Source organism: Amblyomma americanum, chromosome 8 (assembly GCF_052857255.1).
Source record: "Amblyomma americanum isolate KBUSLIRL-KWMA chromosome 8, ASM5285725v1, whole genome shotgun sequence".
Classification (NCBI taxonomy): domain Eukaryota; kingdom Metazoa; phylum Arthropoda; class Arachnida; order Ixodida; family Ixodidae; genus Amblyomma; species Amblyomma americanum.
In genome coordinates this window covers 61,638,528-61,782,706 of record NC_135504.1, presented here as the reverse complement: position 1 = coordinate 61,782,706, position 144,179 = coordinate 61,638,528, and the positions used below count along the sequence as shown (strand labels likewise).

General features: G+C 46.5%; 2 protein-coding genes and 1 pseudogene across 2 annotated transcripts; 2 read left to right on the top strand and 1 right to left on the bottom strand.

Annotated features, from left to right (window-relative positions):
- Positions 1 to 2,814: 2,814 nt before the first annotated feature.
- Positions 2,815 to 3,961, top strand: LOC144102429 (uncharacterized; annotated as a pseudogene).
- Positions 3,962 to 85,422: 81,461 nt separating this feature from the next.
- LOC144102428 (sodium-coupled monocarboxylate transporter 2-like) lies at positions 85,423 to 125,271 on the bottom strand. The gene is made up of 15 exons (XM_077635706.1): positions 124,930 to 125,271; positions 121,246 to 121,311; positions 117,254 to 117,305; positions 116,628 to 116,695; positions 110,570 to 110,727; positions 109,939 to 110,079; positions 108,862 to 108,991; positions 105,257 to 105,345; positions 104,121 to 104,230; positions 102,008 to 102,075; positions 96,533 to 96,619; positions 93,447 to 93,597; positions 90,875 to 90,997; positions 85,880 to 85,980; positions 85,423 to 85,794 (listed from the first exon to the last, which is right to left on the bottom strand). Exons 1-15 carry the CDS (start codon positions 125,269 to 125,271, stop codon positions 85,702 to 85,704), a joined length of 1,779 nt encoding a protein of 592 aa, XP_077491832.1. The 3' UTR covers positions 85,423 to 85,701.
- An 11,880-nt stretch (positions 125,272 to 137,151) lies between these two features.
- Positions 137,152 to 142,976, top strand: LOC144102427 (uncharacterized). The gene is made up of 3 exons (XM_077635705.1): positions 137,152 to 137,551; positions 140,866 to 141,135; positions 142,849 to 142,976. Exons 1-3 carry the CDS (start codon positions 137,236 to 137,238, stop codon positions 142,974 to 142,976), a joined length of 714 nt encoding a protein of 237 aa, XP_077491831.1. The 5' UTR covers positions 137,152 to 137,235.
- Positions 142,977 to 144,179: the final 1,203 nt, after the last annotated feature.

Sequence of the window (144,179 nt, the reverse complement as noted above, 5' to 3'; positions counted from 1 at the left end):
CTCAGGCTATGAGGGACGCCGTAGTGATGGGCTCGGGTAAATTTCACCGCCTGGAGCTCTTTAACTTGCACTGACATCGCACAGTACACGGACCTCTAGCATTTCGCCACCATCGAAATGCACTCACCGCGGCCAGCTTCGATCCCGCGCCTTTCTGGTCAGCAGCCGATCGCCGTAAGTACTGAGCCACCACTACGCCTAGATTCCAAAGTAATCCTCATATAGAAAGCAGGAGATACAAACCAAAAAGGTAGTCACAAGCCGATATCTGTGCTGAGTGTGCTGAACACCTTTCGAAAAGCTCATTACACAAAAGGGTAAATAACTTCTTGAAGGCAGTAATATTGCCACGTAGGAAAATAGCCTTGCGGGTGGATCATGGACGAAGCCCGAAGAATTAGTTACCACCGTGGTCAGCAAGAGCGGCCGAGGAGAGAGCACGTGCCGCGCACTTATTCTTCTTCTTCTTCTTCTTCTTCTTCTCCTCAAGTAATATGGCACATATTACTTCTCCTCAAGTAATATGTGCCATATTACTTGAGGAGAAGAAGAAGAAGAAGAAGAATAAGTGCGCGGCACGTGCTCTCTCCTCGGCCGCTCTTGCTGACCACGATGGTAACTAATTCTTCGGGCTTCGTCCATGATCAGCCTTGCGGGTGGATCATGGACGAAGCCCGAAGAATTAGTTACCACCGTGGTCAGCAAGAGCGGCCGAGGAGAGAGCACGTGCCGCGCACTTATTCCTCCGAAATCTTCGTTGCCCTCTTCAGCGCTTTTGGCATTAGCCCCCCGTTCGGGAAGCATCGACAGGATGCTGAAGAGGACTTGCCGTGACACAAGGTCAGTGTGTTCTAGCATAGTAAGGCTTTAGGTGGACCACGTGGGCCACCTCGCAGCGCTTGCGTCAAAGGGGTTCGGGCGTCTCGTGAGGGACAACCTCATAGTTGAGCTCGCCGACACGACGGAAGACTCTATTGGGCGCGAGCTCCACCACCGGAGCGAATGGCGCTGGCGTCGACCTTGCGCAGCAAGTGGGATCACGGGTCTCCTCTCACTGTCGCAGAAGCGGATTATCGGTTCAAGTTATGCGTTCGTAATGCTAAATGTCGCGCTATCATCTGCAATTTTGGTTGTTAGTGGCTGCCAGCATTTTACACTTTAATCGTGTGTCGTCGTTGGTGCTGCTACAGTTTATTTCAGCTTTCGCCATGGTCGCTTACTGCTCTGTGCCTCAATGCCGGACTTACGCGGCGGAACCAGGCGTAAGCTTCCACTTCTATCCGAAATACAGGAAGCTACGAGAAGCCTGGTTAATCAAGCAGCGAATGGTAAAAGATGCGAGTGCACATTCTCGTGTGTGCAGCAAACATTTCAGCGAACAAGATTTTGTCTATGGAGTTGGCGTTGAACTTTTCGGTGCGTAGCAGCCGAAGCTGCCGCGCGCATTTACGTCCGCGCATGTCTCTCTTGTGGAGCTAACGAAGGTTGATTGCTGACAGGATGGAAAAGGCACTGGCTTCTACGCGACGCAGTGCCGTCCCAGAACCTGCCTGTTCGACCTTTGGATCGTCAGCCGTCTGCTCGGCGTCGCCGTAACAGGGCACAGGCGGAGGTAAGCTGAATGTGCGTGGTAGCGTCGGGCGCGATTACGCAGTTATAATTTCGCGCACAGCACGCCGTGCGTAGCATATTTACATGTTTGGAAGTAAGTATTGCACTGTGCCTCAAATAATATTGTTTTTTCTTGATGCGCTTGTTTTGTGCAGTGACGCTTTAGGTAACGTTGGTGTGTAATTGATGAATGGATGTATTCATTGTGCCGCGAGACTCATAAAAATGCACTAATGCTTGCCTGTGGCATCTGACTTCTATATAATAAAGCTAATTTTCTATTTTTACGTTCCTATGCTTGACGACGTTACCTTTTCTTACAAGCGTTCGATTCAGTGTCTGGTAATGATGCTCATAACATTGCTTTGCATTTTGAGCGCCTTGCACGTGCGTGACAAGCACGTACGAACGCATTTTAAAACGGCTTGGCTAAATCTCCACTGCATCCATGCTTTAAAATCATTGTACATCATGATATAAAATTTTGTTTCCACAAATGAGCTAAGCAAAGAGAGCCACAGTTTTAGCAAACAAGGTTAATAATAGAAAGGCCAGATGCTCTTCACGATGTTGGAAATCGTATCTTTATTGGTGTTGCATTATCACCTATGTATCATCTGCGAGCTTCTTTAGCTTCTTTACTTGTTAGTCAGGATTGACATTAGAGAGGAATTAAGGCTGATATTGCAGTGCATGCAGCAAGTTTGGAGAATTTATACCTTCTTGCATAGCAAAGGCTGTGGCCGACTGTTTTAATTATTTGCTTTCATACAGCTAGCGGTTTGCTGTACCATTTTGGGAGAAATGCATTTCTGAAGCTGACATTTTATTTCCAGAAGGCAGGGCGTTGAGAAACATTTTCCCTAAATAGAATCCGTTACCGTTGCGTGTATGTGAACCAGAGATTGAAGCAAGTGCATCTTACTCAGGAGAAATCGAACACCATGCACCTGGCTCAGGGGGCGACGCAGATATCAATCTGGGGTCCAGGTGGCAACCAAGGTGTCATTGTCACCAGCATTATTTATATATTTGGCTTCGAAAATGAATTACAATGTCTGCTTCAGATATCCCTGCTGACTGCAGGCCATAAGGAAGGAGATTAGCGTGCAAGTCAACAGACTCGATGCTGCACGAAAACAACCACTGAGCACAGCAAACATTCAGGGAGAAAAAGGTCTGAACATCTGAACTGGGATTCCCTGCTTCCAGCTTTTTTATAGCATATGCGATGTTTTTACTGACAGCCGGATGCTCATGCAAGCAAAACGACTTTGCTTATCAAACGAAGACGCGGTGTTGTTAACGCTCATCAACGATAGGTAAGGATACACTTTAATGCTCTAACAAGGTCTTTCGGTCAGACATAGGTCTTCATCTTCAAGCAGGTGTCTCCCTCCGTCTTTCAGAGGTCGGCGCCCCATTCCAGAGCACCGCAGAGTTTAGCCGCTCGCTGAGCATGGATGACCAATCCTCTTTGGAGGATTTGGAGGATTGGGTTGCCGCTGGAGAGCACACTCTCTCACTGCTCCGCACTCGGGTTTTCTGAGCCATGCAATGCTTTATTTCTGTCACAAAATGTTCCCGAACCATGGTGCAACACCCACCCTATACCATGTAACGCTCAAGTTTCACCACGTGTCATTCGCATTGCTTTTTGTGCTTTTTTGCATTCATCGCACCACAGCATCAAACATATTCAAGGGCATTGTAAAAATATTGGCGGAAATATGGAAAAATGCAGTTTTTTGGCCGAGCAAGGAAGCTGTTGTTGATAACTTGACGGTGCACTTCAAGGAGTACCCGAGTGTGAGAGCTGTGCTAGACTGCACGGAAATCCCAATTCAAAGGCCGAAGGATATGGAGTCCCAGCTGTTGACATAGAACTGGTACAAGGGTGTGTACACAGCTAAGGTTTTAGTCTGTGAGACACCGGGAGGTCACATAAGGTATGTAAGTAAAGCTTATGGTGGCCGGGCATCTGACTCCCATATAACGAAGGAAAGCAAGATGCTAGAAGAGTTTCTACCTTCAACTGATTGTCATGATGGATAAAGGGTTCTTAATAGACAAACTCTGCCTTGAGCATCAAATCGCAATGGTGCGTCCACCATTCCTACGCAAGACAAAGCAACTTACAAAAACTGAAGCTGAAAAAAATCAAAGTATCGCCGCCGCTCGTGTTCATTTCGAGCGTGCAACCCAGCGCATGAAAGTGTTTAAAGATATGTACGGGGAACTTGGGCACCGAGCTTTTTGCTTCCATTGATGACATACAAGTCATTGCGGGGATTTGTGAATCTCTCGATCCATGCCCATCTTCAGCAGTGACAAGTTTTTGATACAGTAGGAGGCTACCAAAGTGCATGGACAATATGTTTCAGTAGAGTTTCTCCTTAGATTGTTTCCTACGGCTCCTTTATTTGTTTGCTTGAACCAAGTGGTAAGCATTTTTTTCTATGTTATCTTAAGCGAGTTGTGCATTGCGTTTGCTTCTTTGTTTATGTTCTTATCAACAGTTTTCATCATGTGCCTTACTTTTGTTACTTCCGTTACATATGTGCTTGAGGTGTCTTGCTTCTGTTGATCAAAATGTTTTTTCTGTAATCTTTTAGTGTTTTCATTCTGTGCATGCTTTTTATTCCTTGTGTCAGTCCCTCCAAATGTGTTCCGCCTTCGGAATCACAGGGCATTCCTGTATATCAGTAACTACACAGCAAACAGCATGAGATTAAGTACGCAGGTTGCGTTTTCATAGTGTCAGTAACAGCAAAGTTTGATATGCTCAACGTAAGCACACTTTTTATTGCCAACCATGGGCAAAGTAAAAATGAATTAATTGTGGATACCATTCTCACTGAGTTACAAGGGAAGGCGGCACATATGACTTCAAAAAGTCGACAGCCCTCTCCATAACATCAAGGAAGAAAGAAGCCTTGAACTGTACAGGAAACAAGAAGTAGTTTTCTCTGTCTTGAAACACAAAAACATCTGCACTAGACACCCCTGCCAAACCCATCTGCACCTGCACTTGACAGATATACCTGGTTGTCTTCTTCAGACACAAGCTTATGCTTTAAATTGTTATTTCTTTTGCCTTGAATTTGTCTAAACTGATCGGGCACTTTTAGTGTTCAAGAACTCTTGGAGCGCAGCAGTCGCATGTCACTAGCCCATCTGGACTGGTGCCAATGCATGGATGCTGGTCTGAAATTAAAAGTCCGCATTGTTCAACTTTCACATTTTTATGCTGACTTGTAGGTAAATAAGCCATATTTGCTGTTTCTTCTAGAAGAGTGCCTCTTAACATTACAGGTGTCTGCACTGAGTTTTCTTTCATCACAACTTTCAGCAGATGTCGCACATCATGTGCTCCCACCCTTGTTCTGAGTGTGTGCACTCGTGTGTAAACAGAATATGCAAATGATGCTGTTACCATTCCTTTTCTGTATATCAACAAGTCTGGAAAATTTCCTTGGGCCTTTGTTAAATTATTTATCATGTCAATTTCCGTGTTTAAGTATGTTTGTTGGAGGCAGCTGTAAATTTCTTCTGGTGAGAGCACTTCTGCTGCAATGACGTTCTCAGCAGCTTCAACGAGGGCTGGTGGGTTTCTCACGCCGAGGTATGATCGTCTTCCTGTGCTTGTTTGACTATCCTCATGCTGCTCATGCAGCTGGACAGTGGATGAGATTGGCTGTATGGGTAGCAGTGGCGCTGTATCGCTGCTTGATGGATCCACAGTCGTATTGCCTGAACCTTTACTTGAGAATGGGTATGTCAGTTGGTCACGGCGACTTCCAGAAATGAAAGAAATAGAAATTTGTTCGTGTACACTTAAACAAAAATAAATTTCAGTGCATTTTTTGTATTTGGTTATGTTGCTCTCACTAAGAGACGTATACTGAAGCAGCTGCTTTTTCCTTAAACCATTTATTTATGGTTAACAAAAGAATAAGCTCGAATAACAGGCACAAACAGTGACTACGCCCTATATGAAAACGTTTACACACAGTAAATAAGCTTGCTAATTGTTGGCATTGGTAAGTTTCAATTGGCATACTATAACAAGGCGCGGTCACGAAGCAGGTTGCATCAAACTAAACTATAACAACATATCCGCTTACTGCCTTCACTGTGGAAGAGTGCAACACAGTTGTACGGAGATTCTTGAAGCAGCCTCTTCAGGATGTTGCCATGAGGCACCTTGAAATTTTCTCTTTCATCCTTAAACGCGAAAGGTTTCATCGGCGTACTTTTCTGAGTACACTAATAGCATTTTCACTTAACGTGAGCACTTTTTAATCATCATTGTGATGATAAAAACTGAACTTTGTACAGCTCTGAGGCTGTTGAATGGCTGCTCTCAACAAACCTTCTGCTGCTTAACTTGATCAGTACTCCAGAGATTCTCAAGGTGCATTGGAAGAGGCTGTAGTGCCGTCAGGCTTACTAAACAGTCACGATCGAAATGAGAAAGTCACTTAAAATTACAGATTAATATTTTTGTGAGTATGTCAAGCAACATTTCTAAGTAGTTTTTTTATTTTGATGCTTTTTCGCCTTTGTCAGCGTATGGATCCTCTTATAAATAATTAAAAAGCATCTATTGTATTGTTTTAACGATCTTAAATCAAGTATTCTGGCAATGGTGGACGAGTCTCAATGCACTCTGTGCGAAGTGCGCTCAAAAACCACATAAAGCATTGAACTCAATGATAATTCCCAGCACTTATCTGACACTATTATGATGAATAAAGCAAGCAATTGAAGCCACGAAAAGAGTCAGTGATGCAAAACTATTTCAACTTTGACTAACCTGCAGCATGCATTGTAGAGACGTTGGCACATATAAGTGCACGAGTACAAACACCTGTGATGCTGTGTTCACAATCAAACGAAACCGTAGTAAACTGCTCTCTTTTCTTAAGAAGGGTACATAAACATGACAGTACTCTGCCTCGGTGTATCCTAGTATATGAGCAAAATAATGATGACAGGCTATGCACTTTATTTTGCCGCTACAAATTTCGTGTATGGTTACACTAAAATCAAACTTGCACCACAAAAACGGCATCTGAAATTGCTAGAGTTTGAAGTGCAGTCATAACTGCCAATCATAATCATTTGCTAACAAAATAATATTCCCTAATACTCTATCCTCCTTTTTATTCAAATTTGATGCAACACGTATCATGACTTACCTTTTTGGTACAAGGCAGGTCCACTATCTTCCTTGGTGCATATTTTTCTATCACACCAGCTTTCTGATCTTTTCCCCATTGCTCAGGCAAATCAGTAGATGACGTGAGGTCGAAGGTCTCTGCTTCATTAATACGCAGCAGCAGAGCGACGATGTGCTTGCACTTGTGCTGGCTAGAAAAAGTAAAGGCATAACCAACTTTTGTTTCCTAAAACAAAGCATGCATATCAGCATAAATTTGTAAGCTTTACAAAACACACCTTACATTACAATGTTGTCACTTGTTTCAGCAGTAGATGCAAATTACATGTTACAATGTTTCCTAATATTTGTTAGTAATACGTAGAATTTAATTGACAGAAAGCTATCTGCAAAGCAAAAGATAAACTACAACAGTTATATTCCATCCATGAAACCAACGTCAGTATTCATACCCTGCATTGCAAGTGCAAGATGCAGCAGTCACTGTCCTTCCGTTTATTTCTATCTCCAGTTCGTGAGGTTCTTTGTTGATTGCGGAGGTCAGAAGGATTAGCCCAACAAACGTGACCTGATCGCATTTGCAAAGCTTCACGCTGCACACCACCACGTGCTTCGCCTCATAGACAGCCTCCTCTTCTATCAAAAGGCGGGAGTTGTCAAACTTCTTATCAATGAAGTCATTGATGCTCGACAACGGAAGTTTCACTGTAATGAAATGAAAGATTCTGCAGCGTAACAGACAAAAAATAACAAACACGCAGCCCTAAATGAAGTTAAAATTTTAAATGGCCGAGAAAGCCGACTAAGTTCAGGGGTGCAGTCGAACGGCGCCGCTTCCGCTGGCACTGCCCTAAAGCGCTGCACACCTGTCACGGAGAAATCTTATTACCGAGTTTCAGTGGCCGCTTACCTCTGATTGGTGGTGTGGCACCTTCAGTTCTATCATAGGATCACCAACAACGCTGGTCGATGCACGGTCGTTGCCACTTCAACAGCTCGCTCAGACGGTAACGTGCTTTGCTTTTGCCGAGTGAGTGAGCTTGATGCCTTAAAATGAGCTTGAATGGATCCATAATATTTAATAAATGAATAAATAAACTATTAGCGCGCAACTAAACTACCTGCGAAAGCGTCACACAGTAGCAGTTCAACGCGCGTTATCCCACTTAGTGCGTCAGGCGCGCGCCGCCGAGAGATGGCGCCACAGTATGTCCTCCCACCCAATAGGGACTGTAATAACAGCGCAGGTGTTTTTCGCTCAGTCCAGGGCGCCGGATCGGGAACGAAACCCAGACAACGTCGCCTGCCAGAAATTCGGTATCTCGTCGGCGTAGGTTGTAGCGGCGCACATCCCGGTTTTGCTGTTCCCGGATACGCACCCGGGAGAGCTGGCGAGCAGCTTCGGCGCGTTGGAGAAAAGCGGCGACGTCGTCACTTGTGTGGTCATCTAAATGGGGAAGCATAGCGTGGAGCGTTGTCATTTCCTTCAGTCTATTAACTGAACAGAATTGTGTCATGTTGGTGGTTTCCTAGACGGTGGTATTGTACGCGAACTATTCTATACGTCCACGTACATGGACAACATGTCAGCAAGTGTCTTGTTGAGACGTTGCGTTAGTCCGTTTGTCTGGGGTGGTAGGCGGTCATCCAGCGGTGCTGTGTGGACTCAGAACAAGAATGTGCTGCATTAAGCCAGCCGAGAAGGCAGGCCCTCGGTCTATAATCAGAACCTCTGCTGCGCCGTGCTGCAAGACAATTTGATGAATGAAGAATGTGGCGATCTCAATGGCAGCGCCACTGAGGACAGCTGCAGTTTCCGCGTAGCGCGACAGGCATAGTTAGTAGCTACTATGATTACTCTGTTTCCAGAGCTTGATGTAGGGAACGGTCCTAACAAGTCCATACCAATTTTTTTGAATGAACTGGACGGGGGTGGAATGGTCTGCAGAATACCAGCAGGCTTGACAAGGGGAATTATTCCGCACTTTTACTAGTACTTTTCGCAAGGAAAAGGCCAAACTACTTCTGCATAATCGCATCTTAAATCCAAAAGAGTGCGTGGCCTTGTGTTTTGAAGAGATGAAACAGCTTTTCTGTCCTGCGTACCCGAGCATGTCGGAAGATAAGAAAGTGCGTTTCTTGATGAGGGCTGTCAAGGAACAGCCGTTCGCTGGCCTAGTGCGATTGCCCTCCGTCGACCGTAGCAGACTTCATCAGCGAGGCTGCAACAAAAGAAAAGTCCCTTGACATGCGGGCCCGGCAGTACTAGGGCACCACTGTTTTAATGATCGCCGCCAGTGCCGACGGAAATGCGACCCTTTCCGCAGAATTGCTGCGCGCGCTGACCCGTGCAATAGGGGGGGAAGAGGCAGTGAAGCACCGCAACACAGCCACAGATCTCCATGTTTTCTGACGTCGTACGTGAAGAAGTGCAGAAAGCACTGGGCGTCTCGCCACTCGCCCGAGCCACTCCGCATCCACAGAGCTTAAGTTATGCCGCCGCCTCAAGCCGTTACGTGCCGCCGCCAACACCGCGCTACGAGCCACCCCCACCAGCCGTTCCTATTTCACCTTGCAGGCCGAACGTCGTGCGCGTGCGGGTCTTCGGCGGACTGATGTCTGGCGAACCGCAGACCGCCGGCCGTTGTGCTACCATTGCGGCGAAGCTGGGCACATCTATCGCCGCTGCACGTACAAGGAACTGGGCCTTCGAGGATACCGTCTCGATGTACGCCGTTCGTTGCCTGGTCAGTTGCCGCAGGAGATCATGGATTACATTGCGCAGGCCGATTCCGGGCCCAGTCGCATCTCGCGATCTCCCTCGCCTCGCTGATACAGCTCTCCTGAGCAGCGGAACCAGTCCACGTAGGGGAAACTAGACGCGCCAGCCTCTAGAGATGCGGCTGCTCTACGACGCAAACTCAAAGATCCTTCAACGCCGCTAGACACTTCTCCGCTTCTGCTGCGCAACACAAAGCTCCAGATGATCCAGCAACCCGTCGACCAGACGCCACGACGACTCGACGATCCCCGTCGTCACTCCGACGCCAATCGCCGACGCAGCGGCACCCCTTCGACGCACCAAAGCCGCGACCGCACACCTCGACATTGTCGGAACACGACGCCACTCACTGCGGACCTAGAGATTTCAGTAGACGGAACCGACGTTACCGCCATTGTAGATACTGGCGCCGACTATTCCGTGCTTAGTGGGCAGTTTGTCGCGGCGCTCAAGAAGGTGACTAGCAGTTGGGACGGCTCGCAGATACGTACCCCCGGCGGCCATTTTATTCAGCCCACGGGAATGTGCACGTCGCGAGTAACAGTGCAAGGAGAACCTTCCTGGCAGCGTTCGCCGTGCTACCTCAGTGCTCCCGTGATGTCCTCCTTGATATGGACTTTCAAACGAAACACGGCGCAATCATCGCCCTGCAGGCGAAGTCTGTCAAGTATACGACTGAGAATGCCCTCAGAACCAACAGCATACTACCACCTGCACTACACATTCTCGACGAGCACGTGAGCGTGCCGGCACGTTCTAGTGTCAACGTCACCATCGTTACAATGACACTACAAGCAACAGAAGTTGTCGCCGAAATCAAGCAGGTTTTGTTTCTGGAAAGAGGCATTGCTCTTGCCCTGGCAGTTGATCTCGCGGCTGGAGAGGTTGATGTCTTGCTTACCAAAATCAGAAAAGAACACCAACCCTTGAATAAGGGGACAAGTGTGGTGTACCTTGAAGCCAACACAGAAACTAAGTACGCATCGCTCACCCAACACCTCCACCAGATGTCACGTAGGTGTGTAACCTTGCAGGGGGATCAAGGACGAAGCAGGTGGCAATATTATTACGCCTCAGCAACGCCGCTTTATTCCACGTAGATCAACTTCTGTAGCTGTATTAACTTCATCACAAGCTACTAATTCCACAATGCAGCCAAATGATACAGCGATCGTTGTTTTCTTGATTCTAAACGACACTTGACGCAGTTTATCTTGCTCTCTTATTGCAAAAATAAGAGAGTTAAGGTTTCGCCTCGAGTCCCCTTAAATTGTTCCATAGCCGTTTAAACTGTTGGAAGCAAAAACTAATTTTCAGTAATTTCAAAGCAATGATACAACTATAGCCTGTGGTGTAATGCACGGTTCTGTGCGGGGCCGCATGTTGTTTTCAGTCTACATAAACGATCTTCCACAGGTACTTCACTCTTCTCAAGTATTAATATGCACAGATGAAGCCGTTCAAATTGTTACCGTTAAAAATTCTTCAGGTAATTCAAACGACATTAATGAGTCAACTGAAAATCCTCTCTTCATGGTTCTTAGAAAACCGTTTAACGCTGAACGTAGTCAAAACTAAGTACATCATTTTTCATTCTATGCGCGAACAGCTATTAATATAGGTACATTCACTCATGGTGGCTCATATTATAGCCATTTTCTTGACCTGTATACTTAGGGGATATTTTTGACGGCTATTTACTATGGGAAGAAAGATTTACGATGTACGCAAAAAAATTTGCTTTCGAATGCCACATACTCGATACAGTGGCGATATATTCCTTTAATTACGATCTATTCCACGCCCTCCACTTGTCTTCCTTCCATTTACCTATTGGTTTATGTTGTGAATATTTGGTGACCTAATATGTCGGTGCGGTTTCACTTTATTCCCAAAACCTCGCGTGTTTTTCTGTTATCCATGTTAACGTACGCAGTATTAGGAAATACTGCGACCACTTTTAGTCTGTACCCTTGATATTATGCACCTAGTCAAGGTTTTGGATCTGACGGAAATAAACATATCGCACAACATAACACATAAGTTCCGTCTCCCGGGGTGTCAACAAATTAGGAGACCTAAAAGAAGGGGCGGCGGCATCGCGATCAAATCGCGACCGTCATCCGTACCCTCTAAGCTAGCACATAAGACAGTTGAGTAACTTTAATTTAATCTTCGGCTCTCTGGAATGATCATAACAATACTTGCTCTTGCTCCATCGTTCTTAGAAGAGTTAAGGCAATATTTGGAGACTTTACCATCTTCTCGCATTTTATGCCTAATAGGGGACATTAATATCGACACTTTAAAACTGGACAAGGCCTTGAAAAACAATTATTTAAACTGATGAGCTGAATATGGAGGGGAACCGGTAGTCTATGATACAATCAGAGAACAACTTGCTTGCGACAGAACTATAATGCCGTGCATTGACCATGTCCTAGTCCAATCTGAAGGTTCTATGAGAGTAAACTCTGTTATTAACTGAAAAACAGGCACATCTACACTTTTGGTTGTGAAATGTGTTCTTCTCGCGAGTCATGTTTGCCGCTGGTATGTAATAAATATTTGGAAATAACTGAAAGGGCTAGACTTGCTGAATCAGTTTCACAAGGTGATTAAAAATCTTAAAACTGCATTACTTATCCAATTACGGCCCATAAGAAGTTATTAGAAATATTTTCAGATATTTGTGACAAGTGTAGAAAGAAAGTTTGTGTCAAAAAGCGCCAAGCCCATACGCACTGGAGAAATCAGAATGTATTAAAATGCTATAAAAAGAAAAAAAGGGTACTTTGCAGAAATGCAGGCAATCGCTGAAAAACGAGCTACTAAAAGGTTTGTTTCAAAAGGCGAGAAATAACGTCACAGCACTGCAGTGAGCATCTAGACGGCCACATTATAACACTGAAATTTCAGCTTCTCGGGCCAAGCCAAAGAAAACGCGGACGCTGGTGATTTAGCTCCGTGGTTACCAGACACGAAGTTACATAGATTACGTCAAAGACGGATTCGGCGAAATGTCCGGAGTTCCCGGGTTCGAACCCGAGCGCGGCGGCTGCGTTTTTATGGAGGAAAAACGGTAAGGCGCCCGTGTGCTTTGCGATGTCAGTGCACGTTAAAGTTCCCCTGGTGGTTGAAATTATTTCGAAGCCCTCCACTACAGCACCTCTTTCCTCCTTTCTTTTTCACTCCCTCCTTTATCCCTTCCCTTACGGCGCGGTTCTGGTGCCCAACGATATATGAGACAGATACTGCGCCATTTCCTTTCCCCCAAAACAAATTATTAGTGTTATTAAATGTCATCTCCCCCCCCCCCCCCCAACTGCGAGCAGACTGAAGGTTTCTCATCGATGTATCAAGCTATCAGTCATGAGCGGTCCCAGCGCACTTTGTCCTATCCTCTCGACCAGGAGCAGCGCTGAATAGCGCATTTCATATTCAGTGTATATATATAGGATAAAACGCTTGGAATAACAACAGTTTGCTCATTCATTGTGCATCGTTTTTAACGACCTGCAGCGGGCTTGAAACCACGTTCGTTCGTCAAGAAAAGGGCAAACAGCATAATTAACCAACGCACTTTTTCGCCTGCGTTGAGGCATCTTCTTTAATATGCACATACTTATGCTAACAAGTAGGTGTTGGTGAACTCGACGCCAAAAAAACGACAGTGCGTTTTATAGCTTTCCCTGTGGTCGAGCGCAGGTTAATGACACCCTAGTTTAAATCAAGAGGAAGAAATGGGCTTGGGCAGGGCATGTACTACGAAGGCAAGATAACCGCTGGTCCTTAAAGGTAACGGAGTGGATTCCAAGAGATGGCAAGCGTAGCAGGGGGTGGCAGAAGGTTAGGTGGGCGGATGAGATTCAAGAAATTTGCAGGGATAGGATGGCCGCAGCTGGCTCAGGACAGGGTTGACTGGAGAGACATGAGAGAGGCCTTTGTCCCGCAATGGGTGTAGTAGGCTGATGATGATGATGAATGACTTTGCACGTCCAAATATGTCATCTACTCATACAAAATCAATAAACAGTGCATAAGGGTACCATTCGTTGGACCACTGCGCCCTTGTGTTGACACGATATGGACACTAATTCCACACTTTTTGTTTACTTTTGATTTTTTTTGGTTTACATTGTCCAATCAACGACCACACTTTATGCATTCTCTGTATTTTAAGACAAGTTTTCATATATGATTTCTTGAGAACACTTAGCTACCCGACCACATATACGCTTGCAAAAGTTGTTAGTTGGTTGTCATTGCGCGGAATCCCGAGGGAGCAAACAAGATGGAGGAGAAATGGCATTCAGTTCAAAGATTGGCTTGAGAAATACGGCGGTAGGCATCTACCAGTTGTCAAATAGCGAACTACTGCACTAGACTGTCCGAGCTGCTAATCTAAAGGAACTAATAGAAATTCAAGCCACTATGCTACTGGGATATAGAGTGATATTTTAGTTACAGCGTCCAGTACATACAGAAATTTGGTGTATTTACCATCTCCATAATAAAAACAGAGCATTTCAATTCAGGCGCTCACCTATAATGACATGACATTAAATACTATCCCTCCATCCCAACAGATATTAACATGGCGATGGTAGCATCAGTCATTGTGAATGTCATAAAATCTTCCATTATTTTAGCCTTGCTAGAAGCCACTGAATGAAATTATTTATTTTTGTTATGCTTTACTGTATAACTGTTGTATGTGAAACTACTTTATATGCTATTACTCTGCAAGTGTTTTCAAAGTTGCACTCACAGAGTGCTATTACTTTTTGCACGCTTAAACGATTGTTGCCTCTATTTTCATGATTGTAAATTTAATTCATTGCTTCACCTGTCTAGCCTGAATCTTGTTTTCTAGCTTATACTCAGTTCTTTTACCGCTTCATTCTACCTACACGGAATGGAGGTTATCTGTAAGTGCTCTACACGTCACTGTGCAGACAAGCGCCAAGGAATGGCACACCGAACGATGTATCAACCAGGTAATTCCAATATGTTCCTTCTAATTATGAGCGCATGTTAACATGCGCGTACTTAATTAAATAATTTATTTCACTTTGTGACATTTCCTTTCCCCAAAAACCAATTATTATTATTTTGTGACATTCAATGCCATCATTTCAAGCATGCACCACTTATTTTTCAAAACTGCTCACATGAATTTCTTACATCTTGCCGATGTTCTATTGCCTCACAGACTTATCTCCTGGAAAATTAGCAGCCCTGTATAGTACTTAGCCTACAAACACTCATAATGAAATACTGTTGGCAGTGCAGCGTTCACTCTTTCTTTGTGGTTCACTACTGTCTTGCTTTGTGCACTGCATTCATCGACTAGATGGCACACCAACATATTTTATTACTTGTCTTACTTAATCTCATATATTTAACCCATAACAAAGAATTGCCCCTTGAGTTGGCTTTCGATGCGTGAATAGGCTTCACATTCATGCCAGTTATGGCTAGAAATGCCGCGATATGTTGACTGAACATTTTTGTTTTGTTTTTTATTTCTCGCTAAAACATGAGTGTCTTCTGTTTTTGTTTTAATTTCGTGCACTTCAAAGCCCTTCAAAATTTTCTTTTTTCAATAATGTCCGCCTGTGGAACGCTCTGCATTGTGATGATGTGGAATTCCCGACTGTCGAATTTCTTATCAAAACTGATGCGCGTATATTAGTTCAACCAAAAGCGCGTTTCCTCGCACGAGGTTTCAGGCGCCATATATGTTACTTTCATATCAATCTGTCTTGGGTTGTAGTTGGTATCTAGTCTCCTGCTATTTATGGTTTATGGGAGCTTAACATCCCAAAGTGACTCAGGCTAGTCTCCTGATAGAAACCTGCACGCTCGTAAATACCATTTCTGTGCTTTCAATGTGTATCTGCCCTGATGGGCATTAAGACATTTTTGTTTTTAATTTCGTATTTTGTGTAACGCTTATCTTCTGCTTTGGTTCCTTTACTATGTATTCCCACTACTGCCTAAGGCTTTCTGCGAAGACTAGCAGTATTTGTAAAATAAATTAACCTTTCTTCCATGGCAGAACACGTTTCCAGGGCTATGTAATTCGTACCCTTGTTCTGAATATCGCACTGATGTCTGCAGGCAAACTAGCAATGTGGATCCAACATAACTCACGAAAAGTGTGTGCTGAAAAACAAGAAAAAACGAGAGAAAAAAGAGACAGACGAATGTATCTGAATAAAAAATTGGCGGTGGTTTAGCTCTGGTTAAACTTGGAGTGAAGCCATAGCTACAGCTGACCGCGTGGAACTTGCTCAGTTGAATTGCAAAGTCAGTCATTCGCTACTCCGTTTCGCTGGGCGTTCCTTCTTCATCTTCGTCCAACTTGACACGGCGCATGCGCACAGCTGTGGCAGCTCGGTTTCGCCGGCGGCGCGGCAGCTGCTCCGCACCAGGTGGCTGGTCACGTGGCTGGTCACGTGACCAACCACTTGACGAACCACGTGATCAGCCACGGAGCCACGCTGCCGGCAACTGCTCCACACCACGTGACCAACCACGTGGCAGCGTGGCAGCGCAGCCACAGGGTGGCAGCGCCGCCACGCTGAAGGCTCGAAATGCTACCGTAATGTAGCTATCGCTACAAACCCAGGTGTAAGTTCGGCGTGGACCCGACGTGGTGGCCCAGCTACTGAGCAGGAGTTCCCGGGTTCTAACCCAGCCGCGGCGGCTCCCGGTTTCTAACCCAGCCGCGGCGGCCGCGCTCGTACAGAGGCGGAACGGTAAAGCCACCCGTGTGCTATGCGATGTGAGTGCACGTTAAAGACCCCCGGGAGGTCTAATTTATTCCGGAGTCGTCCACTGCAGCACCTCTTTCTCCCTTTCTACTTTTACTCTCTTCTTTATCTCTTCCCTTACGGCGTGGTTCAGAATTCCACGGAGGTATGTGAAACAGTTACTGCGCCATTTCCTTTCCCACAAACCAATTTTCAATTTCCATTTCCTTTCCTAAAAAACCATTTGTTTTTAAAGTTAGGCGTGTGCCTGCCTTGTTGAATCCCAACAGAATCGTTCTCGGCAACTTGCTTGGTTGATTCGGAGTGTTCCGGTGAAGATCAGAAAACCAAACCCCCTGAAACTACATCTCTTCGAACCTTAGAAGTCCGCGCTTTGTTGTGCTTAGAAATGCAATGTAAATTGACGGTATTTTATTACAGAATTGTGTCCGCGGTTAATTCTCATTTTAACAACATTGGTGATATTATGTACACATCGCAATGCACCTTTTGCTCAGAAAAATATGCTGTATTACATACATGTTCCTGTTGATTATATGAATTGAAAACCACACCAAGTAATAAGAATTTAAAACAGACAAAAACAACGCAATCGGAAGCGTCCAGGAAAAGAAAAAAATCAAAAATTAAAACTTAAGTGAAGCCAAACCGTTACGCAGCCCAGTATCTGTAGGCAAGAAGAGGACGTTACTGCATCACAATATAATCCGAAAAAAACAGTTTTTTTTTAACTGAGGTAACTTTGCATCACGCGAAAATATTGCAAATATAGATTGTTTTGTTCTCTCAGTATCCATATTCTCTCTTCCATGACCTAATGGTTCAACTGTACACTAACTGGCTGACGACCTCCATGCTTTGTACAGCCTGTCCCTCTTCGGGTTCCTGTATCGTCCTCAGAAAAAAATAGTCTTGACTGTGCGGTGGCTACCAAGCGGCCTCTCTCTGGTGCGAACTTTTCATTGGTACTGCCATCCGGACACAACATTAAATACGACGCATTGACATGACCCCATCTATTAGTGGCTGCTGTACCTCGAGGTCAGTGGTCCGTTTGACAACCGGGAGAGGAAGGCACGTAACCAAAAGTTTAAAGATTTAATGGCGCCAGGGACACAATGACGCCGAAGACACTTGTCAAATACTTGTCCGATTTGTGGCGGCACCGAATGTTTAGACGCGCTCATTCACAGACCGGCTGCGCAACTCCGAAACTATGGTGCGGAACGGAGTTGTTACGGAGTTAAAAATGTCCCAGTCAAATTTTATGATAAGTTGGCATGGTTAGCCAGCGCATGTAATGCGTATGCGTGATAACCGGTGGTCCTTTAACGGAACTATGCAAAAAAATAAAAGTCGCTTGTAAATGCTTGCAATGCTTAGACATAATGCTAAGAAGCATCCGCACTTAGTATGAGCTTTCAGAAGTGAGTAGGCAATTTATTCTAAATTTTTAAAACCGTATTCTTTTTAAATTCGCGGGTCGATTTGTGTTTTCGTAGTGACCGATTTTGGAACTTAAGTCGTGAACATAGGCGTCACTAGTGCAGTGACGTCGGCAGGATACCACGCGCTTTAATTCGCTGGATCCACGGCAGCCACGACATCACGGGCACACTTCCGGTAGCCGTGAAAGTCGTCTGCTCGTGCCGCCGCGCGCGCCCCTCGGGCAAGCGCGAGCCAGGTCAATGCCTTCGCGCATATGGTTAAGCAAATTCAGGATTTCCTTTTCACTCGCAATCATCTTAATTGATAAGCCGGTTGAGATTCACTTGGATTAGACCTTCCCTGTTTTGACCTGCACCAAACCCTGGCCAATCCCCCACCGTGGGTATGTGCAATCATCTTTTCAGGCAACAACAACAACAACAACAGAATATGGTTTCAGTTTTCCTCTGCCGCCTCTTTCTCTCGGGAGTTCCGGAGCCACTCGCAGTGTCTTTTTCGTCCGCCTGAGATGAATACGCCTTGCTCCGGGTCTATTACTGTTAAAGGCCCTGTCACACTAGCACGACACACCGCTGACGCCGACCTGACAAAGACGCCGGAGACCGGCCAACACCGTCGGCAGACCTTTTCTGCGGCAGATCGAGCTATCTGCCACAGTAGGCCGACTACGACACCAGCGCGGCCGATGACCAGATGTCTTCGCAGTGTGACATGGCTTCAGACCGGCGACGGAGACAAAACCAGTCTGCCGACCAGGTCTTCGTCAGGTCGCCCGCCGAGCAAAAGCATTTACCAAACACCAACTCTATTTGCGTTCATAGGGGACTCTGGGACAGATTAATGTAAAAAATGTATCATTTCTGAGGATCGTAGGCCACAACTGAGGTGCTGGTTTTAGTGTTAACTACGACACAAGCAAATTTCATCCCACAGCCGCTTGCTGCCGCTGCCGCTGGTGCTGCTTATGCCTAGTGCGGCTCTCCTGGCATCTGCTAGATCCGCTAATGAAGGTGTCACGGAAATCGAGCGCAACTTTATTTTACTCTGGGAAGGGCTCGCAGTAGACTAAGTAAGTACTTCCTTTATTACAGCGCTGGCTAGTTCCGAAGCGCCCTGATCTAAGGCGTAGATGCGAAACAAGCTAGGCTTAGCGACGAGTACGGCACCCACAAAGCAGCGCAGTTCGTCGCCCGGCGCTCCCGCAGGCGATGTCGTTGCCAAAAGCTCAGCTCTTCCAAAGGCATGCTCTCAATGCTCGAATATAACAGGTAGCCTTTCTGATACCATAGCTGTTTTCTCTTTTCTGGTGCGAACGTGAAGTAGACCGAGCCAGCTGGCCGGCCGAACAGCTTAGATTCTGCCGCGGTCATAAAAATGAGCTTAAGATGGTTTTGGACGTAAGTCATAAACGTTGCGATAAAGAAATGTGAAAAATATATCGTTTTTTGAGGATCGTTGATCAATAACATGTTGCTGGCAGAAATAACTGTGATACGAGCAAACTTTTTGACAGAACCGCCTCGCAGCTGCCGCTGGCTCGCCCTTGCTGTCCGGCTCTCCTGACGCCCGCAGCGGTCCGCTAGCTCCGCTGCCGAAGGCGTCGCGGAAATTGAGCATATCTTTACTTTACTCTGAGATGATGCTGTTGACAGCATAGCGGCATTAAGAGTGTACCGTTTATTATAGCGCAGGCGGCTTCCGAAGTGGCGTCTGCTGCGCCTCCGATGCGAAAGAAGCTAAACGCCTAGCGACGACCATGGCAGCCAGGCAGCAGCGCAATTTGCCGGCCGGCGCAACTGCGGTCGGCACCATTGCCGAAAGCTGGCTACTTGAGCAGGCATGATTTGTCGCTGCTCGAGTATATGTCAGGCAGTCTTTCTGATAATATGGCTCCGAGTTTGAAAAATTACCAGTTCCAGCTGGATTATTCAACCGCAAATCCTTTCCAGCTGGAATCAAGTAGCTTTCAGCTGGATAAGAACCCTGCTGGACACGATTTCTCGTTCAATAATCCAGCTGGAAAGTATTTACTTCCAGCTGGTCAGGATTTTCCGTTTTATAATCCAGCCAGAAACGTCCTCCAGCTGGAAGCCGTTCACTTCCAGCTGTAGCGTATCAAGCAGAAATACTTGCAGCTGCAACAGAAGCTTTTATTTGACCTGGAAACTGTTCACAGCTGCTGATGCAGAGCTAGAAATCACAGTCCCTTGCATTTCACCATGTTGTCAATAGCACTTCCTTTGCCGGCTGCACACATGAACACGTGTTTTCACGCCTCGTATGCACTTCCCGCCTTTGGATGGGACCTCACATACAGACAGCTCTGCCATGTACAGGCGTGGACAAAAGTAAACGAAGCACGCTATTGGCTTCTAATATTTTTCACGCATTGCCTAATTTAAATTTGCAAACTATGGTATATGCATGCTGTTAGCGGGCGCTAGTGTGCTTCATTGATGGATAGACAATGTTTATTTATCTCCGACGGGGAAGGTGCGGTTGCACTCAAAACGGAATAGCCTGCTCCGTTTACTTATGGCCATACCTGTGCATATATAAGACAAAAACAGAATAATTCACATCATATATTTCAATCTTTCGGAAGCCGCAGTCTTCTCTTCACGTCCTGAATCATTTCACTTAGTGTTCTGAGTCCACTGCACTCAGCGACAGATGGGTCGACTCCGTGAACTTTTCCCCAGTGACCCAGGCACTCAAAGGAATCAGCAGAGATAGAAATTAGCGATTTGCTGTCAAAAATAAAAAGGCACTTGAAGTACTCACTATACACAACTCCAAGCTTGGCAGGTGCAAGCTGTTTTTCTGGCACCTCGCAACTGCCACTTTTTTTGGCGCAAGCCTGCCGCTCACAGTTCTTTTCGCCAGGGTTTCAACACCCAACGATAACAGAGCACATTCTCTGATAAAAATGCTCGGGTTTTTGTTCTTAAACAGCTTCTCTGCCTGCTCTGGCTTAATATTATACACGCCTTTAGTCAAATGGAACTACAAAAAGAACACACAGCAAATATATGTGTATTAGCAATCTTGACATCTGGCATAACATGGATCAAATTATAAACCCAGAAATTAGCCATGAGATCATTGCGCATTCTCATCATATAACAATCAAAATATAATTACCAGTCTATCTGAGGTAAGTGAGAAGTCGCCAGCAGCTGATTAATCCTCCACATCATCCATCAAGGAATGTCCCAGCTCTGCTGAACGAGGTGCGGCTGCTGTAAAATAATATGAAAGCATAAAGCGCTGGCTGTAAGCATTCGATGTACAAGATACCATGCTTTATGAATGCTTCTACATGCTCCATCAGCACTCTCAAAATCATTATAGGCACGTGCTGCAGTCCTTATTGGTTGCTGCGGATTCCTCAGATGGTCACGTGTGTTTCAGGACCATTGATGCAGCTGCTCCCACGTCCCTTTCTGCTGCTGTCGCTCGTTCAGCTGCTGCTGCTCTCGCAGCTGCAGGTTCTCTCTCAGATGTCTCCACTCTTCCATCCGCCTCTATTCTCTGTGTCACTACAGGCAAAGCAGCTTCACACCAATCTGCAAGTTACAGATGAACACAGTAGCCAATTCCATGCCACGTTGACACATGCAACCATGGCTGTATTCATATTCTTGCAAGAACTTTTTGCACACTGGACCACCTGCGTTTGTCATTTACATTAATGTAACGCCGAAAACAAAACATTCATGAAACAACATCTTTATATTGAGTTAAAATTTGTATTCTTACAATACCTGCATATATGCACACTACAAAATGTAATTGTAACTTAAGTTGTAGAACTGATGCATGCACACATGCTTCCCTTGCAACATGAGTGTATGACTGCAGCAAAAATTTATTAGCTCGCATTGGTGCTCTTCCAGATGCGCAGTGGTTTTGCATGACCTCAACATTGCTTCTAGCTATCAATAGCAATTTTTTTCCACAAACTCATTGAAACGACAAGACACAGAGTTTACGGAGTAATAGACTGAATAGAGGTGAATGCAGCAAGCGCTTCTTGACTAAGTGCTTTCAAAGCTGTCCTAGAAGACATCCAACAACACTGCATTCATGGAAAGCAGCAGTAATACTTAACCACATGTGCATGCAGTACACAGACTGCGCCAACACAATAGTCGCTACTGTCTTCGATGCAATTATCACAGCTACTATCTCTGTTGCAAGAGTCATGGCATAAGCCTGCTAGTTTCACCAATCCATTTATCAGCCCCAGTTACGGCCGCATTCGGGATGGCATACTCCACGCTCAATCATGGCACCCGTGACGTCACATTCAATTCGTGTATACCTTCCTATTTGTACCGGGCAATTCGGAAGTTGCAAGTGAAGGCTGATAGATGCTATTTGTACTTCTCCCTGCACTTCTGGATGCATCTGTACATGCAGTTAAGCGCAACTGTCTTGAAAAAATTAAATCAAACACAAATGTGCTCGCTACTTGCTGTATATTAACGCAGCGTGCACATCTTACCTGAACTCGTTCACAAACTGCACATTATTTGAAACTGTTATACGTGATTGAGTTTATGCACTCCCTCTTACCTTGATGTCTTTTTGCCACCTGATCCTATGTTTGCTGAACTGGAAGGGTATAGGTACAGATTTGGATGAAGCGTGAAACATGCTTGATCTGAACTGTTAAATAGTAGAACGATTACGCTGTGAAAACTCTCCAAGACGCCTGGAACGCAGAACACAGAAAGCGGATTTCCAGAAATCGGTGCATCTGCTGGTACAATGCTAAGGCGACTTGGAGCATACGTATCGCCCATGACAAGAATACGGTTTCAGAGTTATTGCGGCATCTCTTTAACAGATGCAGTACGAACTTCATGCGTTCAGGAGATCTATCGCAGAGCATAATAAATGTTTTGCATAATACAGATCTTGTGGAAGGCAATATTACAGTGAGCGGGCTTTCCTTGGGCTTATGGAGTGAATGCACTCTCTGCAGTCTCCTGAAAGAATCCTCATTTTGATGAGTGCTATAAAATTCTGTTATTAGTGTAAAGTGTCAGCATAGAGCACAAAGTGGTGCACTGAAGGTTCGGATGTGGTGGAGATGAGGTGGTTGAAAATTCGGCCCAGCACTGCATCGCACATTGTCGTGAGCCCACGTTTGCGAATGAAGGAAGCCAGGATACGCCGGTGTCTCCGCCTGTTCCAAGATTGCCACACAGCCCAGAGGGGTGACGGGACAGGCAGTCTGCATTTTTCAGCAACGTGACTGATTTCCAAAGCGCATAGTAATCGCACGCCTGCAGGCGCAAGGCCCAACTACCAATACTGCAAATGCGCCTAGTCGTGACAATGATTCGGTAAGCAAAGCTATTTTGTACCTCAGCGCCGAGTTCACGTTCGTCTGCAAACTACATTAATTTGCCAAGAAGCGGTGATGGCTGTTGCCGGAGCCAGGACATTGAGCTCTCAAATCGCGAAAAGATAGCGGAAATTACAACTTTTCGATAAACGTATCAGGAATTGGCTCATATTTCGAGACTTATAATGCTTCATTTAATTGAAAATTTTACTTCACTCTAGGTCTTAAAATAGTTGACTAATTTTTCCTGACACGGGCCATTTTGCGGCTATAAGCAGTATGCGACGAAGTTTCCACTTGTACAAGTAGACACAAGCCTGGAATACGTGATATATGTCCGCACTAAGGCCTGGTCTTTAGGTACACTGCTCTCTTTAGGGTTAACGTGTTGATTTACTGCCTACGTATAACAGTCGTCCGACCTTTCACAGCTGTTCGACAGCATTGTTCGTTTCTGAAATGAAACCGCCAAAGTGGCCCAGTGGTTATATATAGTGCTCGGCGGCGGACCCGATTAACGCGGGTTCGATCCCGGGTGTCATGGGTGCATTTCGATGGCGGCGAAATGCTAGAGGCCATTGCACGGTGTGATGTTGGTTTGAAGGCAGCACGAGCAAGTTGGGGAAAGAAAACTAATGTGCGGGCCACTATGAACAGAGGGACCGTTTTAGCGAGAATTCTTTGATTGCGCCGTGCTCGGCAAGGGGGTCGAACTTGGGAAGAGAAAAGGGTGGTGGGGGTTGAAGAGCTTCGTGTAAACAAACGGAGGAGTTGACTTGCAGTGGGGAAGCTTGAAACAGATGCGACTGCTGAGGAACTACCGAGGCATGCTAATCCGGGACTCGAAAGGTCAGCACTGACCTCGCAAGGGGTGGATTGAGGACAATGCGTCGAGGCTATTGTTTATGCAGTGCGGAAATATTCTGAACTTACGATTCAGGTTGCTCCAGTTCCTGTGTATTGGTAAGCCCACACTGGAGAACTGTTAACTTTATACAGCCAGATGGGTGTTTTTTCTCAATAATGTGTTCTGACCAAGGGAGGTCGGGTAAGGAAACGACGTGAGCGCAGTGGTTATTAAAGCGAATTCATAGACGGTTAGCCGTCTCTCCCATGTACTGCATACTACACACAGGATTGTAGGAGGCAAATAATGTTTCAGGAATCACAATCAAACTTGGCATTCATTTCCTTTTAAAGCTTGAGGCTTTGCTTCTTGCACAGCTTTATGTTTGTGCATGTTTGTAAACCTTGAATCTATTTTATCTACAGGGTGTACACCACAGCTCCTGGTGGTTATTCGTTTTTCAGTACACCAGACTACTTCGAATGTTTTTCGTCCATCTGGAGAATTCGTGGGAAGAAGGAGTGAAAATTTTGGTGAGGTGCTTGCTCTATTCGAGAATTTTAAAATGTTTCTCAAGGATTTTTTTTACATTTGAGACGTTACTTGTAAAGGAAAATACGACAATTGTTCGGCTATCTATTTATTCACTGCGTCAATGTCTCTCCAATAATTCCTCCGTGTTGTGTTTAGATGCGCTTTCCATTGTCATGCACTGGCGATGGCAGTCCAGCAGACAGGAAGGCAGCGAAAAAAACTTCCAAAAGGTACACTTTATTTGGCTGATCCGCGCCCACAAAATATTTCATTACTCGGTGGTTCTCTAGCAACAAGCATGCTCTGTGGCCGATGAGCAGAGTGCTCGACGCTCTCATCATCGCTCAATTTGCAGGCGGCAAAGGCCATCGAGATGAGCCACCAAAGCAATTAAAACAATCGTGAACAAAGTGGAATCTGTTGCGCGTGGGTACGACCATTCTGGATAAGTCTGATCGCATGTGGCGTCAAAAGGCAATGTTAATGAGAAATGCTCGCGGCTTCTAGGGTGAACAAACAGTACGAAGATCTGTGGTATTACTCCCCTCTCAAAGAGGGATCGGCTCGATGTTTTACAACGAAAAGAAAGGAACGCAAAAAAAAACAATAATTATGGCGAAGGGAAAAATAAACAGAATAGAAACACAAAAACATCTATTAGCGTCCATAAAGGCTTCAGGCGCACAACGTGCACAATTTTGGACGCGAACGGCGCCTCTGAGACACTGCAACTCCGCCAGCAGTACTGCGTCACCGCACGCCGGAATATTTTTTCACGGTGAGGCTTCTAATGTAAACGCATAAAAATACTACCACATGCTTACCGCATGTGCTACCAGGCTTGGCCGTGGTAACTAAACTTCAGTGCGGTGTCTAGCGCTCTGCCCGGTGAGAACCTTTTTCATTGCCTTTTATGTTTCCCATCTAGTTTCGACACCGGAGCAGTTTGTTCAGTGAAACGTTATGAAGGCCGTTGACACTGAGATCTACTGTATGCACCACACTAGAGGCTCCTTGATTTTGTTCGCTGACATTCCATTTCAATTTATTACCTTAAAAGCCCCAGAGAGCAGCTATTTCATTAGGGGTGGACAGTATTGGGTTAACACAGCTGTGAGAGTACATGTTTTTTACACTTTCAATCGACTTTGATGAGTGCGTGATTACAGCAAGGTCCATTGGAAGGCCCTTCCAATTTGGAAAAAAAGGATTAGAAAAAGTGACAGTGCGTGAGAGTGACAGGCAACGTGCCGCTAATGACTCGTGATCGGGGAAAAATATAAAGTGCGGTGCGCATGAGGCTGTTACAACTTTTATGGAATAAACAACATTTAGTTTCCAAGGAAACAAAAAACGGCTTTACATTCAGCTTATTTCTTTTGCTGAAACAGCGGTCTGAAAGACATTCCCCGGGGAGCAACGGCTACGTGAGCGTCACAGGAATTCGTAACCAAACGTTTACATTTTTCTGCGGACTAAACAACGTTGTTCAGGTGTTGCTGAGCTTCTTAATCGCATATCTACGACTGTTACTTCATAATGGCTGCCTACTCCACCGGCTCTCACATTGCATCAAGGTTTCTCTACTGTGCATCGGCGCTTCGTTTTATACTTAGTTTCTTCACGGAAAACGAACTTTTGCAAAGCCGCATGAAAGAGGATTCACTGCAACTAGAGAGAAATGTTTTGAACCACTTGAACATCTAATTCAGAAACAGGGCAAAAGCTTTCACGGTTTCCTGTCGGCATTAGGAAAACTGTCTTTTTTGGTAGCACTATGAAAAATGCATGGGCTGCCTGTATAATGAGGCAGCTATATGTATGTAGCGCCCTCCTTTGGCTGCGTCTACAACACGGCCAACGCGCACCTGAACGAGGAATCAAATAAAGACGGCGCCTGGCTGCGGCACCTGAAGCCACTGCTGGCAGTTCTGTCCTGGCCGAGATCCGAGTCAGCTGTCTTGTTCCTTCGCTCCTGAAGCATAAGCCTACATATACTTCAGTACCCAACGTTGATCAAATTAAATCGATCGCGGTTATTTCGGCTCTGGCCGGTTCCGGTTATCGAGTAATCTGTCTTGGTCGAATACCTTGTGAAATATTTATTCCGGTGTCAAGGTTCAATTTCTATTCTATTTTCTAGACTCGTTACGTAGAGGCTCCTCATTGCTTGCATGATATGCACCTTTGTTGTATCCCACATTTTGTCGTCGAAGCCATCCTTCACTTCATCAGCAAGTGTGTTGTCGCCATCAAACACAGTGAAGTTTGGAAATACGGGGGCTGTAACTGTTGTCACAGTGAACTCAGAAGGCTCTGCGGAAACACTTGGTCCTGGAAAAATCAAAAACGAAAGGTTACTATTGTCATGAAACACTCCGAAATCTCGTGGTATGTTGCCAAGTGAACCACGTGACTTGCTAAAAATAAACCTGCTTGGAAGTTTAGACGCTTACCACGAAGCTAAACTGTTTCAAGCTCAGCATGCGTTTCTGGGTAAAAGCACTTTGGCGAAGCTCACCTGAAACACTAGGAAGTTTACAATGGCACCCGTTTAGCTGAGCTTGCCCTCTAGACAAGACTGGCTTGTTCCCCAAGGGCTTCCACCGTACCCGTCCATGCTTCCAAGAAAGTACTCGTAAGACCCATAAAACATCAGGTTTCTCTCCGTTAGTATTGTTTCCCAATTGCTAGATAGCATCTAGGCAGAAATATAACCTCTCATCACGAGCTCATCTTGCATAGCTAGCTCACAGGACACAGCACTGAGTGCAAGGTTGGGAACTATCAGTGCGTGCCCTCTGTACCCTGTTAGTAATGACGTACGGACACATGGAAAAATGATCTGCCTGTCCTCTCTCCCCTTTCTATCTCTCCCTCCGTCCCTATTCCCTCGCGCAGGGCAGCATACTGGGCGTCGCCTAGTTAACCTTCCCTGCCTTTCCGTTCATCTTCCTGTCTCTCCCATCCCCCCCCCCCCCCCATTTATACTGATCGTGGCCTTTCTCTTCCATTGAACGTAGTTAGGCCATCGATTATGAAATAAAATTTAATGGTGCCCGTTGCCACCAATTTGGAAAACAGTATGTTCTGAACAAAAAGATGCAATTAAACGTATCTCAAAAGAAATACAGCCAAGAGAATAGCAGCTGGACAAATCGTCTAGTTCTTAAGATGTCATTAGCTCTTAAGATTATAGAGCGCTCGGTTTATAAGTTCAACTCCCCTTTTACTCTTTACTCAATGTTAACGCTCCATCCGAGGGCACGCCAAGTGCACTTTGTAATGTTACCCGACCCTTCTCGCCTTTCAAAAGGGCTGCTTCGAAAAGAAAGTGTACCAAGCCCTTAGCGGAGCAAGGTATGGTTCTGATATAAAAACAAGCGCGTGCCTCGAGTTATCCCATTTCTGTGTCTTCCTGCGCACTTTGCTTTACACAATGTTTATCTATCGCGCCGCACTTTATATCTGTGCAGATGTTAGGAGAAAAAGTTTTCTACTTTCTAATACACATTGCAACGCCTTTTTTTTCAGTGCTCGGAACAGTTCTAAACGAAAAGTTTATCAACTCGAATCTTAATCAAGCAGAGCCTTTACGCGAGGCTTGATCAGGCATTCAGGTCTTAATCTCTGAAAATGTTCCTGCGCCGCTGTAGGGAACTTTGATTTGAATACACGACTTCTGCTTCCTTTGTATATCACATCGTTCCTGTGCGTCCAAAAATTATTTCTTGCACCGTCACTGCCACTCCTCTAGGAAACAGATTAGGTTCACCGGTCACCTTTCACTGATTTGGGAAAACTCTTATGACAAGACTGTTACTCGTATGATTATCTGCATCCTTACGCTGCTTGAGCAGTTTGGGATTTTTGCTGGTCTTTTTCCTTTCTTTTCTTCCTCAACTTTTGAAGCGAAAGCTTCACTGCGCTACCTCGTAACAATTTCGCCGTGCTTGCGAAGGCGACCGGAGAGGGCCATCGTTGAAGTGATATGTTTCGAACCACATCGTGAAGCTCTGAAGGTACACTGTCATGCGCAGACGTCTGCAGAATATAGACAGAAAGCGCTGGCATGCTTTCGGTATTACATCGACCGCTGAGACGCCATCTCCAAGACTCTGAATGACAAACCTAACTTTATGTAGACCCGTCCCGCAGAATAACCCTTTCCGAGTTATTGCAACAGCTCGGCCAGCTCCAGAAACAGTGCATGCTGACAACTTTTGTAAGCTTATTTCACGTCCAAGCGCTTCGGTAGACTCCGAGGAATTTGTGAAAGCTGCATGAAGGCGCTCGATTTCATGCGCAGCGTGCTTATTTGGAATATGAGTTCACAATCGGCGATGTTAAAAGTGCCCTTCCATCTTGCCGTCCAAAGACTGCTGCTGGTCCTGACGCCATTGCGCAGAGCATGCTTCATAATCTTGAGCCCATTGGAGCAGTTGTACTGCTACAGATATTTAACGATCTGTGTGTCGGTCTAGGAGACTATGCCCTAATCATGGAAGATTGTTCTTGTGAAACCTGCCTCAAAGCCATGTAAATCTCCTCTTCTTGACTCTTTTGCCCCGTGAGCCTGAGTAGCTGCTTATGCAAAGTTATGGAGAAGTTGATTGCTGCCATGCTTCATTGGTGGTGTGACAAGGCTGGAGTCTTTTTGGAGCAGATTACTTGGTTTTGTAGGCGTCGATGCATAGTGGATGCGATCAAGAACATTGTTAAATGTGTTGAGCACGAGCGAAGTCGCGGTAGTGCCGGCGTTGCAGTATTTTGGACTACAAAACGGGCATGTGACACTGTCAGCCATGCTCATGTAGCCTTTAGCTTACTAGTCATCGATGTGAGTGGAAGGCCGCTGCGATGGATTTCAAACTTCCCGGGTGATAGAAAAAGGTACGCGAAGACAGCCTAAGGGAAACGTGCAGAGCACAACCTTTTTTCACGGAGTTCCTGGGGGCAATTTATTGAGCCCTTCTCTTTTCAATTGCGTTGTGGCGCATTTGACACGAAGGCTCCCGCCTGGTTTTCCGTGTACTCTATACTCCGATGATGTCTGCATTTGGGCATCTGGCCCGGCTGCGAGCTTTCATCCAACCGCGCTTACAAACACACCTAGACGTAATAGACAAATTTTAAAGAAAGAGAGATGATGCTTTCGCGTGCGAAAATATCAGTGCTGCCTTTTACCTGAAAGCAGCTAAAGGATTTCGGTCTCTGTGTGGAGGGCCAACCATTGATTACTTTTAAGCAGCCCCGCTTTCTGGGAGCAGCACTCGATCGACAACTGTCTTGGGCCACACACATGAAAACTCTAGATGATCACATCAACTCAGTGATAAATGTCCTTCGAAGACTTGCTGGTTCGTTTTGGGGCAGCTCTATGCTATCTCTGCACAATGCTCTCATAAGACAAAAGATTGCGTAATCTTCACCGATACTGCACGGCCTTTCGCTAGCAACAGGCGCGAGCTTGCAGAGACTGATAGCTAGAGGTATTCGGGTTTGTTTTTGGGCATGCCACATGCTACTGCTAGCTCTCTGGTTATTGCAAAAGAACGACAACCTTCATTTCAAGTCTTGCGCACAAGTGAGACCTGACGAAACTTTTCTGTCTAATGTCTTATAAAAAGCACCAGTTAGTTTCCGCTCTGCAGCATCGTGGCATGAGCGAAAATCATCAACTGTTTATAGAACACCGACAGCATCTTCCAAATTGAGATTATTGGACTGTAGATATTTTAAAGTACCTATCTTTGCTCTTGTTGACCCTTAAGATCGAGTTTTGTGTCGAAGGGATTAGAAGTCTGATCGTTCAAGTCTTAAATATCCATCCAGATCCGCATTCGCAATTCCGGAGATTAATTAACGAAGAGCATTTAAGCTGGCTCGCGAAAGAGTGTCACCAACAGCTGGGATATGTTCGATTTATTTTGCATTACAGCTCATAGTATCAGTAGAATAGAGGTAGGTGGATGATCTTCAGCAACTCACAGGCTGCATTATCTCTCGACAGCCAGTTCTCCAGCACGAAAGAAAACATTGGTTCAAGAAAAGCTTTAGGAATTCTCCAAGGTACCAGAGATGCAGAAGTTAGTGTATTTCCAATGCGTAGCCCGGTATTGCCTTATCCAACGAAACACTGAAGCAGATGCAGCAGTCAGGCCAGCTCATGCTAATGCTTCTGATTCTGGCCTGTTATTGACAGGATGTGAATTCCACCGTCTTTTAAGAGGCATTCGAGGCGGTATGAGAGAACAATAGTGGTTCCAGACAAAATTAAACAACTTCTAACATCTACCAAATTCACCCCCACTGAGTGTTTACAACCCAAACATTACTCAGCAGAAGTCAAACTCTGATTCACCCGTTATGATTGCGAACAACCTACACGAATAACTATCTACATAGAATTGGGCGCGCAGACCATCCCAGATGTAAGCCTGGTCACAAGGATCAGCATGTACCTCATCTGCTACTGGATTGCCCAGAGGATGGCAGTTTGAGGACACGGCTGAAGAGTGAACCTTAATGAAAGGCCTTGCAGTCTTCAAAACGTATTAGGTCCGTGACCGACGCATGCGCTACAAAAAATGCGATCATAGCACTGAAATTTATAATATGTCGGCATCCTCGCGAAGTACTAGATATTAGATGGGTAAATTCTGTGATTGTTCGCCTCGCCACGTGCTGGACAGTGCCCTCGCCATCATTTACATGTGTTTTTATTTTGTATGAGATGTGTGATATCATTATTGTGGCAGCACATTGTTTCTCTGTCATTTATAGATTTATGGTTTTTATGCTGTTTAGTGTGACAAGTGCATGTCATTGCTTATAATATTTCCTCATTTTAAGTCATTAGGTAATATACCACTATTAGCTTTTATATATTTTTTAGCATTCCTAACGCGTTCATTGTATTAATTGCATTGAAGATTGAGTGCGTTGTGCCTGTGCTTTGTTGAGCATTATTTCGACAGTTCAAGTGTTTGTCTTCCATCAGGTGAAAAGTAGTAGCCGGCGCCACAATCAGGCACAAACATTTCATGTCCATGCCTATAAAAAAAAACCTATCTGAACAATGTTTTCGCTTGAAGTGAGCAGCTCCAGGTGGTCCCACTTCGCAGAATTTTGCCTCGGTGAGTTCGATGGAGTGAAATTTCGTGAGAATGTGATAATGGGATTGAATAAAATTTGCGGTTTCGAATAGCGCTCTCATGTGTTCCGGTACAAGACATTAAAAGCTTCTGGAGCAATTCACAGAAAATTAGATGTACTGAAATCAGTAAATTTAGTAGTGAAAGAACTTTAAGCGATCAAGATTACATTGGCGCGTCCTTTCATGTGTGGATAAAACAATGTTATCACCAGGTTTCTGGGTTGGTCAGATATCAAAGCAGTGCAAAATAAATGAGAGTCAAGTGCCGCATACTCTGAGTAAGAACTCACCGGGCCCACTGGTTTTTTGCAAATGCACCGTCACATCAGCTGGACTAGACAGGCCTGGGTACTTGTTGATTGCCACAGTAACATTGAAGAGATCAGATTCGCTCCCATGGGATATTTGTCCTTGATAGTTGGCGTGCCATCCTACCATTGAGACACGGCACATTAACCCGTTCTCTCTATAGGAGTTACAATTTCCTTCTGTTTTTTCACTAGGCTTTGTATGCAGAGTTCCATTCCATAAGCAGAAGTCGAATGTGTTAATACAGCCAATGATTGGACTGTTTAGGATGGTGATATTGAAACGTTGCACTGGCAACGGCAGCAATATATCTTCTGACATCAGAGAAATAAACGTTTCTTCGAGTTCCTGTTTGCGGTTCCTTAAACCTGCGACAAAAAAGAACAACATAAAGGGTTCAAAACTTAGTCTGTATTTAAGCATTCCTAGATTAAATACATACGAGCTGAATTTACTGCTCCGCAAGCTTCCTCATATCCAATAACCACCTTATTGCTCTGTATATTAAATCGCTGTATATTTCCACAGCACGTGTCATTCTCTACAATAAAAAGACAGCTGGAGCTGGCTGTTTCATTGTATCAGCTTGATTCTGTAGGATTTTAATGCAGCAGTTTGTATACTTTTAAATGAAGCTTTTTCAAATATGAAATTTGGCAAGCATAAGAAATAATTTTGGCCTTTTGTAGCCCACGATGCATTATCTGAAGTAGGAAGCATCGTGTGAAGGAGGGGGACCTCGTAACTTGCTTATTTCTTCCTCCATTTGCATAGATGCACATACTACAGTACTGCCACAGAACTATAGACAATAGACACTGGGTGAAAAGGAAATAGGCATAAATAAAATATATGCAAATGTACTGTATCGAGGCATTTACATGAATAAGGGAAAGTTCTCGCTAAGAGCAGGCCATCGCGCATAGTCCACTGCAGAAAAATTGTCCTTCCCAATTATGAAAAATGCGAACAAAGATTTCTCATGAATCCTCCGGATTTTCCAAAATTTAGGATATTGAACTAGGCGATGAAATGCATTCCGTATTCCAGGAAATCGCTTAGGGCCCAATTATAAAATAAATTTTAAATTTTATCAATACACTTGAAGAGCAGATGCGGTGCCGATGTTCCCTAAATGTGCTGTTGGTATGGCCAAATGGAGTGTAAGGCAATACAAGCTATTGCAAAGAAGGCTAGGCTGGTACACAAAACTTCCCTGCTATGCAATGTGCTGTTGGCCTCGTCAAAACTGAATGTAAGGCTATACAAGGTATTGCAAAGGAGGCTAGGCTAAGAAACAGTACTTACTCACCTGCAACCTAACACGGGGCTCGCCGATCCTCATTTTGACAAGCTAGTGCTCGAATTAAAATGGACACATAGAAATGCGTTGTGTGGTTTAGCACTTCGTTAGAACATCAACTGACTAGCTCCCGAAGCGAGCGTTCACATCTGATGGTGAATGCGACCAGGTCACCATAAAACAACAGACTGAAGCCCGTTTCACATGCTGCACCGCCCGACACTGCGAATTCGTTCGGTCTGCGAATGGATTGCAACCGGACGGAAATCGTCCGCAAGCCGTCTGCGGTTTCACCGGCGGCTCTTTCCATCCGCAGACCGAATGAGTTCGCTGTGTCGGGTGGTCAAATTGGCAGCATGTGAAAAGGGCCTGATAGCACGGAAGCCACGATAGCAAGGAAGAGGAACAAGCGCTATTCATCTGAGCCGATTAAGCAGGGACTGTAAAGACAGTTCGTATGAACTATCGGGACATAAGCAGAAGTGAGGGCAGGTAATGACGGCTCCTCTAAGGTGCACAAGATCGGCTTTTTCCTCTGCGTTACGACAATGATTGTCTCAGTATATTTTTGTTTTTCCTTTATCGCGCTTGTTAGTATGGTTGCGCTAAATTTTTGATACTTTCATGGTCAACACTCGCAAATACCATTTTTTTCAGTTCTCGCTGTACTTATATCTTATTCAGCAGGAAAGTAATTTGCAACAAACGCGTGGTGTTAGTGATGTAACAGGGGGTTGTGCCTCAGCTTGAATATGCAACACGCAACCACGGTTCAGCCAAGCATTCAGGCTGCGAATGAGCTTCACACCACAGGGTCGTCGTTTTTCGTTTTCGTCATAGTTTACCACAGTGAGTAAGCGTGGCTGCTGCGCCCTACGCTGCTACGTTAGGCGGATCGCAGCATGGCTTGAGGCGGCCGACGCGCACTGTTTCACGGCCGCGATGGTGCGCATTGGGGGCGGCAAAAAAGGTTCAATAATGTAGTTCACTGGAAAGGCCTGTCAGATGACACGGTACGGTTCGTGGTACTTGAAAAGGAGTTTCGTGAAGAGGCCGGCGCCGGTTGACGGAACCCAAAACTATACGAGTGAGTCCGGTGTAAAGGGACGAAGGCTGACTGGTGGGAGCACGAAGGTGCTTCTGATGATTCTGGTCCTGCGTTGTATGGGAGCGGGCAAGCTGGCGGCGTTCTTCACCATATGTGGCTGCTTGAGATAGGTTCAGGGACGTGTACACATCAGGGTGATATGGGAGCACGGTATGCATGGTGCAGGTGTGCTCGCAACCATTAAGAAGGTAGAATGGAGAGACGCCAGTTGTGCTCTGCGTGGCAGTATTTTATAAGCGTTGGTTAGAAAAGGGAGCACGCGATCCCAATTTGAGTGGTCATCATGTCACTCAATGTGTGCTTAAAACGTTCAGTCAATGCATCTGAGGGTGATAGGCTGTGGTAGAACGGTGAACAATGCGACATTGGAGAAGGAGTGCTCGGACGGTGTCGGAGAGAAATCCACGGCCCCGGTAGCTGAGCAGTTCTTTAGGTGAACCAAAGCGCTAAACAAGATGATGCAGCATGAAAGACGCAACGTCGCGTGCGGACGCGGAAAGCAAGGAGGAGGTTTCTACGAAGCGGGTGAGGTGATCCAGTGCCACGATGACCCAGCGGTGACCGGCCGTACTGGTGGGGAGGGGCCCGTAGAGATCAATGCCAAGATGGTGGAATGGACGCGTGGGGAAGGGCAAGGGCTGAATCGGAGCGGTAGAAGGGTGAGAAGGAGCTTTGTGACGTTGGCATTCTGGGCAGCAGAGAACATATTGTCTGATAAAGCGGGACATTCCCCCCCAATAGAAGCGGAGTCTAAGGCGCGTGTAAGTCTTCTCCACATAGGCGTGAGCACACTGGGGATCAGCGTGAAAAGAGGCGCATAAGTCGTAAAGGAGGTACCGAGGAATGACTAGTGCCCATTTGCGATTGTCGGGAAAGTAGTTGCGACGGTAAAGCTGTCCGTCCCGTATTGTAAAGTGGCGGGCTTGACGGCGGAGAGTCCGGACCGCCGGCCCCGTAGATGGCGTAGATAGGAGGGCGAGGAGGGAAGAGATCCAGAGGTCTTTGTGTTGCTCAGAGGGCATGGCGGCAATCTCAGAGGAAGAGGAATCACTGGCGGCTAGAGATGTGGAGTCGAAGTCACATAGGAGAGGTTAGCGGGATAGGGCATCGTCGTCTGAATGCTTACGGCGAGAGCGACAGACGACTTCAATGCCATATTCTTGTAAAGGCAGTGCCCAACGAGCGAGTCGGCCTGAGGACAACCAGCAGAGGTATGGCGATCAGTTACGACCGAAAATGGCCGACAATACATGTAAGCTGGGAGCTTTCCAATAAACCAGATCATCCCCAAGCACTTTTTTACGTTATGGAATAATTCGTTTCGTCTTCGGTCAAAGTGCGGCTGGCATACGCAACAACCTGTTCGGCGAAGCCGGGTTTGCGTTTTGTCAGGACTGGGCCGGGGCCCACGCCGCTGGCATCAGCGTTAATTTCAGTGTGCTGGCAGAGGTCAAAATGGCGGAGGATCAGAGGGGACACAAGAAGGCGGCGGAGCATAGAGAAGGTCGCAACAAAGGCTGGTGTCCACGACGAGAGGTTGGGGTCGCCGGCAAGCAGTTCAGTCAGATGAGACAGAATAGAAGCGAAATTGCGGACGAAGCGGCGGAAGTAAGAGCACAGCCCTATGAATCTATGCAGCTCTTTCAACGAAGTCGGTCGTGAGAACTCGGCGACTGCATGCAGCTTGGCTGGATTGGGAAGAAAGCCTTCTTTTAGGACAACGTGGCCCAAGATAGTAAGCCGCCGGCGTAAGTCAGGCATTGTAGAATACGCTCGAGGCTGACCAGGTGAGAAGAAAAGTCTCTAGAAAAGACGACGACATCGTCCAGGTATGAGAGGCACGTGTTCAAGTTGAGTTCGCAGAGAATTATGTCCATCATATGCTCGAATGTGGCAGGCCCATTGCACAAGCCGAACGGCATGATGTTAAATTCGTAGAGGCCGTCGGGCGTAACAAAGGCCGTTCTCTGCCGGTCAGCAGCAGACATGGGCACTTGTCAGCATCCGGAGCGTAGGTCGAGCGAGAATTCCGCGCCGTGCAGGCAGTGGAAGGTGTCGTCAATACGGGGTAGTGGATACGCATCTTCGGAGCAATAGTGCAAGAGGGCAAGGTAGCAAGAACGAGCAGACACCCACAGCGCTACTCTCTGTGTGTTTATTCGTTCTTGGTCCCTTGTGCTGTTGCACTATTGCTCCTAAGTACTGAACCAACAAACCCTAATTTCAACGTTGCTCAAATTGATACACATCTTTTCGCGTAATCTTGTTGAGTCGACGGTAACGAACATAAAAGCGGATTGATGCATCTTTCTGCCTGTCGATAAAAACTGGCGTGGCCGAGGGGATGTCGGAAGGCTGGATGACACCGCGCTTAAGTATGTCGTCCACTTCGTTGGTAATGATGTTCCGTTCATTAGCCGACACCTGATACGGGCGTTGACGCAAGGGGCATGGTTGCCGGTCTCTATGCAGTGAGTAACGACAGATGTGCGGCCCCGAGAGGTGCGCGGGAAGTCAAAAAATAGACTGAAACGCTGACGCTGGCAAAAGCTGGCAATGACAGAACAGGAAAAAAAAACAGAAACGGGGCTGTGCGATGTCAGTGCACGTTAAAGATCCCCAGGTGGTCGAAATTATTCCGCCTCCACTACGGGCACCTCTTTCTTTCTTCTTTCACTCCCTCCTTTATCCCTTCCCATACGGCGCGGTTCAGGTGTCCGACGATATATGAGACAGATACTGCGCCATTTCCTTTTCTCAAAAAACCAATTATTATTATAGTTATTAATTTCGCGCAGTAGCTGGCGAATCGATGGCATCTATCTGGAGAGGGGCTGTGTCGTCGGAGACGTAGTATGTAAGAGCATCATCGAACGATTCGAGACGTCCTAGGCATTCGCCACGGGGAAGGGCGAGGGCGAATGCGAATGATGGGCGAGGCAAAGGGTTTGTGACATAAATTTCGCTGTGGCCAACGCAGTTAGTCGAAACGGCGAAAGAACGGGAGAAACAGTGGCGATGGGCAGTATCATCAGTCAGATTGAAGAAAACGAACTGGAAAAGCATGCGCACGAGAGGGGCACCAGGGCTGTTTAAAACGCAGGAATAGCAGTATCTTCAGCTACCAGAATTTTACTGGTGCGAGGACAGGCTTGTCGCACGGGAGGTCGGGACAAAACGGAGACAGTTCAATGCTGGCACGGGCATAGTCTATGATAGCATGATGACGGATGAGAAAGTCACAGCCCAGAATGACATCGTGAGAGCAGCGGGACAGCGCGAGAAACTCGGTGATGTGCATAACGTCGTGGATAACGAGACGAGCTGTGCACGCTGCCAGAGGCTGAACGCGGAGCGAGCTGGCAATGCGGATGCAAAAGTTCGGAACAGGCTTCATCACTTTCCGTAGTCTTCGGGAAAGGTCGGCACTAATAACAGAGACAGCAGCACCAGTGTCCACAAGGGCGAGAACGGCGACGCCACCGACAAACGCTTGAACCACATTGCCGGACGAAGACGGAATACTTGAAAAGTTCGATATAAGTGCAGTTCTTGCCTCTGGAACTGCGGATGTAAGTTTTCCTCCGGGCGGGAAGGTGAACGCCTCCACCAATTTTAAGGTCAGCTTGAATCTGCTTCGTGTCGACTTTGCAACTCGCAACAACGGTTCACCCAAGCGCTTAGGCTGCGAACGAGCTCCACACCATACGGTCGTCTTTTTCTTCGTCACAGTTCACCGTAGTGAGTGAGCGTGGCTGCTACGCTACAGTAATGTTGATCACAAAAATTGTGTTGAAAAATTTTTTTCACGCAGCTTATCTCCACTTTCTGGTATAGAAGTGGTTTGCCAGGATGGTACGGGCTACGTGAGACAAGTGGAATAAAATTAATGATTTTGTTACTCCGTTGAAAACACACATTCTGATGAACCTACCACACCACGATTTCTTTGCCTCAACACAGAATTTAACGCCGAAAAATCAAGACCAAATGAAAAATTAAGGATAAGAGAGCCCTCATCGCAAGTGATCGCACAGGTCATGTGTGATCTTAAGTTCTCCGCGCACTCAGAGCCGCCACTTTTCTTAAAATGCTAGATAGAACAGGCACATGGGATGTATAAATTTGCACTAAAATGAGACGCAGAATTGCCACACAGCCATGTCGTGTGCTTCCTAAGTGGTAAAAATTAAGGACATAAGGAAACTTCTTACAGCAATTACATCTAACTCATGCCATTGTTTCGAAAAGAGCTCCTTATTTCTGAAGTTCGGACTGTGAAACAGCGGTACATTCGGAGCTATCAAGGTGGTAGGAAAGATCATATCCAACGTAGACGAGGGCTCACGTCCATGCAGAAGGAAGAACGGCGAACATCCCGTAGTCCTTTACGTGGCCATTTTGTAAGCGAAAGTAACGTTGGGAACAGCATCGTCCAAGTCTGTGTGGTCTGATGCAATATATATCGATATCATGTCCCCTAGTGGAAAATGACCCGCTCAGTGAGCCCGTCAGTTTGCGGACGGTAGGCAGTGATGGCGCGGTGGATTGTGCGACAATTTTCAGAGTAGTGCTTCCAAACTACGGACAAGAAGACGCGCCCTCTTTCGCAGAGGGCAGTTCTTGTGGCGTGCCGTGACATAAGACGAGACTGCGCAGAATGAAAAACGCCACATCACCGGCCGTGGGGGCCGCCAGAGCTGCAGTTCTGGCATAGCGGGTCAGGTGACCAATAGCCACCATTATTCAGCAGTTACCGGTGGCGGGGCAGGGAAGGGGTTCATAAAGTCGATGCCTACATGGTCAAAGAGTCGGGCGGGACAGGGTATTGGCTAAAGCGGAAGGGAAGAACGTCGCGGAGGAGACTTGCGGCGTTAACAATCTGTACAGGAGCGTACGTATTTCTGAACAAAGGAGTAAATGCCGCGCCAGTAGAACTGAAGCCGAATCCGCTCATAGGTCTTCAAGATACCGCTATGACCGCATTAAGGGCTGGAGCTGTAAAAAGCGAACACTTCGGAGCGTTAGGAGCGCGGAACCACAAATAACAGTTTTCACCCGTCAAAGGGGTAGTTGCGGTGGTATAAGAGTTTATGCCGAATGGCAAAATATGGCGCTTGGCGACGCAGGGCTTGTGGTGCATATTGCGGTGAAGGCTTAGACAAAAAAGCAAAGGGGAGACGATCCACGGATATTAGCGGTATTCGGAGAGCATGAGGTTAAATATATAGAACAGAGGATAACTTCCAAAGATTGAGGGCCCGAGGAGCTCGTAGGAGAGCGGGACACAGCATCTGCGCTCGTTTCTGGTATCTGTTTCATGTTGCGCACTCGTATCACCAAAAATAATGTACCAATTAGCGCACCGACACGTTCTAATTGAGGTCCCTTCCAGTTGCGCGCAGTCCTCTGTACGCGTGTCAGTTTTATATTCCGCCTTCATATCACCAAAAAGCATGTACCAATTAGCCCCACAACATATGTTTTAATTGAGGACCTTTCAAGTTGCGTGCGTCCTGAGCACGCGTGTTCGTTTTATATTGCGCCTTCATATTACCAAAAACGATATACCAATTAGCCCCGCCACTTATGTTCTAATTGAGGACCTTTCCAGTTGCGCATCATCTTGTCCACGCGTGTCCGTTTTATATTGAGCCTTCATATCACCAAAAACCATGTACCAACTAGCCCCGTAAAATGTTCTAACTGAGGACCTTTTCAGTTGCTCGTCGTCCTGTCCGCGCGTGTCCGTTTTATATTGCGCCTTCATATCACCAAAAACCATGTACCAACTAGCCCCGTAAAATGTTCTAATTGAGGACCTTTCCAGTTGCGCGTCGTCCTGCCCCCCTTTCTCATGCCTGTTTTATATTGCGCCTTTGCATGAACAAAAACCATGTACCAATTACCCCAGCAACACGTTCTAATTGAGGACATTTCCAGTTGCGCGTCGTCCTGTCCACGCGTGTCTGTTTTGTATTGCGCCTTCGTATTTCCCACAACCATGTACCAATAAGCCAAGCACCATGTTCTAATTGAAGACCTTTCCCGTAACGCGTCATCTTGTCCACCTCTCTCGTGTCCGTTCACATGAGCGAAAACCATGCACCAACTAGTCCAGCAACGTGTTTTAAATGAGGACCTTTCTCGTAGCGCGTCGCCCTGTTCACATTTCACTTGTCCGTTTTATATTCCGTGTTGGTATAAGCGAAAACCATGTTCGAACTAGCCCAGCAACATGTTCTAATTGAGGACTCTTCCCGTACCGCGTCGCCCTGTCCACCTTTCTTGTGTCCGTTTTATGTTGCCTGTTCGTATGAGCGATAACCGTGCACTAACTAGCCCAGCAACATGTTCTAATTGAGGATTCTTCGCGTACCGCGTCACCCTGTCGACCTTTCTTGTGTCCGTTTTATGTTGCCTGTTCGTATGAGCGATAACCGTGCACCAGCTAGCCCAGCAACATGTTCTAATTGAGGACTCTTCCCGTACCGCGTCGCCCTGTCCACCTTTCTTGTGTCCGTTTTATGTTGCCTGTTCGTATGAGCGATAACCGTGCACCAGCTAGCCCAGCAACATGTTCTAATTGAGGACTCTTCGCGTACGGCGTCACCCTGTCCACCTTTCTTGTGTCCGTTTTATGTTGCCTGTTCGTATGAGCGATAACCGTGCACCAACTAGCCCAGCAACATGTTCTAATTGAGGACCATTCCAGCGACGCATCGTCCTGTCCACCTTTCTCGTGTCTGTTTTATATTCCGTGTTCTAATGAGCGAAAACCATGCCGTATGACCAAGAACCATGCCCCAACCAGCCCAAAATACATGTTCTAAATGACTTCATAGCTGCAGGCGGACAGCACAAGAAATTCATCAATGCACAGAGCGTCCTGGTTGTAGACGCTGGCTATGCGCACGAATAACGTTTCGACTGGGGGTGCTGTTGCAGTATCAGGGCCTATACATATACAGCGGGGGCTCAGGCAATGGTGTCCGCTGTTTCCTTTGTTGTCCATGTTGTGTGTGCAAGGGTTACATACTAAACCAGAGAGGAGCGGACTGGGCTTTGCCCTTTCGTTTTTTAAGCACGGCGATTCGATTAAAGAGACATTACCAGGACTAATATACCCGGATTATAAAGTGCTAATGGCTGACAACAAGGAAGATTTGCAGAAGTTGATGGGCATTTGTGGTACAGAGGGAGATAGATAAGGTTTCAAGTTTAGTAAAGAAAAATTTGTACTCATGATATTTAATGATGATGGCGGCGAGTATTGTATATAGGAGTTCAGGCTAGAACTAGTGGATGAGTACGAGTATCTTGGGTTGTGGATAAATAACGGTGCTGAATATCTGACAGAGCATGAAAAATATGTAATGAATAAAGCTAGTTCGAATGCCGCTGTCATGAAAAATAGGGCACTGTGGAATTGCAGTGGGTTTGAAGTGGTAGCAGGTATCTTGAAAGGAATGATGGTTCCTAGTCTGACTTTGGGCAATGCGGTCCTGTGCATGAGAGCAGATGTTCAAGCAAGGTTCGAAATCAAACAACGTGCGCAGGGAGGCTTGCTTTTGGAGCACATGGCAATACACCAAATCAGGGGGTACAGGGTGATATGGGATGGGCGTCGTTCGAGAGCAGAGAAGCTAGCAGTAAGATAGCATTTGAGGAGCGATTGAGAAAAATAGGGGAAAAGCAGTGGGCTAGGAAAGTTTTCACATACCTGTACATAAGGAATGTTGACACGAAATGGAGAAAGGGAACTAGGAAATTGACAAGTAAATATCTGTACAGCAGTGGGGGGCAAATCAGCAATTATCGGTTAAGAAAAAGGCTAAAGAAACAGAGATAGCTTTGTGGAAAACAGGGATGGTGGCGAAATTGGCCCAGGGAGCATGCAAATTGTTAAAGCAGGAAATTGCCAAAAAATATCTATGATAATTATAGGGGAAGCTGTTTGTTGTTCGAGGCCAGGACGGGAGCATTGCAGACTAAGGCATATCTAGTCAGGTACCACCAGATAGGCTCGTTATGCGGTGCATGTGGAGAGGAGGAGGAAAAGGCTGAACACTTGATACTTTTCTGTAACGGGCTTCACCTTCTTAGAAAACATAGCGCAAAAAGGACACGGACGACACAGAAGTGGACAGGACAGGCGCTAACTTGCAACTTTATATTTCGAAAAGCCACCACGTCTAATATATAGGAGCCGATCACCAGCATCAAGCGATGAGCATGCGCAAAGAAGAGCACAATCAGGATTACAGCGTGTGAAAATAAGCAAAAAATTACGATAAAATAACAAAATGAAAGCACGGTGCCGGGGGAACACTGAAAGAAAGAGACATCGTGTACTGAAACTTACTGCAAAAAGCGCTTTTCAAGCTTGTCAAGGTTAAGAACCAAACAGATAACGCGGCAAAAAGGGAGATAAACAGATCGACTAAAAGATGAGCGGAGTGTACAAGGCTCCACACTGAGACAAGCACGTGGTGAAGAAAGACAGAATGACAATGGGGAAACTACATTTATGGGTCATGACAATGGAAGTAAAAGATAGCAGAAATTTAGGCCAAAAACAGATAAGGGCTGTGATACTATACATAATCAAATGAAAAAAATTGAAAAAGTTTGAAACCAGGAAACAATGAAATATATGTATATGAAAAATACAGAAAGACCTAAACAGAAAAAGGATAAAACCGGAAGTGTAAAACACGAGTGTAGAGGGCTCCACGCTAAAACAACGAGGGGGGGGGGGATGCAAATATGAGAAAGGAAATAACAACTGAAGTAAAAGTCAATAAAATGTCGAGGAATAGAATCAGCAGGAAAACCCAAAGGAAAAGCAGAACCGTTCCAGTTCGCAACACCATAAATATTCTTGACACATGGTTCACACCTACAGATAGCCATCAAGGAATTCAACTTCACTGTCCAGTAATTGAATAGAAGGTGCGCTGACGCACTTTTTCCCAGCTTTTCTTATAAAATATGCCTCCATGACTTCACGCTCCGTTTTTCCTTTAGCTGATGTTAAAAATTCTGCTTTATCTATTTTTGGATAGCATCCACTCTTTTGCTCTGTGTCACATGCTTTGCAATGGTCGGCCAGGTTACTTCCTGATTTGTTGCGTACGCATAATCTATGTTCTCTGGCCCTGTCATTGAAGCATCTTCCAGTCTGCCCAATGTAATGACGCCCGCAACTGATAGGAATTCTGTACACAACGTTCGCCTTACATTCCGTAAACTTTGATGTTTTGTCGTGCAGTCATATCGTTTTACCATTTTCTTAGTGCAGACCTTGGAAAGCTTACATGGGGCAGAGAAAACTACTTGTACGTTATAACGCGCTGCCAGCTTCTTGAAATTATGTGAAAACCTATGATAATATGGTATTACCTGGACAGGAGTCTTGCCTTTTATCTCTTCACTCCCCTGCTCACTACAAGAAACCTTGGGGGCTTTCAGCTTTTGCAGAAGGCTTTCACACACTGCCAGTAGAAGGTCTACGGGGAATCCAGCCTCCTGCAGGCGCCTGAATTGCTCATGGATGCTGGCGGCCATACGGTGCGTGCAGGATTTTGTAGCTGCTCCGTGGAGACATGAAGACACGATACCCCGCTTAACAACTTTAGAGTGCGCGCTGTCAAAGCGTAACAGACGTTTTTTGGTTCGTGGATGGTACATCCAGCAGATATTAAGGTTGGTGAAATCTAATTCAATATCTAAGAACTGAATGCGGCCATCTGTAGGTGATTCCCACGTAAAATTTAACCCGGCACCGTGCTCAGAAAAAATTCTCAACACTTCCTTGTCAACATCGCATTTTCTTCCATGACATTTTCTAAAAATAATAAGGAAATCATCAACGTATCTGAACACTTTTAAAACAGGAAGGTCAGAAAGATTAGCTTGAATGCCTTTGTCAATCGCGGATAAAAATAGGTCACATAACACAGGCGCAACAGAGGAACCTATACAAATGCCTCTTTTTTGAATATAGAAATGTCCTTCTGAAAAGATAGCTGTGGACGCAAGGTAGAATTCCAGCAAAGACAGAAAAGAATCGCTGCTGGTTCCCGCGCCGTTCTGGAAGGCTATTTCCCCGCTTTCACATATTGTTTCTCGGAGCACCGAGAGCAACTCTCCATGAGGTACTGAATAATAAAGGTCTTCTATGTCTATTGAAAAACCATTCACGTCGCAAAAAGGACCCTGCTCGAGGTTGACGACCAATTCTTTAGAGCTTCGGATGAGGAACGGATCCTCAGTCTTCAAGGTGTTAAGGTGCCGTTGAAGGTAGGAGCTAACAAGCTTTTGCCAGGTGCCGTTCTCGGACACTATGACCCTAAACGGACATGCAGGCTTGTGCGTTTTCGCGGTGTAAAATACATCTAAGCATCCATTTTTGGTCTTTTCCACTGCTTTACGAAGAGTGTCGAGACCTAGTTCTCCCAGAAGATGAATTCCTGAACGACGGCACCGCTTCGGGTCAAACTTGACTTGGTTAAAGTTCTTTTGGATGGCGGAGAGGGCTTTTTCTTTAAACATCGCTGCTGGTAAGATGGCAAAGCCACCTTCTTTGTCGCACTGCAAAGCAACCAGATTCTGTTGATGCAGATAAGCAGTCACTTTTTGAAACGGCGGTTTTTTGTTGATCAGGTGCCTTTCATTACTCTTGAGGCAGGCTATTGCATCTTCAATCAGACGCTCTCTGTCCTTTTCCGTTGCTCTAGCCGCCGTTTGACGAACACACGCGATTAATGCTTGCCTTTGCACAGGGGGCTGGTACGCAAACTTCGGTCCTTTCTCTAAAATATTCCTTATTTCAGGGGAAATGACAGCGTCTCCCAGAACGGTGACGTCTTCGCCTGTTCCTTTCAATGACTTCCTTGTTTGTGGCAGGCCAAGACGCGCTCGCTGCCACAGGAACTCAGTCGTCTGCTTCACCTTACAGTTCAAAGCAGCGGGGCTGATTTATTTAAAGCATTGGGGTTTAATAGCAGTATAAGAAAATTAGATTTTAAGCGGGTAGAAGTAACCGAGCGAAGGCTATCTGATTGGTGGCTAAAATAAAGACAAGACTAAAATTTCACAAGTCACGGCTAAGTGGCTTGAACCACCATCCGATTTAAAGGGTTCAGCCTTATCCGTTCTTCCGTCCTTCCTTCCATCCATCCATCCATCCGTCCGTCCGTCCGTCCGCCCATCCATCCATCCATCCGTCCATCCGTCCGTCCGTCCGTCCGTCCGTCCGTCCGTCCGTCCGTCCGTCCGTCCGTCCGTCCGTCCGTCCGTCCGTCCGTCCGTCCGTCCGTCCGTCCGTCCGTCCGTCCGTCCGTCCGTCCGTCCGTCCGTCCGTCCGTCCGTCCGTCCGTCCGTCCGTCCGTCCGTCCGTCCGTCCGTCCGTCCGTCCGTCCGTCCGTCCGTCCGTCCGTCCGTCCGTCCGTCCGTCCGTCCGTCCGTCCGTCCGTCCGTCCGTCCGTCCGTCCGTCCGTCCGTCCGTCCGTCCGTCCGTCCGTCCGTCCGTCCGTCCGTCCGTCCGTCCGTCCGTCCGTCCGTCCGTCCGTCCGTCCGTCCGTCCGTCCGTCCGTCCATCCATCCATCCATCCATCCATCCATCCATCCATCCATCCATCCATCCATCCATCCATCCATCCATCCATCCATCCATCCATCCATCCATCCATCCATCCATCCATCCATCCATCCATCCATCCATCCATCCATCCATCCATCCATCCATCCATCCATCCATCCATCCATCCATCCATCCATCCATCCATCCATCCATCCATCCATCCATCCATCCATCCATCCATCCATCCATCCATCCATCAGGAAACATTAAACAGCGGAGTGGTTGCTTTACGTAGCGAACGGCAAAGCCGAGCAGAGATGATGTAAATGGCGGTGCCAATGTCTGCACGGGCATGTGTAGTAACAGGCTCGACAGAAATATCAATCGCATTGCCGGGAGACGAATGAGGGCTTGCAAAATTAGCGCAATTGTTGCCTCAGGAACTGCGGCTAGCGATTTTTTGTCGGTGGAGGGCTATGCTAGCGGCGCATCGGAGAAAACGAGCTACAACTCAATGATGGGCTCGGCGCCACAGCGGTGGCTCAGTGTTTCTGGCGCTCAGCTGCTGACCTGCAAGACGCGGGTTCGATCCCAGCCATGGCGGTCGAATTTCGATGGAGGCGAAATTGTAGTACTCGTGTCCTGTGCGCTGCGCTGTCAGTGCACGTTAAAGAACCCCAGGTGGTCGAAATTATCAGGAGTCCTTCCCTACGGCGTCCCTCATAGTCCGAATGGCTTTGGGACGTTAAACCCCCATGAATGAACGAACGAAAGCAATGATAGGATAGGCGTGTGGTCTAGAGCAGGCGAATAGAGTCTAATGCTGGCGGCTGTGTGTCTGAAGGCTGGTAAGAATGGGAAAGCCTGTGCAGAGGAGCATAGTAAAGTGCTCGCCGAGGATCGCAAAGCGTGAACGAGCGGCATCGGCAGTAGCGATCGAATCAGCCCGGGACGCCGCAGGCGAAGCACAGAGGACATCTAAATGGAATGCAGGAGCGGTTGACACAGCAGCTGGTGGCACAACGTGTGCTATAGCAGGCGTCCAGGAGGCCGGTATACGGTAGGAGGGAAAACTGCGGAGTCGTTGAGATGGCTTCGGCATACGTGAGTGGCGCAGCCACTGAACTTTGCTGGCAAACCCGTAGAACAGCTTGCCCGACCTGATCCCAAATGAAAATGCGAATTGCGGGAGCAAGACGAGAGGACGATTCCTGAGAAGCAGGGGACCAAAGAAAGTTGTTGTACGAACCATTCACGCACAAATTCTTGCATCTAATGGAATAACGAGGAGTCTATACCGGCACTCAAAATATAGAAGGCCTCACGCTGTCTGCCCGCGCCCCTAGATGACTGCAAGAGAGCGTGCGCATTTCAAATAGTTAAAAAGGGACCGTAGAGCCCTACAGTGAGAGATTTCTTTTTTAATTTGTTCTGGCTGGCGTCAGCTCTGAAACACTTCTTGAAATGTGCAGTAGGAACAGAAGTCCACTTGTTCGTAATTCGCATTGCTAGTTCGTATGTTGCGTGCCTGATCCTTCCTCGTTCCACGTAGCCTGCAAAGCTACAGTGCTAGACAGGAAGCCTCAAAACTTTACTACCGGGTTGCGCCGCGTGCCATTTTTCAACCGAAATGCCTTCAGGCCCTGGCGAAAAGGATCTGAAATGGGGGCTAGGAAAATATATAGGAAATACGGATTATGAATATCACATAGGGCGAAAATGAACAGGCAGAAAGCCTTCCTTGAAAGTTACCCTGAAGTGGTGAGCTGATGGAGGCTGCAAAATCTGAAAAAAAAACAGACGAACAGATTGTTAATGGTTTTCCTTCGACTGCTATTCACAAAGCTAGCACAAAACGGGGAAAATGTTACTTTTAATTACTTTAGATTCGTTATTGTTTCAGTAATTTCCTGACTGTTAAGGATATTCAAATGCTACATTTTCTTCCTTTATTGAACCCGCAGGTAATATTCAAGTACCCTAAAACTGTCTAGTGCTACCTGCTAACTCTCTAAGAATTTCTGCTCGCAAACGTAAGTTTTCCTACTTAGCCGCATGGGTGACATGACGGCGTATTTCCGATTCGCCGACAAGCTTCTTTCGAGAATTACGTCATCGGCGGAACTTCTACAAAGGCAGCACCTCAACTCCCACGGCCTCAGAGGGCACGGCACGCGCCTGAGGGAGAGCATGGCTCAAAAGTTTCTGCTCGTTTTTCCAGATGGTTTGTGGTCTAATTCTATTTCCTATCGCAGTGACGGTAGATTTCTCGTAGTTCTGCCGTGCCCTCGCAGGTGTCGCGCCATTTTAGTCGACTGCTGGTCAGCGATTCTGTTGTTGTTTACATCGGGAGATATCGAAGAGAATCCAGGGCCCCTGACGGAAGAGTATTTGAAGACCATCCTAGAAAACCAGGCAGAAACCGACTGAAAACCTAATTCAATTCAATATCAAATTGGCGTTATCTCAGCAAGGACAGAAAAGCTATCAGATTACCTAGTGATAATCCAGGAGATGACCCCAAAAATAGATAAGCTCGAGGATACTGTCAGGGAACAGGTCAAAAAATTAGTTGAGTTTGAAAACCGTGGGCGGCGTAACAACCTTTTAGTGTTTGGTGTCCCTGAAGAGGCGAGCGAAATAGAGTCAGATCTCTGGGCAGCTGTTGCAGATAACTTTAGTAAAAAAGAGCTAGGTGTCCATGTCACCACAATAGAAAGAATTCACCGCATTGGACAGAAGCCAGAAAAACTTAGACCTATCATAATGAAATTCTATGACAGCAGCGAGAAGGATAGCATTCTCAAGAATTGCAAGAAATTTAAGGGAAAATCTGTTCACGTCAGCAATGATTATGCAAAAGAAACTGCAGACGTTCGAAATTATGGGAATCTGGCATTGTAGAAAGGGACAAGCAAAAGGTGTCTCTGGTTCATGATAGGCTTAAGATAGATGACCGACTATATGCCTGGGATCACAGTCGGAACGAGCGTGTTCTTTGCCAAGGACGCCGTGATAAGGGCCGCCATAGCAATCGCGAAGTGTCAGGGGAAGCTTGCGATGATAAGGAGAGCATGCCTTCCTGCCGTGCAAATACAGCATAGCTCAGAATCGTTTCGCTAAATGCCCGCAGTATTCTTAACACGGTTTCTGAATTAGAATGTCTGTTGTTATCTGAGCGACCGCACATCGTTTGCATTACAAAAACATGGCTCAACAGAGCTATTTCTTGCGACTGCATTTCCCCTCCTGGCTGCACAATGTTCAGGTGGGATCGGGAATCTCGTGGTGGTGGTGTGGCCATTATTGTTAAATCATCGCTGACAGCCTGTACGGTTACGTGTGACATGTCGGAATCGGTGTGGTGTAAAATCATGTTTTCTGGCATGTCGTACCTCATAGGAGTCGTTTATAGGCCGCCAACTACTTCACCTGATTTTCTAGATGTGTTAAATATGTTTCTTTGCTCACATGTGAACAGGAACATCCGGCTAATAATGACTGCTGATTTTAACATGCCACTTATTGATTGGGAACTTATTTTGCCTGGAAATACAGAAGTTTCTATTGCGGAAAAATTAATGGATATCACATTTTTTTTTATAATTTAAGACAAATAATGAAGGAAAACACCCGTATAACGTCTCAATCGCAGCCATCGCATTACTTGATGTTCCTTTCCCATAAAGTAGGCGATTGTGAAATGGCAGTCACAGATGGTATATCCGATCACAAAATGATTTTGCTGAATGTGCTTACTTGTACGCCACCACCTACAAAACCTGCTGCACGTGTTGAAATCAAAAACTATGCTAAGGCCGATGATACATCTATTCTAGATTATTCAGAAAAGTGTCCCGACCAATTTGAAAATGTCTCCGAGGTCGAAACAGTTGAAGAGTTGTGGCAGCGCTTTAAAACCATTATTAAAGTCTGCATAGATCAGTTTGTTCCAACCCGACTCAAGAAAACGAAGCGGAGTAATACATGGATAACGAGGGAAACAATAAAGGAAATGACGGTAGGAAATGTTCTAGTAGAAGAAAAATGTGTTATCTCTGATGGATCCAATAATTTTTTTCAATCAGTATTCACGCGAAGTGATCGACCATTTCCAGAAGATGATGAGGCATCTTTCAGCGCAAGTTCCATGGACGCTATCAACTTTACTCAGAGAGGCGTATTCGAGCAGTTGCTACAGTTAGATGATAAGAAGGCTACAGGGTCAGACGGGATACCTACTGGATTTGTGAAAAGGTATGCCGAGTGGATATCATTTTATTTGGTAATTATTTTTCAGAAATCACTAAGCACTCATTCCGTACCACAGGACTGACGTTGTGCTGTAGTTACCCCCATATTTAAAAGTCGCAATCGTACTCTAATGAACAACTACCGTCCTGTATCCCTTACGTCAGTTTGCTGCAAGGTTATGGAACACGTCATAGCGAAACACATCGTTATTTTCCTAGAATCTAATGGCCTCCTTTGCACATGCCAGCATGGGTTCCGACGGGGACTTTCCCCCGTGACGCAGCTCATTGAGACATTACACGATTTTTCCAAAATTATAGACAAATGTGAGCAGATGGATGTTATATGCGTTGATTTTGTCAAAGCCTTCGATAAGGTTCCCCATCGTAAATTACTTTTGAAACTGTACAAAGCTGGTATAAATGGCGACGTTCTAAAATTGATTGAAGACTATTTAATTAATCGCAAGCAGGCAGTTCGCGTTGATGGTTCAGAGTCTGGTATTCTAGATGTATACTCAGGAGTACCACAGGGGTCCGTGTTAGGGCCAGCACTTTTTCTGCTTTACATCAATGATGTAGTAACCGCTTTAGATAGTTCTGCTAAAATAAAAACTCTTTGCAGATGACTGCTTGATTTTTTCACCGCTAACTTGTTCAGAGCAGATGCTTCAGGCGTTTGGGAGTTGGTGTGATAAGTGGGAAATGCGAATTAATTTTATAAGACCACATACACGCATATCACTGCAAAAAAGAATATTTTTACTTTTGAGTACGATACTCAAGGCTACAATCTAGTTAATGTTTCTTGTTTCATATACCTTGGTGTTTCTATTTCGCATGCATTAAAATCGCACAATCACGTCGAAAAAGTGTGCTCAGCGGGACAGAAGAAACTGGGTTTTTTTAAGAGCAAAACTGGGGAGGTTAAGATGTTGAACTGCTGGCTTACAGATCTCTTATTCGACCATCCCTAGAATATGCGTTAGTAGCATGGGTGGCCCATCAAAAGGTAATGTGGGCCAAAATAGAGAAGGTGCAACGCCGGGCGGCGCGCTTTATTTATTCTAAATATAGAAGGACAGACTCAGTTTCGGCGATGTTAAAGTCTTGCGGTCTTGAATTATTGGAAGATCGGTGCAAGAAGCAGAGACTAAAAACGTTATTTCAAATAATTCACGGCGAACTAAAAATTAATACAGATTTGTACTTAAAACCTCCAGGCAGACTAAGCTCCCGCTTAAATCATAGTGAAGCGATTGGACCGTACTTGTCCCGAACCAATGCCTTCCGGTGTTCGTTCTTCCCAGAGGCAGTAGAGCTGTGGAACAAGCTGCCTGCAGAGATTGTTCGCAGTTCTGATACCGCATTGTTTGCCAATGCAATCAAGGTCTCTTACTAAAATCTGTACCATATGGATATTGCATAGTTAATGTGTGTGCGTGCGACAAATGGCTGAACATTTGAATAAGTGTCTTATAGTCTGTGTATCCTATGCTGTGTTGTATCCGTAGGCCACTGTAATGTATGTACATATTTCTTTTTGTATCTGGCTGCTTATTCTTGTATGAACGTGTTAATGTGTAACGTCCCTTCCTGTAATGACCCTCAACTGAGGGTTGACAGTATTACTAAATAAATAAAATAAAATAAAAGTCAGGGAAGACGGCTACAATTTCTTACATGTAGTTCATGCACCCACCGCTCAATTTCATTCCGTTTTCTGCAATGATTAACCAAATTACACGGTAAGCTACTTTCCCACTTTGTACGAGTTATTTTGCGACCACTCCCAATGCCACCAGAAAAAGCAATATTTCAAAACAGGCAGCTCCATAGATTAAGAGAGGTTACGTGAGTACTCTCCAGAGCAAAAAAAAAAGGAGTTTACCAATTGAACGCTCATGATTCATCCAAGGAAAACCAACGCACAATCTAGCCACCATATGAAAAAAGAAATGTGAAATTCTATTCAGAGCATTTTCTTTAAAAGTATGACATTATGTAGAATAGTTCACACTCCAGTACCATTGACGATTATCAGAGTTGTAATACTTTCTCCACTATAGGTCTAATTAAAACCGAATGCGGGTTTTCTATGAATGTGAACTGCTGTAAGGTACCTCCATTACCTGAGCAAGCAGCTATCGTCATCCATGCAAGGACAATCGCACCTGAAAGAGTGAAGAAAAAACCCACGATTTAGACAGATCTAGCCCCTCTTGGTACATTGCTGTTCGCAAAATAAGAGACAAGGAGGCTGTAGCTGCTTCAAACATCTAAAAGAGAAGGTTCAATGACAGCCGCTAGCGGCATATATGTCATGGCACATAATGTGCCCCGAGCGCCATGAAAAGAGTTGATCAGCAAAGTGTTCTCTCAAATACCGGCGCTCAAAACCCGAAGAGTCGCTGGAACTCGCCCACTTTTTTCTCTAAACAGTTTTGTCTTCTCGGGCCAAGTCGGTCGCCTCTGTTAGTTCACCCTCAGGCGCAATGGAAGCGACTGGTGGGTATGCGTATGTGTGGTAGTTTGTGCGACGCAGCCGAAGGGCGCGTTCACACTTGTCCAAAAATCCGGCGAGCGAAGCGGATTCGCTCGCCGGGAAAACTAGGACCTGTTCTCATCTGTTGACGCCCGGGCGAGGCGGAACCGCCGCGCCGCTGCTGTTGCTTTTCCGCACACTTCCCGGCCACCACGTCACCGCTCGCGGCGTACACAGATATGGTTATAAAAGAGCATAAATCGATGCTGTCTGTGTACCATAACCGTATGCACGCTTGCGTACGTAAACGCAAGCGCATTCCCATTTTTAGTTCAGCGTATGCAAACAGACTCACAACAAAACGCCCAGCCTAGTGGCGCCATCTGCTTGTCAGGACGGGAACTAGTACTGTCAACAAAACCGGCGCTCCGCGTAGGCCTAGTAGCGGCAGAATCGTCACTCAAAATAAACATAAAGCAAATTTATCACTTATAGTTTTGCTTATAGGTGAGGTGAGACGAAGCGATGGACCGGTGTCCGCTTTTTGGCCAGTGAACGCGCTGAACAAGGCCGCAACAACAACGAATTCATTCCGAGGCGAGGGGCCCTGCGTCGAAGAGCGCCGCCATGTTTTTCGCCGCGGCGGCGATCGCGGAAAATTTGGGTCCAGCCCGATCGCCCTCGCAGCGCCGCTTTCCGCCTCACTCGGCGTCAAAAGCGGCCGAATCCGCGTCGCTCGCCGGATTCTTCGACAAGTGTGAGTGGGCCCGAAGATGGATGGGAGACACCCTCAACGGCGTAAAGGGAAGGGGCTGCAGTTGGCACCTGGAAGACGGCGAAGGGCTGGACGAACGGCAGCTAGGGGTGCGTCGCGGTTTTGTGCGCGTGCGGGTCGTTCCTGCGTGCCACAGGAACGGCAGCGCGCACTGGCAGAGGTGGCGTCAAGTTGGTGCCAGAGAGACGGCTGGCAACCGAGGTGAGAGACGCTAGCCCCTGCGAAGTACGCCATCCCGGGAAGGGGTGTCACCTGACCGGTCCATGGTCTGCGCTTGAGACCGGCAGACGCCTCCGTAACAGCCGCCGGGTTCCGGGAAAGACCCGATACGTTTCCTTCCCAAGGAGGCAACCAAATAAAACAGTGGAGAGAAGAGAGCGACCCAGAGCACGCTAAACAGAAGGACCCTGAACCGAGGAATTGTGAGAGGAACGCAGGAGGACACAGAGACATCAGAGATGAGTAGACGGGAGGCCGCATCCTGATGGCAGCGAAGTTGCCTCATCACTGTACACAATATAAATAAATTCTGCAGTAATCTGCATTTTCGTGATGGTTCGGCTTCTTCGGGAGGAGCAAGGAAGGGCGCCTTACTGTCTGGCGCTGTCCACACGACCTCCGACCTGAACCAGACCCGGCCCGGATGCTGGACGAGAAGTGGGCCCAAAGTTTAGCGGACACCTTGAACGCCGTTAAGTGAGCAAGCCTTCCCTGGCCTAGGCAAGTTGGTGCCTTGTTGGTCCTTGTTTTGTAGGTACCGTGGGAACCACTGGGTATGACTTCCGTAGTCGTGAGTGCGAAGAAATGACCCAAAGCAAAGAGGGTAAGCAAAAAGAGCTTATGGTGACTGCTGGTGTAGAACACGTCAACGAATGGTCGGCAGTGTTCGACACTGACCAGCTGGCATTGTTGCACATGAAGCTCAAAATTTCTGAAAGCGAACTGCAGACTGAAAGATGGCGCAACCAACTCAATGCCGATGCCATTCATGCCATGCGTGCGTCGTCATTGAGTGCGGAGGAAGACAAGGGAATCAAGTGCAAAAACATGTTGAAGGGATATCTGTTAGACATGCCAGTGGAGGATGCTCTTGTCCCGGGTTGGTCCGTAAAAATCGAAGCGACCCTGGACACGTGCAGCGTTCTAGGAGAATGAAGAGCGGCCCTATTGTCTCGACTGAACGACAAGGACAGGACGAAGAAGCTTGTTTCGGATTGGTCGGTTCTCGACAGAAAAACGCAAAGGGTATGCAGCCCTCAAGAAGGCAGTTTTGAAGGGGGTCAGGCTGTCGTCGGGAGAGTATACACTCCCAAAAAGAGATCTAAGAAATTGTGGGCTTAGTTCGGACGCGACTTCAAAATTAACTTGTCTATTATTCAAGCAGCTACAACAGAACATCCCTAGAGAGGCTGCGAGTACCCACTGTAGCAGATAAATTGAAGGAGGTGCTAAGCCCAGAAGCCCGTGCATTTTTTATCCAAAACAAGACTCCTTGGAAGACGTTTCATCCGAACTAAGTGTCCAGCCTCGTGAAACAATTCACTAAACTCACTAACAGCGGCGTGGGCGACCGAAGAGGTGGAGCTGCGAACCTGGTTTGAAAAGAGAGGCCAGCACCATACTCGCTAGGGCACGCTGTGAGGATGCCGGCCGATCAGGCCGAAATTCTAGAGCACGCTGACAGTGCTACGCGTGTAACTCCCCTGATCCCTTATTCCTCAAGTGTTCGAGACTGATGCCGGCGCAAGCTAATCTCGTGCAAACGACTCAAATGACGGAGGTTTGGTAGCGCGGGTTGCGGGGACCAACTTTGAGCACAAAAACGTTGGTGGTGTAAACCGTCTGTTTTCCGCACTTAAAACGATCGACTTCGGTTGTGGTAAGGCAGAATTCGTGCAGCACTAAGATTCTGCAGCGCAAATCAGTGCCATCAGACGATCAATTCTGAGAGACTCTGGAGCGCTTAGTGTTTCCAATATCAAATTAACCGGTGCTTTTGAAAAACAAGTGCTTGCAGAGTTGGCGTATGTGCCTTTGAAACTCTTGGGAATGCTTGAACACGTTGTAGCAGCCGCAGCTGGCGCTGCAATTCACTGTGTCGTGACAACTAGATTAGCCCCAGGCATGAACGCACTAATCACGCCAGACATGCATGCACACTTGCTGGAAGAAGTGTAGCGGCGCTGGTATCGCCAGCGGCGCTGATGAAGAAGAAGCTCTCGCTCGTGCAAAACAGAACGCTTTCGGACCAAACCCTCGCCAATTTCCCACCGTGGGTATGTGCCATCGTACTTGAGGCAACAATAACAACGCTTTCGGCAACCGGCCTGGCCAACAACGTCAACAGCCCGCTTTACCTGCTTACCAGCCGCGGCTACCGGTACTCCAATAAATGTTGATCACCTTCTACCTCTGGTGACACCGGACGACAGCGCTGACGCACGCAACGCCGCTCCCACCGGCTCTGCGCTCCTGCCCGTCCGGTCCCTCCACTTGGCCTTGCCGCTGCACGCCCGCTGTTCGCACCCGGCTTTCGGCCGCTATTCTTCGCCGTGTACGCGCCTACCACTGCATCCGGTGAGCTCCTTCAGTCCTACCAGCGCTCCTTCCTTCCTCGGCTGCCCGGCCTGCCCGCTTTTTAAGCTAGAGACCCTGTTTTGTTGCTGGCGCTAAATTACTCGCACTTCCATGTCAACAACGTGTCCAGCCAGCTGCTGCGCTATCAGCATGCCAGCCGCGAAATTTTACCCGGTCTCCTGGCATAGCTGCAGTTCCGGCCTCCTGGTCCCGACATATACGCCGATTTCAAGAAGGGCCTGAGGGCATATTTTGGCTTGGAACTCCCGCCGACTCTCTGCGCTCCTGTTCTCGACTCTGACGTTGCGGCGCCACTCGACTCACCACCCCTGGCCGCATTCCCTACCCGAGCTGTTTCGGCTTTCCGTCCGCCCCCCTCCCGCCCGTCCGCGCCCCTCCCCACACCGGTCTCTCCACTATCGCCGCCACCGTATGCGCACCAACCAACGGTTCCGCAAATGCCACGTGAGCACGCGTCGGTATATTGCCCACCTTCACACCTAGCTGCCTCGTACTACACCCCGGTCTCTCCCAAGATTGCTGCAATGGCCCCTACGGACGGCCATCCACCTGCGAGCTCCCGTCCTTGGTTACCTCCTGCCCAGCCCTGCTTCCCACCTGTGGCGATCACCGGCAGCACCCTCTCTCGACTCGGGGTCGGACTCGCTTCTAGTCCCAAGTTCGCCGGCTACCTCAAGCCCCAATCACAGTGAGCACAACTGTCATTCCTGTCGCGAGGCATGCATGCACGCCACCGCAGGGCCTTGTCGCGCCTAACGCGCCACCCGACACGCCTGCCACGCATCCCTGCCCAGCTGGCGCCTTCACCAGTGCCTGTGCCTCCGCGGCAGAAGTGACAGCCCTACCGTATCCTTCCCATTCCAACAACTACGCCCCTAACTTGCTTCTTGTGGCCTCATCCACAGACCCACTGCCACAGTGAGCTCGTTTTGCATAAAGCCGCTGCACATCGTCGACCACTTCGACCACTTCCCTACATGGCAGCCCGAGTCCCACACAGATCTCCAGCCCAATGTCGTGCGCTGTCGTTTCACCGTCACCGGCGGTTGAGGCAGCTCCTCCTCTTCCATGGCGGCGCTTTCCGCATGCCACACATTCGCCTGTAGCCACTGGGCCAGCGCACAGCACATAACGCCTGTAAATCACGGCGCTTGTACATTCTCGGCACTGACATTTTCTGGCCATCTTCATTCAACCCCACTGCCGGCTCCGCCAGTTAAACTTAGCACTGAAGCACACCCAGCTCGCCTCCCATTCCTCGGTGACTTTTCCCGCCTGTTGCTTCCGTTATCATCATCTTTTGGCTTCCCTCGCCTTTTCCGAAGCAGCCAGGCTCGACCACCCGAGCTCGTTTCTTCCCCCGACAGCCTGCCTAACCTTCACTGACATGATACTTGTACATACCGTTTATATTTTTTCTTTTATCGTGCATCGCGCTAGGGGAAGGGGGGGGGAGCATCTGTAGCGGCGCTGATGAAGAAGCTCTCGCTCGTGAAACACAGAACCCTTTCGGCAACCGGCCTGGCCAGCAATGTCAATAGGCCGCACCGCCGACTCACCGGCCGCGGCTACCCAGGCTCCAATAAATGTGGATCACCCAACCACAGAGGCACCCTGGTGCCAGAGGCTGGGAGCACACTAACCGGTGGCGGTGACGGTTAAGTTTACGAAAATACGGCACTGGCCACTTCTGTTCTGTTTGCAGCTGTTCGGTTCATCGGTTCTGTTTTCAGCTCGTAATGCCAGAGTCGTGCCACGCGGAAGTGCTGGGACTAACTAATTATTCAGTGTAGGCCTGTCAACTAGATGAGAAAAAGACTCTCCAGAGGATTAACGGCGCTTTATATGGGCTGGCCATGACTGCAGACATAGAGCACTACAGCCAGAGCTGCAAAGAATGCCGGATAAAATCCAGTGTGAGGACTGAAGACAGAATGCCCAACGCACCAATTACCCGACCAGACGTGACGTTTAAGGTCAGCAATGAACTGCATCAGAACTATAGATCCGCTAGCCTCAAGGGGTCATCGATACGAACTGTGTGTAATTTATCTCTGCACAAGATTCTCTTAGGGCCCGTGTCTGCGAGGTTGACTGCAAAAAGCCACCTGGGGCGCCTTGCTGTGCACCTTTCTGCTAACTGGGGTGCTGAGAACTGTGTCCATATCAAGGAACCAATTTTACGGCCTATTTTACGCAGCAGTTCCTTGCAAGGATGGGGCGACGCCACGGTTCTCTACACCTGAACACCCGCTGAGTAGTGAACAAGTAGTAGTGAGTAGTGGAGTAGTGAGTAGTGAACAAGGACACGATCTACGTCGATGCGGCTGGACCCGTTAACGGAGTAGCGGCAATTGCAGCAGTTTCACCCCGGGGGGATATCATAGCAAGTAGCCTTATCCAAGCGGTGGATACCACATCGGCTGAAGAAGCAGCTATCGCACTAGCGATATCAAAGAACAGCGAGGCAACGGTAATGTTCGACTCACAAGCAGCGGTACGCAATTACCTCAGCGGCCGCGTTGGCGCTCCATGTTGGGAAATTTTGGAAAGGTCTAATCCTTCCAACATTCACATCTTCTGGACGCCAGGGCACCTCTCAAAGACGGGCAATGAGTCGGCCAACACAGCTGCTCGAGCTCTTCTCCTCCGAGCATTTGGCACGCAGCCTCTCTCTGACACAGTTGACAACTTCTCACCCTTACTAAGCTATGCAGAAATTACGGAGTACAATAAGATCACAAGAAGGAAATATCCTCTTCCTCACAAAACCCTAAGTAAATATGAAGAGCACATAATCAGGCAACTGCAAACTAATACTCTGCCCAATCTTTACCTAATGAGTAAATGGTACCCAGACACCTACGATTCGTCTTGCCGCTTCTGTGGAGCAGTTGGCACACTCTTTCACGCGGTTTGGGAATGTCAAGAAAATCTAGACTTGGACAGCAATCCCGATCCGACATATGAGCGCTGGGAGGCAACCCTTCATAGCCACAGCCCCCTCGACGAGAAATCGCTGGTTGAGAGGGGCCGGATTATGATGGTGACCAATGAGTTCTCGTACTGAACCCACTCAGTTTTTATGCTCTGAATAAATGTTTTTCCTCCTCCTCCTCCTTAACGCGACTTTGAAGGGAATTTCGCTCGACGTAATTCATACCTATGGTCTTGATTGGGGACACGCACGTGTTATATCTGTGGGCATACCGGGAGGTTCCTAGCTCTACGACAGGCGAGAGTCTCTTCAAAATCATGCATGGCCGGATACACGTCGGACCGCCTACCATCCTTCTGAAGTCATGGTCAGTAGGGTGGGCCGTGCCTGATGGTCTCAACACTTCCTCGGAGCAGTACCTTCACGAGCTGAGGGATAAGTTGGCGGCAGCGAACGAACGGGCCCCTTTGTATGCGCACGCGGCGATGAATTATAACAATATGGCTAAGGAAAAGAATTTCCAAAGAGGCGAGGAGGCGCTCGATCCGGATAAAAGGGGAAGGACTTCATAATTACGAGCATAAATGTAGACCTTACAGTTATCACGTGCAAGAGAAGAATTGGCCCAGAAGGGTCATTCAAGCAAATCGACTACGACCGTAGGTAATGCGACTAAACGCGGCTGGGGTGATTGAGGAGGAACGTCCGGCCGCGGTCACCTAGTGGCAATTGAGGGGCGCCACGGCGCGGTACGATGCATTGGAGAAAGAAGGTGGCGACTTCGGGCGCCGAGCCATGAGGAAAGGCTGCGGTCTCGGCGTAGCGTGTCAGATGGTCGATGGCAGTAACTATCCATCGATTACCTCGCGTAGATAGGAAGCAGGCGTTACAAATCAAATCCGACGACGGCGAACGGCGTGGCGGGGCGGGGCACGGTAGATGCTGGAGATGTCCAGCGGGAGGTGAAGGCCGTTTTCGGCGCTGGCAGAGCGGGCAAGATGCGTAGTATTTAGTGACGCTGGAGGAAAGTTAGACCAGAAGAAACGGCTCTTGGCACGGTCAAAGGTTTTGTGAACACATAAGTGACCGGCCGTTGCGTCATCGTGGAAGGCTTCGAAAATACGGGATCGAAGTATACGTGGTACCACTGGAACCCAGCGGGTGCCATCAGGGCAGTAAATGTAGCGGCAGAGAACATCATTTTCGAGTTTGAACTGGTGAAGCTGAGGACGCAACCGAGCGGTATAAGGGTAAGAAGCTCCCATGAGACGATGGATTAGGGAGCTGCGATACACGTCGTTGTGTTGATCCGACACAAGGTCGTTTAAATCGTCAGATGCGACGCAGGGGAGGGCGGCGAGGCGCAGAAGAGCTTGCGACGATGAAGAGGCGCTGTGACAGGTGGAAAGTGGTGTAGAAGAACGACGCGAAGAGTCCAGAAGAGGGCAACGAAAAAGGGCATCGGCGTCTCTGTGCGTTCGACCGCACTTGTAGGTGACATCCAAACTGTATTCTTGGAGACGAAGAACCCAGCGGCCAAGGCGGGGAGTCAAATTTTTGAGGCTAGACATCCAGCATAATGCGTGATGGTCCGTGACGACCGTCAAGTGGAGACCGTAAAGGTAGGGGCGGAAGTAATGAACTGCCCAAACGACAGCACGACATTCATTCTCAGTGATAGTGTAATTACGTTCCACAGGTGTTAGAGTGCGGATGGCGAACGCAATAACTCTTTCGAAGGAAGTAGTATCACGCTGCAGAAGAACAGCAACAAGGCCGTGGCCGCTAACGCCGATGTGTAGAATGGTGGGAGCAGCACCGTAGAAGTGGCCAAGGACAGGGTCAGAGGTGAGAGCTTGCTTCAAGGTTTTAAAAACACTTTCGCATTTCTCAGTCCAAACGAAAGCACTGTGAGCAGTGAGGAGCTGATGCAGTGGTGCTGAAATTGTGGCGAAATTTCGTATAAAGCGCCGAAAATAAGAGGACAGACCGAGGAAACTACGCAGTTCTTTAGTCTGCTGGGGACGGGCAAAGTTCAGGACAGCGGCAATCTTGTGAGGGTCGGGCCGAATGCCGTCCCGGCTGACGAGGTGGCTCAGAATCGACCTGTGGTAAAGGTCGCTGCAAATTTCGCAAATACATGCAGACTACGTGTTCCGCAACGAGCACGAGGTCAGGTTTTCGGCATTCAACCAACGGCAGCTTTGACTGCGACTCGTCAAACATTCTTTACCTCCTTGAATGCACTCTGCGTAACCAGCAATACATACGACAGACTGACGCTGCCTTTCGCGCTCGATTTAACAATCACCACGCGCACACCAGGTCTCTCCGAAATGTTCCCTTACGCAAGCATGTAAACTCAGAAGGACGCTCATTTGTCCAACTGAAATTAAGTTCTTCAAGGGGGCTTCAAAAACACGCGAGAATTTTAACTATGTGAACCCTATTTTATCCACAAGTTTAATACTGTTCAAGAACATCTTAACGAAAAGTCTCGTACTCTTGATTTTATCCGCACCTTCCCAACAAAATAATCCTACACTTCTAGTTAATTGGCTAACTGTGATACACCCTTTATAACTCCTATTATACATCGCAGGCCTTCATACCCCTCCTTACGCCCACTATCCTGCCTCATGCGGTATTGGTAAACAATACTGCGAAACTTTGACCGCACTTTTTTGCTAGTTTTTTTTCTTCTTTTTTTTCTTGCGAGAACTTGAAAGCTTCGTACACAGCCTGGCCTAGCCGCCACTACAAACAGGTACTCCCGACGAAGTAAACAGGTACTTCCAAACGTAGCCCATTCCTTCCCTAACATTCCTAACTGACGGCTGACGGGAAATTAGTGATACCTCCCTAAAAGGCGCCTGGTTTGGCCTGTTCGTCGCTGCCAGTGTCATTTGCGCAGCGGTGCCTATTTGGCCACGCATCTACAGCGGCGCCAATGTTTGTATTTTGTTTATTTCTTTCGTACGCTGGTCGTTGCCGAGCTGCCCATGTCCCCCGCACCGCCTTCCTCCCCGTTCTCTCGTTTCGCCATCTTTTTTTTCTTCCTCCGCCTATCTTGTCCCTGTCTGCTCCCTTCACCCGCATTTCTTTTTAATTTTTTTCAACTTTGCTGCTGTGTCCGTCTTACGTTCCTTCTCGCTCTCCTCTGCAGCTCCCAAACCTAAAACGTCAATCTGACGCAACACCACTGCAGTCCTGAAGAAGACCGCACCACGGTCGAAACGTCGACAATAAATGTCTTTTTATAAGTGCCTACTTCACTCAAGCTTTCCCAGCGGAAGCCAACGGCACCTACTTCCACAACAATATATATGTATATATATATATATATATATATATATATATATATATATATATATATATATATATATATATATATATATATATATATATATATATAGAGAGAGAGAGAGAGAGAGAGGAGAGAGAGAGTGTGTGTGTGTGTGTGTGTGTGTGTGTGTGTGTGTGTGTGTGTGTGTGTGTGTGTGTGTGTGTGTGTGTGTGTGTGTGTGTGTGTGTGTGTGTGTGTGTGTGTGTGTGTGTGTGTGTGTGTGTGTGTGTGTGTGTGTGTGTGTGTGTGTGTGTGTGTGTGTGTGTGTGTGTGTGTGTGTGTGTGTGTGTGTGTGTGTGTGTGTGTGTGTGTGTGTGTGTGTGTGTGTGTGTGTGTGTGTGTGTGTGTGTGTGTGTGTGTGTGTGTGTGTGTGTGTGTGTGTGTGTGTGTGTGTGTGTGTGTGTTACCAGACGCAAAAAATGGTCAGGCTTAGTTTGGTTAAGCCAAGAATGCGTTGCATATTGCGCGGCGGGAGGAGCGGGAGTCAGGTGGTGGCTGCGGCCGCGCGCGACCGCGCCAGTTGGGGCCCAGCTTTTCCTCCGTGACGTCACGCGCCGGCGCAGCGACCCTAGCGGGAGGAGCGGGAGTCAGGTGGTGGCTGCGGCCGCGTGCGACCGGGCCCAGCTTTTTTTTTTTATTCGAGAAGTGTGCCATGAGGCATAAGTTGAAAAAGGAAAGGGGGGGAAGGAATGCACGGGATTGAAAGTTAAAAGAAGGAGTGAAGAACCGTTGCGCTGAGGTAGTCGCAGAGGTTGTAAATGAAACGGTTGTCCATTGTCCACTTCACGTAGTCACTTTCGCGGCTCCACTGCAGGCCCACCTCCCTGAGGAGCCGTTTTCTGATAGCAGCCGTCGCTGGGCACGTCCACAACAAGTGCCGCACATCACATATGTCCGGTGCAGCGCTACAGTGAGGGCACCTGTCAGGTATTGGCAGATCTTTGGCACGCCACCGATGACGAACAGATCGTGTCACAGCCGCCCCTGCCCGAATCCGGCGCACGGATACCTCCTCCTGCCGAGTAAGACCACGGGGGAGAGGGTGCGAACACGGAGGAATTAGAGCGCGTGTTCGCTGGCGCAGAACTTCAGAATCGGAAACGTGGGACAGGAACGGATCTGGGGGAAGAGGGGAAGGTGGCGGATCGTCTAAAGTATGAAGATGAGTCATAGCATCCGCTTGAATGTTATGTGGATCCTGGGCATGGCCGCGAATCCAGTGTATGCGCACAGGACATGGATACTTTGCGCAGAGCACATGAATAGATTGTGAAATCTGGAACGTTCGTCGAACAGCCTTAAGCTGTTTAAGGGCGGCGCGGGAGTCGGTGTAAATGTGAACTGTATTGAATGTTGGAACGAGCCGAAGGGAAGCAATGGCATTATAAATGGCTTGAAGTTCCAATGCCAGGGGAGTGCACGTATCCGCAGTATACGTCGCGCGAGAGTTGAGATGCGGATGAGATGGACTATACACAGCAGTAACTCCCCTCTCTGCAGAATGAGATGCATCCGTGTATAATATGCACCCTTCAGGCAGATACGCTGCTGATACCGACGGGGAAACAGTGGGGCGATTGTCAGTGAGCTGGCAATAGGACCACGGTGGAAGTGTCTTTAAACGATGAAGTTTGAGAGACTGTTTTCGAGCTCTATTTGCCACCCGTTGGTCGATGATTTCACTGAGTGTTTTAAGTTGGGCGAACTCCTGTAGCACAGGTATGGGTGTTAAACGAGGCAGATATGTTATGACGCGCATAGCATCACGATTGATAGCTTCAAGGGAGTCCCACTGTCTGCGGGTGAGACGTTGAAATTGTGCCTGATATACTATCCGTGGCTGAAGGATAGAGCGCACAAGCTGGCGGGCCGTATGAGCACGTGCGCCACCAGAGCGCATAGCTATGTGACGAATCAGACCTAGAGTAGCGTGAGCTGATTTACGGGTGGCTGTCAGCCACGGGGTTCCAGTCCCAGATGTATGGAGGAGAAGACCAAGAATACGAACAGTTTCTACCTGAGGAATCAGAGAATTATGTACCGTAAAATTTAAAGGGAGAGCTTTCCGTAAGGCGGCTTTATTTCCAATTCGAATGAAACATGATTTAGTAGGAGAAAGTGCTAGACCCAGAGGTGGGAGGCGAGATGTCAATACATCCAGCGCGTGTTGAAGGACCGACTGATGAATAGACGCATCTGGATGACTGCACCACAAGTTGATATCATCGGCATATGCAAGCATGCGAATAGAAGGGATGGTCTCTAGGGCTCGAACAAGAGGAATTAAAGCCACATTAAATAATGTGGGGGCGAGAACGGAGCCCTGCGGCACTCCTCTATTGGAAGTGAAATTACCAAAGGGCTTTCCGTGGACAGGCACGCTGAAGGTTCGATTTGCTAAAAAGGCGTGAATGGAGAGGAGGAACCGGTGAGGGAGACCAAGAGTTTGAAGGGAGGCAAGAATGGCAGAGTGAAGGATGTTATCATATGCCTTTGTTATATCTGTAGCGATTACGGTTCGTACAAGGTGACTCTGCGGAGAGTGGTCAAGCACGTCAGCAGCCAAAGCAGCAAGGCCGTCCTCCGTTCCAATTTGTGGGCGGAAACCAATTTGGGAATCTGGGTAAAAATCATGGGATTCCAGCCGCCATGATAAGCGTGCGGCTAGAATGTTTTCATAAAGCTTGCAGATGGTAGGGGTAAGGGAAATTGGACGAAGAGCCGAGAGAGATACTGGAGGCTGACCTGACTTGGGTATTGGAACCATAATAGAATGCTTCCAGTCTCCCGGCCTGACGCCAGAAAGCCACACTTCGTTAAAAGTATCAAGTAGGGTTTCCAAAGCCCTCCCTTCCATGTTACGGAATAAGGATTTAGGTATGCCGTCGTGCCCGGGAGTAGCAGTAGTTTTTAAACGGTCAATGGAGGCCAGCAGCTCTGCCATGGTGAGGTCAGAAGTAAACCCATCGGGGGGCTCTGTTACCGATAAGTCAGGTGGAGACGTAGCGGTGCAGTCATGGTTTGGAAAAAATTGACGGGCCGCTTGTTGTGCAAATGTGTCCTCATCCACATTTAGCGCGAGGCGAATTCTCTCTGTGTAATCTGCAACCTGAGAAGGGCGCTCCATGGCGTGAAACTCTCCAAAGATGTCGGTTGCCCTGCGTAGAGGACAGGCGGGCACACCATGCAGCCCAGCGTTGCCTGCCTAGGCGCTTTGCATAGCGCCGCGCCCGTGCGGTAGCGCGGTGAAGAGTAGGAAGAGCCGAAGGGTCATCGGGGTGACGAGTAGCGTAAAGATCCGCCTGGCGACGAAGAGCCCACAGATTCAAGAGATGTATGTCCGGGTTTGGGTCGTCTTCATTTACAGTAGTGGTAATAGTGGGAGTAAAGAGAACAGCAGATAGAGTAGACAATGCTGAAGAGGGGTTGAATGTAGATAAATGATTGTCTGCGCGTACAGAGTCCCATGATGTTATTCGTACAGTGCGGCGTATTTTCCGTAGGCGCGTAGGCGTGAGGGAGATAAAAATAGGGCTGTGATCGCTACCCCAAGTATCAGAATCAACAGCCCAACGAGGGTTACCGGGGCCTAACCACCAAGTCAAATCAAGTGAATACGGGCCACCTCGTGGGCGGGTAGAAGCATTCGGGTGGTTTAAATGTTGAAAGGAATGATCTGAAAAGCTCCCTTGGATGTGTGAACCCCTTGAGGAATCCGATGGGTAACCCCACGCAGTGTGTAAGCCGTTGAAGTCACCACCAACTAGAATAGGGATACCCGAGTTGGTAGAACGTAGAAAACGAACCCATCCCAGATTGGGAGATGCGGAGCCAGGACGACTATAAAAAGAAACTAGAATAAGGGGTGTGCGTGCAGGTTTTACGAGAAGGGCGACTACCTCTTGACGTGTGTTGCACCACCGTGAAAGGTCGAGCGCTGTGTGCGGAACTGAACTGTGAATATAAATTGCAGATTTACCTGGGCTGAGGGAGGAGGCGGTGCAACGGCGATCAGGGATAGATGGTGAATGGTATGCGCAGAAACCTGAAAGGCGTGGGAGTGCATTATGCTCTTGCAGTAGGAACGCCCATGCCCTCAGCTTTCCGTCGCGAAGGCGGATGTTCACTTCAGAGGCCTTATTAGCAAATCCTCGACAGTTCCACGGCACCACCACCGATGATGCGCTATCCATGACGAGGCCGAAGAGCTTCCACGATGAGGGATGTCACCTGTTTCATAAGCGCTAATATCTTATCCACTGTCGGGGTAGTCACGGCTAACAGGTGGTCGGCACCTGATTGTGGGCCAGTGCTTACCCTAGGTGATTCTTCTGATGATTGCTCCCGAGTTATGAGAATTCTTCGAGAGGATTGAGAACGACGCTGTTCCCGGCGCTGGGTGAGTTCGTCTAGTCGGCGGCGAGCCTCCGCGATTGCATTGTCTAAAGCTGTGTCTTCATCTGTGGTATCCACATGTGATGGATGCACTGGACGTTTTGGCGTACCATTTGATCCGGGAAGGTGAGCCGCTTGTGCATATGTACGCTGGCGAGGAGACGTATGGTGAGCAGCAGGCTCAGATAAAGGAAGTTCAGAGAAGTCGTTGTCGTCACACGCGAGAGCTGCAAAGCGATTACTTGTAGGAACAGCCATTTTTGCAGGCGACTTGTGAAACTTCTTCGCTTGCTTCTTCTTTGGACAAGCGGGGGAGCGAATGTCATGGTCCGGCGATTTGCACAGGGCACAATGAGCTGTTGGTTCATTCATGTCGGCCACAGCTGCTGGATTAGGGCAGGTATTTTGCATATGTCCTTCTTTGTGGCAGTGATAGCAAAAAATACGACGAGGTCGGAAGGGCTGTGGTTTGACGATCGCACCGTAGTAGGTAAGGTACTTCGGGAGAGTCAACGGGCCTTGCAAGATGAGCAGGTATGAGCCCCGGCGACCCATAGGCCGTGCTTGCAGTACAACATGAGTTGAGCAGCGAATATTTGCGCGCACCTCCTCGGGAGGGCTCGTGCTGTCGACATGATAAACCATGCAGCGGAGTGTGTCAGGACCAGATGCAAAATATATTTGCACCGGGACATGCTTGCTGTCATCCTGGGGGATCCGCGTAACAGCGCAAAGTTTCTGGGCGTCCATCAAGGATGACAAGTTTACCGTGATGGTGTTCGATGGGCGATGGACGACAAACCCGCAGTAGTTCGAAGAGCCAAGGGCATGGTCAATTGTGGCTTGAACATTCCGGGCAGGGATGGCAGTCATATCAAAGCGCAATGTAGGCTTGATGGTGACGCGGAACGAGTTCGCAGCAGGCGGAAGAGAGCCTTGACTCACGGGAGGCATCTGTGGAGGAGGCTCAGACGCTGGTGACGGCCCTTGGTGGGAATACTGAACTGGCGCGACGGGCACAGTTTCTTGAGGGAGTGCCACAGGCACGGAGGCGGTAGAGCAGTCCATGTCACAGGCAAAGTCGTAGCATCGGAAGACGGCGCAGGCTGGAGGCCCAAAGGCGCTGACGATTGCGTGGACGTGGAGGCTGCGTCAGGTGGCAACACAGCGGGCATCCGCGTAGCTGTCGTCGACAACGCAGAATCCATGCAGACGCGTAGCGCGGCCTCGCTCGGCAGCGCCGAGCTAAGCCTAGCTTGCCCCTGAGGGTTCCGGTTGGGTTTTCTCACTTGAGAATGCGCCCGCCGCGCCGGGAATTTCTCCGCAGGGGCGTCGTCAGCATTCGGTCTCACGGAGGGCACTGTCCGATCCACGCCGCACGCGAGAAGACAGCGAAAAGCGAAAACACAGACCTAGAAGCAGACACGTAGCCACCCACTAGGTCTTCGTCTTCTTCTTATTTCGGCCCAGCTTTTCCTCCGGCTGTCGTGACGTCACGTCACGGGGTTGCGCTAAAGGTCAATGGTGGCTGCCCGGCCGCGCCCAAGGGATGAACAGAGTGATTGCATTATGCAACGCATAAAAAGCTTCTCGCACTGCCCTTTCTGCCTGCCATTCTGCGTCCGAGCCTACGTCTACCTCAGCAGATTTTCTTCATCATTCTAGTCACATCTAACGCTCAATTAGGCTGGTGCGCAAGACCATTCGGTTCCAGCGGTTTGGTAGGCACGTATTCGTGTTCAACCGGATCCGATCGTGCGCCACAGAATGCTGCGCTGCTGGGCATGATAGCATGCAGGAAGAGCGGCGTAAGCTGATGGATGCCCCTGCAAGTGTTGATCTAAAGACCTACCGGAGGGAGTTCGGTGTAATCGCAGCGCCGGGTGCGGTCGGGCCACTCGATACACGTTCGTTCAGTCAGCCACGGCCACTCGCCAAGATGTTCCTGGGCTTTTCCTGGGGATGCAGCATATTTCCCGACCCTATTGCAACGGTCCTCCCGTGGCCGGCATCGAGACGAAGTGGCTCCGTCTCCCACTGTCCCTGTCTATGCGCCAGGTTGAGCTACTACTACCACAGCAATGTTTAGTTGGAACTACCGCGAAATTACTTAGTTCTGGGGCAGAATTTCTGGCAAACGGAGCGCTATTGCGCACAGAAATGCTGTTGGCGAGGTGTCGACGTCAAGAGCTTGCGCTCCAGGTACAGTTGGCGCAAAATCGTCCTTATTGGTCCAGCATCGTCGTATACGATACTACACTCTCATTAATTTTCAGTGCATAAGGAAAATAGCGCGCACAAACACAGTATAAAATCTTTCCGCATAATGATACCTCTGTGTGAAATTTAAACGCCAAGGCGTCAGCGATTTCACCGGCAGAAACTTTCGTTAGTTCTCTCATAGCCAGGCAAAAGTTATTTGTATACGCATCGCCGACAGAAGTCAGCCGGCTGCAAGCCCACGAAGAGAAAGGCCGCAAGTATTCAAGTCAACAGCCACCTGGAAGCGTCCACTTGCGAAATGATTAAGCGCGAAGACGACCTTTCGCTGCATTCTTTGCGCGCTTGACATCGTCGGCCAGAGACCATCTTGTACTTAGCGAACAGCCTTCATAGCGATACCTTTGACAGACTTAAATGTCACCGAAAAGCATCTTCAAGCAAGTCGAACAGATCGGCCGCCGATCACGGTCGCTGAGAAATGGAAAGAGGGGAAAAAACGAAGGAAGAAACGAAAGCCCGCATGAGTGGTAGAATCTCACGTAAGTGGCACCTTAGCGTCGTGTAAAAAAATTGGGCAGCACTTTACACTGCTTACGTGTGGGAATGCGAAAACATTAGTGTTCAGCTATGCTACGTTGTTTAATGACTATCGAAAATCAGTGACGACAATGACTATGAGACGTGACCATACATACTTTGTACAAACTCTGCACACCTTACATTACGTTACTTGTAAATTTCAGTGTCATGCTGCATTGCAGAAGTGCTGAGTCATGCGTTACGGGTATTACCACAGGTCATAACTGCGCAATTTGTAAAGTGCTGTCAGGTTACGTTGTAGACTAATTATGGCACATGACTATGACTACACAAAATGGCACGCAGCCACCGCGGTGGCTCAGTGATTATGGCGCAGAGCCGCTGAACTGAAAGACGTATGCAGGTTCGATCTCGGCCACGTCGGTTGCTTTTCGATGGAGTCGAAATGCTAGAAGCCTATGTACTGTGCGATGTCAGTGCACGTTAAAATTTCCCAGGCGATGGAAATTTCCGTAGTCCTCCACTACGGCGTCCCTCATAGACTGAGTCGCTTTGGGACGTTAAACCGCCATAAGCCATAAACCACATAATGACTGCACCTACATTGTACAAACTATGCACCTTACATTAGGTTACTTTTAAAGTGCTGAATCATCATACGCTGCAGAATGACTATGAGTCATGACTGTGATAACGAGTGACGACTTTCATAGGTTTTAGTACATTACGTTTCGTCATTATTGGTTATGCTGTCCACTTGCATGTTGCGACATCATACACCGTCGTTCTAACATTATCCAATTTTCGTATCATGGGCGGCGACAGACGGCCGATGGCGGCTTTTGTGCTAATGAGAATTAATGCTTTCGCATCAAAAATGGCAATGACAGCGATGGTAATGTGGATAGTCAGCGCTACCCAGAGGTAGGCAAATGCTCTCATTTTTACTTTTCCTCCCTTACCGTCAGTTTCTAATCCATGGCCCTCCCTCGCCCTCGCCCTCTATTTGAAAAGTTAAACGGCCCTCCCTCACCCTCACTAAGCCATTTTAAAATTCGAGTTGTACTTTCTGGTTTGAAACTTCTGGCGATATTACTGAGTAATAAACATACAAGACAAGCCCTCAAGGCTCTGTTGAACGAGAGGATAGATGCTTATACTGTTCTGTGTGTGCGGTTACGTGTGTGTGAGCTATTTGAGGTAATACGTGAGACAAAACCGAGACAGTTACGAGTTCGACCCTAAAATATCACTCTGGCTTTTCTTCTGGCACGCACTGCATGCATACATGTGCCCTTCACTTCTAACATTTCATTGTTATCTCTATTTATTTTGTTATACCGTAATCCCCACTGGGGATTTTAGCAGGAGAGGACACAGATAAGTAAAAACAACGTAATAACACAGGCAATGAACACAAGAAGAAACTAGGATAAAGTAGCTTCAAATTTCAGGAAATAAGCATACATAACAAATTTTTAGGCAATACTAAAAAGTCGAAATAGATGATTTCGAAACGTGGTCATTGGTTAAGAGTTTCCCTTCAATTACTGTTCATGGAAAGAATACATAAAACGGTTATTACGCGTGGTAAATGGCGCTACTGTGCGGCTATGTCTTTGCCTATTGGCATAACCAGTTAAAAAAGAAATTATTCTCGTGAGACCTGTCTTATAGTGACGGTTAATAAATTGAAAGACGAATTTTAGTCGTGACACGCGGTTCCTTTGCGTTAATAGGGGCAAGTCCGCTTTGGTTAACAGTTCGGTCACTTACGTACGTCCAAATCTATTTTAAATGAAGCGAGCTGCTTTTCTTGGCACCATTACTATCTTATTAGTGAAAGTTTGTCAAATAACGCATGCATAGAGTCCAGTATCGGCAGAATAATGTTTTTGTATGCGAGCAGTCGGACAGAAGGAGTAGAAAATCTCAAAGCTCTCCTCAGAAAGAACACCTAGCGATTAACATTAGCCATTATGTAGTCAATGTGCTTAGTCCAAGTGAAGTCATTAGTGACCAAGAGTCCGAGACACTTATAATGTATCTCGAGAAAAGGTCGAGAAAAGATTCGATACTATGAATGTTTAGGCTTCTTATCTAAACGGCGTCTGCAGTAGTCAGTAGTACAGCTCTGTGGTCAGATATTCCATCTACTATCTGGTTAATCGTTTTGGCACTAATTGATCCACTTACAAAAAAGAGGTCGAGCACTGATTGAGAATTGCCCGGAAATATGATATTTTCTTCTACAATCTGCAATAAGTCGAAGCCAAAAGCAATGCCCAACATAGATTCACGTTAGGAGTCGGGCTTTTTAACTGAAAATTTGACCAGTCTACTTCAGGCAAATTAAAACATCCTGACAGTGTAATACGATTATCGGGTTCAACATTCGTGCACAAATATTGTTCAGTTCCTGTAATACGGCAACGGTAGAGTTGGGGGGAGGAGGGGGCTATACATTCCTCCAATAAAATATCTAACTTTTCCATAGTACGTTGTGCAAAAAATGCAGTCTGCATTGGGTACGTCAGGCACTGGTTAAATTCACAGGGATGATTTAACCCGAATGCTGACATCTCCACCGCCAGCATCACGATCCTTTCCGTACGAAATGTAGCCAGTGGTAACGAACTCACCCAACACTGTATTGTTAAGCCTAGTTTCTATCAAAACCGCTTTTTCAGGGCCATGCAAAAGCAGAAGAGCCTCCAACTCAGTTGTCTTGGTTATGACACTTCTGCAATTAACATTTGGTATTTTGAGGTTCTGAGATCTTTTAGGCCAGAATCAGTTAGATTTCTTTCTAAGACTAAAGCTACGAGATCTTGATTCATGCCAACCATACAGTACGCTATCAACGCTTAGCTTAAAATAGATTAGGTTGAAAGCTTGGCGCTCCCTTTCCCCTTTTTATTCATAGCTTTTCCAGTGCAGCCGCCTGACGTCATAAAGAATCTAACCAATAGCCACATCTCAACTTACATACGCAGGTGCGAGCGACGGAGGAGAGAGCGAGCACGAAAAACTCGCCGGGAAGGGCTCTTCAACATTCGCGCGTGATTGTGGGTCCTCTGCTGCGCGTAGAAGTTCATTATTTGGCACATGTTTTCATGACAACACAATGTAGTGATTTAGCGAGTTGATGTGCTCTCGTCGGAAGGTGTTTCTGAGACCTTCTAAACCGGAGTGGCAATCCTTCTTGGTTATCCGCTCAGCTATACCTCGCGTCTATTGCTCTGTTGCTGTCTTTCTGCTATGTGCTTCGTTGCGTATCCTAAAAGCTTTGTAAATAATTTAGTTAATGTAAATACAATATATTTTCAATCTTATAAATGTCATACTTAAAGAAAAGCTGTGGCGACGGCGTAGTGGTCTGAAGTAGCGGCCAGCGGAACTGATTTTCTAGCGCCGCCGCGAGTTCGGATCCCACTCCTTATTTCTTTAGTGTCTTCCCCCAGAGCGGTGCCGGCTTTCCGCTGCAGTGAGGCCCTTATGTGGTCGCTCAAAATAAAACATTACTGAGGCCACTTGAAAATCAAACGGCTCGCTAAAATGGAGCATTTCTTCTGTATAATAGTAATCACTAACACCCCAAGCCTGGAGTGAACGATTCCTGTGGTTGAGATGTTAGCGCTCTACTGCTTCCTATCCGCAGAAAAGTGGTTGTCTGTCTGTACGAGGCCTGGTACTAGCGCGTGGGCCACCTTGGTCACGACCCGTGTTGACGTCATCACAAGCTTCCCATCGGATTGTGAGCAAACTGCCCACCGTGGCAGTTCAATTTAATGATACTCAAGCCTATGCCTTCCGCACAGGGATGACCGACACCCCAACCTGTGACCACTGCGGCCATGAAGAATAAATTGGCCATATATTGTGCTCCTTCCAGCAGTATAGTCCACAGAGGGCATGCCTTAGCCACGAACTTGACCAACCGCTATCCGAAAAAAGAATTCTACAACATCGAAAGGACTTACCGTCGCAGAAGAAGGCAGTGCAAGCGCTTTTGCGCTTCTTACAATCTACCGGCCTGTGTGAAAGACTAACTGGAACGCCTTGTGTGTGTGTGTCTCCATGTGTGCACGTTCCTTTTTTTTTTGCGTTTTCCTCTCTGTCATCTTTCTAACCCCTATCCCCCATCCCCAGTATAGGGTAGCAAACCGGAGACTCACATCTGGTTAACCTCCCTGCGTTTCCTTTTCATTCTCTCTCTCTCTCAATTTAATGATTATTCGCGAGAGATTCCTCAGGAACAACATAGCTCTCACAAGCCCCACCGATGGCAGCACCTGCCATCGCATACAGGACAGTGGCGCGTAGCTTAACCCCTGCACCTTTGCGCCTGGAGTGGAATCAGGACTCCCAGGTATCTGTGAATGTAAAGAATGACCAATTCTACCACAGTACAAGTCTGCAATGATGCAATAACACACAAACTTATATCATATGACATATCAACCAAAGTAAGCATGTTCAGGCCGAGCAACAACATAGAAAGTCAAGATAAACCATGCGAAACAGGACTAACGGTGCTAGCGCACGATAATTCATGGTTAACCCCAAGCGAAACTGCCCGTGAATTTCTTTCTTGCACGTCTACGCCTTACTCAAACCATTAGTGTCAATTACCTACAATGTCTGCTAGAAATTTGGTTCATAAAATCATGCGCGCGATTACGGGGTCACAGGTCTTACCAGAGACAGAAATAAACCAAGAGATGGTGTTATTTGGAGAGCTGTACAACTTATTATTTTTTAGCACATCGTACAACGGAAGGCGGAGCGAGCAATGACTCAGACCAAGGTGCTTAAGCTGCTGCTTTATTTTCATAGTAAGACTACAGTGGTCGCCCTTGCCCACCACACTGCGGCACCGTTTCCCTATATCGCAGTTCCAGAGAAAATAGAATATAGAAAGAAGATATCATCTTTAACCAGTGCGAAACACAGGACGTAGTAGAAGAAACAAGAGACGACACGAGTGTGGAGAGTTTTTATAACTTTTGTGCTTTCACTTACGTTCGACCTTCCTTGGACGGGGAGAAAAGGTTTTCGTCCAACGGTCTGGTGTTTGTACTGGGTCTCGGGTCACCCCGGTGTTGAGTGACATTTTCCTCAGCAGGATGGACATGAGACTGGATGAAGATCTTAAGGACTTAGCTGTGAAAGTGTTTCGCTACGTCGATGATTTTTTAGTTTTTCTGAACGAAGGGTCCCCCAGGAGTGTTACCAGTGTCATTAAGATTTTCAAAGAGAGGAGCCAGGGTCTGGGTTTCACGTTTGAACTACCGGACTCGGGTTCTATTCGGATGCTTGGCAAAGTCATTTGCCATGTGACAGGAATGTGTTGGGGATATAATCTAGATTGGTCAAAGCGGGAGTAGCGACATCATGTCCCAAGGCTTCATTGCGTAAATCGTGCTCCCACAGGGTTGAGACTAGCTTTTAGGGGCAGGTTCAGAGGCTTAGGGACGCTGGTTTTCCAGATGTGGTTCTGGCTCAAAGATCGGAGAAGATACTGACTAGGGGCGATAGACTTGCAAAAGGAAAAGAAAAAGACGGCGCGCTAACAAGAACAGTCGGGATTCCGTACGTACATGGAACGCCACACCGGTTGAAGAAGGTAGGGGCGAGATACGGGGTGAAAGTAGTTTTCACAGCTAACAAAAAGCTGAGCAGAGTCTGCGGTGCAGTAAAAGAGAAGATCGAGGACCGGGATGACCGAGGGAAGAATAGATGCACGGTTTCACATAAAAAACCGTTCGTCAACTGCGACACCGGTGTGGTTTATTCTATCCCGCTTTCTGGCGGCAAGACGTATACATCGGCCAGACAGGTCGCTGTATAAACGAGCGGCTGTTTGAGGAATATCGCCGGTCAGTAAAAGGGGCAATTTCGTCGAACCTTGCTGTGCACTGCCGGAAATGTAAAAATTGTTTCCCCCATTTGGGCAGGAGTAATATCTTGTTTAGTCACCCAGACGGACCTGCAGAGAGTTAGTTGAGGCGTTTCTGATAAGGCAAGAGTCAGAAACATGTGTCGCTTCGCCTTCTATCATTCTGGTGGAAAAAGAGATTCACGCTCTCGGGGGAATGTGTGGCGACAGGTTGATAGCAGGTGCATGTCATGTGTTAAGATTGCTGGTTGCCTTTGTTAAAATGGGGAGATTAACCTCCCGCGGCAAACACGTGCGGGTTGTCACGGACTCTCGCGATTTTATGACTTTGGGTTTGTGTGTTTTTTGTTGTTGTTTCGGATGGTGTTTTTGGTGCCTACATAACTAACCCTTCTAGAAATGAAAGTTCAGTTGTTTGATAGCGCTCGTGTCGTCTCTTGTTTCACTACGTCCTGTGTTTCGCGCTGATCAAAGATGAATCCATTCCAACTTGCCCAGTTTTCTGATTCTCGTTAAAGATATGACTGTAATGAACTATTCACAGCGTGAATAAAAAATTCCACACCAACGCCGCCAACAGGCTTTGATTTGACGGTGGAATTTCGCAAAAGCATTTTTTGCGCTGCAGCCAATTCTGTGAAACCTCACTGAACTTAAATCTGACTTCGTTCCGGCACAAAAGGCCTAGAACTTGGGAATTCAACAGCCTTACTGTGTATAATTTCTACGTGGTTTATACAGTGATCATCCGACAGACTCGGCTTGATAATGAAAATGTTGACAGCGGTACCATGGTTTCTGTTGGACTGGCAGCCATTCGCACGGCCCGGCCAGGGGCTCCTTGTTATCGCACTATACCGGGTGTTTCACCGAACACTTTACACAATTAAAAATAAGGGTTTTGAGTTAGTATAGCGCTTTTTTGGCGGCGTAGTAGATCGCGACGACGGAGAAAGTGTACTGCACCCGCGTTTTGTGTTCACCTCGTGTACATCAGAGTGCAGAAACTGCGCCTTCCCCGGGATCTTCACCCTAACAAGTAGCGCTTAAAATGTGAATTCATAACGGGCGGCACAGGCAAAAGCGTTAGCCCAGAGTACGGTTTAGGCCACCACCCTCGCCATCGAATAGTTAATTCTGCCCTCCCTCACCCTCACCTCATCATGTCTTCCCTCCCTCGCTCTGACCTCACCATGTCTTTCCTCCCTCACCCTCGCCCTCACGTATTTTAAATGCGCCCATTCTCTCTCATCCTCACCTCATCCAGTGAAGTCCTCATGAGGTAAGGACGCCCTGATGAGGGTTCGCCCTCGTGAGGATGCCCATCTCTTGCGCTACCTCATTGTGTTTACGGCTTTTGCATTTGCCTTTGTGACTTTTTAGCGAATAACTAATGTGTTCTAATGGTCCCGTCACCACTAGTCGCTAAGTACTAAACCGCCTTAATTTCCGGTCCTTCAGTGATTGACTACACGAGGCGCCCAACCGAAACGCTTCTATTTCGGCCGTTGGGATGTTTCCAGCAGTGGGGCAAGACCTCCTTCCTAGCGAGGTAGCTGCTTGTGCTTCGCCGGACTTAGCATCACGAGACTCAAGTCCCTCTCACCCCTCATTATACCTCTTCTCTCACCGACTGAAACCTTTGTGCACACCAGTGAGGCGCTGACTGATTCTTGTGTTTTAAAACAAACTGCGTTCAAAATTTGCCACTGTGCAGCACCTTTTCCACCATTCGCAGAGTTAATGGCGGCACCCATCCTGCTACTGACGTCAGTTTCGATTTCCTGCCGAACCCACCACAACCACAACGGAAATAGCGCTCTTTGAGAGTCTTATCGGCAGCATCACGTAGGTACTGACATCGTAGTCTGCGCCTTTGTCCAACCCATTCCCGCCTTCATCGCACGGCAAGCGTCTCTGGTCACACCTTTTCGAAAGCTGTGGCCGCCAAGACGGCGGCTTCGACGTTGTCACGTGGCTGTCGTCGCCCACCTCCACTGCTTGCAGTGACGTTCATGGTGCCAACCCTCCCCACAACTCCGTCCCGGCGATGATATTAGCACCAGCGACCACTTCATGCTACTCGTAGGTATGACATAAAGCCATTATATCAAACATTGGCCGCCTACCTTCCATACAAGCGTAGCCATCGAGGCCCCACGACTGCAAAGAAATGATAGGACCTAGGCAAGTAGCTCATATCTCTGCACGTTTCCCTAATTCGACATTCATGACTATGCGGTGGCCACGATCACATTTTTCTGAGGCAGGTAAAGTGCAGGGCTTCAAGCCGACACAACTTGCAAGAAATTGTATTCTCGAGTTTGCATAATCAAATTACACAAAAAACAAAACTATCGAAATGCTTGATCAGAAAATCGATCTGAGTATTTGCTCTGCAACGCGTTTGAAGCCAGTATGATTCCGTCCTAAATCATTCATATCTACTGTCAAACGTCTACACTGCCCTCAGCACCACCATGCAGTGCATAAAGTGCACTTTTCTTCCCCTGTGATCTTACGGACAATGACTAAGACCCTGACTTTTATTGTAAATATATGTTGATAGTTTTAAACCGAAAGCTTTACCGGCCTAGCGGGGCCGATTTCCCCATGAGCTACAGTTTGACCTTCATTTGACCGGAGCTGCGCCGTAGCGTTGGCAACGCCGCCGCCGCGTGCGCTAGCCGCCGCCGCCGGCTTGGCGCATGCTGGGTACCGCCTGACCAAGTGGCTCGCAGCGCGCATGGCTAAAAGGAGCACCGCGCTGGCCTAGTAAGTGCGAGCCTGGCAGTACATGAGAGCGAGGCCGGGCCGGTCTGCTCTAAGCGTTGCACGGGAGCGGGAGGCTTTGAGGCGTCGTCGGAAAGCAGCGTCTGACCACCCCGCTGATATCGCCCGGCGAGCTGCTTCGCTTTCGCTTGTATATCCAAGGTTAGCCACAGCCATTTTTTACGAAGCGCCTCTTCGATGAAAGTGTCCATTACGCATGGTGACAAGCTCTTTATGCTTTAGTTTCCGAGCGACCAGATCATTGCCTGTCGGACGGTTCACACCAGCCATCGTCGAGGTCCCGCTTTTATCGCCAACTCCAGACAAACTCGTCCCGTTCTCCGTCTCCGCCATTGCTGCCTCATCGCATTCTCCGTCCTCTAACTCTGGTGCAACCAACGGCAGATGATGGAGATCTTTCAGGCCTGCGCCTTCAACTTCGCTCCTGCACTATCCGGGGCCCTACTGTGCGTCGCACCGCCATTGCCATCATCGTATGCCGTGGTGATGACGAAGCGGCCATGTGGCCCAGTTATATGTTCCAGGAAAGAGCGAGATGTTCGGCCCGCAGCGTTCAGTTAGGGCAATGCCTGCTCTTGTCACCTCGCAACCTTCAGAGAAGTAATACATGCTGTTGCTTTGTTGCCTCGCGTTGCTGATTTAGTTCAAGAATACACGATGTCTTACTTCCACAATGTCTTACCTTAACCTTGGTGTTTTCCAAAGCTGATTATAAATTAAAAGAAAGCTAAGGATGCGGATAGACTATGAAACACAAAAAGAGCATGCTGCTCCATTTTGAAATGCCTGGAGAAATACTGCCACCCAATCCTTTTAGTGTATTTCAAATTCCACTCAAATTGTGAGCCTTTATCCCTGGCAAGTAAATCCGAGTGCTTCAAGTCAAAACAACTTGCACTAAATTTTCTATTGGAGTTTATATACAGAAGCCAACCTGAAAACAAAGAAGCAACAGACTTGGTCATAAAACTTTTCTACAATAATGTGTTTGAGACTGGGCTAAACCCTAGACTCAACCAAAAAGGCGTGAACCCGTGCCCGAACCGAACCCGAGAAGTTCTTCTTCGACATTCTAACTCAGCATCTCGGCATTTTCGCCGGGCATAAATTCTGCGTTAAAGTGCTGACTGTGGGCTCTGCACAGAAGCACCGTCAGAAAATTACCTACGCCGGCAATCGGACTACTCTGGTACTTAAACCTATAGCTCAAGGTTCTGATCGGGGAATGTACGCAGAAAGCAAGGACAACATTCCTGCAGCGTAATCAACATTGCAGCATACGTGTGTTAATTAATCGCCAGTATTGGTCTGCAACGTTTCCTTGCAGTCGACACAGCCAGCTGCATATCCAAGCTGGCCCTTCCGCTGTTAACCTCTTAAGGCCGGCGACGAGTCGTGCAAGTAGGACGGAGCAGTCTGGTGTCGTGCTGAAAGGTATGCAGTAGTGATGAGCTCGTACAACGACGCTTCAAGTCAGTCCTTCTAGCCCTAGCATTACAACTAATTACTAGAGTCGGGTCACCAATTCGGACCGGCACCACGAAAGCAGCCCCTGTACCATATGTTTGCTTCCCAGCAACGCCTCTTTATAATTTCGTCTGAGGCTGCTTGGAAAACCGTTGAATCAGAGCGGCACCACGTAATAGCTGTAAGCTCCAAACCGAAAAGATGACGCCGCACTAGCGCCGGACTGCCACTGACGATGGAAATGCCCCAGTCTACGGCAACTAAAGCCGAAGGAACTTGATATGGCTAATGGCATGTCGTTTCGCCGACAACGGTAGCGACATGGCCCGAAGACAACACAAGCAATGAAAGCGTACAAATATTTAGTATGCAGGCGGATGCTGCATAGCACTCGTGACCAAAATTTTTTCCCTCCAACAGAGCGAGCAGCCTATGACATTTTGCAGTACTCTTTACTATTTTGCAGTGATATCTTTTGTGTATACGTTTGTGTCGTTGGCATGGACATCCGAGCAACGAGGCAGACAGGAAGTGGATGTCAGGTAAGAGGAGAGGCGGATGGGGACGGAACAGAGCGGCGGTAGCAGCATAACGCAACAGGGCGCTGCGTCACATCACATCTGGGTTTTGTAATTACTGGGTATATCCTCAATTTTCCTTCGTTTTTCGCATTATTTATGTATTAGAATAGCGAAAAGCTCCCCACAACTCCAACTGTAGAAGCTTTGTTTGGTGCGTGTGAGAAATGAGTTGCTGCATACTAGTCTGAGCTAGACCAGTGAATTATCACACGCGTCCGGTAATTGGCGGTACGCATTATGCATCACTCCTCTGATAAGAGACAAACGAAGTGAAACCGCTCACATAAACATTTTTAGCATAGGCACAATACTCACAGACCATGCTGTTAAGTTGGGTCACGTGGTAGACTTTTAACACCATAATTTTGGGAGCGCACTTCGCTTTATCTTCCTGAACAAAAGCAGTGCTGAAAAGCGTTTTTCATATTTTAAAAAATCGGTTTCAGATTCCATTTTCGCCCGAAATGCATTGTATATATAGTGGAAAAAACGCTGCGAAACAGAAATAATCCGCTTATTCATTATGAATCATTTTGCACCACCTTTAGCATGCTTGAAGCCATGACCGTTAAGAAAAGGGCAAGCAGCATAACATACGCACTTTTTCGCCATTGCTGACGCATATTGCTTAATATGCACAGACTCAAGGCTAACAAACAAGGTGTCGGTGAACTCGACGGCAGAAAAAGGACAGTGCACAAGGGCACCATTGGTTTGACGTCTGATCGCGTCTGTTTGGAACGATATGGACATTGACTCCACACTGTTTGTTTACTGTAATTTTTTGCTTCACTTTTTTGAGGACACCTTTTTTACCAGATCACATACACATATGTACAAGTTGTGATTTGGTTTCTGTTGATAAATTTCAGTTCTTCAGAATGCCGGAAGCCAATGAATCTGTATCCTGGCTTGCTCTAATATCCATAAGTCGCTCCAACAAAAATTCGTCAATGTCGGTTCAATGTGGGTCGGCTGATGATAGCTTGGTTTACGTTTGGTTTCTTGTACGTCATAAAAGCAGAAGCCCACCTGTAAGGCAATTTCGTTGAAACATTTGTCACCTGCAGGCATTGAAAGTGTGCCAGCGGAACCGAAAAAAAAAGTCTGTAAACCAATCTATGCACTGAGGTGCACTCCCCATTCACAGGAGAAACACTTCTGAGCACTTCAATAGGCATTTCGTTAGTTTGCTTTACATTCCAAATCCATGCAGATGTCCAGTGATTTAGTTTGTTTTCGTGGCCTATACGTTATTGTTGCCAAGGTTAACTTCAATGTCTTTGAATCTTAAAACAGAAACTTCTTCCGGTGAAAATAAAAACCCCAAGATGTTTTGCGCGGTTGTGCCCAAATGATGAAAAAATTTTTTCAGAGAAATCTTCTTACTTTATTTTTAAGAAAGCCATCCTCTGACTACAGGACGGCATGCGTTCTGCGGTGCCTAAGAAAGATGGAATGGCACTTGTTAACTATCCTCCCATTGCGCTTTCTACCGTATGTTGTGAACTGTTAGAGCACATATTACCTAACTATAAATACAAATTTCAATTTTTTACCGTACTTTCAAATTTTCAACACGGTTTTCTATAAAAGATTATCCACTGCTACCGAGCAGCAATCTTTTATGTTCCGGTTTCCAACAATATTAAACAGCTCACGGCTGATTGCTGTTATTTGGTTTGGATTTTGGGCAAGCATTTAATCTATCGCGTGACAAAGTGATATCGACACATGCCTTAGAGACGAAGAAGCAGTAGTGGATTCCGTTATCGCTCGCTTCATCTCGACTGGTGTGGTAGTTTGGTCCCCGATTGGCTGCTGCACAATATTCTTTACAAATCAGGTAGAGGTGAGAGATTCGCTTCCAGGCCGTGTAGGCTATTAACCAGCGCGGATATCTCTTGGTGCATCAGTCTAAACCCTTTGCTGATTTTAAGCGAAGGAAAGGAGCAAAATTGCCTCAATTTATAGGTGGATACCACAACCATCTCACAGCGAGATTGACGTGTTCACTGGCCCAGTAATCTAGTTATACCCTTTTGCTTTCCTCAAAACCAGCGCAGGGTATAGACTGTTAACAAGACCACACGTAAAATTAGACTATTTCATTCATGCAAGCTGGCCCTGCAGTCTGTGCAGTGTGCCGGGAACGCGATCGAACCGAAGACCGTAAGCGGAAGACGGCCGAGAATGCCCGTGAGCGCATAGACGCCAAAACTGGCCTTTGAGACGCCCAACCGGGTATTCGCCTGTGACAAAAGGGGCCCTCCCCTCCAGACCTCTAGGCCGCTAATGCCAATCAACTTATGCTGACTAATGTGGTAAACGAGTAAGCTTAGATCTAATCATTTTTTCTCATGTAGTGGCCTAATGCGCTCCTTTTTCTTCTACTCATTTTCTGAATCTAATTTTCCTTCTTCGTTTGGTTTGCTTTATGGCGGTTTAACGCCCCAAAGCTACTCAGGCTATGAACTACTCAGGCCGTAGTGGAGGGCTACGGAAATCTCGACCGCCGGGGGTTTTTTAACGTGTACTGACATCGCACAGCACACGAGCCTCTAGCATTTCGCCTCCATTGAAATTCGACCGCCGCGGCCAAGACCGAACCCGCATCTTTCGGGTCAGCAGCCGATTGCCATGACCACTGAGCCTCCGCGGCGGCTTTTTTTTTTTGTCTTCGAGAATCATGAGATGTTAGAGCTTGTAAAAGATCTAATGTACCAGTTTCTTAATAGGTGGACAGAAATGCCGTATTAAAGCATACGCATCCTTGGGGCAATGGCAGAGCGTCAGCCGAGCATTCAAGATGCGTGGGTTTGAATTAGACTGCAAGCTGACATTATTCTCAGTATTGTTTTGTAGCGATAGCTACATTACGGTAGCCTTTCGAGCCTTCAGCGTGTCGGCACGGTGGCAGTGGCGCCGCCGCCACGCTGTCACGTGGTTGGTCACGTGGTGCGCAGCAGCTGCTGGCGGTGCGGCGCCGTGGCTTATCACGTGGTCCGTCACGTGGTTGGTCAGGTGACCAGCCAGGTGGTGCGGAACAGCTGCTGCTGCCGGCGAAACCGAGCTGCCACAGCTGCGCGCTTGCGCCGTGTCAAGTGGGACAAAGATGGAGGAGGAACGCCCAGCGAAACAGAGCGGCGAAATACAGACTTTGCAAATCAACTGAGCAAGTTACACTCGGCCAGTTGTAGCTATCGCGTCACTCCAGGTATAACCAGAGCTAAACCACCGCCAATTTTTTTGGCGAGTTCTCCAGTGGACTGGGCAGAGAGAAATATAACGGACAAAAAGGTGAAAATGTAGCCGCTATATGCGTTACTGCATTAATAAAATAAGAACAGTAAATTGTGTAAAGAAATATCTGGAGACAAATAAAAAGCCATTAAAGGCTACTCTCGGCTTTCGACGACAGGAAGCCCCGGCTCCGCTTAGGAAGCTGAACGCATGGCTTCCGAGGCTTGGTGAGTGAGTGTCGGTACCTCGGGTCGTCGTGCATAACCCGCCGACGATGTATAATGGCGATAAAGAAAAACGCGAAGAGCCCGCTGCCTTCGCGCTGCATTGTGCCAAATTATTTTCATCGCGCTTTTATTTGGCAGTAAGAAAAAGACGTTAGAATCGTCCTAGAATGCATCATGGACACATGTAGCGTGTTTTTGCTACTATCGAAGTTTTTAAAAGCATGGTGAAAATAATTTCGAACTGCGAAGCGCGTAGGCTCCGCTCTGTATGCATTTCTTTTAATCGCCCCTGCTCCTTCGCTTATGCTGCTCAGGGCTCGAAGCATTATATGGAAGCTGTGAACACTAGCAGTCAATTCATCGCGTTGGAGTCGGCTTTTTCTGACCACGTAATCACAAATTTCGCGACATACTCAAATGACAATTTATTAAAACAGATTGTGAAAGCTATCGTTGTATGGCTCAACCTAACTGCCTGAGCGCCCTTCGCCTGAAATTGTTCTCAAAGCTTAATTTTGTTCCCGTTTTGTTTTGTTTTTTTCATGCTGAACAGCAGTGTTGCAGATATCAAGCCTGTTTAAATACATATTTTGTAGATCTGCGTCATGACATTTCAGAGCTTCCCGCCGTGCGTGCAATGGCCGAGAGCACGCTTTCATTTTATTTATTTCTTTTTGCATACAGATACCGAAATTCCGCAGCTTACACGATGACTATATGATCCCCGTTATTGATGGTCCTCCTCAGCATGCTCGCGACACATTAAATTATTTCTGATATCCTGTATTTAAAAAAAGAAGGTTTCCGTAGAAAAGATTTTAATATGCAACACTATGTTGATACCCGTATTAAGGCTGCGAGATAAGAATGATATTGATGGCCAGGAAAGTGCAAAACTGAAAAGAACAACGACCTTGGAATTTGAAGTTCGAGCTTCAGTTGCCTCAATAATATTCGCACAATACATCTACTTGCAGCTTGAGCGGCTTTGAGAGTCTTTGTCACCTAATATGAAGGAACTCGAAAGAAGATACAATGGCATGCTTCCTTTCTCCTGTGGTATGATCCTGCGCAGAAACCAAAGAATGACGCATCGAACATAATTGTTCTGCTGGTCTTTCCACGTGACAAATGGGGCACTAGAACTGCAAGCCATGAAAAGCGTGCTGAAAGTGGCCAGGTACGTTAACAAATTGGTAGTAAATGCGAAGCAACAAGTTAAACGAATAGTTTTAGGCGGTAGGCTTACGGGCTTAGCACATAAAACAGTGAAAGCTGTAATAGGTTTAGTTTCACCATTAAGCCAAAAACGATTGTCACAAACACCGTTTTATTCATGCAACGGGAACAAGAGTTGTGTCAAGGTTAAAGTGGGTCCAGATGAGATTGTGCGTAGTGATCAAAGAGGAAATTATTGCTAAAATAAAATCTGTGCAGGTGCTATGAATCGTTGTTGACTCGATATTGTGTACATGATAGTACAGCATAAAAAGCAGTATGGTAAGTGTGGCGTTCTTGAGTTTCGGTTTGAGGTGCGGTGCGCCCAAGTTTCGTTTTCGGCCACTGAAGAGCCCACCGCCACAGATGCGAGGAGCAGCACGGTCCCCTCTCTTGTAAACATGCTCATGTGTCCTCAGTGTGTCTCCAAAAAACGAGGATACTATGTGCATGTAGCAGTAAGCCAAGAAAAAGCCAACAGCAAAGAAACAAGAGAAGCCAACGTTCATGCAGTTCTGCTCTCGCATATTTTCAGAATTTAGGCAAAAATTCTCATTTTTTCGCAACCATGGCTATGGTTGCATACATCCACCAGGAAGAAGTGGGGAAATAATGTGGTCTTCCGGTAACCAGCGTAGACAGTGCTGCGTGAACACAACAGTTTTCCATTCATGTATGCAAGCCTTTAGATGACGGCCTCAGTTACATAGTACTGTTTGTTTCTCTCGTCATGAAGGTACACAGCTCTGTGTAGCAGTTTTCATCGCTTGCAGTGGCGTTATTTTTCTTTGCATCCTGTAGAAGAAGTCACATAAGAAAGTGTGTATCATCTCAATGAGTGCTCGCAACATTCGTAGTAAATAGAAGCGTGATTACTCACCATTTGCTTTTTCTCACGATGCTGAGACCTAAACTTCGGCCAGATTCGCACTAGACCGTCACTGCAGAGCTCGCGTTGACACTTTTCGACGCTGATTTCACCTGAGACGAAAAGCAATTTTATGTGATAATTTAACGGCTCTATGTTTTTGGTATCTGCCAATGATGGAGCAATAAGCGCCATATTTTAATGGCCAACAAAGATACACTGAAATATGATAACTCCACCTCTTGAAATTATGACCACTATGGCCACGAGGCCAAATATGCCTCGTTGTGCCTTCGGCTTCTTCAGGTCATTTGTGAGAATTTTGATTTAAGCACATGAATAAAAGTCCGCACATATAAAAGGCTATGTTTGCGCAAATCAGGACAAAATTTGACCGGAGTTCTTGATTTTCGTATTTTAAATTTTCCATTAACTGAAAGGAATATGTTTGTCTCTGGTGCCCTTGGAGTGCAGCACAGTAACGCTTCCTTTCTGAGAAGGACCGGTGTATTATGGGCGCAATTAAGCTAATGCAATCAGCAATTTGGGAAGGAGACGACACAACTGCCACAGGTGGCATCCATGTGCTTCCCCATGGTGGGATTAATGTGCCCAAACTAGAATTCCCGGATGTAGTCTTCCTTCTCCTTTTGGGTACTTAAATCGCCTCAAACAAAGCGGCTTTGCAGGTCATAGCGAGTATGCTACACACCATTTAACGGCAGCAAGGTGCAAATAAACGCAGTTATTGCAACAGATGCTGCAGTCGGACCCTCTATTACTTATATATCAGCCTCTCCGGGGTAATAGACAAATATTTGCGGTAGCAGCAGTGACCGCGTTACGTTCAGCGAAAGCTTAATTTATTTCACATTAGTTGCATTCCTACGGTAGACCAACTTACTCAGGCGTATTTCCTAATCTCTTCAGAACTAAATGTTTGCCTCCTTGGTCTTCCTTGGGCCTCTTTGATGCCTTAAGAACCGATCGCTTACCTTGCATCACTATCGATATTTCCAAATATGTATACTTAACGTTTCCCTCTCCTTTAGTACTATACAATATCGGCCGGTAAAGGTTGGATCTGTTACACACTTTTTTCTTCTCCTATACAGGTTCTCTTTAGAATGCCGTGAAAGCTACGTCAGTGCGGTATGAGCGTGTGGTATGTACAACAAGGCGGGCCGTGGTACCAGGTAATTAACCTTTTCCGGCGCCAAATTGAAACTCTTCAATACAAAAAATTGATTTCCAGAAACAAGCATATGTAGGAGGAAGATGATTATTAAGGTCAGAAAAGCAAAGTTCAGTAGGCTCTTTATAGTGTTTTGCATGATTCCAAATGAAGCGAGTAGTAAAGTGAGGGTGCGAAGCGAAATGCTTAGTTTACTTCTTTCTTTTAAATTTTAATTAAGTATAAGCTGCTTCGATGCTGCGCATGTCACTGCTAAAGTTGAGGGTGCCACAATTCTTACCACGGATACGCAAGAATAACATGACACACAGCTTGCATCTCTGTTGTTATTTTTCTATAGTGTGCATGCCTGTGTGCAGTCCTATGCAAGCGAAATTCTTGAGTTGGTGTAAGACAAACAATGGCTCTTTTGAGAGATGCCGTGTAAGAGGCAAGGCAACGGCACTTTCTGTTGCCAGACTTCCAGTCTCGAGCTCACAGCATCTAGCTTACTGCGCGGGCTAAAAATATATAATGCGAAATTCTCAGACTGAATTAATGCAGAAAGATTGGAAGGATTGGCATGGTGAAGATGCTCTTTGCGATGTGGGTTTGTTACTATTTCTGCCTTGTTCAGCGGTATCGTGCTGCATCTACAACAGCCACTTTTTTGTGATTACTTTTTGGAAGCTTGAGAGCAGTACGGCTTTCTACCTTCGGCGTAATTCTGCTACCACTCCGTTAAGTATCGCGCTGCAGTTTTAATTTTAGCTGTAGAGGTTTAATGGCGTTCTGTTATAGTTAGGCTTTGGGTTGTTGTTGACCTACGTGCAATTAATGCTTTGTCTTTTTCATCACATGAATTTACGCCTCAGTATGTTAGGTGGACTGCTCTTGGAACTTCTTTCTTTCCGCATGCAAAATGCTTACGCTGAATGCAGACATTTTGTTCGGAAGAAAAAAAAATGTTCAGCATTATATGTAGACCGCCGCAGAAGTGAGACACAAGCAGTCAAGGGTAATCCAAATATTGTCGCGCTGCTTATCTTATAACAGAGGCCTCAGGTCCCAGCGATTTCATTTTAATCATTTTTTTATTTTTTAAGCATTTATCATGTTTTGCTGTAAAATTTATTCTGAAGGAGTAGCATGAGGCATCCTTGTACCCTTCCACGTAATTATATAAAAATAAATTCCTGTTATTTCTTCATCACGGTACAAGGAGGATGTGCCATGAGGTGATGGTGACAGCATAGCGTACGTTGTTACTATATCCCTTTCGAACCTACTAACATATGTCAGTGAGTAAAAAAATCGCTAACATGAAATATGAATTATGTGTCAGGAACTACTGCAAAAACAGTAAGACTTTCTCTCTCAATATAAGTCTGGTGCCCGCTAAATTTGGGGATTCCAACTGGAATTCTTACACCTAGAAAAGATAAACACCATAAGAAAAAATTTTTATGATAAGCGTTTTAGTTTTTTTTATTTTAGGGCACAATGTTATTTTATTTATTTACAAATACTGTCGATCCCCGGCGGAATTTTTGCACGCAGGGCAGAAACACACACAAAAAGTCAGACAATATTGGAAATGCGTTTTACAGCAAGAACAGTAATTTGTAAATGAAAGAAAATGACACTAATAAATGAACGAAGAAATAAAATGTTAACTTTACATATATAACCATAGTGAAGCGCTTTTAGATAATAAAATACTACAAGAATAACTACTCGCAGAAAGAGTTGATGCATATACATAAAAAGTTATAGTAAAAAGAGATCTGAAAAATAATATTGCGGATTTTTAAGGATTTCGACACCGCAGGCGAACCCAGTTTTTTTTTAATAAAATAAAAGTGGAGATGTGCTCATTATGCGTCGGTAGTAGTATGGTCTTACTTCAGCCCGGCGGTGTGCGTTCAATAGCTGAAAAGGAATCTGCATTCATTAGACGTTACGCCGATTGGCAGGCGCATTTGCTCCCTGCGTATGCAGCCTTGGCTATGAACTCGTCCTGGGTAGTGAGACAAACGTGCTGAAAAGGTGCTCGCGACTCAGCCACCGGACATGGCGTAGTCTTGCTCATGCACACTGCATGTGGCTACCGCAGCGTTCGTAGTGAAAATAAAGAACACAAGCCAGTCATGGCCGCCAATCGCGCATGTCACTGCGTCGTACAATTCAGCTGTAGCGACACCATTGAATCATCCTTCAAGGCTTTTCACAGAAAGATGTGCAGAAATTATTAAAAAAAGTACTCTACATAAATGAGCCAAGACCGTGACTTCAATTAAGTCGTAAGTAGTCACTCATGTCCATGTGACAAGTCCTTCGAAGAAGGTTAGCTCTTACTAACGTTTGTCAAGGACGCGTATGTCTGCAATGAAAGTCAAACTAACCGAAACACTTACCACGTGACCACACTGTATCACATAGCAACAGTGGGAGCGTAGCGCCTTAATTGATACCTATACTTTCAATCCGTTGCATATGTGCCAGTATAGCGGCCATCGAAGTGGGACCTCTTCCCCCCCCCCCTCTCTCTCTCGGGGCCACCATTTGCATAAAATTTTGGGGCCGCCCATTTGACGCACAATGTTAAAAGTGGTGTCAAATCTCTTGGCATGGTTAGGAGGATAAAACTACTAATTGAGGTGAAGCCAGAAATATGTGTGGGATTTGCAACGACGACCTTTGCGCCCCCAAACCGTGCATTCCGAGGACCTTCCGACGGCCATTACGGCCGAACCGTTTGCCGCAGGGGGTTCCTGATGGTGTCAAACGATTTGTTGTGTTGTGATACACAGGTTTATAAAATTTATTAACTGATATCACGAGAAAATGCACCGGATATAGCGAAGGTGGCTGTAAATCGCAATAATAGTGCAAAATCAAGAAGGTAGATGGCGCTGCTTCTGTCTTAGAAGTAAGGGATGTTTCCGGAAAGGAAACTTACGCGGATGTTTGGGTTTGGTCCTCTCTACGTTTGCTGAGCACACCGATGTAAGCACTTGAAGCTCCAGCCGTTAACGCTCTTAAGTTGAACAATGAGGCAGTCCTGGCGGAGAGGGACAGAATTAGTTTTTGAGGAAAGGAAATGGCGCAGTAACTGTCTCACTTATCTCGGCGGACACCCTAACCGCGCCTTGAGGGAAGGGATAAAGGAGGGGGTGAAAGAATAAAGGAAGAAAGAGGTGCCTTGGTGGAGGTCTCCGAAATAATTTCGACCACCTGGGGATCTTTAACGTGCACTAACCTCGCACAACAAACGGGCACCTTTGCGTTTCACCCCCATCGAAGCACAGCTGAGATTTTTTTCTCTCTGAAAGACGTCTGCCCACCATTCTGAGATGCCCACTGCATATGTCGGCGTTCCTGCTATTTCTCAATATTCCAGGTCCAGATTAATTTCTCCACCAACATATCTTATCAAAGCCTTCTTCGAGGACTTTTATATGTACATGGGTAACAATACAAACATCTGAAAGACATAGCCTATAGGACACCACATGAATATGTAACTAAAACATGGCAAGGAATATAAATGACATCCGCCTACAACGAACGCCAGGCAACAATGAACGGCGTGGGCATGAATACATTCCTCGCTCGCACGTAAACATGAAAGAGCGCTAAGGATAAATATAGTAAGAGCGTTCAGAGAGAAGGAAAACTTTCCAAGTCGTGAGTAACGTGTTATCTTTTGAGTTCTGTGACCTACTTCTGACTATAATTCTGCGAAAAAACATTGCATGTTCGAAGTTAAATCCTGAAACCAAACGGACAGTATCAATGCAAAGTAAATCTGAAATGCATATTGTCATTACCTGTGACAGCACTTATCAGCACTGCGATGATAATAGTAGCGAATATACAAAAGAAGCTGCCCCAAAAGTGGGAGAGGCGGAACATGAAGAATGTTTCTTCTGACCTGCAAAAAAAAGTAGAACGCCGGGTTTCAATTGCGACCTGCTTAAGGTGTTTTTTTTTTTACACAGTGTTTCAGCGCCACGGATTAGAAGGACATCAAATAGGGCTCTGCGTCGGTGGACCAGATTTTGTTGCCGTTCTCTTCCAAACGAATATTGGTTTGACAGCACTTACATCAACGTCATTGTCAGCCCCCTGTCTTCACCCGTGGGAAACGTCATGTAACAATCTTCATCAGCAGCATGAATAAACATTAGCTTAAGAATTCATAGGCGAGCTAGCTGAATGGCATTCATCTTGAAGAATAAAAAAAAAGCGCTAGAGGAGGCAAAGATAGACAAAACAAGAAAACACAACATGCGCGTGTTCAGTTTTTTACGGGGAGCGTGCTGTATACTTATTATGGGATTGTTTCCTGCTTTCTTCGAAGGCGTTTTTATTCCTCAACATTAACACAAAGCTTTCATTGTGTCTCCACCCGCCTCCTAGTGGCATCGTCAGAAATGTTTCAGAAAATATGGCTTTTCGGTTGCAACTTCGTTCTTCTTAGATGCTACAAAAAAGCCAATAAAAATTAACCCAAAAAAAGCTCTTTTATTTCATAGCCGTCAAGTTTTTTTTAGCACAGTTCTTCCCGTCGCCCCGTTAGGCAACGCTAAACTCAAGCTGAACGCATACAGAGCGAGAGCACTCATATGATCACTAACACCAACCATGAATCTTGCCTCGATTTTTTTGAGCTGTTGCCTAGCAACACCGATGCTACGTTAAGTTAAAAAAATCAAATAATTATCGCCCACTGGGAGTCAAATGTGTGGCGGCACAAACAGAAAGGTTCGCAGGCCGCTGCGCGAGGGCACTAGGCTATCGCCACAGCCGAACAAGCCATACTAATAATTGGTTTTGGGGGAAAGGAAATGTCGCTTTATCTGTCTCATATATCGTTGGACACATGCCCCGCCGCGGTGGCTCAGTGGTTAGGGCGCTCGACTACTGATCCGGAGTTCCCGGGTTCGAACCCGACCGCGGCGGCTGCGTTTTTATGGAGGAAAAACGCTAAGGCGCCCGTGTGCTGTGCGATGTCAGTGCACGTTAAAGATCCCCAGGTGGTCGAAATTATTCCGGAGCCCTCCACTACGGCACCTCCTTCTTCCTTTCTTCTTTCACTCCCTCCCTTATCCCTTCCCTTACGGCGCGGTTCAGGTGTCCAACGATATATGAGACAGATACTGCGCCATTTCCATTCCACCAAAAACCAATTATTTTATTTATCGTTGGACACCTCAACTGCGCCGTAAGAGAAGGGATAAGGGAGGGAGTGAAAGACGAAAGGAAGAAACGGGTACCGTAGTGGAGGGCTCCGGAATAATTTGGACCACCTGGGGATCTTTAACGTGCACTGACCACGTGTTAAATTCCAACACACTCTCGGGTTGTGCATTTCACATCTTCGTCTTCATCAACTTCCATCTGCGACGCAGAGACCAAGTCAGCTTAACCTGAGTCTAATATCTTCGCCAGACATGCCGACGACCCATGAAGGCAAAAGCACGAGCCAACCAGGCTAAACACATGTTTTCGTGCGTCTACTGAATTTAACTCCGTAAAAAGTCTACAATTTTTTTAAAATGCACTACTAATACATGAAAAGCTTAGAAAATTAATGTGGATATAGGATCACTAAGTAGTTCTACAATCATAACGACAATAAGTTCTTTTTGTCTCTTTAAATACTCTGTACGGCGTTCCCTTTTCCAAGCATTTAATAATAATAATAATAATAATTGGTTTTTGGGGAAAGGAAATGGCGCAGTATCTGTCTAACATATCGGCGGACACCTGAACCGCGCCGTAAGGGAAGGGATAAAGGAGGGAGTCCCAAAACCTGCATATTCTCTTTCGCTCTCACCTATCTATTGATAAGCCATTCTTTTTCCGCGTGCTTGCAGGGCAGTATCGGCTCTTTCAGGGCAACACTACTACTTGCGATTTAGAGAGAAAGCTTTACTCTTCGCACACAACTCCGAAGGTTGAGCTTGGTGCGCGTTTGACCTTGAGCCATCGGAGCAGAGGTGTGGCAAGTGACGTCATAACACGTGACTTGTTGTGGAGGCGCGCCGCAGCTGCGCTCGCCCGGAGCCTCGCCGCTGCTGTACAACATGACGAGAGGGGGGTATAACAGCTGCATCACTGGTGCCTGCTCGTTCAGTCTCGCCATAGATGAGGCGCGCGCCTGACCGACTCCGGAGCCAAACCATGCGGAATCATGATTGACAGAGCTTTCGCTCTTATCACTAGGTTTAACAAGTGCTAAGCCTCTGCTAGTTTTCATAAAGATTAAATATTTATTATACTAATCAAGAGGCGCGAAAATCTTGGTTATCTCTAGGCGTCTATTCGCGGCTAATTAGAACGTAGATCGAGCATAATGATCAGAGATGTCTTACCCTGTGCCTGGCGAGGTGAAATTGCTGTTGTCTGGTGAAAAACCGCCGCTCAGCTTTTCAGGACAGTAGTCGAGGGACACTGGAGCCCGGGGCGGTTTTCTCCCGCTTCTAATTATGTAGGCCATGTGGCACAGTTCGTACGCAACAGTAATTAGTGTCGCCAGGCCTGCACCCTGAACGAGTAGAGAACCGGAATTAATTGAAAATCTAAGGTTATTGGGATCATGTTGCACATTAAAATTGGCAAAGTAAACATCATGTATGTTTTGTTCTTCCAATTTCTGCAGTCTTCGATTTTCTGACTGCAAATACATGTGTTTGTTTGAAGTGTACGTGAGAAATTGAACATGTGCATTAAAGCGGACGTTTCTCACTAGACTTGACACAGAATTTCACTAATCTTGCTAGAATGAGCAGCAGTTAAGATTCAACTTTCCTGAGATCTCATTCAATTGCACAACAACTAGCCGTTCGTTGGGATACTTGAAAGGAAAACTCTCAAACGTTTCTTCATCCCACAAACTATAACTCTGGAGAAGAAAATTTCGCCTTATTCTTTGGTACGCAGCCTCTTTATGGAACCTATCTCTAGATTCTCTGCTCATCTCCGTTTAACCTTTCTGCAATCCGGCTATCACCGTGCTACCAGTATGACTAAGATGAAAACACGCTGGCACATTCGTCTTTCTCACTGAGACGTGAACAGTACTGCGATGTTTACCTAATAGGAGCTACTATCATACGCTGCCCATATAAACCCTGCGCAGCACGAAGAGAACCGACAACGTGCAAGGAGATCACCGGGCACCTTGCATCAAGAGCTGCCTGTGTAAAGCGCTGTTAACGTTCGACAGAAGCTGCAGACCAGCGTACTGCGGCTCAGGAGGCTTAAAATGACGGCCGTCCTACTAGCGCCACCTGCTGTGCATAACGCGAACCTTCTTCTGTAACCATCTATACCATGTAGCCGGCTACACCACGTATGGAGCAGGGCATTTGGTGCAAGAGGGATTGGTGCTGCAATTTTAGATATATGGATGCACTGGGGTGATGTGGCTGTTCACCTGGATTGCCTGTAGGATGTTTCCTTGTGTTCTGGTATGGAAAGGAGGTGATGTGGGGGAGCTTTCTGTAGTGTAGCCCAACACTTTGCTAGTATTGTTTGATTGTTTTCTTACAGTAATAAGCAGCGCAAGCAATGGGATTTTTTTAAGAGCCTTAGGATCAGCCTTCTGTTCTATGGATTTTCCATTTTTTTCGGTAATGTCAAACGTTTGCTGCGCAAGACGTAGAGCGAAGGCACACTAATGTCTTTCCTTTTTGCCGTGCTCGCTTCTGATACGTACACTTTTTTCCCTATTATCAGGAATTAGAGACAGCGGTCAGTCAGTGTCGCTGAGCTTGGGAGCCTATCGTGCTTCAATGACAGCCACTCGGTCATTCGCTTTGTTTCATATTTCACCGGTGATGTTAACGTGCTATTATTGGATGTCTAGAGCCATGCGCCACGTAGTAGCAGCAACGGGAGCTAAAAGCACATGTCCCAAATTCCTGGTATTGGTCTCAACTTAACTTAGTGCATTCTTCTGCGGGAGCACCTGCGTAACATTAATCCGCTGAACTTGGTACGAATAAGTCACACCCTTATCTCTATTACCATACAGTACATACGAGTAACATGTGCACTGTATTTTTGGTTGCGTGATCATGAAGCTATTATCAATTTCATCCATTTGCATTTGGCAAAATAAGAGCACGGGATGAAGCGAGCCTCGTTAGAGGACATGATCACCTCTGGAACTCCGCTTGCGATGGGTACAAGCACATACCATCGCTCACGTGGATTACCGTAATTACAGGGTGGTCCAAAAGTAAGAGAATGAGAAGAATACACCAATGCGAAAAGCATGGACTACCGTATGGCGCGTTTTTTGCAAAAAAAAAATGCTTAGAGGGATGGGGAGTTTTTGTAACGAAATATGTTATTTCAGTAATATGCACACATATTATTGGACGGAAGCACGCTCGTTCATCACTCTTTCATAAACATTATCATCGCGATCGTTTGCACGACTTCTTTCAGTCACCCCCCCCCCCCCCCATTTTCCATCTCCGTAATCATCCTTAGAAATTTGGCACACCAGCATGTCACTCGGCTCATTACGCACAATCATTTATACCCAGAACCATAACTGACTGGAATGACCTACCATCAGATATTGCCACTGAAGTTCACGCCGACCCATTTCATCAAATGCTGCGTACTCATATCAGAATGCGATGTCTCTGTGCTTCTCTGGGTTAGTTATTCTTGTTCCGGAGTACTCTAATATCTGTGCCATATATTTCGATACTGTTTCGCAATTTATCTCATTTTGTCTTGCTCTTAGTACTCTTAATCCCAGGTGTTCAATTTTTATACCTTATTCTTCTCATCTTGTGCTGTCCTGTTTTTGTGCGAACTTTCATCCCACTTGTAATATGGCCATTTGTGTATTTTGTAGTGTTTTTTTACAGTCTGCTGGGTTTTATTCTCAGATATTATTGTGTTTTGTGTGCCCTCTTTCTTATGTAAAAGCCTCTCGCAGAAGCCTTTAGTGTATTTGAATAAATAAATAAACATGTCGCAACATGCAGCGCTCTGGCGTCACTGTTCACACTATGGACGCACTTGAAGCGGAAAATCTCGGTAATGAATTTAAGGAGTCTGGAGGTAAACTTTTTTTTTCCCACCACAAAATCTTACCAGCCGTTCTCCCTGTATGCGCTTGCATCGCGCAACACAGCCCAACGTTCTGACCTTGGTGACAGGAAAATTGGCCTGGAACGCGAGCGAGTATGTCCTTGAAACTACTGAATAAAAACGTACAGTTCATTTCAAACAACACCATATGACCGAGGAGGCAACGAAGAGGAGCCAATGTTGCCTGACGAACAGTCAGTACCACTTTCACTCTCCTCCTTTCGATCACAAGAATGGACATATTTAAAGAATCAGTAAGTGAAATCACGAATATTACGTAAGCCTGCTAATCATAATTTTAAACAGCATTATCTCCAATGCAAGATGCAAGCCAAAAAAAAAACAGTAGAGTATTGCGCACTTACCTTTGAGTGGACAAAGGGAAATAATACAGCCAAGAGGCACAAGCCCACGAATGGTGCCGTCAGTGAAGAGTACACCATTAGAAAAATCTGAAACAGGCCACATTTATTTATTTATGTAGCACAGTATCCACAGAACCTTCAGACATTATAGCGGGGTATGGGAGGGGGAGAGAAGACCAAGAATCAAAACATAACGCAGGCAACCGAACGCATCATGCATCCATGCAAAATACATAATCGACCCACTGAAAATAAGAACACTACTTATTTTGCGCCCCGATCGCAGTCACACTGCAGAATACCTCGCTTGACAGAATACCTGCGAGATCGGAGGTTAATTTTCTCAATTGACTAATTGTTGTAGGGAAAAAAGAGACCAATAACTTTTGTTTTACAAGCTTTTAATTTTTTCTCAATCAAGCCGAATAAACCCTAATAATGCTTGGAAAATACATCCCTGTGTCCATTTCAGCGCGAGAATCAAATATTTTACGAAATATTTTTGACTTAATAGCTTCTCTACGTTTCTGAAGGTCTCCCCGATATAATCTGAAAAACCAGACGGATGAGTCGCTTTGAATTTTTTCTAATTTGCTTGTATCCCATGCCAGCGTGGGATACTGCACAGCACAAGCTTATTCTATAATAGCAAGTGCACTATATGAATACAAAAAATTGTTAGCTTTAAGAAGTGAGAATTTTTTACGTTTCGTCTCAGCAAAGGTTGTAACTACCAACGCTTTGCTGTTATATGACTGTGTGTCGGCTCCGAAAAAGACCATGAGTGGCAATGAAGACCATGATATTTTTATCATAAACTGATCATAGCGTCCTGCATTTGTATAGTAAAACGTTATGAGCTTTTTCTGCCTCTCAATGCCCATATGAACCGTTTTTTGCAGGTGATATGCATGTGCATCTTGACGCAGCACTAAGTTCATTTTTTGAGGCCGTTTTGCGAAGGTCTGCAATTGCAAGTGTTATGCTGAACTGTGTACAAAATGTAGTCAGCGGGAATTATTCGTACCTGTGACAAAATTAATCACGTAAATAGGGAACAAAAGAAGTTCTTTGAGCCACGCAATAGAGCCACTCGCGAGTACACATCTTTACAAGAATTTTTGTTGCTAATCGCAACTTTTTGCCTCCTAAACATGGAAATTCGTTGATCCAGTGAGCAGCCGTACTGTTAGTATGGTACGAATAAACCGCTAGGGAATATTTCGAACACCCTGCTATTATCAATAAACAAATATAGGAAACGTTATCCACAGCTCCTGACAATATCTGCGTCCATTGAACAAAGTGTGCGATGAACTACTCCGAACTTCAAGTTTCTGAGGACCTAAGAGAGAGAGAGAGAGAGTGAGGTGAAATGGCTGTTGCTGTTACTGAAGTTCGGATACTCAAGAACCAAAGATTAAACGTTGCTAAACGAAATGAGAAGGTAATCTCAAGCACTCACCGTTTTCCTGCTTTTCGCACAGAGACAAAATTGACAACTTTACAATTTATCAGTTAAAAGAAAGTTCTTCTAATGATTCAGTGAAGAGAACATACGGATATGAAAGAGGTACAGGAGACAAACTTTAAGGGCCGGTCACTTTAGAAGTATTGAGTGTTTTGAGAGGTGCCTCTATTTCACTCTGGTCGATTACGACATCACTCATACGCTCACCTCACACTGCAGCAGACATTACAACACAATTTTGTTACGCTAGCCACCAAGATATCATCCTATCCTCAAGATACACGAACACAAATGGCATCGCTCGCATGACCTCGTTCTTGAAGCGGTGGAAGGTTTTGCGGGGTACTTCGAGCTGTATGACATGCGCATAAGCTTAGGAACCAAAGGAGTTGTTATAGCTGATGTGCAACGTTCTAGGACAAAAATTTTGAACATTTGAAAACTGTAAGGTATCTTTATGCAAATATTGAAGGCAATGGTCCATTCTTCCGATGTGTAGCAAGTTCTTTTAAAGTTTTTAAATCGCTCGCATTGAGCAGTTAAGGCTACCATATAAAACCAATAGGAAACGCTTTTGACAGTATAATACCAAAAAATGAAAGCCTGCCGACAAGAGATCAGCGGATATAATAATTGTTATAGCGAAATCTTACAATATATCGGAAAATTGCGCTCATAAACTGGTTCCCATTCAATAATGATTTTTGCAGAATTTTGGGCGTGGTTTCGGCGATGTCAATTCGTTGGAATAAAAGTTGTTGGTATCCAGTCTTCAAATAGACTTTAATGCAAATTTTTCCTTCGGAGAGATAGGCACTCGAGTCGTCGATGCAAAGCAGTGAATATCACTCGGGTGTTGTTCAAGTGTCGTAGGCGCCTTAATGAACGCAAGGCCACCGGTCTCCCGAATCTTGTTTAGACACCATATGCAAGAAGAGGACCAGTTGCTGGATTAAAGCCGAATAATGCGGAGGTGGAGCACATACTATAGCACCTGACGAGGGATTTCCAGCCTATATCGAGCTAGGCCGTCGGGATGGGGCTACGAGAGGTGGTCCAGTGGTGACAATATGGTGCTCCACTTTGTGCTTCACGGGAAAATCTGTGTTGCATGGTTCGTTGATTGCGGCAATTTGCACAGCATCTTTCACAGGTTGACGTGGAACAGCACGCGAAGTTGTCCGTGGAGGGCAGGCTTTCCTTCAGTACTAGCGTAACAAGTAACGTGGTATTGTCTTTCGGCTGACGGTCTCGAACGCTTACGTCCAGGGGAAAGTAGCTGATGAAGTCCGCTCTCGGAATAGCAAACGTGACTTTAGAAACCCCGAACACTCATCTGAAAGGGCTCCCGAGTCCAGTGCACATCGTAATTGACCGGAGTTGGTATGATTCAATCACGATATTCATCGCTTTGAAAACGAATTCAAGCGCCCTGCGTTTACAATTCTGGACTTTGCAGAAAACTTCGGAAAGCTTGGCTTCGATTTATGCTACCAGACGGGTCTCGGTGATACGGTCTACCACTAGGAACAGGCAGCTAGAATGTTGGCGCGGTCCATGCCGACTTCAGAGACTTCAAGCAAGGTTGAGGGCAATGATTGGCTTATTCCCTGAAATGAGAATGGTGCCAGCACAAATAACGGTCCGATTCGCGTGGCTGGCTGCCGGGTTCCAGGTGATGATGAGCGGCTGAGTCTGTAATGGAGCTACGCCGGCAGAGGAGAGCTTTTACACAGCTTCAGTGAGCCGATAGACATGTGGTTTGGGATGAAACAGTCAGTCCATCTGCCCGGAAACACGTGTAGCGGTGACGAGCACCGCTGATGGCGATAATGCAGCCAGGGATAATGTCAGTATTCGAGCGAGCCTATCAAGGCGACGTCGCTGAGGCAGCGATGATCATCTGCAGAAGCTCTGGAAGTTGCTGGAGGAACAGCTCTTGAAGATTACAAAGTTGGCATTTTTACAAAGCCTAGTCGCAGAGTAGCTGCCGCATGCGATGCGGAAGCTGTGTGAAAGGTGTCGTTTCGGAGAAAAACTCTCAAGACGCCGCAGAACGGTGCTCTTCTGCTTGACGAAAAGGTTCTCAGACGGCATATGTGACAATACGTCGACTATCACTGCGGGAATAATGGGGGGCAGCGCAATTACCACGTGCAGCTATATTTTAGACCGCGAAGTCATGCTTCAGGCAGGAAAATTAGCCTCAACATGTCTGTACAAAGCTCACATAACCTTTGATCGGATATTGGGAAGCTGCAATTCTGCGACCGTGGCGGAAGGCGAGCTCGGTGACGTCGATTGTGCGTGGTCGAGCATGGCTGCTCGATGGGTCTGGGCCACTAATAGGTAGCACGAGAAAGGTGCAGCAGAGACAAATTTAGAGGACTCGTTTTTGCAACGCGGATGTAAAGATCAAAGTGGTACAAAAGGCGCCCGCGCAGGAGAGGATTAGAGTGAAAGAGGGAGAGAGAAAGCGAGCGGGGAAAAAGAGGGCTTCTTGGTAATCTGCGGTTGCGCGGGTCGGGGATAAGAGGCGCGTGGCTTTCTTCTTTGAATTGCCGGGCAGACACAAGGCTTTGGCCTACCCGTCTTGTGCAAGGTGAGTGCAAACGCACGCCACAACGGTAAATATATTACTTCCCTTTCCGCTCCTCACCACAATGTCCTTACTCTCCATTTCGAGCTTTCTCCAGTTTCTAAAGTTCCCCTTTACAGATTAGTACTGGCAGATTAGAAAGCTGATGATGATTATGGTTTTTTGTGGCGCAAGGGCAGCTATGGCCAAAGAGCGCCATGTCACAAGGTATTTTTTCTTTTTCTCAAGGTGGGGTTAAAGACCCATTTCCCAAGCATTTCACCCTAAATAAGCCGAGCACCAGACCAGGGGAAAGCTTGTACCATTGTATCACCGGTGGGTACCCGGCGGCACTGGGGATCGAGCCCCGCACCTCCCGCATACGAGGCGGATGCTCAACCACTTGGCCACCGCTGCGGTGGCAGATTAGAAAGCGTTTGTACTTTTTTGAGAGAAAAGTAGGCTACGGTTGATAAGCTGAGATCTGTTGATGAAATCAATTGCGATTCATTTCTATTGTTCCGCCAGTCAGGACCTCATACAGACCCTCCCTGTATGCTTGGCTCTGATTAATGCCTCAAAAGTTCGGAATATCGTTGGAAAATTTGATCGCTTGTTCCTTCTTCAGGAAATTGTAACTTTAGTTTAGTTAGCGTAAATCATGCATTATGGTAATCGGCACTGACAGTTATCTCCTGCCAAAGGAGGGCAGACCGAAGCATGCGAGAATTAGTGCTTCCTACACCTGTTGTAGAAAAATATATATTTTTTGTTACAGTCCAACAGTTCAATAGTTCTCACCTGCAAGCAGTGAATAGCGGAACTGGATTTTGTCCCTAAGTGAGGGCTTTTAAAGTATGTTACTATCTCACACTAGCCTGTGAAGAACTTCAGAAACTGTTGATTTTATATACCATCACTGGTACTCTTCGTACTACAATAAGTTACCTCACAGCTGCTCTTCATGGCAGTAAGAACTAGAGAAAACACCACGTGGAATTTGCACTCACCAAAACTGGCTAGCCGCGTTTGACTACGACAGAAAATGAGTATCTTGTACAGAAAAGTCCACAACAATGCTCAATATATGCTACACTAGAAAACTGCTCGGAATGATGCTCGCAATGAGCTGTAGTTGTATGCAGTTATCTGCCCATACTTAACACTAATTAGGCAAAGCAAAAATGTCACAGCGCTAGCTACTAATCCTCCGCTGTGCGGAAATGCATTTCTCTTGATTTTTTCGGGGCTTCGACCTGGTATCTAATCATTTCTGTTGTGTAAGCAATGTATATATTCACTTTTGTAAGCCTAGATTCTCTTTCACTCCACTACGTTTCCAGAACCTTATGTCCAGTAACCACGCATCGCGTACGAAGCCATATTTGAGTCCACAAGAAACCCTTAATTATGCTGTGCCACTTACCCTTGTTACGGATCCCATGTACACAATGAGGCTGCTATAAATGGTGATGGTTAAGCCAAACATGAGTGCTGAAAAAGAGATTACAGTTTTTATAACATTTTTGATACGGGCAACACTGAACAAATAGTTGTGCCGCACAATGACCTACAGCAAGACGAAAGTATTGCTGCAAAACTGCTTATTTTAAAAGATAGTGTAAGGCGCTCGACGCCAGTAATGCTGAGAGGGTGATTTTTAAATGTAATGTGTGCTGTAGGAAGACCGCTTCCATACATTTCTACGTGTCGGTTTTTCAAAAATACATATTTCCGCAGCTGAAGCCTGATCAATTTTGACAAACGGTTCTAGTTGGGACGGCTGCCACAACGCGACACGTGGCGTTCAACGCTGAACGCTGAATATCGCAGTGACATGTGTGGTAAATCTGAGAAATAATTGAACACCTTATTCTAGAATGTGGTGGTATCCATCCGGATGTCGATGCAGGCGCAGTACGTTACTGTCCCTGGGGCCTTAGGCTTTAGAGATAACAATGGCCATGTGAATGAATCTGCGGTGGAAGTTACCAAAAACCGATTGGAATATCGGTAGTTTAAAAGCAGAGATGTCATACTGTTAGACATGCAGAGTTAAAAATGTATTTAAAGAAAATGGCGGATATATTGACCGATTTGTAACACCATTAACGAAATATAAAGAAAAAAATGCAAGGATAAAAATGACGACCATCGTGGCAACTACAGCCATACCGCTTCAAAGGGGACGCCCACACCTTCCACCCATATTCCATCCATCAACCGAGGGAATTTCGATTCTTCCGTACAACCCACTAATTTTCTGCGGCCTTCAGAAATATTGTGGACACAGGAATTATTACAGCGGTCAGAGTTTGCAGCGAGAAAGCAGAGGCGGCCCTGATAATCACCATATTTGAGCAGAATCTTTTCGGATTCCTTGGATTTTTCAAAAGTGCAAATTTAAGATACTCCCATTGAGCTACGCGCTCTTCGCTACTGGCGGCCAACAGATGGAGGCAGTTGTCGATGTCCAGCAAAACTGGTCATGTTCTCATTTGAGATTATGAAGATAACAAATTTGAATACATTTATTCGAATAGTTTTTTCCATAGCACACTCTGCCTGTAGTTCCGCAGTTGGTTTTATAGCGAAGGCTCTTGATGTGAGGCATTCCGGGCTCATCAGCGTGACCTGGCCACACGTATCGTGCACACGAACTCGGCTGATCGATAGTTGTACGTTTTCGCCTTATTTCGATTCCAGTTTCGCCAGAGTTGCACGTCGCAAGGAAGCAAGGTAGCGAAGCTGATTTTAAATAACTCCGAAACGTTATTACAGGCACGATATGCGTGCCTGTTCCGTCGTGTCGTGTCTGAAATGATTAAAGGCATTGCGATCTGTAAGACGAATCGCGTCATATAATAACTGATTTAAATTGAGCCTGTTAATATTATACGACAGGAGGAGCCCTGAAAACGGCGATGGCGGTACTCATACCGACGGGCTTTTCACCCGTTCTACACCGCTGCAATAGCAGTACTTGGACACCGGGACATGGGGTCTTGAAGGCAATGAGGCGGCAAACAACCTAGCAGGTGAGCCAGCAAGACGAGCGAATTCTAACCTTATCTGACCTCTCTACCACCAAACTAAGGTGAACAGCTGGAAATCCTTTTGCTGAAGAGTAAAAAATACTCCCCTTTTCATATTAAACTCACCAGAGAACAATTCATATTCTGATTGCGAATACAAACCAACGCCTTTCTTATTTTTACCTTCCCTATCCAAGATGTATTTGGACAGGGATGTGCGTGCTTTCGAGACCATGCCTCCCGTGGGTATGCAGTCCAGAGAGACAATGTGTGGCGGGGACCGTAGTGTCATAAACATATAGGTGTGAAAGAAGAAGTATGAAAAATGTTTGTGTCATGTGAGAAACTTCTAGCAACACATGCTTGTACTCAAGCTAGCAGACAACCTTCACAGCTGCCCATTTGTGCGTCGCCTCTCATCGAAACGCCCTATATATACCTCCTGCTTCTAATTGGCGCTTGTTATTGATAGTAAGGCAGGAAAAAATAAATATATCAACTCACCACTGCAACGCGTGATCAATAGGACATGATCGTCAGCCTTCTTGTATCTCGTTGAGATGACGTCAACATATAAAACTGTAGCTTGAGAATTAATTGTCGATGATACAGTGCTAGAAACGAACATAACGTCATAATGTGCCACTGTTGTCATCACTTCGTTCGTGACTTGCTTTAAGGAGCAAATTTCCAGTTGATACGAGCTCAATAAAACTTCCTTGAACCAGTTCGACCACTCACGATGTTTTCACCTCGGAGGAGGGGCGGGATCTAAATATGCAACGAGCTGTGCCAGTCCAGTAGTAAAATAATGACACTCATTCAACCAATCAGAAGCAAAATCATTGTGGCATGATGCGAAAATGCCTTGACTCTATTGTGATTTGCGTGATTTTTCAGAGCGCGCCAAAGTTCCTGAGTGATTCACGTAAACTTTCTGCAGGGCCCTTTGGGCTGGCTAGAACGCTTTATGTAGAAACAGGTTCCGCAGCAGAACTACCTTTCCTGTGGACCCTGTTCTAGGACCACCGTTTATTAGTTTCTGAATTGCGCAAGAATTGCGGTAGTTTTAAGAGACCGGTAAAAGTTCGTGCTCAGAAATATATAGTCGCAAAAGAGTTTTTTTCCTCTAGAAATGATTGTAGAACTATATAGCGATCAATAGTGGGAGGTCAGTGGACAGTGTCGCTTTTACAACACAGCCCAGCGGTAGTAGTGTAGGTGCGTCTTTTCATTTGATTTCGTACCGCCAACAAGGTACTCGTTCCATCTTCTCGAGAGACGCGGGGTAAACCAAACTCACCAAATTCTGTCGCATACAAGTTTTTATTCACAGCATTCATCCTCAAGTAACCGACAAAAGCTAGTGCGCGTGATGGAACGTTTGCCGCGGGAGAAGAGTGATCAAGGGAGGGGAGCTGTTTTGTTTAAAAAAAAATTGTTTAAAATCCGCAGTCTTAGCAAACTGAGAAGGCAGCAGCCCTCGCCGCCGTGATCCGATTGCAGCCGTTGCAGCTCGCGCGGTGGCGAGTTTATCCTGCAGGCGGCGCGTTCCTCGCCGCGAGAGGAGCCCCCGTCGGCGCCGGAGTTGCGTTCGCCCGTTGCGGATATAGTTCAAGCTTTATACCGGTATCGATTACCTCGTTGCGGCGCAGACAACACCTGCCATGAACAGCCCTGAAAGTCCGGGCATATGTATCAGCTCGGTGCTGATGTAGTAGGGAAGAATCTGAAAGGCCACACGTGAAAGAACAACCCAAAAGTGTCTGAGAGAACTCGGTAAAAGTTACCAACAATCAGCGCTATTCAAGTTGTAACGACGTCTAATTACTGCCGTACACATATGAGCGGACGATATGCATGCGACCTGACATTTATTTTAAGTTGCAAATTTTTTGGAGTAACGTACGCCTCTCCCCGAAGGTTGTAAACATAAAACAGCACTGAATTTGTAAACTTGACACAAACAAAGAAGAAGCTCTAGACGTCCACTTATTCATGCATGATATTACTGCCGCACACTATGCAACACACATAGCGCTCATAATTCGCCTCTCAAGATATTTTTTTAATTAACGATGGCCAGGGAAAGAAAGCCGCTTTCCAAAGAACATTTATAAGACCATCCGGGCTCAAAGTAAAGGAATAACTGTCCTGGTCAGTCTGCCAGCTTCAAAAATCAAGTAAACTTTTTATCACTGCACTAAGCCTGCATGTTTTCTCTGGACATCGAGGTGAGGTCGCATTCTTAGACCACTTCACAGACAACTCCAACCTACTACGGTGTTTTTATAAGCTAGAAAATATTAAAAAATCGAAATACAAGTTGCGCTATCATCAGCCGATATTGCGATAAAATGCTTGCGTCGACTTTCAATTTAGAAAGCGGACCTCAGAGGCTATGCTGCTCCGCTATTCGCTTCAAAACGGTGGCAACGATTTCATTTCGGAGTACATCCCACGAGTTTCAACTCAGTGGAGGGAAAATTGGTAAATTCAATTTTTGCAGTGATAATGGCGTGTTTTGCTGCGAAGCAAGCGCTAACGGGACGAGAAAGATCGAGAGAATCAATTTTTACACAGACTAAGGAAGGTAGTTCAGTGGTCGTGTCTTCAGAGTCCCTTGTAATACTCAGCAGCACAATTTTCATCCACTGAGCCATCGCGGCACTTATGGCATTTGTTTAAGTCAAATATTTTTCATTCTTTGTGAGCCCTAAGGTGCTATATATTGGGGGTTTAACGTCCCAAAGCGACTCAGGGTATGTGGGATGCCGTAGTGAAGGGCTCCGGAAGTTTTGACCACCTGGGGTTCTTTAACATGCACTGATGTCGCACCGTACACGGCCCTGTAGATTTTAGCCTTCATCGAAACTCGACCGCCGCGGCCGGGATCGAACCCACCTCTTTCGGGCCAGCTCCTATGTATAATAGCCGTGCAAGTCCTAATAAGAAATCAGAAACAGCCAACGAAGCCCTTAATCTTAGCATTGGACTTATTCCAATGTGAAAATAGAGCCTCCGGGCTTAATATATGGCCTGTTCCAGGAAAAAAAAGTACGTTTGAGATGGGGGTCCCCGGGATAAAAAGAAAACTCTTTTTTGTCTAGCTCAAATAAGCTTCATAAGGCCTTTGAGGCGAGCAGTTTAGGGCAGCAAGGTGATTGAAACTGTCCGATGGGGTAAATTACTTTTAAGTTTTGCCAATATCAGTGAATTACGAGAGCGAGAGCAAAGGCGAGCTTTAATCCGACGCGTGGACATGATTTGTGGAAGGCAGTCGTTTCATGAATACTGCAATGATTTTTGTAGAAGCGGCATGCAGACTGATAATTAGGTTCTGTTTATATAATTTTTGCACACAAGTATATTCAGTTTTGACGGCCAAACAATTTGTCTTCGTACTGAAGATTATTTCGGAAGATTCTAGCTCTTTGTCAGTTTCTTCATGTCCAGTCACAAAGGATCCCTTTGTTTGCTGGAATAAATGGCTGGCCAGTACCGTCTGCTTACTGCTATAGGATACTTCGGTATCCACAACAGCTTGAATGAACAAACTGCCACTGATCCCACTAAAAGACCAAGGCACCAACCCCCAGAGGAACGGTGAACGGGTGCTCACGTAGTGGGGACTTCATAAAACAACAGGTTTCTTTTCTGCATTGCTAGTCAGCACCTTCAGTCTTCCGAATATCTATATTACTCGGCCATGTTTTGAAGCATGAAATGCCAGTTGAAATATTCTAAATATCTATACAACGTATATTTTGTCAATTTATTTGCCATAAGACACGAATTTCTACTCCATTTATTGCGCTTAATGACCCACTTTTAAAGCCTATAGATCATGTGCGCACTGTCCACAGCAGCATCTTAAAGACCCGGTCCCCACTATTGAGAAGAAGGTCTCTATATATTGAGATCTCGGCTGAAAGATGTCTGCTTTTAATAAAGTATTTCGGTCTCACGGTATTCATTTCTACATTCAACGCTTCTTTATCGCCAGGCACTTTGGTTAAAAGACAGAGTGTCTTCAAGCACCTTATTATGTCCTCTTAAAGATGTGGCAGTCACAGACACCAACAGAGGAGCTTGCTAAAAGCGGGCCGTGCTACACGTCACTTTTCCCGCCCTGGCCACCAGCTTGCGCAGTGAGCAGATGGCCTGACTAAGAAATTAAATCGCCTCGCTTGACTAACAACAAAATAGCAGGAAAGCCTGTGAGGCACAAAATTACTTCCGTTTTAGGTCACTTTTATTCGTAGATCCGTATTTGTCGTCATTGCGTCTCTGCCACTGCCACCACTCGTTTTTCTTAGCACATGGGTGTCATAAGAACTAAACCCAACTGTTGCGCTAATTAGCCATGCTCTCCTGCAAATATGTTTTCAATTTCGTGTCGACGGGTACTATGCCATTTTGGGAAAACCAATGGCACAATAGGCACTAAGAGACAACAAAAGTTGAAGACAATCAATGCCATTCATGCGGACGAGTATGCGTCTGCATTAGCGCTTGTGCCTAGCGATAGCGGAGGGCGTGGCCTAGTGCATCAATCACCGTGCAACTTCAGCGATACTACTATGGTACGCTGTACTCCCTCGCCATTCTTCCACCCCTCGACTCTGATTGGCGGCTTTGGTGTTCCCCTCACCACACGTCTCCCAACACCGACTCACTCTCGCTCCCTCTCCCCATCATCTCCCCCTTCTGTCTCTAGCGCCCTGTCGTTTTTTCATCTCTCCAGCTTGCTTCCTCTCCCCCGCGGCTGCACACGCCGCCGCCAACGCCGGGGACTTTTTGCTCTCATATATGGGTTTAATGCTAACGCAATAAATGATTAACTGAAGAGTATGACAAAATCACGAAAATGGTCGCCAGCCGATGATGTGGCGCAAGGCGTCATATAAAGACGTGCTGCGAGGAAAACGACATAGGCGAAATCGTCAACATGTAGAAAAGCGTTACCAGCGGGACCTCCGTCGATATTAACTGCATTGATCACCAGGCTTGAGTAATGGACTGAGTACAGACCTACTGGTCTATAATGAGCTAAATTTAATAAATTCATCCCATGTTTGTGCATACAAGAGAAGAGTCACTGACACAATCTTGAGACATTTCTGCTTGATTGCGTTCACCAGTTACACCAGACGATGAGACACTCATTCTCTGACAGCAGCTGGCCCTATTATTACGACAATGAAGCTTGAAAAGATTAACTTAAGAAAGAGGCAGTGCTCACGTGATCAATGCTGGTGATTGCTCCCCGTAGGCCCGGGTCGCAGCCACGAAACCAGATGGTCATCGCGATCCCAATAGAGAAGCCCGCAAAGTACACCGTCACGAGCAGGATTGACGAAACGAAAGCGGTCCTGCGCAGCGAAAAATAAGGTTCTCTAGAATTAAAACAGAACAATAATAAATTGAAAATTGTACGAAGGCTCGCTTAAATGTGACCCTTCACTGCTTGCTTGTTCCGCTTTTTTTTTCAGGTTGCTTTTCTTGCAGACGCTGAGATCATTTGCAATGTTCCTGTCTTAGGCGATAATTGTCCGTTCGATGTGCGTCTTCACCATATCTTGTTTTAAGCCGATTTTCTCCTCCCTTCAGGCTTATTTGTGCTCATTTTAGACAATCTTGCTAAACAAACGCTAATATCTGCGGCTATCGCAATCCTAACAACTTAACGTCTTTTCGAGATTTCGTCTCGCAGGCGCACTATCTTTTAAAGAATAAAACTGATAAACAAAGCGAGAATCTCCATGCACTTTGATAGGATATGCTGAACGCCATCAAACATTCGGTTCATTTTTAGTACATTATATTTGTAAGGTGGAAAGGAAAACTAAGTGGACTTCTCATGTACCCGGTGAGCTACGAATTAGCCCGAACACACTGAATACTCCGAAGCAGTTCTCTACTTGCGAACAAGCCTGCAAACTAGGCTTGCTAGATTCCGTTAAAATATGGTAATAGCGTTTGTAGGTACCAGGCAGCGGTAAATTCTTCTCTTTTTGTTGTGTGCGAAGACCACATTTGTTTTCCTTTATATGTAACACATAGAGCGCAGTGGTCGGTAGTGAATGGGTTACACTCACCACGAGCGCTGCGATAATTAACCTGCACTCAACGGTACTTCTAAAAGGCAATCCGTAACACACAGCAGTCGAAGTTTGGATCTAATGTTGAACAGCAACGCTCTTGTTTCTTGACATCGACTCGCCAACCTAGACTCATCAAAAGTTCAATTCTTCCTTAGCACTGCATAGTCCATGCACACAAACGCTAAGCAACTCTAAAGAATTGCGGTGCTCATTACCTCTGGGCGTCCTTCAGTGTCCGAGATGCCAGGAGTCTCTGGGCCACCATTTGGTCGAGACACAGCCGGTATATTGCTATCGCCGATGACCCCACAAAATAAGACCAAACATTCTCATCACTGGTGAAGTCGAGGCTGAAGCTTCGAGAAAGAGGCCAAACAAAATGACTTCATTTTACTTTTGCGAAAGTGTGCCAATTAAAATATTGCTCGCAAAGCCAGTTATAACTAACAAACGAACTATATTGCTTTGTGTGCTTCATTTGTAACCGAGAACATCACAGAACACGAAAGATGATCGCAATGTGACCTTGAAGCAAGGCCGTGTGTGTACGTTTCTTAATTTTCTGCTCGCCTCGTTGCTCTGTATTTATGACATAATTAAAATTAATCAAGATTCATTTTTGAAAATGAGATCGACCTTCGTCGTAAAAGCTCTCTAGAACAATATTGGTCCTTCAATATATCTATGAAGATCATCCCTTCAGACTTTTACATGCCTTTGAAAATAAATCACAATCAAACTTCCGATTTTCCAATCACAGAAGGGGTAAAAAGTAACAAAGTGAAATGAATCAAAGAGACTCCTCTGTTTTGGTGCATGAGAAATAGACTCGACGAACACACTTACTCTCCCATATAGTTTTTCACGTCGAGGTCGCTCAGTGGTTGCACTGTCGAGTTTGAGGATAAGGAGTCGACCACGACCTTCGTAACGAGAGCAGTTGGAGCAATCAATATGACAAGGAATTGTAAGCAGTCTGTCCACACTACACCTCGCAGTCCACCCTAAGGAAAAAGGAACACTGTTAGGCGTAGATTTCAAAAGAATGCGGAGAACTCATTCCTACGGCTCATAGGTATTGCAGGCATTGATTACGGCATGAATTTTTAGAGTTCATGCATATGAATAAGCAGTAACCTCGCTACCTTTATATGGAAGAAATATTAATAGTGAAAATGAAGCGTCATGCACAGCAGATTAGATCCATGGCCGGACATTGCAGTCGAAAGAAAAAAAATATTTTACTGCCGAGATATCCAAATCATTTCCTAGTGTTCGGTGTGCATCTGAACTGCGTCAAGAGCGCAAAACTAATCATGAGTGCAGTAAGTCACCACGTAGGAATGAATATGCTAGTTTCTATGACACGACTTAGTAACTGTAGGTAAAGTAAGTACTCATATATGGGCAGAATTATCTGCAGACTAGGTATGTGGAAACAACGGAAAGGAACTACGCTACTTGGACGTAATCGCAGTGCCTTTGGCAATGCGCCTTTTTCACAAGATGTGGCGCTCTTAGGTCAGCGGCGAAAATTCCCCTTCTTCAGGTTCAAATGAAACGCACGTGAGATACGCAGGCGCGATCTGGTTCCACGAGGAGCCAGCTGCGTCTGCGAAATGAAAAGTGCGTGCTAGACAGCTGCCGCCATCTGTCACGTGCGCCTGTTACTACCATTAAATTGCGCATGCGCAGTGTAGGCTGGCAGTTTGATTTTCAACCAGTAGCGCTGGAGAAGAAGAGACGCGCATGCGCAGAGCGGCCTTGTAAAAAAGGCGGATTTAGGCAAGGTTCAAGTTCTTTGTGTTGGTCTTGCAATCTGAATTTTTGTTTCGCCCGCATCCTGGACAGAACTAAAAACCGGGTCACCAAGCCCTGCCACGCCGCTTTCTCTGAACCTTTGCTGCTGCGCAATATCGACGATGATAATGGGACGCTCTCTTGCGGAGGTGTGGGACAGATTCCTCTGGATAACCTCTGCAAGACACGTCGTCTTCTTTCGCGGCCTGTCTAGACGAGTTTGGGGTAGCGATCCCTAAAAGTTGCCAGCGCGGGGCCCTGAGATATACGGAGGACTTAAACCTTGCATCCAGCCTCCCTCTGAACTTAGTGCCAACGAAGGTTGTTTAGACTTGTGGTTGGGCGTTCAACGGAGATCCGCGCTATCTTCAAACTCTCAAGACGGACAAAACTTGCCCCATACTCTGTCTCGACCCTGACAGCCGCGGAGACACCTTCTACGGCGCAGTGACATCCAAGAGATTCCCATTGCATGTGAGCCCCTATATTCGCTTTGAGCGTTCTTTGCGCTTCGAGCCAGCTGCGCAAGGGTGGTTGCTATCAAAGGCGGTGACTGTTAAAGGCTTCAGAAATAAATATCTGCGAGGTCCCCTTCCGTGAAGCGCTGCCACGATTGGCTTGCTAAAACAGTAATCGTCCTCTGGTTTTCATCTGACTGTTAGTAATAGGGCGAGATGAGCCTTTAAAAGGCATACGCATGGTTACAGGTTAAACTCGCATCTGCAGAATGTTCACTTCGTATCCCGAGTATTTTCTGTGTTCACCTGTTCTGATAACTAAGGCAGTGCGTTTCCCACCTTCAGCAGTGCCTCCCAAAAGGCACAGTCCGTCACAGATGATGCTAATGTCAGCTTCAAAACAGCTTAGAGTGAAGTAGAACCTACTATTTCGCAAGGTGTTGATTGCACCGCCTGGTAGAAATTTGAGCCCAGAGTGGCACTGACTTCATCTTAACGCCTCGGCAAACTGTAGTCGATTGCAGTCTTAACGAATATTTTACTTTAGTAATGTGTCATACTGTAATACTTTTTGGTAACCCTCGAATGATGGCCAATTTGAACTCAAGGCTTAGAAAACCCTTCACAGCGTCCGACGGAATACGAGCAGTAGGAATGTAGGAAGTCAATTTTGTGTGGTAAGTTTTGGTTTGCGTTTCTATTCTTCTCAATTCAGCCTCTTCTTTTAACTAGTTTTACAATTATGTATTAAACGTCACCGTGCCTATAATTTCGGGGTCTCTGAAAAAATCACCTTCGAGCCCCCTCTTTCCTTGACTCTGCGCCGAGAGCATCCATGGCGCCGATGCCGACATAGCGGCACTCTCCGCCACCGGACATAGCAAGTGCTTTTAAAGTTAGAAAAGTCTACAGCCACAAACACCTGTGGGGATCATGCTCGCGTGTTGGGATGCTATGCGATACATCATTGGCTAATGTCCAATGCATCAATGTAATCATTGCCATCAGCCTAACAACCTCCTCTGCAGCACAAATTCCTCACCCTAACTCTCAAGCTAACCCTGTCCTGTGCCAGCCGCAACCACCTTGTCCACGAAAACACCCTTATCACATCCGCACATCTGTTTTCCAGATGTTACCTCCTACTCTTGCCCTCCGTTGGAGTTCCCTCCGATGCCGCAAGGGACCATCGGTAATTTTGCCTTAGCCTTACATAGCCTACACATGCGCAGTTTCTCCGCTTGATTTTGATTAAGATATCATTAACTTGTGTTTCTCCCTGACTTATACTCCTTCCGCCCTAGTCCTTAAGTTTATAGCTTGCACTTTTAACGCGCTAGCGTTAAGGCTATCGTTCTGCAGAAAATCCGGCGTCATCGTCGGCGCAGTGAGCGAAATGTACCTGAAGAAGGAACCAAGGTTGGTCACCTAGGTCACGTCACATTGTGGCGTCATCTCAACCTGTCCACTGGATTGTGAACAAACTTACTACCTTTGCAGTCGTCAGATAAATTAAAGGGTGATCGCGAGTGGTTGCTCGGGATAAGCAACCTGGGTCGCACAAGCCCCACTGGTAGTTGCGCATGACATCGCAGGGCAATGGGGCATGCATTGCTTAACCGCTGCATCAATGATCCTGGAGTGGTATGACGACTCCCAGGGATCTACGAATGTCATGACAAGAATGACCAATGCGACTTTTTCACGCGGCTGCTCTGCGCATGCGCCCCAACCCTCCTCCATCTCGCCTGGTTGAAAACAAACCGCGCATTCCCTCTGCGTATGTAAAGGTCATATTAGTGACATGCGCTTGCGACAGATGGCGGCAGCTGTCAAGCCCACACTTCGCAGACTCAGTTGGCGCCTCGTGGAACCGGATCCCGCCAGCGCCCCTGCTAGCGTTTGCTTCAAAACCCCAAGCAGACGAATTTTCGCCACTCACCAGAAAGCGGCACATCTTGTGAAAAACGCGGATTCCGCAAATATCGGCATTAACCCGTTGAATCTATCGCGTCATATTCTTAAAGAGGAGCTTAAGTCTCCCCTCGGATTTTCTTTTCTAGAGCTCACTCCACTGTTCTCGCTTTAGGGTTAATCTTTTCTTTAGCCTCCCCGTTTGTCCCCCGTAATAAAGTGACAGTGCAGCTGTGATAACTTTTCCCTTGAGGGATATCGGTAAACAGCGCACGCGGTGAAACGTTGTCTATAGCTCCGTAGCATCGACGCTGCGCAATTCCTGACCTATGCGGACAATGCACGGGCCATTCAGCTCCCGTTTGAAATTCCTCGACCCCACTTGCCTGGCACAAGAAGACAACATAGACAATATCAATAATCTGCCTGGGTTCCTCACATCTCTCCACTACAACAACCGAGGTCCATGCTGCCAGGGCAGGAACCGGCTTCGCTTTCGATCTGATCCGGACATTTATTGACCGCATCACGACGCATAAGGTCACTCGTGCAGATAACCCCACATACCAACAAACTCCGTGAACGAACCCGGCCTTCCACTACCTAAATAGCGTTGCGAGAACTCGCAGCTTCAGCACAAGACGCATCGCTTTGGTCCGACCTGATGCTGGCGCCAAGTGTACTGAGAGAGCACACAGTCGGGCTCCATCCCGTGACTACCGTAACAGCTCCGACGACACTCTTGATAACACAACCTCAGTAGGCGCCGCTGGCAGCATTCCTCGAACTTGAGCAGGCGGTTGAAAGCGCATTCAAACCGCGAAAGCAGAAATATGAGGTGGCGCTGCGCTCAGTCAGCGCTCAGAGCTAATGAAACAAACGTTAATTGACTCCGTTACGCTTGTACATCATTTCCCGTCGTAATCGCTTTATCCTGCAGCGCGTGAGAACTGAAATCTCAGCACCCTAACACGTGACCGCCGATAATAGCCGCTAGCATATCACTGAGAAAAAACGCCCAAAATGCCCCACGTGCCAAACGCGTCAAAGCTTCACATGCTATTTAGACGCGGTAGCGGACGACTTTAATTTCGAACACTAGGAGATCTTCAACTTCCGCTGACATAGCACAGCACACGGCGGCTATTTCATCTCGCCTGAATCGAATGCAGCTGGAGCAGCTGCGATTCGATCACATGTTTTGGTTCAGTTGCCAAACATCATCAGCACTTAAGCATTGTGGAGGGTGCTAGTTTTCCGTAGCAGTGGCAAAATGGCCGAGCCGCCCTGCTGAGCGACCAACCCAGCCTGCCTTCTACACTTAGAAATAGGTCTCATCAGCATAGATAGACCACTCCCGGCTTTCAGCACTGTCCGCTGGCTCAGCGACCACAACGCAACTCACTGTAAAAGATAAATCTCATAAGATCCCATCAAGGCAAGCGCTAGTGATCGCTTGTATGGGCACGCCCGAAATAGTGAGTACCCGAGAAAGACTAGGAACACCATTTTCTTGGCTTATTCGGGTGGTGTCTCTTTGAGGGTTGCCGCTGGAGCGGAACCCTAAATCCTTGCCATAGTGGGTCAGTGGAAAGCTTCTAGTGGTACGTCGTGACGGACCCGCATCAGAGCCACTGCATTTAATGACCTGCATACCCTTCTATCCTAGCGATCACAGAAATCAGAAATAGCGGCAGACCGACGGAGAGCCCGCGCAGGTGAAGCGGCTGACAGGCGGACTCACACACATGGCAATAGTAGCTCCTCTGTGTCGATACAACCACATATGCTTCAGACCTTTGCACTTGCACTGAAAAATAATTGAAAATATTGTGACGAAGAAGACGAACTGTGCAGTGGCGCGGGCAGGAGCGCTCGCGCTAGGCTACCGGCCATTAAATCATCTCATTGCCATCGATCATAGCGTCTCTTTTTTCGGCTGGCCGCCACGTAATATTTGGTGGAGGTGCGGGGTACCATCGACATCCTGGTCCGGGGAGCTTCGGCGTCCTGCGTCAGCCGTGGTCGTCAGCCGCGAGTTCTTGGCGTGCGTCGCTCGGCCGTGCCCCAGCCTTTCAGACCCGAACCGACCTCGCCGTTGTTCCCCCCGCCCCGTCCCCCGCCCCGACCACTCAACACGACGAACTGAACCCGACGCAAGGACCTGACCAATCGACCCCACCGACCCGAGATGGCGCTTACACCTGAAGACTCCGATCCCCTGCCCAGGCCGTTCGGCGCGTCCTGGGAACTCGACCGTCAGCTCTTGGCGACCTGCGGCCCGGAAGCTTCAAGGCCAGGAATCATTCAGCCATCTTATTCATCGTGGCGGCCAGCACCTCACCCCTTTCTCGTTCCTCTCCTACCATCCTCTTAAGCCAGTAACCACTTCGCGCGTCTCTTTGTCACCGATCGAGACGATCACTCGGTGGCCCCGGGTAGTGTGACGAAGAAGACTAACTGTGCAGTGGCGCGGGCAGGAGCACTCGCGCTAGGCTACCGGCCATTAAATCATCTCATTGCCATCGATCATAGCGTCTCTTTTTCGGCTGGCCGCCGCGTAACAATATTTTTTCTTCTTTTAAGTCTTTTTTAGCATGCTGAGGCAACTTGCTCGAAAGAACGGCGGGCGAAAAATCGCAATAAATTTCCAACACCCAAGCAGAACTTTCGAACGGGCTTCAAGCTGACAATACCATTAAAACATCTCCGCCAGTGCAAGTAGTACATACCAGTGCTGTGTACAGTGTTCCCGATATTCCTATGGCTAAGTTGCTCCACAGCAATGGAGCGTTGAACACTGAAAAACGAAATCAAAGATATCTTTAAAAAAACTTGCCATATGTACACATATGTGATTGGGGAATGCTTAATTCTAGATGGTCATGTACAATAATTTTCTAAGTTTATTATGTAATGTTATTCATGTTGAAAAGGCGTCTCTTGATCGAAGTTTTTATTATGTACTTAGTATTACATAAATGAAAGCTGTTAAATCTCCTGGCACTATACCACCCTAGATTTATGAGCGTATCACAAAACACACACAAAAAAAATTAAAGCATCTCCACGTCTTTACTTCGAAGGCAAATGCGAGGCATGCATATTTTCAGAGCTAGGTGATAGCTACAGCATTTTCTTCCCCTTATAAGTTTACTTTTGAATAGTGCTTCGAGCGCAATATACCCTTTCAAGCATTTTTTTTTGTTCCATTCGGCAGTTTCAGTTAGAGCAACTTAATTTCTAATCGTACATGCGCTGAGGTAACTAAAATGACCAAATCGAGCCCACCTGTCATTGAGCAAGGATTGTAAGCATATTTTTAGTTTTTTTTTCCTGGAATGTTTGGCTGCTGTACCTGTGGCAAGTGCAAGCGATGCTGCGAAGATGGAGATGGCGGCAACACTTTGCTGGATCCAAAAAAAAACAATAAAAAGACACACATCAACTCTTGGCACACCGAATGATTTCACAGATAAACGTAATTTTGCAGTATTTTAGTTTGTTGCGGGACGGTGTCATTTCAAAGTGATGAATGCTGAGTCGCTGAACCCCGAACTAATTCTGCCCGTTTTCGAATCATGCGCTAGAGTCTTGGGTAAAAAAAGTGCGTTAAGCTGTATAAATGCAGGTACAGATTTATGCGAATTTTAACATATAAATAACAGGCAGCTCAATCGCGAATTCGGCCAATAAGTTGAGGTAAAAAGTTACGATACGAAATCTATAATGCGGGCCTGGTCGTGTAAAATGAACACAGATAAAATGACAACGAGAAATTCCTCTTGCTACAAATTGCCCTTTTCTAAACATGCCAACCGTTCGTAGCTGCGGCCCCTGCTGCCCGTAAGTGACAAAAGTGGTGACTTCCAAGACACAAAAAATCATGCTTCAAAGTTACCAGAGGGGAAAACCAATGTCGATCACCTGGTGTTCCTTAACGTCCCCAGATGGCCGAAATTGGCTTTCCCCAGTGGTAAGCTTGAAGATCAGTTTCGATGGCGACAAAACGCAAAAAGGCTCCCGTGTGTGTGCAATGTCAGTGCACGTTAAAGATCCCCAGGTGGCCGAAATTATTCCGGAGACTATCTTACACCTCTTTCACACTTTCCACCTTTACTCCAGCTTTCCTATCTTCCCTCACGGTACAGTTGAGATGTCCACCGAGAAGTGAGAGAGTACGGCGTCTTTCATTTCCTCAAAACCAATTTTCCATTCTAATTAAACATACATTTATCAGAAAAAGAATTTCCCATTTAGACTCGATTCATATACTGTAGACGGAATTCAGCAAACGTTTTGTTTGTCAGCCTGAATGCAATAATGTTCTAGCGTCTTGTCTCATCCGCTTACAAAAAAAAATGATTTGTAGTCGTAGGTCGAAGAATTACTTCTATGTCTCCTTACCGTGTTCCATCTGTGTCTACCATTTCAGAAACGCTCAAGAACGCCTTATAACGTATGTTCAGTTAAATACATGCGAAAAATAATCACTACATACGCAGCAATTTTGGACAAAATCATTTTTCAAAGGGAAATAATTTTCGACAGTTTTTTCCCTATATCAAAAAATTTCAGTTTAGGCGCAAATATATCCTGACATATCTATTTGGCAGGCTTGCATTTTTTATAGTTAACAGTTCTCCTATCGGCAAAACATTACTTATTGGTTTTATCAGGCGGTCATACCTACACGACGCGAGCCATGGAAACAATTTAAAAGAAAGATTTTGCTGAGCTTCGCTAGAATGGACTATTACTTTCAATGTTTACATAACGGTGTCTTACAATTTTGCAATATTCAAATTTATTGCCCAAGAATGCTGGACTTGTTTAATATAAAATCGCAAACAACCTTGTGGTAAAGCACAAGAAACGGAGGAGATTTTTTTCCGCCGCAAGCCGTGATCTTCTTTAGAGCAATCAGTCATCTTGGGAGACTGCTCAGACTAACCCTCCGGTCTTTGAAAACGTTACCACGTGTGATCACTACGACTTTTCGCTATCATTCAATTGATATTAGTTTCCAGAAATATTTTCATTTTTAAACACCCAAGAGAAAACTTGTGAATTAGAATATACGCATGTTTTGATATGGACGTAGGAAATGCGCCATAGGCAGGCGTATCGTAATCATCAGCATGGCTACGCCCATTCTAAAGCAAATGCTTCTCCCATGTCTCTCCAATTAACTCTATATTTTGCCAGCTGCTGCCACCCTATCACTGCAAACATCCTGATCTTATCCGGCCACCTAACTCACTGCAGACCCCTGCTACGCTTGCCTTCTCTTGGAATCCACTCCGTTAAGGACCAGCGGTTACCTTGCCTTCGGATTACATATGCCCTGCCCAAGGCCATTTCTTCCTCTTTATTTCGACTAGGATGGTCTTTAACCTGTCTGTTAAATTGTTAGTGGTAGGTGGAGGCTGAGTTCCTAAAGTGAGACACGAGTGTTGAGTGAGGCCGTAGTGCCGGGATCCATTGTAGTTCCGACCACCTGGAGTTCATCACTTTGCGCCGATACCGCACTGCTCACACCTGGTTTTGCAATTTAACGCGACAGCTTTAAGGCTCCCCTTGTGCAAATAATCTGGCGTCGTCGCCGTAGTGAGCGAAAAATCTTACCAGGTAGGATCGCTCATGTGGCCACCCTATCTGCCCACGTAGGATACCCCATGGCCAACCTGAAGCACAAGATTCTCCTCGTCCTCGCACGACCCGCCATGGTCGCAAAATTGAGCGGTCACGTGGCGTCACTGCAACCTTCCAAGTGGATTTTGAGCAAACTTCCCGCCGTGAAAGATGGCAGTTGAATTAATGATTGGTCGCGAGAGGTTGCTTGGGAAGAGTAATCTTGGTTTCACAAGCTCCATCTATAGCAGTACCTGCCTTCGCAGGGCTGTGGCGCGTCGCTTAACTGCTCTCCCGCTGCCCTAGCATTAGAATGAGCCCTGCCAGGGGCTGTGAATATAAAGTAGAGAATGACCAATTCGGAATATATGGACAGCAACCCATTAACACTACCCCGTATACCCTTAAGGAGGAACTTAAGTGCCTCCTTCCAGTTTTGTCTTCATCAGAATGGGGTCGCCACGACAGAAAGTCGAACACGCGGCCTTGAGGTAACCAGCCGAGCGCCAAAGCCGCTTTTTCACCGCGATGAGTGCACCTATTCGATAGGTGTAGGGATCCTGGCCTGAAAGCTTTACTGGTGATCAGAGGCGCCGAGACAGATAGCCCTGTGAGTTGGGAAAGACCTCTCACAAAGGCGTATACAGCCCTTGCGATGCCAAATAAATGGGAATGAATGTAGACACGAGCGTCCGCACTCTGCAGTAGCGTATGCGTGTCTAGGCCGTGTCGCAAGCATGAAAACGAGGAAAGCTGTTACCCAGGAACGCGCCTCTCGTGCCTCGTGATAAGGCTTCATTTACGTCGTGATGCAAGAATCTGTCACCAATATTTTTCCACATACCACTCTTAAATCTAGGATACTCGTATTTGTGATGTCAGCAGCATAGAACAAAAGATGCAACACGCCATAGTGAATGATAAGTTGATATAGGCATTACAGATGACGCCGCTGCCATGGGCCATGCCTAAATGGTCCTACAAAACGACGTCACTGGTAACGATGTGAGCCGCCCCTCCGCTTCCTTCCACCCCTCTATCGCTGCCTCAGCCTTGCAACACGTCGGCATTAGGGATAACAAGCGACCACGGTCGGGCGCGATTCCTGCCTGCTATACCCCTATCCCACACTCGTAACAGCAAATATCACACTTTATGACAGGTTATTACACTCGGCTTCAGCAAAACTTCTGGAAAATTACCTACGATAACTGATTAGACGCATTTAGCATGTCATGTACTGTGCTTCTGTCGCCTTCACCGGAGTACTGGGAGCCCGCCCACCATCAATGCGCATGCGCAGATCGTCTTGGGTATACCAGATGGTGCCAGGTACCCGACAGCTGCGCGCGCGCCTGCCGCACCGGGAGAAATGTGTGCGGGCGCACTGACTGTTGACCGGCCCCCAGCATTCCGGAAATGGCAACACGCTACACGGTTTGCTAAAGTTTTCTGTTATCTCCGGAATTAATGCGCGTAGCGCCTCATAGACAACAGGCATCTGACACCTTGCTCTAAGTTATATTAAACACAATGACGCGTGCCAGCATTTCACACAACCCTTACTGAGCGCTACTGACATTCGCATTACCGAAATTTTAAACATCCGCTATATTTCTCGGCTTTGGGGTGAAAAAATGGCAAATGTTTCCAGAGCACGCCGGTGCCCTGTAGTAATGTATGGCTCTAAAGAATGGGTGATTTTTCTTTACTCACCGTAAGGAATATGTATATGGCGCAGGAGGTCAAGGAAATTGTTCGGTTGAAGCGCAAGCGAAGATACTGTGGAAAAAAAAACACCATGTTCTTTGCATTCACAACACATACCATTGCTGTACTGGAGCATTCGCCCTTCAAAACAGATCGAACCCTAGATCCGTAACGCTACCGTACTTGTCCGTTCATCGAAAGCGGTGCGAAGTGGGCGTGAGAGGGTTATGCAGGTATTATAAAAAATGGCTTTCTGCAACAAAGAACGACTTAAACGCAAGTGGGGGCTTATAGCCTAAATATATGGCGCACAAGAAAATAAAAACGCGGTCTAAATTTGCTTTCCAGCATTCACTGCAACAGCGCAACAGTCGTAGTAGAAATTATCATTCCGCGAACACAGCTGTCGTGGGAGCCAGAAAAAAAGCCCTAACATCGGTCAGAATACGGTATAATATGAAGGCATCTACTGTGTACATGTTAAGCTGCAGTTATACCACAGCCGCTTCAGGGAACCTAATAAATACGCGATCGCACCAAAAGCGTTCTTTGAACTCAGGGTCATAGAACAGAATGCTGCAGTAGACACGGCGTTTTTTACTCCTTGATGACACCGTCCCTACTGAAGGTTTCAATAAGGCGAGCCCCATTAAATTGCACATATTTCTTTATGAATTATATAGTGTGAATGTGGAGTGTATGGAGCTGGTATAGACTTTATGGAAAGCGCGCATGGAAGCTTACGGACTCCACATGACACCTTCCACATGTTATGGAAATTAAATGGAAGCTTCATGGAGAACTCATGGACCCCATACAGAAAGCGTATAAATGTCCATTAACTTTCCCCATGGACTCGATATCCGCAGAATTACATAGGAGCGACTCCTATGGAACGTTTCAGTAGGAATTAGCAAAAAAAAAAAACGAATGCCTCTCGTGCGTATGTGCTAGCCGCCAGACCTCCAGCAGTCAGGACATCGTTCCACATGTCTGCTAACCTGTTCACATATAACTGACAGCTCATGGGTAGATATGTCACACATCTAGTGTACGGGGCCACGTAGCTCAATGGGTCATGGCGATATTTGCTGAATCTAGAACACTGCGGTTATCTCAACCTTAGTAACTAGCGTTTTTTGTCGCTGGACTGACCTTCTTCGAGGTTTAGAAAAGTGAATAGAGAGGTGATGCGCGTTTTTAGAGAGTGCTACATGGAATAAGAGACGAGGGACTCTCGCTCTTTCGACAATAACTGGACGGGAGACAGACCAGCACTTAAAATTATTAAAATATACATGAACGGATAGAACTAACAGCGGTGCTCCTCTCGAGGAGTGTTAAGAACATTACAGCAGAAAAAGAAATACAGACGCGAGAACGGAAGTGAAGGATGGTGCGGGTTTTTGGGATCCAACGCCATTTGAAGTAAGCAAGTAGTGGCTTCCAAGAATGGAGGGGCTAGAAGTAGTGCAAGACGGAAATAGCTTATGTCAAGAAAAATGGCACTCGAGGAAGACACGGAAAATATGCATCACGATACAAGAAAGTGGACGCTAAAAGGAGCATGCAAATAAGAATGCACATGGACACCACACCATGACCAGTTCCTTCACCCTAGGGACTGACCAACTGGGGTGAATCAACCAATATATCATTCCAGTCACAGATAACTTAGCCACGACAAATATAGCATTTTGTATAGCAGAATCTTTTTTTATAACGGTAAATTTATGTCGGCATGCTGCCCGTCACGCACGTTGAGGTTGAGGTGTCGAATGCTACAGGTGGGGTTAGCCTTGCTTTATCTGCCGGCAATTGCTCCACCGCAGCGTCCCTTCGATATTAACAATGCCGCATCTACCCCGCTAAGCGCACAGTCTCTTATAATAGCACACATTATCTCCCGCAGTCACCATCTAAGCACATAATCCATCTACACAGTTCACATCACAATCCACTCCAGAAGTCACCATCTATGCACATAATCAGTCACAGTAGAACATAGGCCATTGTAGTGCCACACGTCGTGGAATACCTGAAATAGAGTGCTGAATATTGTTTGCACTGCTAAACCGCTACAGCTCCTTCTCACGCTTCCAGACCCACAGCGCTACCTGGCGACCATTTGTTTAACGAGAAAACCCCTAAACCACTCTGAACGAACGCAATCTCAAATGCTCCGTCACCACCAAACAAACAATACTCCTCCAACTCTAAACTGACGCCAAGGCTCAGAAGAAATCAAATTTTCAGCATTGTCTAAAATATCTCCCTCAGAAACAGCAGTGAGTAATGTTTAGCGGGCCAAGAAGACGTTTTTCAATCGAAGGGCAGACACTGCAAACACGACCCGCACGCCAGTATACCAGGTGTATCACAAAGAAAGACTGTGCAAAGGGAGCGTTGCGAGACAGTGTGTGTGAAAAGCTAAAAGGAAAGTTGAAATGGATATTTACAAGCATATGACACAATTCGGTGCATGTCATTTAGGTACATACAGTATGGTGGTTGCGTAGTTTGTTTGAAATGACAGGTAAATTTGCGCACTAATGACTCAAGCGCTTTTCTGTGCGACAACAAGGCGTGGAACTTTTTTGAGCTCCTCGTTTTCCAGAAACACTCAGGAATAATAATGCTATTGTAATGTCATTCCTGATACTATGACATATATCCCAACTTGCTCTTTCAAAACACGGATGGTGAATAAGCAGATGTACAGTCTTTGTCAAAAGTCTTAGGGCTAAAGGCTTTTCGCTTCAGGCGTATAACAGCTCCATTACTGCACTATTAAAGACCGAATGTCCCTCGAAATGCTAGCAGAAGGTTTCTTCTTGCGGTGGAGAAGTTTCCTGCTTGACTCGTATTTTGAATCGTCCGCTACACTGAGCATTCTAGGAACATCCATTTTGCTGCAGCTGAACGCTGTGGCCTTAAGAATTTTGACCAATACTGTACATCACAACAGTTAAATGTGACAACGCCCAGAATCTGGTCTATTCAGGAGTGTGCAGAATTTCCTCCCTTACCAGCATTGCCCGCAAACACAGCAATCACCGCGAAGAAAACGCTACCCTCATATTTTGCTGTTCAAAACACAGTGTTTCGCCAAGACGCTAAATTTTATGCTGCACAATTGGCCCTTTTGATTTCATTCTTTACCGACCCATTTCAGAGGCCAGAAGCTGCAGTCGTTCCGATTTATGCCGTACATCTACGAAAGTGTGTAAGGTGCTGCAGAAGGCAATCCCTTGCACATATAATAAAATTAGCGAAGCTTTCATCATTCACAAATGAGCCAAAATAAACAAGGACAAACAGATACCCTCTTTTTCTTCAAGTTTAGAGCTATGAGCTTGTCCGTAAAACGAAGAGCCTACTGAACCGTTCTATATCAGCCGCTCGTATGGAATTACGGCATTATGGGGTGCATAAGATATGGAAAATATATGGAGATCCATGTTTTATCTGTGCGGAGTCCATAAGAACGGCACATAATTTGTATACGATTTCCATAGCGTTTACATGACGTCACATCGTGTCCGTAAATTTCCATACGTGCTCCCACATAATTCATTCCCGCCTCCATGTTCTCCGTACTGACTCCTTAAATTTCATATGGAAACGTACGGAATTATGGAACTAGTCGTATGTTACCATTAAGCAGGGAGAGGCGTTCGATGAACTCACCTCAAATATTGACGTCACTCGAAGGTTGTACAGAATTGGCACAACCACCTGAGTAGCAAGTGGGAAGAAAAGCAAACAAATCGAGCCGACATATGCAACGTGCCACCCATAGGCGTAATAGTGCGCAGGGAAGCCAATGAGTCCCGTCGATGAGTAGTGTGATGCCACCGAGGAAGCGGCCAGCGGGAGCATCTTCAGAGCACGGCTTCCGAGGAAAACCTCCCCCTTGGTGGCAGCGGCACCAGAAGAATATGCGTTCTTCTTAAAGGAGTAATAGAGGCCAACAAGAAGGTTTGCTGCCACAATGACTCCGAAGATTGCATATTCCAGAAACTGCACCATTCCATAAGCCCTTTACTCACTTCTTGTTGAAACGCTTCCTGACTACTAGGAGCTCACACTAGCCCAACACGCAAGCGTTGCAAAAAAGCTCACGTAAGCTACGTTCGATTGCTTGGAACTCTGGTTTTATATATTGCTCACCTCAGACACCGTAGCAAATGCATCTCTTTTTTCCCAATTAACACGAGAGAAACTTTATTCCAAAAACACGACCAATACTCAGCACTAAACTGTCTAGTGTTCGCGTCAAATGCTTAAAGCCTCTCTCTCGTAGCAGCTGCAGCTGCAGCATTGTTGTTGCCGCAGCACGTAGTGCTACTTTTGTAGTAGTTTTAGTATAGCCGCTAAGCTTAAAAATAGGAGGCGGAAATCCGCTCCACGCAGTTGCGGTTAAAGCTTTTCATGCTACAAGCTGTTCCGGATATAGCACTCCGGTAGATGGAATATACCATGATGATGTAACACGTTCATTGGTCCTATAAGAAGTTTGCCCGTCCGGAAGGGACACTCAGTGCCGGGATCGTGCAGAGGGTGGCTCCCGCTCCACCAACTTAAGTTGTTCATCCAAGTCCGTGTTGTGTAGCTCAAAGAGAATCGAGCATTCTTCACATGTTGCTGCCTGCAAGATTCCGAGGTTTTCAGCACTTTTTACTTATGTTCTAGCTTTAATCGAAAAGAAAACTAAGGGCAACACAAAGAGTAAGCAGCACCCAAAATATTTGACTTTTGTTGCAGAGAAACATTATGTCGACCTGAGTGATACTTTCTATATCCGGATGTTCATAGGCAATGTTAAATGCTTGTGGTTAATTTTCTTTCAAGCTCAGTACGCAAACTATTCACTGGATTTCAAGATTGTCAAGTCGAACGTTCGAAGCTCGAAAGGAAGGACCACTGCCGAAGGCATCCAACAAGCGGAAATATGTCAGTGCCCGAATGTCTTTGCACTTTAAATCGCTTCATAACTCATGCCAAAAACCTTGAGAAGCAACATAGCTCCATGACATTTTAGATTTTTAGCCGCGTGAGGCACAATTCCGGGTGAACGCAAATTATTTTTCATTATTTGTTTCGCCAGCATACGAACCTGCTTGCTCCCATTGGCGTGATAGAAGCTATTTTCTAAAGAAGCAGATCAGGTTCAGCAAACAATTACCTAGTGTCGGCGCGAAGACCTTAAACTGTCACTCAAGCAGCAGTTGTAATAGTGTAGGTGTCACAATATCTACAACCGTTTTTGCCCTACACTGAACGAAGCCACTGTCCCTAACATGTGCCCGCTCTCCGCTTCACGAATATGAGCCCAAAATTGATAACGCTAGAAGCTATTCCGGGTACAGCACTAAGATAGCTTTAGTAAATGCCCGTATAAAAACGAATAATGCGCTTCAATTAACGGCTTAGTCCGCTGTGTTGCCTGGTGTGTCCCAACTGATTCTCGCTAGCCTCATTAGATGCGTAATGATGCCAAGTTTACGCTACGCTCGACTCGCACTACCATAATCGGCAATTCTGGACAAAACCATGTCTGAAGAAGAAAAAGTTTATGAACGCAATTGTTTCAACGTTGCAAGATATCACCATCATAATCATCAGCCTGATTACGCCCACTGTTGGGCCTCCCCATTGTCTCTGCAACTAACCATGCCATTTTCAAGCTGCGCCCACCCAATGCCCGCAAACTTCTTAATTTCATCCGCCCAACTAACCTTCTGCCGCCCCCTGCTACTCTTACCTTGTCTTGGAATCCAATCCGTTACCCTTAAGGACGAGCGGTTATCTTGCATTCGCATTAAATGCCATGCCCAAGCCCATTAATTCCCCTTGATTTTGCTAAGGATATCATTAACCCGCGTTTGTTCCCTCACCCGTTCTGCCCACTTCCGGTCTCTTAACACTACGCCTGTCATTTTTCTTTCAATGACTCACTGCGGTGTCCTTAAGTTAAGCCGAACCCTTTGCGTTAGCCTAGTTTTCACTATAACAATTGATATATGCGCAGGTCTCCCGTCCGGAGGATTGAATTTTTTTTTTCAAAAATCGTTTTTGCTGTCGTCAAAAGCGTTCAGCATAGGTTTTCTATGGCAGTAAGTCTTAACTGCTCGATGCGAGCGATGGAAACATTATAAATGATAGAATTTGCCATATGTCCGAAGAATGGACGATTGCATTCGATATTTCTATACCAGTATCTTACAGTTTTCCATTTTTAAATTTTTTTTCCAAAGATGTTGGACATGTTGCCGCGAACATCAGTTTCAATGAAGCAGACAGTATTTGCAACCGAATTTCATTGCGAACAAAGATGAGATAAGCTTTTTGTACCAGTAAGAAACTACACACAATAAGATGACTAGAAATTTAGAGAAAGCGTGCTGTGCTGATTACGAGTATTTGCAACAAGCCCCAATCCTTGAAAATGCCTTTACAGAGATTGTTCTCGTCGAAGCCTGATATTACACGAGGATGAATAATGCGACTTTGGATTTAGAAGTGGTCTGTGTCTTCTCGTCAATTCCACTGTGTCCAAGACTTCATTTTTGTGTGCAGCCTTCGGAGTGTGTATTAGCGTTCAACCCTCACGGAGAACTCTATAGCATACCCGTCAAGGACGAATGACCTGATAATACAAGAACATTAAAAATATATTAATCTGGGACAGCACCCCAACCTTACAGTGGTGTGAAAATTTGTGCGCATCGACCATCATCAGATGAGCTTCCAGCCACGCGCTAGGCCAGCTTCATGTAGTCATTTTTCCATTAGTAATATTTAGTATTTTTTGTAGTTTTTTCCGTCATGAGCATTAGACCAAACAATTCTGGACGAAGGCATTTCTCAACTGAAAGAGTCTATGAATGCAATTTTTCATATATTGAAAGATTTAAGTATAACAATTCATATATCTGTACATCTTCCTTAAACTGGTTTGCATTTTTGGGCTATTAAAGTTTCTGCGATTGTCAAAAGCGTTCGCCTTTGGTTTTATACGGAGGTCTTTACTGCTCCATGCGAGCGATAGAGAAATACTAAAAGAAGTATCTTGCTAAACATCGGAAGATGAGACCGCCACCTTCAGTATTTCCATAACAGTACCTCACAGCTTCCTAATATTCAAAATTTTTATTCAAAAATCTTGGACGTATTTAAAACAGCAGCCAATGGCAGGGCGCTTATCCGACAAAGCGTGACACTTCGGTTTACTACTTCATACATAGTTTCCCTCGGGAGTTACTAATTTTGTACATGCCTCTAAAAATTAGCCGCTCGTGTTTTCAGTTCGAAAAAAAACTGAAAATATTTTTTCTGAATAACCAGATGAACCAGAACAGACTAAACCATACATACGTGAATGGTTCGAGATTGTTTTGATTGAGTGGCAGATGTCGTATCCAGGAAAAGCCGGCGATAGTGAAGACCTGGACAGCTTCGGGCGAGCTTTGCTTCAGCATATGGTAAACTAGGCTTATCGCTCTCATTTATAAGACAAACAGGAGGAGAACATTACCTCACGAATTCAGTGCCTCTGGCAATGACATTGGTTGCGGGACCATCATCAGTGTTCCTGTAAACTTGGGAACATAAAAGAAAAAGCGAAACGTATGTTGCGAGATTCGATGACGATGACGATGAATGTTTATGGCGCAAGGGCATCTGTGGCGAAAGAGCGCCGTGGCACAAGTTTTTTTCTTCTGCTCTATGTGGAGTCAAAGACCCATTTCTCAAGCATTCCACCCTAAATAAGCCGAGCACCAGGACAGGAGAAGCTTGTACCCATTGTATCACCGGTGGGTACCAGGCGGCAATGCGGATCGAACCCGGCACCGTCCGCATGCGAGGCGGATGCTCAAACTAGGCCACAGCTGCGCTGTTGCGAGAGTCGTTAGTGAAACGCTGAGCATATTGCTAATATTTGCTGGTAGGTGGTTCCTCTTAAACATTGCGAGGTTCACTGCGAGACTCGTTCTTGAAACGCTGAGCATGTTGTTAATAGTTGGTGGCAGGTGGTTTCTCTTAAGCATCGATGACACGTATGCCGAAGAGCGCGATAAGGGAAGGCCAGAATCGGCGGCTGCTTGCAGCTGTAGGAACAACCTAGAGCACAATTGACAGCCCTAACCTCAATTTAAGTGTTAGCGCAGCTGCTCAATAAGACAAAAAAATTTAAGCGATATTTTTTGCCTCAGTGCATAAAGTTGGCAAGTACTATGTACTGATGGTTCAAAAGTAAAATATCGTTAAATGAATGAAAACAGCTTGACCGATCTAATAAAGTCTAAGAGTTAATGATGAGAGAGAGAGAGGGGGTTTATTGATAGGAAAGGCAGAGACATTGGCCTGAAAAATAAATATCTGGCCTGCTACTCTGCTCTGGGGGACGGGAAGAGGAGATAAAAGAAGGTCACGATGGGTGACGATGATGATGGGAGGAGGCAGATGGTGTATGACGAAAGGTTATTCGTCGAGATCCGCTGCTGGCTGGTGCCCGATTCTCGTCGGCTTCAGCGCCATGGAAACCCGCAGTAGGTGGTGGATGTCGACCTCCGGTCTCATGGATTTGCGGACTGAACACCAGGAGCAGTAATCTGTCTTGAAATTGAGGCCGCTTTCGAGTTTTGGCAGCACTCACCGCAGCCCCGACCTGTACACTCTTAAGCGCAGCCTCCTCTGCAAGCGTGAGACCGCAGAGGAAGTTTACCGCTCACGGATGGATGAGGCCACCTCTGGGGTGGTGGAGGCGCTCCTTTCTTTTTAAGAGGAGTGTGTCATTGTCCAGATTTATGAGCAGAGGCAATGACGAGGTTGGTGTCGCTTGGCGTGTCGCAGGATCGATGCCAACCTCATCACTATCTCGGCCCCTAAATCTGGATGATGCTTCAGCTTTCATCGCTCGCATGTATCTATGGCTTCGCTTCAGCTCACGAACCGCCTCTGAAAACCAGTACCTGCCCAGTACCTGTGATGAATTTTGAAGGTATTTTGAAGTTCTGCGATATCATTAGCTTCTCAACAGCACCGCCGCGGTGGCTCAGTGACTAATGCGCTCCACTACTGCGCCCAACGACACGGGTTCGATCCCGGCCGCGGCGGCTCCATATCGGCGGAGGCAACACGCAAGTAACCCTTGTGCTGAGCGATGGCAGTGCGAGTCAAAGTAGTGGAAACTAACCCAGAGCCCTTTTCAAAGGCGCCCCTCATAACTTATGTTGCTCTCGGATGTTTAGCCACACATACCATGAAATACCATACCATACAATACCACACCGTACCATACCGCACCATGTTCTGTCAACAATCCCTACCGTGACTCTAATTGTAAGGAAGAGAGCAGGAAAGTGAGCAGTGAAGCGTGGGGATAGCGATTCTAGGCGCACGCATGTGTTCCTGAGGCTGGTGATTGGTTAAGGAACTTTATTCCGCTTTCATTTCAAAAGTGTTTTTTTTTTACTATGGGTGGTTCTCGCCTCCTTCCATAAGCGTGATTCCGCAATAGATGCTGCTTCAATTTGGCCGATTTTGGATGGAGATTAAACACAATAGGTGGCCACGTCCAGTGGCGTAGCCAGAAATTTTGTACGACGGAGGCTCATGTTGCAGCGCGGCCGCCTACCTATAGAATTTGTAGAGGGATCAAATACATTAATCATAATTCCACTACTATTGCCAATACTATTGCGTATTAGATGCTGCACACCAATTCTTGAGCGCTACGCACTCTCAAGACAAGTAAAATACGCATTTTTCATAAAAGAATATATTTGTGTGTCCCAAAAACTGTGGCAGAAATAACTTATATCAATGCTTCCATCTTATTTGTCTGGTAAGTAAGTAAAAAAAAATGTCTCAAGAATTTTAGAACTATATCAATTGGAAACCAGCAAAGTAGTGCATGTCCCTGATGTGAATAATCAAGTTGAGGACAAATATTTTAACGAATCTTTGTCATCCAAGAACCTTGTTTAAATTTTTGTACGTATGCAATGGCCAGTAAAATATCTCAGTGAGGCTGTCCTGTGTTCCAGTACATGGGCGCAGCTGTGATCGGTCGAGTATACTAATTGCATCGGAATTATAGTCGCAACAGAGAGCACATATGAAAAGCAGGAGTTCTGCAAAATATACATTAAAATTCGAAGATACAATGGAATATCACATGTGCGAAGATACAGCTTGAGAAAGGGCAAAGAAAAAAGCGTTGCTGGAAACAAATTTCACGGCATGCATACACAAAACATGGGAAGAAGATATTTAAATATATCTATTTCCTCTAATAAATCTATACACCTACATTAAAGTTGCTCTATATAATATGTCAAACGAGCCAAATAAACATGTTGCGCACTCAGCGATATTAAACTTTATGCAAAGAAAGACAGACTGTCCTGCAAGAATAAAACTATGATCGCAGAAATCGTGATATGCATTTGGGCCATGGATGCTGCGGTCGCAACAGCATCATATGGATAGAATAATAGAGGAAGAATCCAGAAATCAATAAGAGACTGTGTATTTTAGCTGCCTGCAAAGAGGCAACAATCTTTGGTCTGGCAACAAGGGTATTGGTCTGGTTCAAAAAAGATATAAATGCAGGTACCTAAAAAAGGAAATAAAAGAACAAACGAAAGCCAGAGATGATGCAACAAGTTGAACTACCCACTATCCGAGAGTGTTTGGAAACGTCGTGTGGGCCGGGCTTTCAATGAAAAAGGTCGGTCAAATTGGTTTTTAATGTCCTCGTAATTTTCGCATTTGCAGGATAACTTTGATCATCATGTTAACTGTTACAATAAACGGCAAAATTTTCTGCAGTTTTAAAGGCTAATGAATAGTCATACGTTTTCCTAATTACGCGTTTATGGACCTGAAAGACCAGAGCTCTTTACTTGCAATGGTTTCGCTGCTTCGTTATGTAGAGGGCAAAGTTTGTGAGAAATTTATATCTATAAAGTTTCGGAATTGAAATCCATGTGCTCCGTAGAGTCCGCGGTCGCCGCGAGGAGCCGCAACGAGCCTGCTCGTCGTCGTCGCCGAAATGTCTTTTCGAGCGTGAAAAAGACATTGAAGAAAAAAATCCAGCATGACTTACAGCGCCGGCGGTTGTCTTGGTCGGCGGTGCATAACAGTACGAAAAAAATTTCGAGGGGGGCTGAAGCCCCCTAGGCCACCCCCCTGGTTACACCCCTGGCCATGGGCTATATGCAATGACGATTAACCAAGATCACGAGGTGATCGAAATTATTCCCAAGCCGTCCACTACAGCGTTTCTTCCCGGCTTCTTTCTTTCGCCACCTCTTCCAATCTCCTCCTCACGGCGTGATTTAGGTGTCCACAGAGAATTGAGATAATAACTGCGCTCTTCCCGGGTTCGAACCCGACAGCGGCGGCTGCGTTCTTATGGAGGCAAAACGCTAAGGCGCCCGTGTGCTGTGCGATGTCAGTGCACGCTAAAGATCCCCAGGTGGTCGAAATTGTTCCGGAGCCCCCACTAAGGCACCTCTTCCTTCCTTTCTTCTTCCACTCGCTCATTTATACCTTTCCTTACGGCGCGGTTCAGGTGTCCACCGATATATGAGACAGATACTGCGTCATTTCTTTTATGGTTTATGGGGGATTTAACGTCCCAAAGCGACTCAGGCTATGAGGGACGCCGTAGTGAAGGGCTCCGGAAATTTCGACCACCTGGGGTTCTTTTACGTGCACTGACATCGCACAGCACACGGGCATTTCTTTTCCCCCAAACCAATTATTATTATTATTATTATTATTATTATTATTATTATTATTATTATTATTAACTGCGTCCTTCCCCTTCGTCCAAGCTAATTTTCCTTTTCGTTCCGCCGGAGCCAAGAACGCGTGATGAGAAGTAAGAACGGTTTTAAACGCTATTCGCAAACGCTAGTTAACAAGATGCTTGCATTTAAAAAGGGAAAAAGTAAAAATTGGATTTTGGGGAAATGAAATGAACCAGTATCTCACATATCGGCGGACACCTGAACCGAGCCGTAAGGCACCGGAATAATTTCGACCAGCTGGGTATCTCTGTACGATGTCAGTGCACGCTAAAAATCACCAAAGGGTCGAAATTATTCCGGAGCCCTCCACTACAGCACCTCTTTCTTCTTTCACTCCCTCCTTTATCTCTTCCCTCACGGCGCGGTTCAGGTGTCCAACGATATATGAGACAGATGTTGCGCCATTTCCTTTCCCCCAAAATCAATTATCTTTAACATGCACTGACATCGCACAGCACATGGGCGCCTTAGAGTTTCACCTCCATAGAAGCGCGGCCGCAGCGGTCGGGTTCGAGCCCGGGAACTCCGGATCAGTAGCCGAGCGCCCTAACCACTCGGCCACCACGACGGGTTTAAAAATTGGGGGGGGGGGGGCGCAACCACAAAAACGATGCCGGTAGAATTAAGGGCGAAATTTCTTGGCACGCTCCCCAGAGTCGAGTGGCGCGAAAGGGTCTTCAACTCAGCGCCTGCACTTTTCTAAGATCATAACGCCTACATCGCAACCCTCCCATAATACAAACACAACCATCGTAGCACCATACGCGGAGTTACCTTACAAAGCGATAGCATTGCAGCGGATGTTCGAAGGCAACGCCTCCGCTTCGTCACAGGTCACAGCACCAAGCGCCAACATCGGTAAGATGCAGCTGCGAAACCCGCTTCAGCAACCACACCCTCCTGGAGTGCCTCCTTGGCCTCGTACCAGTGCGGGGATAAAGTGACCATGTGGAAGAAGCACATTCCATCCTCAGCGACTAAAACGAAGCTGCCCAATACAGTACTCTTCCTCTCTATCAGATCTTAAATTTACATATGCATGTACATATATTAATTTAAACAGACCGTCTACATGAAAAAAATATTGGAGGGGTACTTAAGCTCCTTTATAAGTGTGGCGCAACAGCGTAATGGGTTAATTCCCAAATATGCTGGACGTCATTCTCCACTTTACATTTATAGATCCCTGGGAGACCTCATACCACTCCTGGCGCAGTGGTGAAGCTGTTAAGTGGTGCGCCACTGCCCTGCGATGGAAGGTACACCCAGCGTTGGGCATTGGGCGGCCAAGGTTGCTCTTCCCGAGCCACCAATCTTTAATTTAACTGCCACCTGCCACGGTAGGCAATTTGCTCACTATCCGGAGACCAGGTTGTTATGGAGCCTCAAGATCAAGTGGCGTCGCTGGCCCACCTGCCTCTCATGTTGCTATCCAGGCACCACCTGCCCGAGTCATGCTCGTAATTTTCCTCTCACAAGGCCGATGCCCGATTTGCTGCGTCAGGGGGCCTTTAACAATATCCTGTTAAAACCCAGAAATCAACCAAAGGAGCTGATATAAAACACATTACCCTTTGCAGCAATCGTACTGCCACTTTTTTGCGTCCTAATCGTTTTTGTTTTTTTGTACAGTGATCAACATGGCTGCTGAGCGTTTTCAACGAAAGAAAAGAAAAGGAATTCTTGCTCGCGATCCTCACAGATCGGAAGAGGAAAAAGAATAACGGAGGTGTCCTCGGGCTGCAACACCGGTGAGTACTCTGAGAAATTCCCATTTTTTCTCCCTTTTTAAAATATTGCTCATCAGATCCAACTTAAGAGCAGATTTCCTAGGGCCGCTTATTACCTTTACCCGTCATATTCGGCTAACTACAGCTTTCCAGAACTATTAGGGTGCGAGGAATGCTCGGCGTGTACTGCGACGGGCGCTAAGCGAACCTGACAGTCATCCGAGTAGGTGAATGGCATGAAGCGAACTAAGGAAAGCCGCAAATGTTTACTGATAAAATCCACGTTTACTCGAGTTGACCCCTTCGTCTTGTGAATTTTGGAATAGCCAGAAAAAAACTTCAATTAGAATATGGCTGCACTTTATCTTCAATTGGTTCCAGTTGTGATTTTGGAAGTTACATTTGTTCATTAAGACTGGACATTCTGCAAGGAAGAGCTACAGGATTAAACAAGGGTTAATTTCTCAAAGGAAGTACCCGTACGTGAAGTCCTTTTTCATTTTGTATTAGCACTGGTTGAAATCTTTTGCGCTCTTGCGTAACGCAGCCTTTGTGGTCTTTGCTTAGTGCAGCAAAGTAATTGCACCTCGCAATTAAACTGCGCTCAGAACTTTTGCGTTGGGATGGCCAACGCTGCAGCAATAGCTAATAATAACTTCAGTGCCCTCACTGCATCGAAGGCATACTGCTGTCAACTCCACCCGATTTCATTCTTTGCAACTATCTCGATTTTGCGGTTCTCTCTTTTGCCTTTCGTTAGGTAGCAGCAAACGTATTGGTCGCTGATGAAACTTGGAGTTGAAGCTGCCATATTTTTTCCACTTTATTCAAAAGCCTTGATGATAACGAGAGGATAACTATTCATGGAATGCAAGTGGATGGCGCAGTGGCGTATAGCCTCAAATATTCACGCTCCAAAAAGTATATCATATGTTATCGTAGTTTCCTTCAGAATAGGAGCCGTTGTAGCGTTGTTTGCACGTCATTTTAGGGTGTGTTCTAGCTGAAAACTGTTCTTTTTTTATTTCAAGTTGCCGATTTCTTAGATCTTAGGCAATCAGTAGACTTCAGCAAATTTTTTTTTGTTTTTTTTTTCTGTGCCGCTTTGCAAACGAAAAAGCGCGCCTCTACCCGGTGCCTTTCCCATCGCAATACGGAGTAAAAAAGTAAGCTCGTATGGGCATCGTACTGCAGAAAGAACCCTTACTGCACTCTTGTTGTTGCTGTCACTTTTTTAAGAGTGAATTGAGTACAACACTCTATTTCATACGCTCGTGCACCGTACAAAAAAGCAGAGTTGCAATGGCATTCCATATCAACGAGGCGCAAGGGTGCTTGGATGTTTCAAGACTGCTTGAATAGCTTTTGAGCTCTTTATTAAGTAGACAGTCGGGGAGAAATGTCTCTGGACCAGGCATTCGAGAAAAACGAAGCTGACAGCTCTACTATTAGTCGGTGGCTGGAGACCAGACTTGTGGAGATGAAAGAACAAAGTTGAGTTTCATCTCTACAAGTGTGGTCGCCCAGCCTCCGGCTAATAAGCAGAGCTAGCGGCTTTGTTTGAGGGACACGTGGTCCAGAGACTTTTCTCCCCAACTGTAAACTCAATATCATGCTCCAGTCTGAGCTCTCTATTAAAGGGTAATTCCAATTTGAGGCGTGTAGCTACGATTGCGGTTTACACCAGAGTTTAAGAATTAAGTTAACTGTTGTAGCACAACTACCAAGCATCACTGACTAATGGGAGTCGCCTAAATGCGGCATATAAATGCGGGGAATGCAAGCGTGCAGTGTGTCAGTGTAGAAGCGCTGTGCAGTCTAAGTGTACACAACGCCGATCTCTGAGCTCTTCCTTAACAGTGATCACAGAGTCCAGTTATGTCTTGACGTCACGAACTTGAATCAAGTGGCAAAGAAAAAAACTGTTCAGTTTTTAGGTTAGAATTTTGTCGCAAACGAATGTGCACTTTGCTGCTGAACTGAGCATTTACACTCTTTGTCAAAAATGTACAGCCCAAGAGATTTTCTTCTAAGCTCTGTAGCGGGGCTCTTAAGCATATTTGACAGTCCTAAGCTTGGTAGTGTTGAGGACTTAAGTTCCTCGCTGCCTTCGCGAGAGTGGGTCCCTGCGTATGGAAGAGGAGCCGTATTGCAGGGCTCAGAAGCAGACCCCTTGGGCAGTATACATTTTACAAAGACTGTACATATCTACAGAGAGCACCGCACAATATTTTTTCTATGGACGAAATTGAACGGAGTTGCGGCCAGGTATCTTTGAACGTCCATAAAGAGCCGTAAAAACTGCTAACTTTCTCATTGCGCTAGGGTAGGTTCCTGCTTGCTGAACCCCTGACTCTTCGTCGCTAACCGTAACCCTGATCTCGGAGTCCGGCCAGAAGCAAGAGCCAGATGCACACGAGGCCCCGGACGTCCTTGTGATGCAACCGAAGAACATAGCCTCATTCCTGTGGCGCACCATCTACATCCAGGCGGTGCGTCGTCATTACGTGTACACCGCGCTCGAGCTGCTCTACGTGGCATTATTATCGCGGAACTTCTATCGAGACACAGCACCTGCACCCCTGAACGCGGAGCCCGACGAGCGGCCAGCCGAAGATGTCCTCATGCCACATCCGCCGGCGTTGGTGTTGTTCGGCCCCAACACTAGCTACAACGAGAGGCTACTGCGAAGCATGGTCGCTGACCTCAAGGCGCTGCAGCCCAAACCGGGACATCCTCCGGAAAATCCTTCAGGTACGGCACTTCTGGCGAGTTGGACCATGACTTTCACAGCTTCGTACTGGACAGCACGTCCTCCCTTATCTAGTGTTTCTGTCCCGGTCCCTACTTCTCCGCACGACCACGGTCGCTTACGGGTCAATAGCATGACATGTGAAAATTGCAAATATCTTCCATTGGAACGCGAGTCTGGAAATTTTTGCGTCCAGGATTTTTACTGGGTATTTCTAGTCTACCTATCCTATTACATGGCACTTAGAGGCTCGGAAGAGAGTGGCTCAGAGGACAGATTAGATAACGGTGTTGAAAACTTCACGTGCATTGTTCTCTCGTGATGGAACGGAAAGGCGGAACACAATGGCTATGGTGCTTGGCTGCTGACCCAAAAGACGCGGGTTCGATCCCGGCCGCTCTGGTCGCATTTCGATGGAGGAGGAATGCTAGAGGCCGGCGTGCTGTGCGATGTCAGTGCTCGTTAAAGAACCCCAGATGGTCGAAATTATTCCGGAGCCCTCCACTACGGCGTCCGTCATAGCCTGAGTCAGCTTGAGACGTTAAGCCCCATAAAACCAAACCAAAACAGAAAGGCGATAAGTCAGCGTTAGAACATTATTATAAAGGACACGGCTGCCGAAAATTGAGAATTTTTCACGAGAAAATAGAAAGTGGCGGCATTCTTGTTTAAGCATTACAAAAGGCGAAAGTTGATAATTTTCTAAGCACATGCACTGACATACGGTGACGGTGACCACACGGCCAAAAAGTTTCACGAAGTGGAATCCGAAAAGAGAAAAGTAATAAACGCCGTACTATACACTTAAGGGAGACTTCAATGCGAAGGTAGTAATGAAGCAGGCAGGAAAGAAGGTCATGTGAAGTTGAGGGACAGTTACGGTTTAACGAGGCCGAATAATCTTTGGATTTTCGAGAAAAGTAAAATTAAAGGATCAACTTTGGTTAAATTAGGCTTAAATGGAAAAGTGAACGCAGATGAGTTTTCAGCGAATTTCAAGATTTAGCAGAGAAATCAGGGCACATTGTAGGCCAGCAACATTTCTTTGCTGTTGAAGATTGCAGCCAAGGCAAGGCAAAACCCGACCCCCAGCACAGAAAAAGCCAGGGAACAGCGCAATCGAAGCGCCCGAGCCCGTACGCCGGTATGGATGAAATGATTCACTGCCATCTCACGGGTGTGCGTACACTCCGCTGATGTGGCTGATAATTTTATTTTGTCATGTCGGCATTTTTGTGTCGAGCGTGAGACGCTCCTGGAAAGCCTGAGGCGATTAAACGTGCCCTTAGACTAATATGTGTACCCTGAGGGCTCCCGACTTGAGCGGCGATCAATGTCACAATTGCTGTTCAAATTTTCAGAGGACACTGGCTTTGAGGAATATTGGTAGAGACGCAATAATTTAAATCGGTGACTCAAGCGAGGCATTTGCTGACAAGCCACAGTAAGGCTAATCCCTCCGGTACATTCACACCACCACCATGCATCATCGATACTACTGTAATGCGACCGCTGCTACATATGCTACTTGTTAAACGTTCCATATGGCTTAGCTTTTCAATATAGCCGTGCAAAATGCACCTGGAAAATGTACGGCTACCGGCACTGAGCACTACCTTGCCAGCTTGCTTCCAACCGCATGTTCGCACTCTTGTGTGATGTTCATGTTTAATGAGAGGAAAGATTGAGAGGTGTACAGACGGTAACTGATCCGTGGAAGAGCATCAACAAAGGGAAAAGATGGTGCTTCCATTTCGTACTTCCCATAACACTTCCCTAAGCATTGCCTTTTTGCGCACCTCTCTGCGGAAAACGCGTCCGCTGTACTGTTCCTGGCGTCCTGTTTCCCTCAGCTCCACTGCATCAGCATTATGCGATGTGCTGTGCCAGATACCTTAATGCCATTGTGGCGGCTCTCACATTTTGCTGACGAAATTACCTTGCATTTCGAACTCAAATGCATTTTTTCTCCAGTTCAAAATTTTCTTGCATTTCGGAAATTACTTTTTCTCCAGATCAAACTTGTCGTGCATTTCCAATTGAAAAGCACGGTTTCTCCAGCTCAAAATAATGTTGCATTTAGAACTTAAATCTACTTTTTCTCCAACTCAAAATTATCTTGCATTTTGAACTGAAATGAAATTTTTCTCCAGCTCAAAAAGGTGGGCTGTCAATGAATACAGTAGATCGGCTTGTTTGGGCGTAAATACGGCGGTCATGCTGACGTTATGCTAGTCTCGGTCGTAAAACTGACGCACGAATTCTGAGTTTATGGCAGTCATTTGTGTGCTTCTTTCCACTGGTTTCGTTGAAAAATGAGTTATTTGGTATAGCTTGCGCATATAATCGTGATTTTTCCTTTCAGAAGCAGTTTTAATCCGTGATGGCTGCCACCTTTTATTAGCGGTCATCCTTTCTTCAAATACATGTTCTAGCGCGTCAAATGCTAATAATGTCGTATTTGTATTTTCTCATAACAAGGATATTTCACAGTAAGTCCTTTTCGTTAGCCGCCCAGAAGACCACGTCTTGGAAAATATGTTTTGAAAGGTGCTATAGAAAGCCCTCTTTAGGTGTGGCACTGCGACCGCAGTCCTCCATTGCAAAGTGTTACAATATCAGTCAAAAAGATAGTCAAGACAGGTTGCACGAGCACTCCGATATTTTTCACTGAATGGTCACAAAACGCATTCGGAAGGCCGTACTGCGCACAGCACAGGTGATAACCTAATGCGCACTTACATTACCGCCTGATATTCTGGCGATACTACAACGCCCTGAAACTCGGGCACGGAACTTCAGCCCGTCATTGAGAAGAAAAACCTTGAATCAGAACGGCGTCACTGACTGAAAAATATGCAAAAAAAACAAAAGCAATATTCAATAGTCTGGGAAAGGGAAATGTTCGAGGCAGCAGGGGCGCACTGGAGGCCGGGATATAGCAAAGGCGTCATTGAGGGTCTGCGGGCTGCACTGGGAGAACAGCGTTTCTACAGACGATGGCTTCTAAACATCGTCTCCCAGGCTTCTCTACTATCAATATTTTTGCCCGCCCCGAGAGAATTTGGGTGGCCCCACTCACGACGTCGTTTAAGCGCACCACATTAACTGGTTCTAGGCAGGGACGTCACAAGTGGCACCTCAGTGATCTTATGCGCACTCTGCCAAGAAGATAATGCATAAACAGCACCATATTTTCTACCGCAACCAGTGGCAATGAATCTCACGTTACATAGTGGTAGCCGTCGGTTCAGAGCTCATTTTGCTTTGCAATTCCGAGTGTACCTTGTGAGGAAAAGTTGCTACTACTGCGCAGGCGCAACGGACGAGGACACGCTTTTCTTGGCCGCGAATCACACGGATGAGTTCCTCACCAACTGCTCTCGCGAGGGAGACACTTCCGGAAAGCCCGACGCGATCTCACAAAAGCCAGCCGCAAAGCTTTGCGTGGCCTTCGACCAGGAGACCGGTACGCAACCTCCAAGCGTCAGATACACGCTGTTCATGCCAACGACCCCCGGCACGACTGGCAAGATGCTCCGGTTGTTTCCCCTGGGCGGAAGTGAATCACTGGACCCAAGGCTCGGTAAGTGCGTGGCGTGGGAGCAGCGGAAGCATCTGCCGGACAGAACACTCCCTGGCCCGATGCCGCAAAGCCTGATGCCGCAGGCCTCTGGCTTTTACCAACTGAACCGAGGGTATGAGTCTGCCCTTAGCTTCAGGGCTTGTCATGTTCTCCCAACTACGCCCACTTCAAGACAAAGGCTTCTTTCCCTGATATCAACTCAACTCTACCTTTTGCAGCTGTGTCTACCTTCTTACCGCGCATCCTCGATCCGCGCATCCGCGCATACTCGAGCATCTGCCGCCACTCGCTACACTTGCCTTCCCACGGAATCGGCTCCGTTACCCTAATTCACCATCCATTATCTACTCTAGGCACAAGATGCCCGTTTCATGTCCATATCTTCTTGAGCTAGGCTAAGATATAATTATCTCACGTTTGCTTCCTGAACGAGGCCGCTTTCCTCTTGCCTGTCATTGTCGCACTTTTCACGCCTGACGGCCTACTCTCTATAAGCCCCCTCCCCCCCCCCCCCCCCCCCCCCCCCGCCGCAGCAACTATCCGGCGAACCTATCCCCGATGCTGCCATAGGCCTCTTGTAATAGGGCAATGAGCGAAAGTCGTAGTCCAAAGATGACGCCGGGCTAAACCTCGCTGCTAAACAAGACGGCGGATTGCTCCTGATGACCTTGGTTCCTAACACATAGTGTAATGCAACACAGGAACTCTAGAAAGCTTTTACGATGTCACCGCGGTATGCGATGGCAAAAGGACAGCTCTGTGTCAGAGGCTGGATGCAACCAGACGATTTGTGTTGCAGTGGCCTGTCCAGCGTTCAGACACGGCACAAGCTACAGCTGTGAATTTCTATGCACATCGCGTAATACCATAGTTGCCGGAGGCATGTTGCACGTTACACTTATCCCGACTTTAATAGAGACATGCTTCGGCATTGCGTCTGTGGAGTCAAAAGGCTCGAAGATAACCGCGCAAGCGCATCCTCAATCGCGGCTTCCTTCTGCCATTTCACCCGCTCCTTCTCTCTTTGAGGACCGTAGTGCAGGCCTACGTGACCTCGATATCGGGAGTTGATGGACCATATACTGATAAAGCCCAGAATATTCCGATCAAAACATTAGCCGTTAACTGCGTGGCATCTCGCTTTCTGAAGCAGATGCCAGACCACCGCGGGAAGGCGTACAACCAAGATGCTAAACACGTATAGAGAGCGCGATCAGTCCACAACGACAGGGGTTAACTCGAAATGACCAGCGCGGAAACAGATGAAGAGAAGAGAAGACGAAACACTGACGTCAGGCAGCGCCCGTCCAGTCGTTAGTGTTTTTTCTTCTCTTGTCTTAATCTGTTTCCGCGCTGGTCATTTCGAATCATGTCCCAGCAACTCGCCCAGTCGGCAATTTTAACACGGGTTGGCGTGTTCCCTTTGGCAATACTCGGAACTGCTAGCCGAACTCGGGGACTAATTAACAACCAGTGTTTGTTAGCGCATATTCGCGGCCTGTGAAACCGATTGACCTGTTCCCCGAGGAGCTTTATCCCGTTCCATGAAACGAAATGAGTTTCTTCGACACTCGCATCTTCGTTTAAAAGTCGTCTTGACCGCCTTAAATATCGTGTTCCACAAATTCTTAATTTTCATGTTTTGCTTCTTAAACGGCTGTTAAATTTCTCCAATTCACATGCTATTTGTGAATGGCGCCTTTTGCTTTGCAGAAGAGGCAACCAAGCTTCAGTACGCCATTGATCGGACTCACCTGAAGATGCAGCATGAAGCATTCAGTTCTCAAGAAAAGAAACTAAATGTGAGTGAGGAACGCAGAACTAAATTTCTTTCTCTGTGATTTATGCATCTGCGGGAGCCGATTTTCTTCTGGAATGACTCTTGGCAATGAGATAAGTCCGCCCGCATCGAGGTTTTTTAAAAGATCTATTGCCACCTAAGACTCATAGGTTGCAGAAATTGCTAGTGTGAATTTACTACGCGATTGCAAAGCTACAGAATCTTACTGTAATTTGCGACCTGGGAGTGAAATTCGGATATAACGAATTTGAGGCACGTATATAACGAAGGTGCAAGTTAATAATCATCTTTAATAATAAGGTGAAGCATAGTCGAAAGCATAGGTCAAAACAACTTTGATAACGCTCTTCACCCACCGCGGTGGCTCAGTGGTTAGGGCGCTCGACTACTGATCCGGAGTACCCGGGATCGAGCCCGACCGCGGCGGCTGCGTTTTTATGGAGGCAAAACGCTAAAGCGCCCGTGTGCTGTGCGATGTTAGTACACGTTAAAGATCCCCAGGTGTTCGAAATTATTCCGGAGCCCTCCACTACGGCACCTCTTTCTTCCTTTCTTCTTTCACTCCCTCCTTTATCCCTTCCCTTACGGCGCGGTTCAGGTGTCCCTTGATATATAAGACAGATACTGCGCCATTTCTTTTCCCCAAAAACCAATTATTATTATTATTATTACTATTATTATTATTATTATTATTATTATTATTATTATTATTATTAATATTATTATTATTATTATTATTATTATTATTATTATTATTATTATTATAACGCTCTTCATTTTACTTCGCATTCGCAAATGATTCTTTAAATTTTTCCTTCGCAGATGACAATCCAGGCAATGCCGTACTGGGTTTTCTCCGGCTTCGACACAAGCTACCGGCCTTCCCTCTTTTATGATATATTCTTTGCTTTTCTAATACCCCTCGTGCGCCGAATAAATGCCATAGAACAGGAGTTCAGCTCTGGACTCGCGGTGAGTACAGAGCAAGGCATCGTTTACGACTCTGAAGTATGCCCCGAGAGGAATAGCATCTACAGTGTGGTTTCTGGCGCGCAAGTACTGTGAAAGGCGGTCTCTAATTGTGCGAATAGGCTAACACCTTTTCAAGATTCAGGCAAAAAAAACCTTTCCAGATCAGCTCCCGAACAAAGGTAACTTCAGACAGAGCGCCTTTCTGCAACTAAGCAAGAAAGAGAGAAATGGCGGTTAACTGTAGCGGTGGCAGGTGCCACCGTGATTGATA

What these genes read in the sequence shown, in the direction of transcription:
- LOC144102428 (XM_077635706.1), bottom strand. Translation starts at nt 125,271, where the DNA reads ATGGTGCAGTTTCTGGAATATGCAATCTTCGGAGTCATTGTGGCAGCA. An exon ending in CCATATACATATTCCTTACG is followed by an intron (nt 117,306 to 121,245) that starts GTGAGTAAAGAA and finishes TTTTGGATCCAG; the next exon opens with CAAAGTGTTGCCGCCATCTC. An exon ending in GTGAAAAACTATATGGGAGA is followed by an intron (nt 110,080 to 110,569) that starts GTAAGTGTGTTC and finishes TCTTTCTCGAAG; the next exon opens with CTTCAGCCTCGACTTCACCA.
- LOC144102427 (XM_077635705.1), top strand. Translation starts at nt 137,236, where the DNA reads ATGCAACCGAAGAACATAGCCTCATTCCTGTGGCGCACCATCTACATC. An exon ending in TCCTCCGGAAAATCCTTCAG is followed by an intron (nt 137,552 to 140,865) that starts GTACGGCACTTC and finishes ACTACTGCGCAG; the next exon opens with GCGCAACGGACGAGGACACG. An exon ending in ATCACTGGACCCAAGGCTCG is followed by an intron (nt 141,136 to 142,848) that starts GTAAGTGCGTGG and finishes TTTGCTTTGCAG; the next exon opens with AAGAGGCAACCAAGCTTCAG.